The 119,627-nt window shown below is 50.7% G+C and overlaps 3 protein-coding genes and 1 long non-coding RNA gene across 11 annotated transcripts; 2 read left to right on the top strand and 2 right to left on the bottom strand.

Moving 5' to 3' along the window:
- The first annotated feature begins 9,150 nt into the window (after positions 1-9,150).
- On the top strand, positions 9,151-90,218 carry LOC116945176 (NIPA-like protein 2). Of its 4 annotated transcripts, XM_032959394.2 has the most exons (13): positions 9,151-10,013; positions 61,253-61,383; positions 63,987-64,056; positions 67,639-67,707; positions 68,762-68,933; positions 71,726-71,785; positions 73,088-73,209; positions 75,881-75,977; positions 78,524-78,659; positions 80,873-80,961; positions 83,760-83,823; positions 84,167-84,252; positions 85,116-90,218. In XM_032959394.2, exons 2-13 carry the CDS (start codon positions 61,340-61,342, stop codon positions 85,283-85,285), a joined length of 1,179 nt encoding a protein of 392 aa, XP_032815285.2. In that variant the 5' UTR covers positions 9,151-10,013; positions 61,253-61,339; the 3' UTR covers positions 85,286-90,218. The 4 variants fall into 4 exon arrangements, with proteins under 4 accessions (XP_032815285.2, XP_032815286.2, XP_032815287.2 ...); XM_032959395.2 differs by lacking the exon at positions 9,151-10,013 and having other exon boundaries at positions 61,132-61,383; XM_032959396.2 differs by lacking the exons at positions 9,151-10,013; positions 61,253-61,383 and adding an exon at positions 65,170-65,266 and having other exon boundaries at positions 63,744-64,056.
- On the bottom strand, positions 26,782-47,492 carry LOC116945175 (delayed-rectifier potassium channel regulatory subunit KCNS3-like). Of its 2 annotated transcripts, none has more exons than XM_032959393.2 (5): positions 47,386-47,492; positions 36,238-37,438; positions 33,216-33,422; positions 31,282-31,609; positions 26,782-30,361 (listed from the first exon to the last, which is right to left on the bottom strand). In XM_032959393.2, the coding sequence occupies exons 2-5, from the start codon at positions 37,321-37,323 to the stop codon at positions 30,240-30,242; spliced, it is 1,743 nt and encodes a 580-aa protein (XP_032815284.2). In that variant the 5' UTR covers positions 37,324-37,438; positions 47,386-47,492; the 3' UTR covers positions 26,782-30,239. The 2 variants fall into 2 exon arrangements, with proteins under 2 accessions (XP_032815284.2, XP_032815283.2); XM_032959392.2 differs by having other exon boundaries at positions 33,216-33,425; positions 47,386-47,491.
- Positions 87,573-100,669, top strand: LOC116945174 (2-iminobutanoate/2-iminopropanoate deaminase-like). Of its 4 annotated transcripts, none has more exons than XM_076068933.1 (7): positions 87,573-89,903; positions 93,004-93,070; positions 95,311-95,416; positions 96,673-96,727; positions 97,742-97,810; positions 99,456-99,511; positions 100,367-100,669. In XM_076068933.1, exons 2-7 carry the CDS (start codon positions 93,015-93,017, stop codon positions 100,421-100,423), a joined length of 399 nt encoding a protein of 132 aa, XP_075925048.1. In that variant the 5' UTR covers positions 87,573-89,903; positions 93,004-93,014; the 3' UTR covers positions 100,424-100,669. The 4 variants fall into 4 exon arrangements, with proteins under 4 accessions (XP_075925048.1, XP_032815282.2, XP_032815279.2 ...); XM_032959391.2 differs by lacking the exon at positions 87,573-89,903 and adding an exon at positions 90,356-92,068; XM_032959388.2 differs by lacking the exon at positions 87,573-89,903 and adding an exon at positions 92,075-92,196.
- LOC116945173 (uncharacterized) lies at positions 100,441-119,418 on the bottom strand. The gene is made up of 3 exons (XR_012942623.1): positions 118,281-119,418; positions 115,770-115,817; positions 100,441-105,372 (listed from the first exon to the last, which is right to left on the bottom strand). It is a non-coding gene; the product is annotated as an uncharacterized LOC116945173 (long non-coding RNA).
- Between the last annotated feature and the right edge of the window lie 209 nt (positions 119,419-119,627).

The following is a 119,627-nucleotide window of genomic DNA, read 5'->3' as shown; positions in this document are numbered from 1 at the left end:
CAAAAAAGTATTGAATGAAATGCGAATAGCGAACAGGCGCAGGCTTGGAGTTGTATTGAGACACGGGAAGAGGAGCACGCGAGTTGCAGGCCGCGTGCAAGCGAGAGAGACCGCATTGGCCGTCAAGTGAGTGAGACTCGATGAAAGGGACTCACGGCCCGTGGTGGTGAATAATTAACGGAGTCGAGGCCAAGCAACGGAACACGTCCGAGGGTTGACGCCCATCGCGGAGATGGCAGCCTGGGGGAGGCTTTAAGTCAGCAGTGGAATTGACCACGGCCGATGACAACGGCGAACACTGTCACGCCGTCATTTAATACAATGCCAACTTGTCACGTACCGCCCCCACAGTATTCGCTCGCTCTTTACGAGAGAGCGAATCAGAGGCGCGAGGAGTGAGCCACAGGACGAGCGGGGCAAGGCGGCCACGCGGCGAGGAGCCGGACGATAAACAAACGTTTGCCCGAGCTCTGCGCTCCTCTGTGAACTAAGGTGGTATCGGCCAATTAACGAGCGTTTACATGTTGGAGGAAAGCTGAGGATCCGAGAGTAGAACCCCTCCCCCCCCCCCACACTCGTGCGAGAGGGCAACGCTACCCGGCTAGCCGTGGTGCGTGCCGCCACGACGTGCCACACGAAGACGACGACCAGCCACTTCGTTACGCTACATCAAATTGTGACTTTCGGGTCGCTTCTGCAAACGAGCTGTGTAGCTCAGTGGGGCCCTTACCTGGTAACATAAATTACAAGTTCAGTCGAAGTTCAACATACATGCAAGTGAAGCGGCTTGGAGAGCAGCAACAACCAAGCTGAGTTTAGCCCGGAGAAGAAGGATTTGTGTACATCACCCGCTCAGAGATATGGATCAGAGGCAATGGATATTAATGAATGAAATGGAACCCACATTTCCACGCGATAAGGCACCACGTTGAGCGATTGTTTGTGATGGTCAGGTCGCCTCTGAAAAAGGAGTTTACATAGCTCAGTGGGGTAATACCTGGTATAATAATAATAAAAAAATTGGTTTGAGTAGTTTATTTTTTTCAATAGTTGCGAGCGGATTATTAACCGCGCCGCGTGCCATTGCCACTTCGTGCCCCGCCGCCACACACGCGCGCTGCGCCCGGAAGATTTCACTTCGCACGCGGTGGGCGTCAATAATTAATGTCCCCATCGCAGGCAGCGGCGGGGCCCAACTCGCTGAGTCCTGCACACACACAGGTGGAAGCCGCGTGATACCGTAAGCCCCATCGCGCAAATTGCACGCGGCCGGTGTAATGTACACACGTGCGGATTGTCCGTCGCCCTTATTGTCGTCACCTTTTGTTCAAACGCTTTATGGAATATTTATCATCGCCCAAAAGTACGGGATGTGTCACGCGCAACGGGTGGTCCATCAATGATCGTGGGGCGCTCGGCTCTCCCCTTGTTTGGACGACGCGTGAACGTACTCAAATATTTATGGGCCATCTATCTGCACCTCTTCAATCAACATCTAATTGATTGATAATTTATTTACGCGCTTTTTGTACGTGGGGTGCGTCTCGGGTCTTCGGCTCGTGCATCTGTTGATTGCCCCACTGTTTGCGGTGGTGGTGGTGGTGGTGACGGTGATGAAGGTTGTAATAATAATTAGATGTAGAAGGTGCCCTTAAACAATGGATCTCAGGGGGTCGTGCGTGTAGAGGTGGAAGGGATGAGTGATGAGAAGGAACAGGCGAGAGAGACTCCAGAAACAAGTGATCAGAGAGAGAGAGAGCGGTAGGAGGCCGGTGCTGGGGTCTTCAGCCGGGACTCAGAATGCACTGTATGTTGAACTTCTTTCGCACCGCACGTGGCCAACCGCGCTAAATCGGAGGTGCGAGGGAAGGACACCGATCTAAAAACAAAAAATCAGTTGTAAAATAAATTAGCTTTTCAATCTACATTTGAGCGTGCATAGTTCCAGTGCAGGGATCGGCAACCGAAAATAACAAGAAGATAAAAAAAATATATAAATCGGTCAAACAAAAACAAAAAACCCCTTCAATATTTTCAGAGCCGCAATGCGGTCCTTAAAGAGTCTCATGCGGCTGCGGAGCCGCAGGCTGCCGACCCCTGGGGGGGGGGGGGAGGCGTGGAAAGGAAGGCACGGATGAGGCACGGACGGGAGGGAGGGGGTGCCGGGCGAGTGATGAGGGAGGACAGGAGAGTGGAGATGAGAGGGTAAATGCCCAGGCGTGGGCGAGCCCGTGGAGGGTTTTAAACGCTGCGAGGGCAATCTTGGAGTCGGTCTGAGAGATGGCGTGGGAAGGCAGCCAGTGGATTAACTCGCGACGGCGTTGTCACTGCCATCAAGCGGTGTCCTCTCAGATCTTTAATGGGGATGAGAAGCACTGCGCGTGCGGCGTGAGGCGTGCGTCCCGTTTATGGGGCACAGCGCCCAACAAGGCACAAGCAGCATGGAACAAATAATGATGATGGTGATCATAATAGGCGTTCAACCCTTCTGGCCATAACAGGCGTTGTTGAGATGTTCAAACACCAAAGGGAAAACTTTTGCAAGGAATCGAGTAACTGCACTAACCGCACGTACTTTGCGGTGAACATGCAAACAAAAACATGCTCTGATAATACATGATGCATTGACCTTGAAACTGATTGGTCAAAACCAGAGACAGCCCTCATTAGGGCCTAGTCTCAACCAGTGTCAGACCAGAGAACCCCCTCCCCAAAAGGCGAACAGTACAAAGGCAATGAACTCGCAGGGCATTTACAGCTCGGGGTGAGAAGCTACAACATGGGAGACCTTTTTGATACAGGCAAAAAAAAGGTCGCATTTTGCGGCCAAGCAGCCTCTCTCAGCTCGTTGAACCAGACACTGTTTCGCTGTTAATTGTGTTGGCTGTGTTGATGCTTAACAGCTGTGCTTTCAAAATTGTTGAAGCTGGAACATATGTAGTTGTTGTTGCTGCTGTGTGCGATGATTGCCGTCCAAACGTTGAGCTCTGCACGTTTTTTGAATTAGTCCCACCTCCATCGTTTGCCGTTTAGGGAGTTTAATTTTGCAATCGTACAAATCCCCCGGTTATCGGTGACCCGTGCCACGTGGCCCGGCGGCAGGGCGAGCGACTCTGCATCGAAAGGTTGCGAGTTCCAATCCTTGGTTGCGGGGGTTCACTCAACCCATCATCATCATCATTCCTCGTGGGGTCGTTACAGTAAATACCACGTTGTTAGGAAACCATCGGTGGTTGTCCTACGGAGAGGCTAGCGCCCCGTCATAGGAACGTGGAATTTCCGACACTGCCTCAGGGCTGTACACGGCAGATGAGCACCGTTGCAATGCACTTGGAGCGGAACATCACTTTGCCTTTTTAAATATAAGTTCACAAACACCAATGGCATTTGAACAGAATAGCCGGAGCCTCGTGCTGGTAAGCTTAGTATTATAATACACACATGTAACGCCGATGTATGCAACACTGATGTGCGCACTGACATGTATGCACTGATAAGACACACATGTAACACCGCCCTCTTATCAATCCACTGCTGGATGAACTCCTCTACCCGAAGAACACACCCGAGCTGGTGAGACAAAGACGGTCAGACATCCGTCTGTGGTGCTGATCATACCACACCCTGGTACCTCTTGCTGGCATCTCTAGGTGCTCGCTAACAGCTTCAGCTGAAGCAGGGGCCGGCAAAACCGCGTGCGGCTCTTTAAGGAATCGATTCGTGGCCGTTATTTACGAACGGCCCCAACGTCTCGTGATCACCACCACAGGGCGTCGCGGCGTTTGGAATATTGACTTTCTTTTCGCGTCGAATTCTAAAATACATATGTTTCGTCTCGTTATTTTAATTGCTGACCCGTGACCTAACCAATGCCGCGTTTCGAACCCCTTCTCTGCGGCGATCACAAACGTTGCAAATGAAAAAAGGTGTTGTACTAATCGGGGATGCGATGCTGCCGGGGTGGGTGGATAGGAAGGGAGGGGGGTATATGCGCTTATCTGGTACGATAGAGACAGCGAGAGACAGAGAGAGAGAGAGATTGAGAGAGCGACATTCCTATATTGCATCACCCTCTGTGCAGGGAAAGCGCGCAGTCACGTAGAATAGTGATGAGCTCGCAGAGACGTGGGCGGGCAGCGAGCGAGATAGCAACACGGGGGCCTAGCGAACGTGACGAGTGTAGCGAGAGAGGGGGGGGGGAGGGGGTGAGAAAGCAAAGGGGTTAAATGGAGTGAAAATATTAACAAGGAAGACAAAACGTGCACGCGCATGGACTCGGAATTCACGATGGAGCAGCACGCGCAATGGGACGACAGCTGTAGCGGAGCGTTACACTCTCTCGCGCGTTCTCTTTGTGTGAATGGGGTTTGTTTATAGTTTGTGTAACGTTGGTCGTGTTGTGCCTCCGCCTGGAGCTGTTGGAAGCCACCCCATCTACACCCGGACACCCTTTAAACACGAGAACTTCCATCGCGAGGGGATTTTTTTGCAATCCATGTTCAATATATTAACAAATGTAAAATATATATATAACACGTTGATCAGTTAAACATCATTTTTACGGTGTTATTTTCACAGTTGAATAATCTGATTTGAGTGAAAGAGTAAAAACAAGCAACGTTGTATGAGATTGTGTTTAGTTGTTGTTGTTGTTGTCTGTGAAGTGTTTTGTGAACGTGCTGAGACGCTGTTGTGATCGGCGACAGCTGGATCTGGGACTCGAACCCAGGTCTTTCGCGGTGCAGACTCAAAATCTCTGGCCCATTCCATTGTTACATATCGCCTCGAGGCTCCCAGCTATCCCAAACATTCCCTTGATTCACGCATACATATACCAAGTCGTGTTTAAAGGTCCTCTCAAGGTGACTCTCCATCACGAACTGGAATTACAATTAATTAAGAGTTACGTTCAGTTAGCCGAATTAAATCTTTAATGCTAACTGCAACGCCACAACCAAAGCATTACTTAATCAAAATCAACGCCCAGTGAGGTTTGTATGCCATTATGTATAGAATGCCGTTATGTATGCAAATCATTTGCAGTCGTAGTATCAGATTAATTGATGTTAAAGGCTGCTCATACATTTTTTTACGCATAAAGATAAAAGCGTGACCGCATTGGCGATGTCTCTCCGTCTGGAACGGTTTCTCGAACAATAACTGTCACGAAGATGAACACACACACATATATAAAGTACATTTTTAGTACGAAGTCGTTTCGCTCTTAGGGACTCACCCGATGGGGAAACGGACAAGTTGATCAAAGGGCTTTGCCAAAAATGCTTGCCTGCAAAAACACAAAAAATAAACCAGCGCTAAAAGTTCACTGCCTTGCCGGCCAAGGTGATGGTGCCTTTACGAGCGGCATCGCGAGGTGACGACAATCGTCACCCTCCCGCACCTCCACAATTGGCACGGCTGGCTACGTACGACCCGAACGAAGTTCAACGTGTACGCAACGTCCTCGCGAAGAGAAACGCATCCAGCGTCGTCTCGATGCGCGCTTTGTAAGTCGACGAAATGGCCCAGGGCCAAGAGTTGTCGCCACCTCCCAGGGGGTTCGGTGCGATGCAGCAGCATTCCCCCAGCGGCACTTGCACGCGAGCCGAATTCATTCGTGTGTCGTATCGGCCCTTCACTTTCTATTCCATTTCGCATTCCTATATCGCCCTTGCCAGGACGTAAGGAAGGCGATGGAATGGATGGAGGGACAGGGGCTGGGAATGGAGCTGTTGTTGCAGGGGTAGATAAGACTGAATACGGTGGAGTGTGATGGCGAGTGAGGGTGTTTGATAGGTGCAGCGTGGATGAGAGGCAGTGGGGTATGGAGGACACGCGCGAAGTTGTGAAATGGGCACGGATGAGGATAGGTGGGGAGGGTGGTAGGGGCAGAGGTCTGGTGGCCGGACAGTCGAGCTGATGGAGGAGCGCAGTGTAGGGTTGGGGAAGAGATCTAGACTCCCACAGTCTGTGAAGGCGACAGTACGAGGGGATCTTCGTCTCTCTGTCTCTGTCGGGGTTATCGCTCGCATGGCGGTCGGCGCGCTCGCGCTGCTACGGACCCGGCGACCCGAGTTCGATTCCCGCTCACAAGCAAAACACGGGACCTGGGGGCAAACGGGGCGTGGTGTTGGCCATCCAACCCCCCTCGTGCGCCGTGTCCGCCTTCATAGGTGCTCGCTAAAAGCACTTGCCCCGACAGTCTGTTCAGGCTATACGGGGGATCTTTGTTGTAGAGTAGTCGTTCGCGCGCTGCGCGATGAACCCCGGCGACCCGAGGTCGGTTCCCGCTCACGGCGGCCAACACCAACAGTGACGATTATTTGAACCGGTCCTGGGTACCTCCCCTAGGTCGACTCAGCCTCAAATGAGTACCTGGTGTGGTGTGCAAACATCACCACTGGGGAGACAAAGGCGGGCGGGCGTGGTGCTGGTCATCCAGCCCCTCGTGTGCCGTGCCGGCCTTGAAAGGTGCTCGCTAACAGCACTTGTCCCGACAGTCTTTTAAGGCTATACGGGGGATCTTTGTCTTTATGGGTCTCTGTGCGCGCGCGCGTACCTCTGTGCGTGTGCGTGTGGACGTCTGAGCAGATAAGGGAATTCCCATTCACACGGCCTCTTATCTAGGCAGCCTGTGTGTCTGTGTGTTGTGTATTGTGTGTGAGGCGCGGTAGTGTAGCGCCTAGCACGCTGCGCGATGAACCCGGCGAACCCGAGTTTGATTTTCCCGCACCTGCGATTTTAGCACGGTTTGCTACATACGGTGCGAAATAAGTTCAACATACATACATATGAACCGGTCCTGGGACCTCCGGTAGGTCAAATCAGCCTCAAATGAGTCCCTGGTGTGGTGTGTAAACATCACCACTGGGAAGACAAAGGCGGCCGGGCGTGGTGTTGGCCACCCACCCCCATGTGTGCTGTGCCGGCCTTCATAGGTGCTCGCTAACAGCACTTGCCCTAAGTAGTTTGTTAATGGCTATACGGGAGATCTTTGTCTTGTTTATCGAGTGCCATTCGTGGCTTGAGGTTTCCTCTTGTTCAATGGTTCATAACATTCTCTGCATCCTGCACCACTTTGGTTCTCAAATCGTTTACAAAAAGTATACAATGTTAATAAATACCTCGGGGATTGATGAAACAAAGTAAGTTGCGCTTACTTGCCCGTGCTTAATTTGTGCTTCGATGAATTACCTTCTAAAGAACAATCTGGCCGAGTCTCGCACCCGCCAGGGGGTGCGAGCCGCACCGCCTGGGTCAAGAAGAAGACCCACTGCTCGGCATGTTATGATGATGCCGTGCGGTGCAGGGTGGCGCTTTGCTCGCACCTGCACCTCACAGCTAGACACCCCTGAGTTCGATTCCCGACTCGGGTACATTTCCGCGCAAGGTTTGTGTTGTTCTCCCCCTGTTCTATGGGTTTTCAAGACGTTTTCTCTGTTTTTTTCTTCTTCCGATTTGGCCAAACATCCCAATGCAGGACCCTCCTAAAATAAAAACACGTCCTTCTTGCGCACTCTGGCTTTGCTGGGTAAAACAAGCGCAGTCATTTTAAACAAAGCCCCTTTTATGAAGGGCTTTGAACGCAAATGTCACGGCCGTTACGCCATTCTCCGTTATAATCTCCCTTCTCACATGTATCCCCATTGTGCTATCGGAGTCACGTCACGTGACGAAGCGCCGCACGTGCACGTTTGAAACTCTCGCAAAGAGCAAGTGGTAAATAATTGAATCGCAAAAGTTTTAAAATTCGTTTCGCTCATTGCATCGGTAGATCCCAACGTGCCACCGTGTACGGAGCGCAGGAACCGGGGGGGGGGGGGGGGGGGGGGGCAAACGGAGCAGAGCGAGGGGAGACGTTGTGGGGGGGAGGGGGGTTTGAAGGACAATCTACAGAGGTTGAACATTTTAAGGCAGATTTAAATAACAAACCTCGTGACTCGGACTGCCTGATTAGCAAGGGCAACGCATCCCATAGGCCTGGACCTGCCGTGATACCTGTCGCGTGACGGCCCACGCAGGGCACATATTTATAAAAATATATATTTTTATATTTTTAATATATAACATTTTTTTACTGGCTCTTCCACGTTGATCCGACACGTTAGAAGAGGTGGGGGTACCCACACTTTACCCCACCACACGCAAGCCGCAGGTCGACTCACTCCAGTGCACTCATTTATACAGCCGCCTGAACAGAGGTGGTGGGTTGTGGGGGTGGTGAGTTGGAGGGTGGTGGTGAGTTGGGGGGGGTGGTGGTGAGTTGGGGGGGTGGTGGTGAGTTGGGGGGTAGTGGGTTTGGGGGGGTGGTGAGTTGGGGGGGTGGTGGGTTTGGGGGGGTGGTGAGTTGGGGGGTGGTGGTGAGTTGGGGGGTGGTGGTGAGTTGGGGGGGTGGTGGGTTTGGGGGGGTGGTGAGTTGGGGGGGTGGTGAGTTGGGGGGGTGGTGAGTTGGGGTGTTGGTGGGTTGTGGGGGTGGTGAGTTGGAGGGTGGTGGTGAGTTGGGGGGTGATGGTGAGTTGGGGGGTGGTGGTGAGTTGGGGGGTAGTGGGTTTGGGGGGGGTGGTTAGTTGGGGGGTGGTGGTGAGTTGGGGGGTGGTGGTGAGTTGGGGGGTAGTGGGTTTGGGGGGGTGGTGAGTTGGGGGGGTGGTTGGTTTGGGGTGGTGAGTTGGGGGGGGTGGTGAGTTGGGGGGTTGGTGAGTTGGGGGGTGGTGGGTTTGGGGGGTGGTGGGTTTGGGGGGGTGGTGAGTTGGAGTGGTGGTGAGTTGGGGGGGGGGGTGGTGAGTTGAGGAAGGTGCTGGGTTTGGGGGGGGGGTGGTGAGTTGGGGGGGGGGTGGTGAGTTGGGGGGTTGGTGAGTTAGGGGGGTGGTGGGTTTGAGGGGTGGTGAGTTGGAGGGGTGGTGAGTTGAGTTGGGGAGGATGGTGGGTTGGTGGGGGGGGGGGGGTGGTGAGTTGGGGTGGTGAGTGGATTGATGCTCGGGTTAAACGCACCACCGTTTTAACTGCGGCGCCAGGAGATGGACTCGAACCGGGCGAGCCGTGGTATTGCAAGTCCGCGCAGCGTTTACTGCTGACCACTTGTGACAGCCCCACATCTCTTATAGTTGCTGCTTGTTGCTGGCCGCTTGGCGTTGTGGGTGAGACGGGGGGCGGTGGTGGTGGTGCAAAGAGAGACGTCTCACGTTGTGGCTATAAATATAAATACACACGGACGTTTGTTGTTTCCTTGGAAAAGGGGGTGACTTGGAGAGATGTCGCCTCTGCTTCTTCTGCTCATTGTGCTGCGAGGAGCCTTCGACGCGTTGGAGGAACCCGGGCTGCACGCGATCCTAAATATAGCCCCAGGCAAGCATCCCCAGACATCTCCCGCCACCGCCCGATCACCAACATCCTCGTCTACAATCCGTTTGTAATTCATCATTTCCATCTTATTTTTAATATACACACACATTCATATTAAACCACACACACACACGTATTACAATAGATCATTAGAACCGGCAATTAATTTATAGTAGAAAGACGTGCCTTCGGATTAACAGTGTGTAAAAAAATATATTTAAAATATTGTTACACTCAGACATACATTTCACACACACACATGTATACTGCATGTGCATTATAGACTGTATCTACAGCCCACAAGATGCGCTACCTGGTCTATTACTACCACTACTATTACTACTACTATTATTACTATTACTACTACTATTATTACTACTACTATTACTACTACTCGTGGTAGGGGCTTGCCAGCAAGTCTGGATCAACATGTGGTGTGAGTGGATGTCCGTGCTGCCGCTGGTGGTGCTGGTGCTGGTGCCAGACGCATCGGCCAAGGCCTCGCCTATTAAGGCTCCGAGCGTAATCGGCCACTCTTCCCGACACCGGCTCATCTCACTGCTCCAACACCACAGCGGAGTCTCGGAGGAGCGGTCCATCCGCCAGTGGTTGGGGGTGGAGGAGTGAGACGCAAGACCACAGGTTGGTGCGGACCCAGCGGCTGACATAAAGAGGTCTGTACAACGCCCCCTCCCCCCCACACACGACCACCCGGCCAATCCCCTAACTCCAGCTACCCCCCTAACTCGTTCTTACTGTCACTGCGGGTAACCTCCACCCTGCAGGGTTGAGACACTGCATGAGAGAGAGAGAGCGAGCGAGCGGACCGGTGATCCGTGTGTCATCATCATCTTCCTCTAAGTCATCATTGACGTCGTTCATATAAAAATGATCGTCATCGTCGTTGACACCATCATCATGATCATTGACACATTCATCGTCATGTGATTTAAAGGACAACAATCATCACCGGCCTCATTGCTGGCACGAACATCATCACTGACACCATCGTCATCATCGACGCTATCGTCATCATCATTGCAATCGTATTAATTGACTATAACATCACCATCATTACTATCGTCAGCATCATTATCATCAGCAGGTGCTGCATTATGATTTTCATCATCGCCACCCACGTGATCATCACAATTGTCCTCTCATCGTCGTCACAACTGACACCATCGTGAGCATTACATTCATTATCACCCTTAACAATGTCATCACTCTTATCATTGAGATTGTCATCATTGAATTGATCATTGTCACCATTCCTATTACAATCATCGTCATAATCATTGCCATTAAAATAATCACAGCAGCAACACAAAAAAACACAGGTTATCTCATTGCCTCTAACATAATTATTAGCATCATAATTTACTAATCATCATCACCATCCTTAATGTCATCATTACCAATATTCATATTACCAACACCATCATCATTTGTAAAATCATAATTACTATCACCAATGTAATTATCATCATCATAATTACCATTAACATTATTTATTTCACTATCATCATCCCCATCGACTCCATCATCACCACCACCACGTGGATTTGTATTCATTCTCTGATTAATGTTGTGCTTCTTAACCAATCAAAACGTCTGGTCACCGCCCCAATGCCCCCCCCCTCTCCTCCCCCGGATGACTAATTCCACCTCACGCACACAGTGAGATCCACATCCCCGCGCCTCGAGCCATGAACGCGCACGTGGCCGAGTGCGGCTTCTAATCTCGAGCTCTGTGCATCGTTGTCTTGTCGCGCCCTAAACGAGGCTCTGACGTCCCCTGCGCGCGTTCTGCATTACTCCTGCACGCTACCCATGCCGCAGCCTGCCCCTCCACCTCCCCCACCGTCAATGACGCCTCTGCTTCCTGGACCGAGCGTCGGTTGAATAGTGACCGTCGCGCAGAGAATGCATTGCAGGGACCGATCCATATTTGCACTCAAACGATTTCCCTGCGATCTTCAGATCGACTTCGTCTAAGTACTGCGAGGTCACGGCTCTGTTGCTGGGGTGATGGGGATTGTGCCACCGTTCAGCTCTCGGACTATGGAACAACGCTTTGTGCCTTTGGTAATTAGACAAATCGGAGTCGTTAAAGTCTATCTTGTAGGTGAGTGGGTGGGTGTGTGCGTGGGAGGGTTTGTGAGTGAGTGGGTGTGTGAGTGGTTGAGTGAGTGGTTGGGTGAATGAGTGTGTGAGTGTGTGGGTGAGTGGTTGAGTGGGTGAGTGAGTGGATGGGTGAGTGAGTGGGTGTGTGAGTGGGTGTGTAAGTGGGTGGGTGTGTGAGTGGGTGAGTGGGTGTGTGAGTAAGTGGGTGTGTGAGTGAGTGGGTGAGTGGGTGAGTGGGTGGGTGAGTGGGTAAGTGAGTGGGTGAGTGAGTGGGTGAGTGAGTGGGTGAGTGAGTGGGTGAGTGAGTGGGTGAGTGAGTGGGTGAGTGAGTGGGTGAGTGAGTGGGTGAGTGGGTGAGTGAGTGAGTGGGTGTGTGAGTAGGTGGGTGTGTGAGTGAGTGGGTGAGTGGGTGGGTGAGTGGGTAAGTGAGTGGGTGAGTGAGTGGGTGAGTGAGTGGGTGAGTGAGTGGGTGAGTGAGTGGGTGAGTGAGTGGGTGAGTGAGTGGGTGAGTGAGTGGGTGAGTGGGTGGGTGAGTGGGTGAGTGAGTGGGTGAGTGAGTGGGTGAGTGAGTGGGTGAGTGAGTGGGTGAGTATTCGGGCTGATGCCACTGCGGAGTTCCCAGAGTATGGAATGCTTTATTCCTTTGGTAATTAGACAATCAGAGTCGTTGGAGCTATGTAAGTCTTTCATTGAAAACTCACCTCTGTGTAACTGGCTTTCACTCCCGATATAAGTTCTGGACGTTTCCCCGGCAGGTTATGTTTATTTCCTGATTCCCATTCACGGTGGCGAATTGGAATCTACGGATGCAATGCGCCACTTTACAAATGTAAATTATAACAATAATAATAATTATTACAATGATTGTGTGCTTCACATTAACGGATCCCCCCCCCCCCTGTGAAGTCCTGTGCAGTCGTTGTTCTCCTCCGTCCGCACCTACGTACGGTGCGAAAGAAGTTCAACGTGCATACACGAGCGCGTCTCCTTGATTCACACCCTCCCCCGATTAGCATTGTGCATCCTGTACTCCGTTCACTGATTAATTCTGGAAAGTCACGCCGAATCGTAGGTCTCATTATCAGGAGGGTCCGGTTGCTACTTCCATTGGTTTATTTGCTTTTTATTAACATGCTTCCAGACAATGAATGATAATTTGTGCTTATTGTACAAGGTGGGGAGGGAACCGGAGCACGCGGATGAACCCCACGCCTTGCGCAAGGGAGCAACGCTCTATCCCCGTGCAGATGCAGTCAACAGATGGTGATGAGTCCACTCGCTGTACCGCATTCTCCTGTCGAGCCAGCGAAGGGCACTTCGTAGACGTCCAGGGGAAGGGAGTTGCACGCCATCTGCGCAGCGATCCACCAAACCTCGCGATTGTCGATCTGCAGCAGGAACGCGTCGCTACCCTTGCCCACGACGCAGCGATATACAAGTCATCTTGAAATATGAGAACATTTATTAAACAAAACGGCCGTTCCGTGTCACCATTGATTAGTACATCAGCCTATTGGTTTCGCAGGTCAATATTCTTCAGCATACGCATACAAATATTTGTCCGGGATATCAATAGTCTGATGGATGTAAAAAACAAACAAATACATGCCTTCATTTATACGTGGAGATAGCGGAACGGAGTTGTGCTCCGACATGATTGTACCCGTTTAACGCGTATGCTTTCGTGACCAAAATCGTTCACAATACCAGGGTTGTTTCATTAACCCCCACACCACTTCGCGCAAGAAGAGCACACACACGAGTGTTTTCATCGCATCTGCGCCTCTGTATAAGGAACCAAACAGGTTGACTTCTCCACAAATAATCTGGCTGTCGCCTGATGAAGCTAGTTGTGATTACTGGCGAAATGTCGTACTCAGATTGTAAATGTTTGTGGCTTGGCACTCAAACACACCGGTGTGCTGTACGAGTGACGAATTGGCCACTCGTACAGCACACCGGTGACAACCCTTACTAGTTGGCTGTGTCGGGTGGTGGCGGGTTTAACGAAACATATAAATATTTACACGATCTAACCACCCCCCCCCCCCCCAAAAAAAAACCTGTATTGCTCGCGAAAGCCTTCGCGTTAAACTTCAAATAGGCAGGCGTCAGGGTCGGGATCACCCACGACCTCCTGTATACCAGGCGAGGGAGTGAACATCTCCTAGCCACCGTGGGTACGGGGGAGGGGCGGAACGCGCCCGAGAGAACATCAGAGAGGTGCCACGTGGATTGTTAGAGAGCAGGAGGCGTGAGAGGCGGTGACGCCAAGGGAGCCAATAGGCAAGATGTGTTCATGAAGCCATCCATATATACAGACACAGACACAATTTCAACCGAGAGGATGGTTATAGACTCAGCAATCATTGGAAAGATGTCATCAACCATTTATATATTTACGCGATCTAACAAAAACATCCCCTCTATTATGGATGATTGTACCCACCACGCTCCACAGCAACGCTTCATACTGATTGCGCACGCGGGCGGTATAGCAGGATGGATCACACGTGGTGGGGTGAAATGTGGGCATTCCCCGCCGCTGCCAGTTGATGACAGCGATAAATTCCTCCTCCCACCTCCTCCTCCCCACCTTGTGATGAGCGTGAGGGTTACGGCTCAGAGACGACCTCACGGAGAGATGTTGAGTCAGCATCATCATCATCAGCAGCAGCATCACTATCGTGCGCACGACGTTGCCCGGTGCCATTTGGAATGTTGCTCCGACGCATCATCTAACGCTCAACCCACGTGGCGTGGACACGGGGCACACACACACCCTGCCATTAGCGCGGTTGGCCACGTACGGTGCGAAAGAAATTTCAGCGTTCGCACATTACGAGGACTCGGGGCGGGGAGAGAGAGAGAGATATGGATGTGGAGATAGATTCGGGGGGTTTGAGGAGGAACTCAAAATACGAGACACGAAACAGAGAGCGTCCGTGGCTCCGTGTACAAAGACAAATACAAAGATCCACCGTATAACCTTAACAGACTTTTGTGACAAGCGCTGTTAGCGGGCAGCACCCATGAAGGCCGGTGAGTGTGTGTTGTGCTGTGGGGAGCGGTAGTGTAGCGGTTAGCGCGCTGCGCTACGAACCTGGCGACCCGGGCTCAACTCCCGCTCACGGCCAACACCGATGACGATTATCTGAACCGGTCCTGGGCCTCCCCTAGGTCGACTCAGTCTCAAATGATTACCCGGTGCGATGTGTAAACATCGCCACTAGGGAGACAAAGGCGGCCGGGCGTAGTGTTGGCCACCCACCCCCTCGTGTACTGTGCCGGCCTTTATAGGTGCTCGCTAACAGCACTTGCCCCTACAGTCTGTTAAGGCTATACGGGGGATCTTTGTATTTGTTGTGCTGTCCTTGAGCAAATATTAACCTGGGCGGTGTCGGCGGTGGTGGTCACGCACGTGGCCTGTAATCCAGCAGATGTTGTGAATGAAACTCCCTTCCTGTGTAGCGTCGAGGAGGTGTCATCTTACCCCGTCTTACCTGGAGACCGCGGTGACAGCAATCGTGGATTAATGACACCTGTCCCATCTGTATGGGATAGCGTGTTGCCCTCTGGCACGTGTGCGTTTTCTCCACGTGCTTCCGTTTCCTCTCGCTTGTACGAGCGCATAAACACTCGGTCACTGGCTTAAAACATCTTAATATACAGATGACCGCAGAGCAAACGTTACCATTGGTCCACAGTGTGATGATGGTGTAGATTCTGTCAGCTGTTAATGCATTCATGATAGTATGCTGATTGTGATGATTCTTAAACTTTTCAGTGCATCAATGGTATAATAATGATGATTACAGACATATATTAATGCACCGTAAGCAGTATGAGAAGAAATTATTAATTGAGCTGCAGAGCTGAGCCAACATCAAAACGAGCGGAGGCCAACATCCCTGTGTGGGAGGGGCTAGTGGACGAGTGGGCGTGGCTGTGCGAAAGTGGGCGGGGCTGGATGAAGGAGGGAGGGATTGGGTCTTCCTCTGTTTTCGTATGAATGAATAGCAGCAGATTAAAGATGCGATTTTAGATGTTGTTATTCTTGGTTCTTTCGGTAAAGTCACATAAAGTCACGTAGATAAAAATCTAAAATATAAATTATTAACTTTTATTTTTTATATTTTTATATCTACATAACTTTACCGAAAGAACCAAGAATATGAATACCTGCAGTCACGAAAATTTTAAGTCATAATTTAGATGTTGTTATCTGACTCAATTGTTTGTTCATAAGCGGAGTGGACCTCGTCCCATTCCTCCTTTAAAGGGGTGAAGGCATCAGCAGCAGCGGCGGCGGCGGCGGAGTGTTTACGATCCGCGGGTCGACGACGGTTTGGGATCCGTGGCCGCACCACTCGCAGGCCGCCGAATCTTCGATGGCGCCATCTGTGGCATCGTCGGGTGGCCGTGTCGGCCACGTGGCCCCGGCTCCCTGATTCGGTTGACGGTCGACCGCTGGCGGCGTGGAAGGTTGCAACCAGGGAGGTCTCCGTACGCGATGTTAGACGTTGACGTCGGCCGAGGTCCACTCTCGCTTCCGTCTCTCGCCCTCCTTGGTATTTTATTTTGACTTGAAACTTTCGTGACTGGAGGAACTCATATTCTTTGGTTCTTTCGGTAAAGTCACATAGATAGAAAAAAATTAAAATAAAGTTAATACAAATACCACGACGTTTCGATCGCAACACAAGCAGTCGTCATCAGGAAAAGGGGTTAGCCTCTAAAGGCGAACTGTTTATAAAGGTTTGGAGATGGGCGTAGCCCAAGTGTCAGCAGCACCAGCAGCATGTGTGAGGCAGCAATGCCAATGCAGCAGCACCAGCATTGCCAATGCAGCAGCACCAGCAATGCCAATGCAGCAGCAATGCCAATGCAGCAGCACCAGCATTGCCAATGCAGCAGCACCAGCGATGCCAATGCAGCAGCACCAGCAATGCCAATGCAGCAGTATCAGCAATGCCAATGCAGCAAAGGGCTGCCAGGAAAACACTGCAACCGGCTCCACACACCACACTGCTGGCTGTGGAGGTTGATTGACAAATCAAGTCATGACCTAAAGTGGTTGATGGCATCTTTCCAATGATTGCTGAGTTTATAACCATCCTCTCGGTTGAAATTGTGTCTGTGTCTGTATATATGGATGGCTTCATGAACGCATCTTGCCTACTGGCTCCCTTGGCGTCACCGCCTCTCACGCCTCCTGCTCTCTAACAATCCACGTGGCACCTCTCTGACGTCCTCTGGGGCGCGTCCCCCTCCCCCGTACCCACGGTAGCTAGGAGATGTTCACTCCTTCGCCTGGTATACAGGAGGTCGTGGGTTTGATCCCGACCCTGACGCCTGCCTATTTGAAGTTTAACGCAAAGGTTTTCGCGAGCAATATCATCCATAATACAGGTTTTTGGGGGGTTATATCGTGTAAATATTTACATGTGTCGTTATACCCGCCACCACCCGACACAGCCAATTAGTAAGGTTTTTACCTAAACAGAACATGCCAATTCGTTACGAGTATAGCACTCGTGTATAGTGTAGTGTATAGTAGTGTAGTGTAAAGTAGTGTATAGTAATGTTGCGTATAGTAGTGTAGTTTATAGTAGTGTAGTGTATAGTAGTGTAGTGTGTAGTGTAGTTTATAGTAGTGTAGTGTAGTATACTAATACAGCATGCCGGTTTGTTGGAGAGGCAAGCAACAACATTTACAATCTGAGTACGACGTTTCGCCAGTGATTACAGCTAGCTTCATCAGGCCACAGACAGATTTGTGGAGAAGTCCACCTGTTTCGTTTCTTATATAGAGGCGTCATAGGTGTGCTGTGTCGGGTGGTGGCGGGTTTAACGACAATTATATATTTACGCGATCTAACCCAAAAAAACTCTATTATGGATACCTATTTGAACTACTCTTTGGTTTTTTTCGGTAAAGTCACGTAGAAATAAGAAATAATAAAATTACATAATAGCGTACGACGTTTCGATTGCAACACAAGCAATCATCACCAGGTACAGAAGAGCTAAATTTAAGAGAGAGAGGAAACACATAACCGCAGATATACAGACGGAGGAGCACACTAAATAAAATAGGGTTTAGCAAAATTTGGAAACCATATAAAGCAACACAGACGGTCGGTCAAAACACAATTAACGCATGGTCTGGTTGATTACGCTGTTTCAAAGATTGTTAAATTGCAAGTTAAGTGTGACATTTAAGAGAGTGGTAGAATACAGACCGCATACACAGATATAGAAGACATCCAAGCAGAACGAGTTATCACAGAGACACATGAGGAGAGACACGCATACAGTGAAGCAGCATCTCTGTGTCGAGGCCTTAAATAGACAGAGACGGCGGGGCTTGGGCTGAGAGACAATGGGACACAAATTAGCATGAAACAGCAGCACATACTCGGCAAAAGACGGCGCGGGTGGATGACACAAGTTGTCAAGCACATAGGGGCTGCGGAGGACACAAACCCAAGCCAAGACACAACGGTAGACACACCAGCCAGAGAAAACACAAAGACACATACTTCATACCTCCCCGTAGAGGTGGTTCAAATTGATTTGGTGCTTTCGTGACTGCAGGAATTACTCTTTGTTTTTTTCGGTAAAGTCACGTAGAAGTTTGCATGTTCTCTCTCTCCCCGTGAATGCGTGTATTTTTCTCCGGGTCATCTGGTTTTCCCCTCCACATTAAGAATCAACGTGTATTTAGAGTATTTGGCTGCTATAAATGTCCACGCGATAAGCCACTTCGTTGAGCTATCATTTGTGGCCAGGTCGCTTCTGAAAAAGAGCTATATATAGCTCAGTGGACCTTACCTGGTAAAAGAACAACTAGTTAATCATTACTAGTCTTGACCATTAACCATATACCGTAGGCCCGTCAATATAAGAATTACAATGTCCCGTGCATACACTCAAATATGATCCATAATAGGTGTGTTTTTTATCGCGAAAGCCTACGTGCTAAATATGTTGATGAAATTCACACGTGGCAGCGTTTGTCGCTTGACACAACTTGACACGCGCCCCGCACCTCCGATTGGCTGCGAAAGAAGTTGGACGTAAACAAAGACAAAGATCCCCCGTAAAGCCTTCACAGACTGTTGGGGCAAGTGCTGTTAGCGAGCACCTATGAAGGCCAGAACGGCAAACGAGGGGGCTGGGTGGCCAACACCACGCCCGGCCGCCTTTGTCTCCCTAGTGGCGATGTTTTTACGCACAGCACGAGGTACTCATATGAGGCTGAGTCGACCTAGGGGAGGCCCGGGACCGTTTCAGATAATCGTCACTGGTTTCGGCCGAACCCGGCTCGCCAGGCTCGTAGCGCAAACATACACACTCGCACACAGACACACAAACATACACACTCGCACACAAACATACACACTCGCACACACACTCACACACACACACTCGCACACACACTCACACACACATACACACTCGCACACACACTCACACACACTCACATACACACTCGCACACACACTCACACACATACACACTCGCACACACACAAACATACACATTCGCACACACACTCACACACACACACACTCGCACACACACTCACACACACATACACACTCGCACACACACTCACACACACAAACATACACACTCGCACACACTCACACACAACAACAACAACCGCCATTCGCCACTAAGTGGCGGTGACGTCACCACGGCGCTTGTGCCAGGCTATGTGCACCCTGAGGCCACGTGAAGTGTCGAACGCCCGTTGGCAGGAGGTCACGGGGCAGACCCAGGTGCCACGGGTCGACTGACTGAGATGACTGGCTGATGCACCACCTGTGCCCCCTACTGTGCCAATCTGCTGTGCTTTAGCCACCCGGCGGTCCGCTCGTTGTTCTGAGCGCCGCTCCTCCGCCCTCCGTTGTTGTTGGAGGGCGACTACCTCCAACTGCCCAGTAGCATCCTTCACGAGCCTCCTCCACAGAGGCCGATCTTGATATCGCTGGTACCAGTCATCGGCAAGTCCACTCAGCTCCACGTCCTCCTGTACCACATCACTCCATCTCTTCTCTAGCCCGTGCCGCGCCCGCTTTGCCCCCTCAATCCGGCCGAACAAAAGCTGTTTCGGCATGCGGTGGCTGGGCATGCGGGCTACATGACCCAGCCATCGCAGCCTTCCCCGCCGGAGGAGCTCACCGATGGGACCTTGCCCAGATCTTTCAAGGATTTTTGAGCTCCTCACACAATCCAGTCTGGTTAAACCCAGGATGGATCGTAGGCAGGCCAGCCTAAATGTTTCTAACCGGCGACGATGTTCCATTAGGGGGGGTCCACGTTTCGCAAGCGTAGAGAAGGGAGGGAATGACCGTGGCCGAGAAGACCTGAAGCTTAGTGCGGAGCGACAGACCAGGTAGCTTCCACACAGCGTTACGCAACCGATGAAAAGATATTGCCGCTCGACTGATTCGGAGTGAGACCTCTGCTGTTAAACTGGAGCCAGTCATAAGCACACTGCCCAGGTATGGGAAACTCTCCACTCTCTCCACAACTGCCCCATCACCGATTGGGAGTTGTGGGGGTGGAGTGTCCGATGGTACAAAATACCCAGGCAGGTGCTTAGTTTTGGTGGGGCTGATGGTAAGGCCCCACCTCTTAGTGGCACGCTCCAGTCTCAGCAGCAGCGTCTCCAACTCCTCCTCCGAATGTGCAGCTATTACCAAATCATCAGCATACATAACGTGGTCGAGCAACGTTATGTATGTACAAATATACACACACACAAACACACACTCACACATACACACTCACACACACACAAAAATACACACACATACACAAAGATACACACACGCAGATCTACAGCCGGAGCTATTGCTGCCGCGAGGCTTCACGTGCGCCGTCATGACACGGCTCTGGACTCGTGGTGTTGGGGAGGAGAGATGGGGTGAGGAGGATGAGGGAGCGAGGATGGGGGGCTTGCGAGGTTGCGTAAACGCGCGTCTGATCGCTCCTAATTGGATTGTTGCCTCCTGAACGGAGCCGTCGCACGTCCCGCCCGACTCCACGACGAGCGGTGGCCGCTATGGAATAATCGAATCTCTGGCGCGCCCGAGGAATCTTTCTCTAGAGTGGCCGGGCGGAAGCCGTGAGCTCGTGATCGTGTTAAACCCTGCCGTGTGGGGAAGGAGAGAGCTCTTACCCTGTGTGTGTGTCTGTGTGTAAACATCGCCACTAGGGAGACAACGACGGTCGGGCGAGTGTGGTGCTAACAGCTCTTGCCCCATCCGTCTGTTGAAGGTATAGAGAGGATCTTTATCTCTGTGGCCATCTGGGATTCTGTCTGTATGTATGAATTATGTTGTATGTATGTCTTATGTATGCATTATGTATGTATTATGTATGTAGTTTGTGTGTATTATGTTGCGCTACGAACCCGGCGAGTCAACGACCACAGCTCGATATTTGAACCGGTCCTGGACCTCCCCTACGTCCACTCAGCCTTAAAACGAGTACTTGAGCGGTGTGCAAACAAGTCGAGTTGAGCCTGGATAGTGATTGGATGGGCGTCCACCATGCACAGCAGGGTTGTACTGTACATCTACACTTGCAATTCTACGCTCCCCGCCATCGCCAACCCACACTGACCAGCGTGGTGAAGTATGTTCAAATGCCCGCCCCCTCTCCCGCGACCCGCGCGGCGTGGGAGCGGGGGGGGGAGAACTCATCCAGCAGTGGATCGTTAAAGGGGCTGCGCATGCTGCACGCGTCCTGTTCATCCACCACCCTCAAACCCAGAGCCACCTGTCATGATGATGACGTCGTCATGCCTTCTGCATTCATCTGGTGTCGATGCCAAATATAGCGGTGGTGCAAATTACACTCAGCGAGCCAGCCCCGCCCCCCTCCGTTCCCCCCACTGTGGACTTACGATTCTGCATCATGATGAACTTGGCCATATAATGGAGCAGTGGCGCAGTGGGTAGCGCACCTCGCCGCAAGCCGGGCAAAACGGGAGTTCGATTCCCGGTCACGGCTGACATCAGTCGCAGGTGATACATCTGTACCGTTTCTAGAGATACCCCGGCCCCCCGTGCCCCCCCCCCCCCCAGTCTACCAGCGTGATGAAGCATGGTCACGCAAGCCACGGTGACCGACACGGCGCCTAGAGGCCATCAGCAGCGGATTGACAGAGGGCTCCATCAGATCTTCCATTGTGATATTGGCACGGTCATTCCCACACCCCCGATTGACACGGTTGGTTACGTACGATGCGAAAGAAGTTCAACACACACACACACGCATACGCACGTGCGTGCATACGTACATTCCGATGACACGCGAGCGGTGAACGTTAACTGCTGGGGGATCATGGAAGTGGGGCTTCGCGAAGACGGGGACAGAGCGGGACTGGAGATTACAAAAAAAATAGAGTGAAGCCGAGCATTTTAAAACCAGGACAAAACCAAAATCGCGATTTTCAACGAAACCTGCAGGGCACCGGGACGGGGCCGTCTGCCCCCTGTCAAGCCAAGACCTGACATTTACACCCGCTGGTAGGGTGCAGCGCCGCGTTCATATTCTGCTCATTCTTCTGCTTCTTAAACAGCTTCGCTTCGTAATTCCTCCGCATGAGAGTTCATGCCCCTTAGCTCAGCAGCAACAACAACAACAACAAAAACCTCTTCCTTGCTCGACTATTTCTCGTTTCGTATTCTTGGAGGGGAGAGACAGGGGGCATTTCCAGCTTTCTGTGTGGCATGAAACCTGATTAGCCCTGTAGCGTGCAAGCCACACTTCAGAAGAATAATAATATCAGTGTCGCCCTCCTCCATTCTCTGCGGCCGAGAGAAATTGTTATTTTATTAACCCGATATTTTATCTCGCATACCAACGTAACATCATACCGATCTTAATCATCAACGTCACCATCGTTATCATCGTGAACCGTGGTCTATCCACTGCTGGATGATGGCCTCTCCCTCCCCCACGTGGTCGCCGTCCAGTCACGGTCCTGCGATGCCACGATCCGCCTCGCCCCTGCACGCGGCCTAATTTCACCGCTCCGTCTCTACGACGGTCCCATCCCCTTGGGGAGCCGAATCGCCTCCGGCTGCCATTCAATCAGCAGTCTCGCCCGTCAGCTACCACCCCTTGCAGGCGCCATGTGTCCTGCCCAATTCAGCGTTTCGTAACAGTCAATATATAGACGGATACTTACCCGTTTGTGTGCACGCGTGTTGAACTTCTTTCGCACCGATCGTGCTAATCGGAGGAGCGATGAGCGTGGGGTGACCAAAAAGACTAACCATACGGGGACGCATGCATCTGTCTTCACGCTGTGTCGAATAATGGGGGTTGTTTTATATATTTTTTCTACCATACTTCCCCAGGGTGGTCAGTTCCGTGTGCCAGTGTGGGTTAGTGAGGGGGGGGATCCAGGGCAGGGCCCCTTCAGATCGCACTCGCCACTGACGTGAGCCGTGACCGGCGGATTCCAAACTCAGCTCGCTGGAGGCCAGCGTTTGGCCACCAAAATAACAAGAAAGGGCCATTTATATTTCTCGAATTCGGTGAGAAGCTTGAATATATTTCAAGAGCCGCGATGCACCGTGGTGGTGGTGGTGAACACGAGACGGCGGCTCTTTAATAAATCGCGCTGCACGAGCGCAGTCCATTAAAGAGCCGCAGGTTAACGACTCCTCTGCCATAGCCTCTTAGACTCTTAGACTATGGCAGAGGGGTGAGAATGCACTACGACTACATGTACGTACTCCTAAAACGCGGTTGTTACGTTCCTGAAGAACACCGCTTTGTGGAAGAACCCCCCCCCCCCCCCCCCCGCGTTATAATGAATAAGATATAATACAGGATAAAGCAAAGTCGGCGATAACACGGCGAGATGCGTACGCAGGCCGAACAAAGACTGAGGCGCGTGGGCAGCGTCTAGAAGCATCCAGTAGCATCCCGCTGCCTCCTGTGATGCTACGCCGAGGCAGCCGTACAGCCGCTTACTCCGACTCGCGCCGCGTGGTTCCCTTCACTCAATCGCGTTATATCCAATTCGCATCTGGGTTAATTTTTTTTTAATTTTATATCCAATTCGCGTTGTGAAACCACGCCGCGTTAAAGGCGAACGGACTTGCCGCCCGTGATGCCCGGACTCACAAATGGCGGTGATCGACGCGCAGCGATCTCGCCGGGAGAGACTCTCTGAGCCGCGTCAAACCGAGGCGGTCCCCGAACGAAAGCGACACCCACCGGGGTGGAGTGCGCCCCTGCACCACCACCACCACCACGCAACCAACGTTGGCATTGGCCCCACCACAGCAATCTGAAGCCAGCAGCAGCCGCGGCTGGCGGAGTTTTACGTTCACGGCGCGTGCGCGCGGGTGAGCTGGCAGCGATGCCTCTGCATAGTCGGGCGCTCACGATGGAGACGACACCGACAAACTTCGAGTTGTGTTTTTTTGGGTTGGTTTTGTTCGACACGGAGAAGCACTGTCGGAATAAAAACTCAGCCACTCGTGACGTTAACAGGTGTGGTGATGATCGGTGCCCCCCCACACACTCTCCACACTCCCCCACTCCCCACCCACCCACCACTCATACCTGCACTCTCCCCCCCCCCCCACACACACAACACCCCCAGCGTTAATCAATCGTTGCCGCCGCTCTTCACCTCTGGTGTGCCACTCGCTCGCACGGCGCTCAAAGTCATTGGCTGACGCGCGCACCGGCCACGCCATGCCTGGCACGCGTGCCAGGCTGACATTGCTGCAGCGAGTGTGTGCGTGCGTCTCTCTCTGTGTGTGCGTGCGTCTCTGTGTGTGTGTGTGCGTGCGTCTCTGTGTGTGTGTGCGTCTCTGTGTGTGTGTGTGCGTGCGTCTCTCTGTGTGTGTGCGTGCGTCTCTGTGTGTGTGCGTGCGTGTGTGAGCATGTCTTTGTACACATGGGGGGGAGCGGTGGCGCAGTGGTCAGCGCGTTGCACTACGAATCCGGAGACCCGAGTTGGATTCCCTCTCACGATCAACACCAATGACGATTATCTGAACCAGTAATGGGCCTCCCCTAGGGCGACTCAGCCTCAAATGAGCAGCTGGTACGATGTGTAAACATCCCCACTGGGGAGACAAAGGCGACCGGGCGTGGTGCTGGCCACCAACCCCCCATCGTGTGCCGTGCCCGTCTTCATGGGCGCTACTCGCTAGCAGTCCTCGTCCCAACAGTCTGTTACCATTACACGGGACATCTTTGTTTTTGTTCCCATCTGCTGTGTGTCCCCATGCCGCTTCTGCTCACACGTGTTCTCGCTGAGTCGTCGCACATCCAATTTTGCAACCAAATTGGCCCAGTCGTGCGTGAGAGAGAGGGATTCTCTCTCTCTGTGTGCGAGCAGCAACAACAGCGAACACTACCTCTGTGTGTGAGAGAGAGAGAGCCGAGTGTGTAGGTATGTGCTTCTGTCCCTCGCCTCTCTCTCTCTGTGTTGTCTCTCCACCTGCTGCTGCCTTGTGCCATGCCCTCCGCGCTCTTGTCTTGTAAAGTGTCTGGGCGACGGGGCTCCGCGAATAATTCGCAATGCCACGTGAACAACGTCACGAACCAGCCACTTCAGGATCCCCGTGGCACACCGGAGCCGCCCTCGCCGTGGAGGTCGCGCAATCGCTGCTGTGCTGCCGTTGTTAACACTGCCCCTGGCTAGGAGATGTTAACTACCTCGCCTGGTATACAGGAGGTCGTGGGTTCGATCCCGACTGTGACGATGCCAGCTGTGTATTTGGAGTTTGCGTGTCTCTCTCTCGTCATCATCACGGTGGCTAGGAGATGTTAACTACCTCGCCTGGTATACAGGAGGTCGTGGGTTCGATCCCGACCGTGACGATGCCTGCTGTGTATTTGGAGTTTGCGTGTCTCTCTCTCATCATCATCACGGTGGCTAGGAGATGTTAACTACCTCGCCTGGTATACAGGAGGTCGTGGGTTCGATCCCGACCGTGACGATGCCTGCTGCTGTATATTGGGAGTTTGCGTGTCTCTCGCTCCCCGTGGATCGCGTGGATTTTTCTCCAGGTCCTCCGGTTTTCCCCTCCACATGGATAATCAACATTACGCGTTGAGCTATTTGGCTGCTATAAATTTCCACGTGATAAGACACTTCGCTCCTGAAAGAGAGCTGTATAGCTCAGTGGGCCTTACCTGGTAAAATAAAAAAAAGTTTTTCCATCAGAGGTTTTTGGGTTAGATCGCCTAAATATAAAGTGCCATTAAACCCGTCACTACCCGACACAGCTAATTAGTAAGGTTTGTCACTTAAAAAACATGCCAATTCGTTACTAGTTCAGCACACCGGTGTGTTGGAGAGTAAAACCCACAACATTTATAACGAATTGGCACGTTTTGTTTACGTGACAAACCCCAATAATTGGCCGTGTCGGGTGGTGGCGGGTTTAACGACACATCTATATTCATGGATAATATTGGTCACGAAAGCCAGCTACTACGTGTTAAACAAACATAGTTTAGTTTGTGCGGCTCTGCCGTACCGCGTCACTCCCCCCCACCCCCCACGCGTCTTGGGGCCGTGCCGCTATCGTGTTGATCGGCGCGATGTCCGACGTTTCGCCTCGCGTGCTGAAAGCTCCGTCAGGAGTGAAGGCGGTGGCTAAAGACTATTTTTGAGGAGGGTCATGCCGCTACATCGCGTGTTTATTTCTTATTAGAATCTTTGCTGCCAATTAATACTTGAGTGCTTATTATACGAGCGGGGAGGGAATCGGAGCACGCGGATGAAACCCACGCCTTGCGTGAGGGAGCAACGCTCAATCCCCGTACAGGTGATTAGTCCACTCGCTGTTCCGCCTTCTGCTATCGAGCCAGGGTATACGGCACCTCCTCGACGCTCACGGGAGGGGAGTTTCACACCATCTGTGTGTTGTGTGTGTGGTGATTCACCAACCCCTCGCTGTTGCCACCAGATTACAGGCAACAGCCACGTGCGTAGCCATCACTAAGGGGGTGGGGGGACGGGGGGGAGTAGTTTGACCGTACTTCACCACGTTGGTCAGTGTGACACCACGCGCCCAATGATGGTAGTATCCGGGCGCCGGCCGGTGTCACTCCACCCCCAACACTGTTTAGAATTTCAATGCGGGGGAAGGAGGTGCTGGAGGACGTCAATAGGGTCTCATTTGCATTTAAATAGAGAGACATTGGCACAGGTGGACGCAAATTGTACCGCGGGGAGAGTGAGAAGGGGGGTTGAGCTGGGGGGGCTGGAGGGTCAACTCGGATTGCGCACAAACGAGACGGGACTCGGGATCAGCGTGGGCCCTTTGCCCAATTTAATTGCAGCAGCAGCAACACCACAATTCATTCATTCATTTAAATGAAGGAAGACAAAGTATTTTTTGTTTGTTATCCGACGTGGTAATTCAACATAACTCGCGTGCTTTCATTAAGGTTGCTCACTCGACTGTTGCCCCCCACCCATCATCCCAAATAATAGTTTAGTTCTATTTGTGTTGTGTGTGTCTTTATCTGTGACGTGAGTGCCGCCCGCAAGCCCTTTAGACATCATCACTGGGTATCGCTTCATCACGCGCGGCCCTAATCTGAGCGGAGGGAAAGGCGCAGCCCTGCAATTGCCAGCTCGCACCACCGCTAGCCGAAGGCCCTCTGCTCGAGTGGAGCTCTGACGCGAGAGAGGCCCGGCTGTCGAAAAGAATAAGGTAGTTTGGCCTACTCCTCCACACTGGCCAGTACGTCTTGGACGAGGTGGGGGCGGACGTACCCACACTCTACCCCACCACACGCGTGACCTGCTGCTGATGGGCGAACAGCGATGAACCCCTTAAGAGAGGCGACGTGGTGTCGAGGATTTAATAAACGGGCACGCGTTGTTTGCAAAACTGTACTCGCCGGGAGATCGAATTTAAAAGAGGACCTCTGCAACACCTGCCCATTCCTGTTTCGTAATTATTTTGTTTGGGGTCAGATTGTGTGCCGTACACCCTCCTCCACCCGACACAGACAACTACTGAAGTCCCTGGTCTTTTCTCGAGGCCCAGGATACAACAAATTAATGTAGAATGCGCCTGCTCTCTTCGGGTGTCAAATATATATTGTTTTCAATGTCATGCATCTCGGGTGTCACTGTGAATAAGCAGACCGCATGCAATTTCAATGGTTCCAGTTGAAGTTATTTTTCTTATTTTACATCAGAAACACTTATTCTTAGGTCAATGCTCACCGCTCGTGGGAAAGTGGTGGCCGATTGCCTCTGAGAAGGACTGCGGATATGGTATTTGCACAAATAGGAAGCCCCCGGCATTTTCTTAAATGTCTTAACAGTCCCTAATGTGTTTTTTTTTAGTATCTTTATTTTGTTGTCATTTACCCACCGGATGCCATCAGCGTCACATGGCCATGTCACGTCACATGGTCATTACACGTCACTTGGTCATGACACGTCACAAGGTCATGACACGTCACGTGGTCATGACACGTCACAAGGTCATGACACGTCACGTGGTCATGACACGTCACAAGGTCATGACACGCCACGTGGTCATGACACGTCACAAGGTCATGACACGCCACGTGGTCATGACACGTCACAAGGTCATAACACGTCACGTGTTCATGACAAGTCACAAGGTCATGACACGCCACGTGGTCATGACACGTCACAAGGTCATGACACGTCACGTGTTCATGACACGTCATATGGTCATGGCACGAGGATTCCATTCGGAAATATCGCAGAGCCAGCGTGACACCTTCGTGTGACGGAGTGGTCCACCAAAGCGGATACCACAGAACTACATCTGAGATCCCTTCTTCTTCTTCAAGTGACACTCTGGTTCACGCACAGAAGAGGGCAGCACATTCCCCACCCGCTTTGCCACATGGGAGTAACGTTCTTCGCATGGCAGTCAACCCGATACTCTCTTCGTTTTTCACCACTCGTGACTGTAAATGGCAAGAGGCTGTATAATGTTCTTATTTACACGACGGTAAAGTGCATGATCTGTTAGGCTGATATATTTTTCATATGTACATATATGCTTTACTCGGCTAAAAGAAATAAAAGGTAAGAGTGCAGCCCTGCTATTCCCTGCTCATGCCACTGCCGGCAGAAGGGCCTCCACTTAGAGGCAGCCCTCGAGGATCCGTCTAGAAGCTATTTTGGTCTACTCTTCCACACTTTACCCCGCCACACGTGACCTATCCGATCGACTAACTGCGGTGCAACCCATTCACGCCGCCGGGTGGACGGAGGCGGTGCGGGCGGTAGGGCGGCTTAAGAAACACGGATCAGGGTCTCAGGGTCTCAACCGCCGCTCCGGGAGATGGAATCGAACCGTCGATCTCTGGATTCGCGAGTCCGGTAGCGCCGCTGAACCGTCCCTCCGCCGTGGCGGCTTCCTCGAACGCTTTTACGAGCAGTGGATGTCCGTGCGTTGCATGACGAAACTTCGCGTGGTGTCGCGAGCACGAGGCCATTGCGTGCCGGAGTACCGGGAGCAACAACAATTTTTTGTTGTTGTAAATATCCAGCCTGCAAAATGATCGAATCGTATTCGGTGCGAGGTGTCCCCTTCAAATGTACAATCGCTCGGGCGCTCGACGGGATCACCGCGGGCCAATATCTCCCGAGGCGATACGCGGTGCGTGGAGATAATTAAAGTACCAGAGAAAATGTTGCGATCGGTCAGGGTTACCAAATGTCGGTAATTGGAGAGTGTCTGAAGCCTGGGGGGGGGGGGGAAGGGGGGGAAGCGGGAATCGTGGTGGAGGTGGGAAGCGATTTGTGCCTTCTTGTTTCTTGGCTACCTCTCTCAACTCTCAAAGTCGTCAGTCCGCCCCCCCCCCCCAACTTGTCTCTCTGCTACTGCTGCTGTCGTTACAAGAGCGGCTCTCTCCTCGTCTCCCTCTATGTTAATGCGACTACCGCAGACAGTGCTCTCAGGAGCTTCATTTAGTTACTTTTTGTTTATTTTACTTTTTTGGTTAATATTATAATTGTGCTGCCAGTGCATCACCTTGTGTCGGCAAGTTGCCTTGAAGATGACATCACAGAACTACTTTTGAAGCCACTCCAACGGGCCTCTCTTTTACACCTTTCACATGCTCTGCTAAGAGTGTTCCTCAATAAAACCGCTTTTATTTTGAACTCGCAGGGCTGGAATGAGCCAAATGAAGTGCAAATCAACAGTCAACCTTTCTGTTGTCGTAGCAATCATCAGTGACGGGACTTAGACCATCAGCTCGCTGCACTGCAGAACTCCGTTTAATCACGGGCAGCGGCTGAACCTCAAAGTGCAACCGAACATCTCAGAGGTTACGGCTCAGTGCTGTGACCCCTAGACCACCCGGCATCTCATTCTTACAACAACATCATCATCGTCATCCTCATCTATCCACAGCTGGATTGAGCCTCGGTAATCTCTTCCTCCGCTACAAAACCACACATCACGTGGCCCTAACGTCAACCTTCACGCCTGGAGCCCATAAACTCATCGGTGACTGCCTCAGAGTCTCTCCCTCTCTCTGCCACGTGGCCATAGACTATGGGCACCCCCTGAGCCACCCGGCCGGGCCACCTCCCGAGCTTGACGCGCGCGTGCCGCGCGTCACGAAGCCCGTAGCGGGTCGCGGGCCCGGCAACAGCGCAGAGTCGCGCCAGCGGACAGCTCGAGGCGAGGATTACCGGGAGGTTCCTCGACTTCGGCAAATGTGTCGCGAAGGCGCCAGAGCGGCGAGCCCCGGTCTCTTCACATGGAGTTCTTCTCGTTGGCGAGGAGCGACTCGCCTTGGGCTGCCGCCGCCTTCCTGGGGGTCGCGTCGATGCTGGGGCTTCGGCTGCGGATCGAAGGGCAGTCTTCCTTCTCAGCGCCTGCTCGGGATGGAGGGGGGGGGGAGGGGCGGGGTGGGGGGAAGAGAAGAGCGAGGATTGGGAACGGTGGCACGGGCCAAGCAGGAGCGGCCGCCCTGGTTAATGCTGCGGTGCGTGATAATAACCGTAATAATGCTACGAGGCGCCTCCCTCTGCTTCACCGTGGATGTTAAACATCCCCGGACGTCATATTCGCCAAGAGTCGGCCCATGCGCGTTTGTTGATCACGTGAACAACAAACGCGCAAATTGACATCGTTCCCAACAAAAAACCGGTCACTACGTCGAGAGGCGATTCACACCACATTTTTGTTTTTTACCAATCACACACAACGCTACGCCGGGGAAGTTGCCCACGGAATCTTCATGCGACCACCTGCCTGAGCGCACTGCGGTGGTTACCCGCAGCCGCTGGGCGCAACACCCAGCGGAAAAACGTCGAATGCTACGGTCAAACCGTCGCGGTGGGAAGATGTGAACGACCTCGCCGGGTGCGCAGGAGGTCGTGGGATCGATCCCGACCCTGACGCCTGCTGCTGTCTATTTGGAGGTTGCGTGTTTAGAGTATTTAGCTGCGACGTGTATACACGTCAACGTGATAAGCCACTTCGTTGAGCTTTCATTTTCGATAGCCGGGTTGCTTCTGAAAAAATATCGACATAACTCAGCGGGTCCCTACCTCGTAAAATAAAAACATAAATAAATCACGGCGTTCGAAACGTCGTGATTTATTTTATTTTATTTCCACCCACGTGACTTTACCGAAAGAACCAAAGAGTATGGATTCCTGCAGTCATGAAAGCTTCAAATCAAGATTTAAAAAAATTTGTTTAGGTATAAGAGTTCAGTTAAAATGGAGAGTTTACAGAGGCTCTGGTCTGTCTCCCGGGGGGGGGGGGGCGCCGAGGCCAGACGACGTACGTTTGGCGATGGCGGCGTACTTTGCAGCTGCCCGCCGCAGCTGTTTGCTCTGCCGCCTGTAGTACATGGCGAACTTGTTGAAGATGATGGTGATGGGCAGCGACACGACGAGGATGCCGCAGATGATGCACGCCGTGGCGATGGCCTTGCCGGCGGCGGTCACGGGGTAGGTGTCCCCGTAGCCCACCGTCGTCATGCTGATGGTGGCCCACCACCAGCACAGCGGGATGCTCGCCAGTCCCCCCTCCTCCTCGTCCCTCTCCGCCGAGTAGATGAGCACCGAGAAGATGGAGATGCCCACGGACAGGAAGAGCAGCAGCATGCCCACCTGTGCACGCGCGCGTGACCCCCACACACACCACCCCACACAGCCCCAGTCGCGGACCGAACCGCGTCCGTGATCGCGAACCGCACGGACTCCCCGCGATCATCGAGGCCCAGGCGGTGTTCGCGAAAACTTTTGGTGAGCGGCGCCGAGCCGAATCCGTACCGCGGGGGATGTGGACGAGGGCTTTGGACGGGGAGGTGCATCCGATTGCCTCGGCAACTCAGAGCGCCGTGCACTCTCACCTCAACTATTCCAATGCCCTGCTGCGGTCGATCTAAGCATGGGCAATTGCCAGGGACAGCCGTTCTTACACGGCACATAGACTTTGCATTGATGTTCATAGACTCGCACAGAGACCCATAGACTTGCACAGATATGTACGGGGAACCGTCGACACGGAGACCCAGAGAGTCGCCCATTCACAGACACCCAAATAACAATATCAGGGGCTGTGCGATTCATGATTGACTCATCGTCATTTCTATCAATGCCATATGGTTTGGGGTGGGGGATGGATGGGCGGCAGCGACCAGCCAGACAGGGAGGGGGGTAGGGAGGGAGGGGAGGGAGGCGGGGGGAGGGCCTCGTGAAATGTAAATGTGTTTCTGCAGCCGGGCCAGCTAAATGTAAAATAAACATTGAGATGTGCAGCCTCGCCTCGAACCAACACTGACCAATGCGCAGGGTCAAACCTCGTGACCACCCAACACACAGAGACGCTAGCGACCGCGTCCGTAGCGGGTAAAAGTAAAGGCGCAGCCCCTGCAATTGCTTGGCTCACGCCACTGCCGGCAGAAAGGGCCGCCGCTAAGAGGGAACTTTACAGAGCCCCGTCTAGAGAGGGGATTTGGCCTACTCTTTCACGCTGGCCAGACGTCTTGGAAGAGGTGGCAGAACCCACACTTTACCGCGCTGCACGAGGGAAGTGCCCTGAGTAGTTGGCAGTGGTCAATCCTGATCGTGCGCTCGATTGGTGCCACAAATTTAGTTCAGTATCTGCTTACGCCTTGGAAACCCTGAAAACAAAAACTGCCCACCTGCCTAACTTCCCACCTGAATACCCTCCCACCTGATTGCCTGCCCACCTGCCTATCTTTACACCTGCCTACCTACCCACACGATTATCTGCTCACCTGCCCACCTACTGATCCGGGTGAGTGATGATTCAGCATTCTCTAATTTACATATGTGAAAAAGAGCTTTATAGCTCATCAGATTCATCAGATATTTTTAAATATTCAGATTATTCTCCTCCTCTCTTCCTGCTGCTCATCTCGAGCTGTGCCTCCCTCTTTGTCCGTCTTGGGGACTTCCGTCCCGGGCATCCCTTCCCTCGCACGCGCATCTTCAGAATCATCAGAATCTTTATTTATGCTGGCGGAATCCGATGAGCTACAAAGCTCTTTTCAAAAATGTCCACTAGACATCTGCCCCGCCGACCATCCCCTCGCCCCCCCATTGCCCCTCGCCCACCCCCCCACCCACCCGCCATGCCCCTCGCCTCCTCCATGTCCCTCGTCCCCCCCTCTCCATGCCCCTCGCCCCCCTCTCCATGCCCCTCTCCCCCCATACCCCCCCACCCGCCCACACCGCTGTGGGCACCCACCTCGTGGTAGCTGTGCGTGAGCGTCTGGCCGAGCGAGCGGAGCCCCGTGGAGTGGCGCGCGAGCTTCAGGATGCGCAGCACGCGCATGAGCCGCAGGATCTGCACCACGCGCCCCACGTTGCCCAGCTCCACGCCGCTCAGCAGCAGCGTCGCGTAGAACGGAGTCACCGACACCAGGTCGATGGAGTTGAGCGGGCGGCTGAAGAACTTCTGGAGGGAAGGAGGAGGAGGGGGAAGAGGAGGAGGAGGGGAAGGGTGAAGATGATGAGGATGATGAGGAGGATGAATAGGAGGAGGAGGAAGAAGAAGAGGGTGAGGATGAGGAGCAGGAAGAGGGGAAAGAAGAGGGGGGTGAGGATGATGATGAGGATGATGAGGGGGAGAGGCAGTGGAGTAGTCACGGATTTTAATTGCGGCCGGGTCTGTCCAAGTTGACTACCCGGAGATATTTTTTCCTCGAGGGACACCGCATCCAGTATACCTACCATCCAGTATACCTACCGTCCAGTATAGCTACCATCCAGTATACCTACCATAACTACCATCCAGTATACCTACCATCCAGTATACCTACCGTCCAGTATAGCTACCATCCAGTATACCTGCCATAACTACCATCCAGTATTGCTACCATCCAGTATACCTACCATCCAGTATACCTACCATAACTACCATCCAGTATAGCTACCGTCCAGTATAGCTACCATCCAGTATAGCTACCATCCAGTATACCTACCATCCAGTATACCTACCATCCAGTATACCTACCATAACTACCATCCAGTATACCTACCATCCAGTATACCTACCATAACTACCATCCAGTATACCTACCATCCAGTATACCTACCATCCAGTATACCTACCATAACTACCATCCAGTATACCTACCATCCAGTATACCTACCATAACTACCATCCAGTATACCTACCATCCAGTATACCTACCATAACTACCATCCAGTATAGCTACCGTCCAGTATAGCTACCATCCAGTATAGCTACCGTCCAGTATAGATACCATCCAGTATACCTACCATCCAGTATACCTACCGTCCAGTATAGCTACCATCCAGTATACCTACCATCCAGTATACCTACCGTCCAGTATAGCTACCATCCAGTATACCTACCATCCAGTATACCTACCATCCAGTATACTTACCATCCAGTATACCTACCGTCCAGTATAGCTACCGTCCAGTATAGCTACCATCCAGTATGCCTATCATCCAGTATACCTACCGTCCAGTATAGCTACCATCCAGTATACCTACCATCCAGTATACCTACCGTCCAGTATAGCTACCATCCAGTATACCTACCATCCAGTATACCTACCATCCAGTATACCTACCATCCAGTATAGCTACCATCCAGTATACCTACCGTCCAGTATAGCTACCATCCAGTATACCTACCATCCAGTATACCTACCATCCAGTATAGCTACCATCCAGTATACCTACCATCCAGTATACCTACCATCCAGTATACCTACCATAACTACCATCCAGTATAGCTACCATCCAGTGTACCTACCATAACTACCATCCAGTATACCTACCATCCAGTATACCTACCCTCCAGTATAGCTACCATCCAGTATACCTACCATCCAGTATACCTACCGTCCAGTATACCTACCATCCAGTATACCTACCATCCAGTATACCTACCGTCCAGTATAGCTACCATCCAGTATACCTACCATAACTACCATCCAGTATAGCTACCATCCAGTGTACCTACCATAACTACCATCCAGTATAGCTACCATCCAGTGTACCTACCATAACTACCATCCAGTATAGCTACCGTCCAGTGTACCTACCACAGCGTCGGTGTTCGCAGTTGTGCTGTATAGCTCTACAATGTTTGTTTTACGAGTTGTACCACGTGTTATTCCAGATAATGTCAGACGTTTCGCTCCACGTGCTGAGAGCTTTTTCAAAAACTATCCCACCCGCTGGTTGTATTTGTAGTCCTGTCTCCCTGTCTCCACTGGTTGTCTCCCTGTCTCCACTGGTTGTCTCCCTGTCTCCACTGGTTGTCTCCCTGTCTCCACTGGTTGTCTCCCTGTCTCCACTGGTTGTCTCCCTGTCTCTACTGGTTGTCTCCCTGTGTCCGTTTCCACTGTCCGTCTTCAGTCTCTCTTTGCCCCCCCTCTGTCTCATCTCCCTGTCTCTGTGTCTATATTGTCTGTCTCTCTGCGTTTGTAGAGAAATAAAGTTGGGACTGGGAGAATGGAGACATCTAGACAGGAAGACAAGTAGAGACAGACAGGGAGGCACACATTATGAAGACAGGGATACAGGGAGTCCCAGTGGAGACAGAGAGACAGAGAGTCCCAGTGGAGACAGAGAGACAGAGAGTGCCAGTGGAGACAGTGGAGACAGAGAGACAGGGTGTCCCAGTGGAGACAGAGAGACAGGGAGACAGGGAGTCCCAGTGGAGACAGTGGAGACAGAGAGACAGGGAGTCCCAGTGGAGACGGAGAGACAGAGAGACAGAGAGTCCCAGTGGAGACAATGGAGACAGGGAATCCCAATGGAGACAGTGGAGACAGAGAGACAGGGAGTCCCAGTGGAGACAATGGAGACAGAGAGACAGAGAGTCCCAGGGGAGACAGAGAGACAGAGAGTCCCAGTGGAGACGGAGAGACAGAGAGACAGGGAGTCCCAGTGGAGACAATGGAGACAGAGAGACAGAGAGTCCCAGTGGAGACAGAGAGACAGAGAGACAGAGAGACAGGGAGTCCCAGTGGAGACAGAGAGACAGAGAGTCCCAGTGGAGACAGAGAGACACAGAGACAGAGAGTCCCAGTAGAGACAGAGAGACAGAGAGACCCAGTGGAGACAGAGAGACACAGAGACAGAGAGTCCCAGTGGAGACAGTGGAGACAAAGAGACAGGGAGTCCCAGTGGAGACAGAGAGACAGAGAGTCCCAGTGGAGACAGAGAGACAGGGAGTCCCAGTGGAGACGCAGAAGAGGGGGCGAGACAGCTCCCCGAGGTCGCACCTTGAGGTCGGGCGCCGCGATCATCCGCGCCGCGAGCTCCAGGGTGAACCAGGCGACACACACGTCCTCCACCACGGCCAGCACGGGGTCCTCCACCACGGCCAGCGCGGGGTCGTCCACCGCCCCGTCGCCCCCTCCGCCGCGCTCGTCCCCCATGCTGTGAACGCACATGGAGATGATGGACACGAGCAGCACGGCGATGGACACCCCCGTGTAGACCTTGGCGAGGAGCGAGTGGCCGGGGTTTTCCAGCATCGCCCACATCCTCCTGCGTCTCCCAGCGCAGCATCGGTAGTTCGCGTCCGTCGCTTCGTCATCCTCGCCGCCGCCGCCGTCATCGCGGGCGTCACCATCCTCACCGCCATCCCCAGAGTTGTCGCTACCATCATCGTCCTCATCGTCCTCATCATCATCGTCGTCGTCTTCCTCTTCATCGTCATCATCGTCGTCGTTATTCTTCCGCAGGCAGCGCCGGCCGCTCCGCCCGGCCTGCGCTCCCGCCGCGAGGCACTCGAGCCGCTCCAGGTAGTGGTGGCTGCAGCAGTACGAGCTGCTCGCCACCTGCAGGAGGTCGGGAAGCCCCCAGTACTCGATCTCCTGGCTCAGGCTGAAGACGCACAACTCCTGCTGCAGCGCCCGCAGGCGGCCCGTGCGGTAGAAGTCGAGCACGTGGCGGAAGAGTCCCGGGTGGCGGTCGAAGTAGAACTCGCGGCTGTCGCGAACGTAGTCGTCGCACAGCTGCAGGATCGCCGACTCGGAGCGGCACGAGAGGATGCGGCCGAGCCGCGTCTCCGGGAAGCGCAGCAGCGTGCCCGGGGACAGCCTCTGGCGGAAGCCGCCGACGTTCACCGTGATGAGGAGGTGGCTCGAGTCGTCGTCGTCGTTGCTACCGTCGATGGAAGTGGTCGGAGTCGACGCCGCCGCCGCCGCCGACGCCGCCGCCGCTGCCGCCGGGTAGCCGTCGTCATCGTCGTTATCGGCGGACGTCTGCGCGGGAGGAGTGGGGACGGAGAGGAGGCGGCGGTGTTGGCGGCTCCGAGCGGTCTCGTCGTCTCGCGGTGCCGGGGCGGCGTGGCCGTGAACCATGGCTGGACTTGGCCCCGGCGCGGGAATGCTCGAGCCGGCTCAACTCCCATGCGGCAGGCGGCTCGAGGACGCTTCACGCGAAGTCTGCCGCTTCGCGTCGGCGCGACATGGAGGTCTGTGCCGGGACAAGGTGTCGGGGGGGTGTAGAGGGGTCAGGGGGAGGTTGGCTTGGTCGTTCCAAAGGACACAGATATAACTCTATAACGGTGGCAGTGGTGATAATAATAAATAACAACACGAATAACGTCAACTTGTAACAACGCGACAACCCCCCCCCCCGCACGGAATTCGCTCACTCTCGTAGAGATGGGAAAGAGAGGGGGGCGAGGAGGAGTAACCACAGACGAGGTGCGGGAAGGCAGCAGCAGCAGCCACGCGGCGGCGAGAAGCCGGCGCCAACAATTTCCCCGAGCTCCGCGGTCCTCTGCATACGAAGGCGTTACGCGTGGGAGGAAACCGAAGCACTCGGAGAAAACTCACGCGTGCGAGGGGGCAACGCTCTATCCCACACAGACGGAACAAGGTGAAGTCCACACTTGTTTTGCTGTAGCGCCTTCTCCCGGCGAGCGAGGGTTCATGACACCGGCTCCTCGACCCACCGCTCCTTCCTCCTTCGCGGGAAGAAGGGGAGCTTCGCAGCGTCTGTGCGTGGTGATCCACCAACCCTGACTGCTGCCTCCACAGCGCTGGATCACACGTGCAGCCACGTGCAGCCACGTGCAGCAGCAGCGTAGCCACCGCAATATAAGGGACTGGCAAGCTGCCTCTCAGTGCAGCGGCTGAGACACAGCCCAGCTGTGAATTCCTCGTCTCACATGTCGCGCGACCGTCGTCTTAAGTCTGCACCGCCTCGTACCAATGTTTGCCTCTGAGAAAAAGTCACCCGAGACCTCGTCCGACTTTATAAAGCTCAGCGGGGTTGAACCCGGACACTGCTTGGATGGGCGACCAGTGACCAGTGTAGGTCGCTGCGGGGCCTACGCTCCGACGAGCACGGTTGGCTACGTACGGTGCGAAAGAAGTTCAACATGCGTATGTACATTCCCATGCACCATGATGCAGAGAGTAAAATCTGTGTCTCTCATGCGGTGGTTTCTTTAACCTTGACTGCGGCCTTGCACCCCTTCGGTTCTTAACCGTTCAAACAAAGTTTAATGTCGATGAATACATTGGGTTTGATGTCCAACGTACCTACAAGAGGGCACTGCAGCGAGATTGAGTTTTGTACTCTACGCCTGTGCACTGGCCGTCCACGCTCCCCGCATTCGCCAAAACCCCGCACTGCCCATGCGGAGTGGTGAAGTGTGGTCGAATCACCGCTCGCGTTATGCCGCCGACACACGTGGGAGGGGCGGTGTTGGGGGTGGGGGGTGAGCACGCGATCCACGCTGAAGCGCGGAGGCTCCCTTAACCCGCTGGCTTGGCCAGCTTGTGATGAACATCGCGTCACCCTGACACTCAACTACTACATTGGGGTCTGACATGAACGGCGCAGAGAGCCGGCGGTAAAGTTCATGGCTGAAGGGCACCAGACGGGGGCAGCAGGGGGGGTTTGGAGGGAGGGGTGGAGATGAGCGGACAAGGAGGGGAGGAGGGGAGGGGATGCCCGGAACGGAAGTGCCCAAGATGATGGCACGGCTCGAGATGAGCAGCAGGAAGGGGAGGAGGAGAAGGAATGAGCGGGTCAAGATGATGAGAGGGTGATGATGACGATGATGCTGCTGAGAGAGGGGAGAAGAGAGGGAGGAGCAGGAGGGAGCGAGGGGTGGCGTCAGTCTTCACAGCCGGCGGCGGGGAGGGGGGGGGATTCAGGGTGCCACACAGAGGTCACGGGATTTGCGGAAGGCTCGAGCTGATTCAGATATATAACGTTTCCATTTATATAGCGACGTTCATGCAAATTGCATATATTGAGATGTTTTCAGCTGCTTCAATGAGTGCTTACAAACATGCGGGAAGAAAAAGCACCCGGAGAAAACCCACGCGTGCGAGGGGGCAACGCTCTATCCTCCTAAAGATGGGACGGGTGATGAGAGTCCATCCTTGCTGTGCCGCCTTCTCCTGTCAAGCCAGAGTATGGCTCTTGGACATCCACGGGAAGGGAGCGTATTGTATGTTGAACTTTTTTCACACCGTACGTAGCCAACTGTGGTAATCGGAGGTGCTGGATTACAGGCCACGTGCATAGCCACCAGGTCCCGGCTACAACGGTAAATGGGTCTCTATGAAGGTCAGTTGGACTGTGAAAGCTGTATTGGAGGTATATGTGGTTCTGCGTGAGTCTATGCTTCTGTATGTAGGTGGATGGGTATATATGTCTTCTTTGGTTCTTTCGGTAAAGTCACGTAGAATGAGAATAAAATAATAAATTAATAAAATAAAATAACACAATAAAATTCTCACGACAGCGCTGTCCTCCAGACAGTCTCGTCCCTTCACCTGATGAAGGCCACTTGTGTTGTGGCCGAAACGTCGTGATAATTTTATTGTGTTATTTAATTTTATTAATTTATTATTTTATTCTCATTCTACGTGACTTTACCGAAAGAACCAAAGAAGATGAATCCTTGCAGTCACAAAAGCTTTAAATCGGGTATATATGTGTCTATCGGTATCTGTGAGTCTATGGCTCTCTGTGTGAGTCTATTGATTCGGGACCTCGGCGGTAGAAATGTATTTCTATGGATAATACAATTGGATCATGCGCCAACCAGTTTTAGGGCGCGAGTTATCGGACGATTAACTTTTATTCGCCGTACGCACAGATCGGTATTCATGAACATTCAGCTGGGGCAGAGCGGTGGCGCAGTGGTGAGCGCATGCGCCGTAGACCTGGCCAACTCGTCACGTGGAACACGTGCACACACACACACGTGTACACAAAGACAAAGATCCCCTGACTGTTAGGGCGAGTGCTCTTAGCGAGCACCTATGAAGGCCGGCACTGTGGCACACGAGGGGGTCGGTGGCCAACACCACGCCCGATCGTCTTTGTCTCCCAAGTGGCGATGTTTACACAGCGCACCGGGTACTCATTTGAGGCTGAGTCGACCCAGGGGAGGCCCAGGACCGGTTCATATAATCATCACTGGTGTTGACCATGAGCGGGAATCGGACCCAGGGTTGCCGGGTTTGTAGCGCAAGGCGCTAGCCGCTACACTACACGAACACACACGCACATACACACGCACACACACGCACACGCGCAAGTGAATCGGCTCCGTTAACGCATACAGCGTCAATTGTTCAGCGCGTCGCGTGAGACGCGTTTAACAATCATCAGGCGCATGGGGCGCGGAACGAGTACATTTATATTTGAGCGGGGAAGTACATTGATGCAGGCGGAAAGGCGTGGGGGTGGTGGTGGGGGCTGCGAGGACTGGAGCTTGAGACGTGCCGATGGAGGCTGAAACTGCCCTGAGAGCGAAACCAACCAACCTCGGCGCCCTCGTGTTTGTGGCAAAAATGGAAAAAGTACACACGTTTAAGATGGTTTTAGTTATAAGCGTGAACTCAATTCGATTCGTGATACTCTCAATCATCAGTCTAGACTGTCTTAAACATCATTCACACTCACATCGCTCTCACTCAGCAGCCGAGCATCTCTAGATCATCATTCACACTCACATCACTCTCACTCAGCAGTCTAGACCGTCTAGAACATCATTCACACTTACATCACTCTTACTCAGCAATCTAGACCATCTAGAACATCATTCACACTTACATCACTCTCACTCAGCAGTCTAGACCATATAGAACATCATTCACACTCACATCACTCTCACTCAGCAGTCTAGACCATCTAGAACATCATTCACACTGACATCACTCTCACGCAGCAGTCTAGACCATCTAGAACATCATTCACACTCACATCACACTCACTCAGCAGTCTAGACCGTCTACAACATCATTCACACTCATATCACTCTCACACAGCAGTCTAGACCGTCTAGAACATCATTCACACTTACATCACTCTCACTCAGCAGTCTAGACCGTCTACAACATCATTCACACTTACATCACTCTCACTCAGCAGTCTAGACCATCTACAACATCATTCACACTCACATTACTCTCACTCAGCAATCTAGACAATCTAGAATATCATTCACACTCACATAACTCTCACTCAGCAGTGTAGACCATCTAGAACATCATTCACACTCACATCACTCTCACTCAGCAGTCTAGACCGTCTACAACATCATTCACACTTACATCACTCTCACTCAGCAGTCTAGACCGTCTGAAAGATCATTCACACTCACATCACTCTCACTCAGCAGTCTAGACCATCTAGAACATCATTCACACTCACATCACTCTCACTCAGCAGTCTAGACCGTCTACAACATCATTCACACTCACATCACTCTCACTCAGAAGTCTAGACCGTCTACAACATCATTCACACTCACGTCACTCTCACTCAGAAGTCTAGACCGTCTATACCATCATTCACACTCACATCACTCTCACTCAGCAGTCTAGACCATCTATAACATCATTCACACTTACATCACTCTCACTCAGCAGTGTAGACCGTCTACAACATCATTCACACTTACATCACTCTCACTCAGCAGTCTAGACCACCTAGAACATCATTCACACTTACATCACTCTCACTCAGCAGTCTAGCCCGTCTAAAACATCATTCACACTCACAGCACTCTCACTCAGCAGTCTAGACCGTCTAGAACATACTTCACACTTATATCACTCTCACTCAGCAGTCTAGACCGTCTATACCATCATTCACACTCACATCACTCTCACACAGCAGTCTAGACCATCTACAACATCATTCACACTCACATCACTCTCACTCAGCAGTCTAGACCATCTACAACATCATTCACACTTATATCACTCTCACTCAGCAGTCTAGACCGTCTATACCATCATTCACACTCACATCACTCTCACACAGCAGTCTAGACCGTCTACAACATCATTCACACTCACATCACTCTCACTCAGCAGTCTAGACCATCTACAACATCATTCACACTTACATCACTCTCACTCAGCAGTCTAGACCGTCTACAACATCATTCACACTCACATCACTCTCACTCAGCAGTCTAGACCATCTATACCATCATTCACACTCACATCACTCTCACACAGCAGTCTAGACCGTCTACAACATCATTCACACTCACATCACTCTCACTCAGCAGTCTAGACCATCTACAACATCATTCACACTCACATCACTCTCACTCAGCAGTCTAGAGCATCTAGAACATTATTCACACTCACATCACTCTCACTCAGAAGTCTAGACCGTCTACAACATCATTCACACTTACATCACTCTCACTCAGCAGTCTAGACCATCTATAACATCATTCACACTTACATCACTCTCACTCAGCAGTCTAGCCCGTCTAGAACATCATTCACACTCAAACCACTCTCACTCAGCAGTCTAGACCATCTACAACATCATTCACACTTATATCACTCTCACTCAGCAGTCTAGACCGTCTATACCATCATTCACACTCACATCACTCTCACACAGCAGTCTAGACCATCTACAACATCATTCACACTCACATCACTCTCACTCAGCAGTCTAGACCATCTACAACATCATTCACATTCACATTACTCTCACTCAGCAGTCTAGACCGTCTACAACATCATTCACACTCACATCACTCTCACTCAGCAGTCTAGACCATCTATAACATCATTCACACTTACATCACTCTCACTCAGCAGTCTAGCCCGTCTACAACATCATTCACACTTACATCACTCTCACTCAGCAGTCTAGACCATCTAGAACATCATTCACACTCACATCACTCTCACACAGCAGTCTAGACCGTCTAGAACATCATTCACACTCACATCACTCTCACTCAGCAGTCTAGAGCATTTAGAACATTATTCACACTCACATCACTCTCACTCAGAAGTCTAGACCGTCTACAACATCATTCACACTCACATCACTCTCACACAGCAGTCTAGACCGTCTACAACATCATTCACACTCACATCACTCTCACTCAGCAGTCTAGACCGTCTAGAACATCCTTCACACTTATTTCACTCTCACTCAGCAGTATACACCGTCTATACCATCATTCACACTCACATCACTCTCACACAGCAGTATAGACCATCTACAACATCATTCACACTCACATCACTCTCACTCAGCAGTCTAGACCATCTACAACATCATTCACACTTACATCACTCTCACTCAGCAGTCTAGACCGTCTAGATCATCATTCACACTCACGTCACTCTTACTCAGCAGTCTAGACCGTCTACAACATCATTCACACTCACATCACTCTCACTCAGCAGTCTAGACCATCTAGAACATCATTCACACTTACATCACTCTCACTCAGCAGTCTAGACCATCTAAAACATCATTCACACTCACATCACTCTCACTCAGCAGTCTAGACCGTCTAGAACATCATTCACACTCACATCACTCTCACTCAGAAGTCTAGACCATCTAGAACATCATTCACACTCACATCACTCTCAATCAGCAGTCTAGACCGTCTACAACATCATTCACACTCATATCACTCTCACTCAGCAGTCTAGCCCCTCTTGAACATCATTCACACTCACATCACTCTCACTCAGCAGTGTAGACCGTCTACAACATCATTCACACTTACATCACTCTCACTCAGCAGTCTAGACCATCTAGAACATAATTCACACTTACATCACTCTCACTCAGCAGCATAGACCGTCTACAACATCATTCACACTCACATCACTCTCACACAGCAGTCTAGACCGTCTACAACATCATTCACACTCACATCACTCTCACACAGTAGTCTAGACTGTCTACAACATCATTCACACTCACATCACTCTTACTCAGCAGTCTAGACCATCTAAAACATCATTCACACTCACATCACTCTCACTCAGCAGTCTAGACCATCTAAATCATCAGTCACACTCACATCACTCTCACTCAGCAGTCTAGACCGTCTAGAACATCATTCACACTCACATCACTCTCACACAGCAGTCTAGACCATCTACAACATCATGCACACTCACATCACTCTCACTCAGCAGTCTAGACCGTCTAGAACATCATTCACACTCACATCACTCTCACTCAACAGTCTAGACCATCTAGAACATCATTCACACTTACATCACTCTCACTCAGCAGTCTAGACTATCTAAAACATCATTCACACTTACATCACTCTCACTCAGCAGTCTAGACCGTCCACAACATCATTCAGACTCACATCACTCTCACTCAGAAGTCTAGACCGTCTAGAACATCATTCACACTCACATCACTCTCACTCAACAGTCTAGACCATCTAGAACATCATTCACACTTACATCACTCTCACTCAGCAGTCTAGACCGTCTAGAACATCATTCACACTCACATCACTCTCACTCAACAGTCTAGACCATCTAGAACATCATTCACACTCACATCACTCTCACTCAACAGTCTAGACTATCTAAAACATCATTCACACTTACATCACTCTCACTCAGCAGTCTAGACTATCTAAAACATCATTCACACTCACATCACTCTCACTCAGCAGTCTAGACCGTCTAGAACATCATTCACACTCACATCACTCTCACTCAACAGTCTAGACCATCTAGAACATCATTCACACTCACATCACTCTCACTCAGCAGTCTAGACCATCTAGAACATCATTCACACTCACATCACTCTCACTCAACAGTCTAGATCATCTAGAACATCATTCAGACTTACATCACTCTCACTCAGCAGTCTAGACCGTCCACATCATTCACACTCACATCACTCTCACTCAACAGTCTAGACCGTCCACAACATCATTCACACTCACATCACTCTCACTCAGCAGTCTAGACCGTCTAGAACATCATTCACACTCACATCACTCTCACTCAGAAGTCTAGACCTTCTAGACCATTATTCACACTTACATCACTCTCACTCAGCAGTCTAGATCATCTAGAACATCATTCAGACTCACATCACTCTCACTCAGCAGTCTTGATCATCTAGAACATCATTCAGACTACGTTCCTCATTCCCTCTTGGTTTCTAAACACGAGACTATATGGGGGAGCGGTGGCGCAATGTCTAGCGCGCTGCGATACAATGGCGACGACCTAAGTTTAATAAAGGACACGGCTAACATCAGTGGCGAGTGATATCTTAGCGGACCCTTGCCCTCCCTTCGGTCGATTAAGCGTTAATTATGAGCATCTGATGAGAGTGTGTGTGTGTGCTTGCGTGTGTGTGTGATTGTGTGTGTGTGCATGTATGTGTGCTTGTGTGTGTGTACTTGTGTGTGTGTGCTTGGGTGTGTGTGTGCTTGTGTGTGTGTGCTTGTGAATGTGCTTGTGTGTGTGTGCTTGTGTGTGCTTGTGTGTGTGTGCGTGTGTGTGTGCGTATGTGTGTGTGCTTGTGTGTGTGTGCTTGTGTGTGTGTGTGCTTGCGTGTGTGTGCTTGTGTGTGTGTGCTTGTGAATGTGCTTGTGTGTGTGTTCTTGTGTGTGCTTTTGTTTGTGTGCTTGTGTGTGTGTGTGCTTGTGTGCGTGTGTGCTTGTGTGTGTGTGCTTGTGTGTGTGTGCTTGCACACACACACAAGCGGCGGGGAAGGCTGCGATGGCTGGGTCATGTAGCCCGCATGCCCAGCCACCGCATGCCGAAACAGCTTTTGTTCGGCCGGATTGAGGGGGCTAAGCGGGCGCGGCACGGGCTAGAGAAGAGATGGAGTGATGTGGTACAGGAGGACGTGGAGCTGAGTGGACTTGCCGATGACTGGTACCAGCGGTGTCAAGATCGGCCTCTGTGGAGGAGGCTCGTGAAGGATGCTACTGGGCAGTTGGAGGTAGTCGCCCTCCAACAACAACGGAGGGCGGAGGAGCGACGCTCAGAACAACGAGCGGAGCGCCGGGTGGCTAAAGCACAGCAGGTTGGCACAGTAGGGGGCACAGGTGGTGCATCAGCCAGTCATCTCAGTCAGTCGACCCGTGGCACCTGGGTCTGCCCCGTGACCTCCTGCCAGCGGGCGTTCGACACTTCACGTGGCCTCAGGGTGCACATAGCCTGGCACAAGCGTCGTGGTGACGTCACCGCCACTTAGTGGCTAATGGCGGTTGTTGTGTGCTTGCGTGTGTGTGTGCACTTTGTACACCTGATGTACCTGAACCTGTCCTGTTGCTTACTTAGGTCAACTCAGCCTAAAATGACTGGACCTAGTGTGTTCTGTGAACATCAACAGCACTGGGGATACAAAGACGGCCGGGCGTGGTGTTGGCCACCCACCCCCTTCGTGCGCCGTTCCGGCCTTCATAAGCGCTCGCTAACAGCACTTGTCCCGCCAATCTGTTAAGGCTATGCGGGTGATCTTTGTCTTTGTATGTACGTGTGTGTAATGTATGTGTATCGTGTGTGTTGTTAATGCGCTCGCGCGCGTGTGTGTGTGTGACTGCTGCGTACGTGTGCGCACGTGTCCAACTGAGCGTGCGTCTCGTGTACGTGTGTCTGTCACTTTGCACGTGACATGTGTCTGTGCGCGTGTATATTAGCACACGCGCACGATACACACGTACAATATTACCTTAACGGGTGCTCGATAACAGCACTTGTCCCAACAGGATATGAAAGCTATACGGGGAGTAATGTGTGCGCGTGTGCGTGTGTGTGGAGCGGTAACGTAGCGGTTAGCGCTCTGCGCTACGAACCCCGGCCACCCAAGTTCGATTCACGCTCACGGCCAGCACCGGTGACGATTATATCTGAACCGGTCCTCAGTCACACCACTATCGACTCAGCCTCACTATGAGTACCTGATGCGATGCGTAAACATCGCAACTAGGGAGACAAAGGCGGCCGGGCGAGGTATTGGCTACCCGCCCCCTCGTGTGCCACAGTGCCGGCCTTCATAGGTGCTCGCTAATAGCACTTGCCCCACCAGTCTGCGTAGGCTACACTAATGATATTTGTCTTGTGTGTGTGTGTGCGCGTGCGTGCGTGTTTGTGCAGAGAGGGGAAATCTCTTACCGGTGTTAAGAGATGCGCAACAGCATGATGACGATGCTCATCACTGGCACGACCACGAATTCTCTTTTGGAACTTCGCGCGTGCTATGCCGTTATATGTCGGGATGGAGGAGGAGGGGAGGGGAAGGAGGAGGGGAGGAGGAGGGGAGGAGGAGGAGGGAGGAGGGCAGGGGAGGAGGAGGACTCGTCTAAGAGGCTGCGTGTGTGGAGGGGCGGAGGAGGTGTTGGAGTGCTCGGTGGATCTGGGTCCTGGGACGATATTGACTCGCGGCCCACCGCAATATATAACCACGCAGGGTCTGTTTCACGTGCAATATACAATATATATAAATATGTGTGCATGGCTGAGTTGTTTTTTATCACGACATTTTCCGGTACGCTGCTAGGGCTGGCTGGCTGGCTTTAAGTATGAATTATTGGTTTCTAGCTCGACAGCACCACGAGAAGAATATTGTTCGTGTCTACACAGTAATTCCCACATTATGGTACGCTATGTGTATTGACATTTTTTGGCCCGGTTTGTATGGATATAGGGTACAATAATGACCACGAGAACGATGAGAGTGTCATTCCGGAGTCATCGTGGTTACAGCCCTCCGGACTGTTCCGGCTAAAACCGAGACAGTTTATGTACGGTGTATGGAATATGCGCGTGTGTGTCTCAGGTACTGGGGAAACAAAGGCGGCCCTGCGTGGTGCTGGCCACCCACCCCCTCGTGTGCCACAGCGCCGGCCTTCATAGGTGCTCGCTAACAGCACTTGCCCCAACAGTTTGTAAAGGCTATGTCTTTGTCAGCTACTGGGGAGACAAAGGCGGCCCTGCGTAGTGGTGACCACACGACCCCCTTCGTACATCGTGACGGGCTTACGCAGTGCTCGCTGACTGCACTTCTCTGAGCAATCGGCCCGGCTCAGTGGAGGTTTTTTAACTTTGCGTCTGTGTGTCTGTGACTGTGTGTCTGTGTGACTGTGTGTCTGTGTGTCTGTGACTGTGTGTCTGTATGACTGTGTGTCTGTGTGTCTGTGTCTGTGTGTCTGTGTGTCTGTGACTGTGTGACTGTGTGTCTGTGTGTCTGTGACTGTGTGTCTGTGTGACTGTGTGTCTGTGACTGTGTGTCTGTGTGTCTGTGTGACTGTGTGTCTGTGACTGTGTGTCTGTGTGACTGTGTGTCTGTGACTGTGTGTCTGTGTGACTGTGTGTCTGTGTGTCTGTGTGTCTGTGACTGTGTGTCTGTGTGACTGTGTGTCTGTGTGTCTGTGTGACTGTGTGACTGTGTGTCTGTGTGACTGTGTGTCTGTGTGTCTGTGTGACTGTGTGACTGTGTGTCTGTGACTGTGTGACTGTGTGTCTGTGTGTCTGTGTGTCTGTGTCTGTGTGTCTGTGACTGTGTGTCTGTGTCTGTGTGTCTGTGACTGTGTGTCTGTGTGACTGTGTGTCTGTGACTGTGTGTCTGTGACTGTGTGTCTGTGTGACTGTGTGTCTGTGTGTCTGTGACTGTGTGTCTGTGTGACTGTGTGTCTGTGTGTCTGTGTCTGTGTGTCTGTGTGTCTATGACTGTGTGTCTGTGTGTCTGTGTGTCTGTGACTGTGTGTCTGTGTGTCTGTGACTGTGTGTCTGTGTGTCTGTGACTGTGTGTCTGTGTGTCTGTGACTGTGTGTCTGTGTGTCTGTGACTGTGTGTCTCTGTGTCTGTGACTGTGTGTCTGTGACTGTGTGTCTGTGTGTCTGTGTCTCTGTGACTGTGTGTCTGTGACTGCGTGTCTGTGTGTCTGTGACTGTGTGTCTATGACTGTGTCTGTGTGACTGTGTGTCTGTGTGTCTGTGTGTCTGTGACTGTGTGTCTGTGACTGTGTGTCTGTGTGTCTGTGACTGTGTGTCTGTGACTGTGTCTGTGTGTCTGTGACTGTGTGTCTCTGTGGTGGGGAGCGATAGTGTAGCGGTTAGCGCGCTGCGCTATGAACCTGGCGACCCGGGTTCGATTCCCGCTCACGGCCAACACCAGTGACGATTATCTGAACCGGTCCCGGGCCTCCCCTAGGTCGACTCAGCCTCAAATGAGTACCTGGTGCGGTGTGTAAACATTGCCACTGGGGAGACAAAGGCGGTCGGGCGTGGTGCTGGCCACCCACCCCCTCGTGTACCGTTCCGCCTTCATAGGTGCTCGCTAACAGCACTTGCCCCTACAGTCTGTTAAGGCTATACGGGGGATCTTTGTTGCGTGTCTGTGTTACTGCGTGTCTGTGTTACTGCGTGTCTGTGTTACTGCGTGTCTGTGTTACTGCGTGTCTGTGTTACTGCGTGTCTGTGTTACTGCGTGTCTGTGTTACTGCGTGTCTGTGTTACTGCGTGTCTGTGTTACTGCGTGTCTGTGTTACTGCGTGTCTGTGTTACTGCGTGTCTGTGTTACTGCGTGTCTGTGTTACTGCGTGTCTGTGTTACTGCGTGTCTGTGTTACTGCGTTACTGCGTGTCTGTGTGTCTCTGTGACTGTGTGTCTCTGTGACTGTGTGTCTCTGTGACTGTGTGTCTATGTGTCTGTGTGTCTGTGACTGCGTGTCTGTGCTTATTTGTGGGGAGCGGCAGTGTAGTGGTTAGCGTGCTGCACTATGACCCGAGTTCGATTCCCGCTCACGGCTAACACCAGTGACGATTATCTGAACCGGTCCTGGGCCTGCCCTTGGTCGACTCAGCATTACATGAGTACCTGGTGCGGTGTGTAAACATCGCCACTAGGGAGACAAAGGCGGTCGGGCGTGGTGCTGGCCACCCACCTCATTGTGTACCGTTGCCTTCATAGGTGATCGCTAACATCACTTGCCCCAATAGTCTGTTAAGGCTACACGGGGGATCTTTGTCTTTTTTTAGTTTATTTATGGGGAGCGGCAGTGTAGTTGTAAGCGCGCTGCGCTGCGAAGCCAACCACACGAGTTCGATTTCCGCTCACGACCCAATTTACAGTGGCGAATATTCGAACCGGACCTGAACCTCCCTTCGGTCAACTCATACTTAGATGGATACCTGGTGTGGTGTGTAAACCTGGTGTGGTGTGTCAACGTTATTGAGTGTGGTGTGTAAACCTGGTGTGGTGTGTACACGTGATTGAGTGTGGTGTGTAAACCTGGTGTGGTGTGTACACGTTATTGAGTCTGGTGTGTAAACCTGGTGTGGTGTGTACACGTTATTGAGTCTGGTGTGTAAACCTGGTGTGGTGTGTACACGTTTTTGAGTGTGGTTTGTAAACCTGGTGTGGTGTGTACACGTTATTGAGTGTGGTGTGTAAACCTGGTGTGGTGTGTACACGTTATTGAGTGTGGTGTGTAAACCTGGTGTGGTGTATTAATGTTATTCCTGGGGAGGCGGCCGGGCGAAGTGCTGTCCACCCATCCCCTCGTGTACCGTGCCGGCCTTCGTAGGTGCTACTCGCTGACAAAACTTGCACCAACAGTCTGTTAAGGCTATACGGGGGATCTTTACGTTTGATTATGTGTCTGTGTTTTTTGTTGTTGTTGTTCCACGAGTATGTGTGCGCGTGGGTCTCATGCGTGTACGGGGAGCGGTGGCGCAGTGGTTTGCATACTGCGCCATGAACCCCGGCCAGCTGAGTTCAACTCCCGGCCACGGCTCACGGTGGCACATTATGTATCGTCCGCATTGCCTTGCTGCGACACTCGGTTCAGAAACACGGACGTTAACAAAAGTAAGCAAAGACGCATGTATAAGAGAAAGTAAACTAAACAATGTTTATTTGATCAGGTAAGGCCCACTGAGCTATATATAGCTCTTTTTCAGAAGCCAGCTGGCCACAATTGATAGCTCAACGAAGTGACTTATCACGTGGAAATGTATAACAGACAAATACTCTAAACGCGTGATGTTGATTCTAAATGTGGAGGGTTAAACCGATCACGGGGAGAGAGAGAGAGACACGCAAACGCCAAATACACAGCAGCAGGCGTCAAGGTCGGGATCTAATCCACGACCTCCTGTATACCAGGCGAGGTAGTTAACATCTCATAGCCACCGAGGCGAACGTACGCAGGTGAGAGACGCAATTAAAACTGATAATACAAATCAGAATATGTATTTATACTGGAATCCGATTAGCTAGAAAGCTCTTTTTCACAGACGTCCAGTAAGTGACCTTGCAGAGGCCACGGCCGCTGGAAGGAAAGTGGCCGAGGCTAACCACGGAATGGCAGCCAAGGAGTTTGTGTGAGCACGAATTAATTTATTGACATCGCAGCAATGCCGAGATACGTACGAGAAGAGGCATTCTTCATCCAGCGGTGGATTTAACCCACGGTTGCGGCTATGAGAGGCCTGGGAGGTGGGGGCAGTGGGGAGTGGGGGTCACAGGGACAAACACGTTTGCCATTGCGGAGACTTTCCACTCGTCACGGACCCTTAAGTTAACTCGCGGATCGTAACGTCAAGAGAACGACCGACCGTAAGCGGCAACAACAATAACCGGCTCCTTAAATTAGGACGAGACAAATGATCAGCGAATCTATGCGGCCGTGGCTGTCATTGTCAAATTATTACCTCCCCCCCCCCCTCTTTCTCCTTTGCAATCCATTATTGTTATAAATGATCGTGTTGATTGTTGTTGTCGTTCATAGGCTGTTAAGACGAGTAACGTGGGCTTGGGTAGGGCACGTCACCGGGTAGGACGGGTGAAGATGACCACCACGACGACGATGATGATGATGATGGATCGGTGTCCGAGACTCAGGACGGAGCCGTAACCACGAGAATTCGTCCGCCCGCGGAGATGGAGCGATGACATCGGCTCGTGTGCGGGCTGCTCGGTTGTATTGTGTCGCGTGACAGCAGCAGTAGCCAACATCCAGCAGTGGATTAAGGCTGCTGCTGCTGATGATGATGACGATTATCCTACACGTATTAATAAAGTACATTTGTACTGTTATTATTTGATGTTTGGATAATTCGAACACCAATACTTGCTTAAAGTAAAAAATAATGATATATATATAAACTCGGCCAATCATTGAACCGCCGCCTGCTTCTAAGTAAATTATACATTTATTTGATTGATTCCAATTAAAGTGGTGGATTACGAATTACACCTAATCCGTCACGCCCCATTGTCTTAACAACACTCGGATCAAGGGCAAGGCAAGCTTGAATCCGTAATCCCTTCGGCTCCGATCCGGCACGGACTTTCGCTCTTTCTCTCGGCCACTCGAGGAGATTTCTTGGCATTTTGTGCACGTTAATTGCGCAAAGCACCATGGGATTTGGGAAAACCAGGACCGTATTAGTGTGCGCGTGTGTGTGTGTGTATGGACTGGATGCGTGTGTGTGTGTGTGTGGACTGGATGCGTGTGTGTGGACTGGATGAGTGTGCGCCCGTGTGTGTGTGTGGACACGACCTTGGTGTTTATAGACCGTGATATGAGGTCATGAACAGCCATGGAGTTTAATTAAATGATTGGTGTTCCGGAAGAAATACATTCCATAATTTATAACCACACATATATGTAAAATGTAAGAATAACATGTATTCATGAATTAATTATAATTTCAGTCCGAGCAGCGAGTCAGGGGCAGGGTAACCCATAATGGCTTCATTGGAACTCTTCACAATCAATCCGTGATAACAACACAATCCTAATCTCCCCGCAGATGGCCCCACCAAATTAAAATAAATAGTTTGTGGGATTATTTGACTCACATAATCTATCTTCTCTCAACAAAAATCCGCTCACTTTTTGGACAACAAGATTGCGTCGGCCATGAAGTTGTCGTTTTTTTTTCCAGGGCAAATGAAAGATGGGCTTTTGTCTCGTATATTATGGGCCGTATGTTGAACTTCTTTTGCACCGTTTGTAGCCAACCGTGCTAATCGGAGGTTTATCCATTTTTTCACGGTGAGGGGGGGGGGGGGTTCTTGCTTCGGATTTATTTTAGCGATGTCGCGATTTTCGTTTTTTGTTTACACTCGTAACGTTTTATTCATTCAATTATATTATTGCATATGCCAGTAAATATGTTTAGGTGCTCGATGCCCAATGTATAGGTTTGCTAGCCACGAGAGGGCTTCAGGAGAGAGAGAGTTTGTGGAGATCTGCTGTTCCTCCTCTCTGCATCAATAGGAGCGCAGACTACAGTGGTTTGCGATTTGGTCCAGAGTTTGGTTTGCGGGGCCAAAAGTCGCACTCTGGCTCGTCTTTTAATTTTCCATTCATGATTCAATGACATGTCATTCACAATTGTCAATGACATGTCAATTTGACATGTCAATGACATGTCAATGACATGTCAATGACATGTCACAATTGTCCGCGCCTTTTGGCGGCGAGTTTAGAATGTTTAGTCGCGCGGATCTGTCGCATCTGGTGGTGGTGAATCTACATAAAATCAACAAATATCACAAATCGAGAGACTTTACAATGGTGTGCATGTATCGGCTCTGCAATAGAGTTGAATTATATAATATAGAGCAGTAGTATGAGCCGATAGAATCTACAGTGGGGCGAATCTATATAATTTGCAGTGGTATAGCTAATTAGCAATCAAATGTTAAATATACATAAACATATGATTTAGTGTATGATCGTGATCAAGTGGTTCTTAGCGGCCCCTGCTCCTTCATCATGGTTGGTGGATATATATACTGCCTATACGATGTTACATTCTTATTTGGTTTTATGGATTTTTAAAAAAAAAAATAATGCATGAAAAGTGTCTTTGGACATCGGGAAGTAGACTGTGGCGCAGCTGGGGGAAAGAAGAACCCCCCCCCCACCATGCCCCCCCCACCTTGCCCCCCCCCACCATGCCCCCCCCCACCTTGCCCCCCCCCCCCACGTGATTTTTTTTAAAGAATCCGAAAGATTCAGGAAGGCCGTGAAAGGTTCATCGTTAAAGAGGGTGACTGTGTTGAATATTAATGCGTCATTCTACCCGTGTGTGTGTGTGCTTTACAAATGCGGCGTGTCCTCGAATTACCGGGCTAATTCACGGGTGGAATGTTTCGGCATGTTTGTCTTCTGAAATAACCCAAGGTGTTACTGCCACAGTTTCTATGATTTTTTTTTAACCAGGTAAGGTCCGCTGAGCTGTGTAGCTCTTTTGCAGAAGCGGCCTCATCATCACAGATGATAGTTCAACGAAGTGGCTTATCACGTGGAAATGTATAGCAGCCAAATAACCTGAATGCATGTTTCTAAATGTGGAGGGGAAAGCCGGACGACACGGAGAAAATAAACTGGGAGTGCCTTGAACGTGGAGACGTAGCTATCAACATGCCACCATTGCACTGCACGCATTCTATAACTTTATTTGACTGGATTTATTTGCTTCGAGAGTACGAGTCATAATTCTGTTTGGAAATGTATGTCTAGTCGTTCGACAAACCACATCCCGTGATAGTCATGCCACTGTGTATCCACACGCACGTGATTGCAAGGGCACGCCGTGCGTGCGATATAGATGCAGAACTTTTTTTGCGGCAGCCTCATTTATTCTGTGGTTTGGAGAGAGAGAGAGAAAAAAATTGAAGCTATCAGCTCTCTTGAAGAAAACAACATAAAACTACGCTCGGTTATCTTCATGGCAAATTAAACCGCACAGCCTTCATCCATCCACGGGGCAGAATCGGCATTAGCAGCAGCAACAGAAGCAGCAGCAGCATCCTCCACAGATCAATGTTTTCGCAGGCTTCAGAGAGAGCTTCATGAACCATGAAAGGGCTGGACCCGCCTGCTACCATCATCGCTTCACAATTTTGTTTTTGGATTGCACCTATAAGGCATGCCACTGACGCTGGTTTTCCCACCAGCACCGTCATCCAGCAGTCTTCCCGTGATATCAAAAGTCCCAGTTTTTGTAAGCTGGGTAAATAATAATAATAATACACTACGAACATATATTTATCTCCCTCTTCCTTAATATATTGTCAGATATCCTTCTCGTCCATTGCGGGGAGGGGGGGGGGGTTCTAGTTCAGAATTGTACCAGGGTCTTAGCGCGTGTTTCTCCGGCATGATGTCGAGACGTTTCAGTGCCCGAAGAAGATGTCAGCCACGTGCAGCGAAACGTCGGGGGCATCGTGCCGGAACGACACGCGACACAACCCCCCCCCCCCCCCCCCCACTAACGGCAAAGCTGCTACCCGCAGCGTGACCGCGAATACCCCCACACAGTGAGCAGTGGCCTACAAATGCGTTCTTTACGCACCCGCGCTGTGGAACCGCGACACCACCGACACCACCGACCAACCACAGCAGCAGCAGCAGACAAATGCCTCTCTGTCCCGCTGGTACACTCGCGCCACGAGCCTCTCACTCGCAGCAGAAAGCCACCGGCGCTGTGAGACGAGAGAGGCGGCGCCTTTTGGCGTCCTCTGGTCTCACGCCGTTTGAGACGAGGCTCCAAAGAAAGCTGTCTCTGGTGTAGACCAATCAGTTTCAAAAGACAATGACATATTATTAGGGTATTTTTTTTGCATTCTGACCACAAGTATTGTGGTTAATGCAGACATGATTCCTTGTAAAAAGGTTTCAGTTTGGTGTTTTAACATCTTAACACACCTGTTTTGTTGCCAGAATAAAAGTGGGAAAACCTATTCTCAGATAATTAAGAGTCACGTTTTGTCGTGGCGCGAGTATTCGTGTGCTGGCTGGTTAGTTGGTTATGGTTAAGAGTAGAGTTAGTACTAGTGTGCTGGCTGGCTAGTTGGTTAGTACTTGTGTGCTGGTTGGCTAGTTGGTTATGGTTAAGAGTAGAGCGAGTATTCGTGTGCTGGCTGGATAGTTGGTTAGGGGGAGAGTAGAGCTGACACTAGTGGCTGGTTGGCTAGTTGTTTAGAGTTAAGAGTACAGCTTGTACGAGAGGCTGGCTGGTTAGTAGGTTAGGAGTAGATTAAAGTTAGTACTCGTGTGCTGGGGGTTAGTTGGTTAGAGTTAAGAGTAGAGCTGGTACTAGTGCAGGTTCACTCGTGGCTGGTTGACTCATTTGTTAGTGGCAGAGCTAGTACTAGTGGCGTGTTGGCTAGTTGGTTAGGAGTAGAGCTAGTACTAGTGGCGTGTTGGCTAGTTGGTTAGGGATAGAGCTAGTACTAGTGGCGTGTTGGCTAGTTGGTTAGGGGTAGAGCTAGTACTAGTGGCGTGGTGGCTAGTTGGTTAGTGGTAGAGCTAGTACTAGTGGCGTGGTGGCTAGTTGGTTAGGGGTAGAGCTAGTACTAGTGGCGTGTTGGCTAGTTGGTTAGTGGTAGAGCTAGTACTAGTGGCGTGTTCGCTAGTTGGTTAGGGGTAGAGCTAGTACTAGTGGCCTGTTGGCTAGTTGGTTAGGGGTAGAGCTAGTACTAGTGGCGTGTTGGCTAGTTGGTTAGTGGTAGAGCTAGTACTAGTGGCGTGTTGGCTAGTTGGTTAGTGGTAGAGCTAGTACTAGTGGCTTGTTGGCTAGTTGGTTAGTGGTAGAGCTAGTACTAGTGGCGTGGTGGCTAGTTGGTTAGTGGTTATAGGTAGAGCGAGTACTAGTAGATGGTGGTCTCTCAAGGGCAACCACCGTGACATTTCTACAAAGAAAGTGCTGTATTTGCTTTATCCACCCTTGAGCGATGATGGACTAAGCTGGCCTGGATACAACAGCAAATACTTTTTTGAATGCTGCGTCCGCAGTGATGCACAAGCACGAAAGCACAAGGCGTCAACACATTCGTCAAATATATAATTGGCGACGTTTCAGGCAATGGCCCTTTGTCAGATCACACGAGGAAGGGCCACAAGCGACGATTGAGGCAACGATCGTTTTGCGGATTGCGGCGGTTCGCGGTGGCGAGCAGCAGGGAGCTGTGCAGCAAATGGCACCAATGTTGTACGGTGTTGTCATTCTATGCTGCTCCACGCATCCATGCTCCCGCGGTCTTCACTAACCCCGCACGGACAAGCGCGACGGTGAGGTATGGTGAGGCGAGGGATCAAATAACCCCCACGATGGCGACGGCGTGGCGAGGGCCCTCATCCAGCGGTGGATCGGCGATGCAATGTTCACAGGGCAGCATCGAGCCATCGTCATCCAACGGCGCTGTGAGAGAATACAATCATCGGTTGACCGACGAAATCACCCAAGCAGAGGATCTGCCCGTTTCTGGAAGAAAGTGTGGGTGAATCTTGATTTAAAGCTTTTGTGACTGCAGGAATTCATATTCTTTGGGTCTTTCGGTAAAGCCACGTAGATGGGTTCAAAAGAAAATAACAAAAAAACAAAAACGACGACGTTTTGATCGCGACGCAAGAATGTAAACAGTGCCGGTGCAGCGCCGCTTTGTGGACGAGCGGGAGAAGTCTTCTTTGGTTCTTTCGGTAAAGTCACCACGTAGAATGATAATAAAATAATAAATTGATAAAATAAAATAACACAATAATATTCTCACGACGTTTCGGCCACAACACAAGCGGCCTTCATCAGGTGAAGGGGGCGAGACTGTCTGGTAGGACAGCGCTGGAGTGAAAGAGCCACGTTCAGATCACGGCCTTTAAGCTGTGTGAGAGGAACAAAGCGCCCTCAAATTTCAGCCCCACGGATAGCTTAGAGTCGCGGCATCTCTTCAGAAAGGTGAGAGACTCGATTAGTTGAGCCTTCTTATCCCGAAGTCTATTGAATGATCTTAAGGATGTGTGGAATCCCTCCCCGTAGAGGCGGTTAAATTTCGATTTAAAGCTTTCGTGACTGCAATGATTCATCTTCTTTGGTTCTTTCGGTAAAGTCACGTAGAATGATAATAAAATAATAAATTGATAAAATAAAATAACACAATAATATTCTCACGACGTTTCGGCCACAACGAGTGGGAGATGGTGAGCACGCGTGTTCGGGATGAGTCGATATATATTTTTACGATTATAACACTCAGGATGAATGCATCAAATCATGCGTGGGAAGCATACGCTATTGTCGATTAATGATACATTTTCATGCAGGTTTTTTATTTTCTTATTAAAAACTTGTCATTCAGAAAACATTTTTAGAACTTATGCAATAATCGATTCATATAAATATTATTATATTGACTTAAAGCTTTCGTGACTGCAGGAATTCATATTCTTTGGGTATTTCGGTAAATTCACGTAGATAGGTTCAAACTAAATTAAATAACAAACAACTACGACGTTTCGATCGCAACATAAGCGGCCGTCATCATCACCATTGATGGATGCAAATAATCTTTTCAAAAATAGATTAATCAAACAAATTATCTATAATCTACTCATCACCATTCATCGATACAAATAATGGAATAAATTATCACTTTTTTGTGCAATTTATTTATTTCTTTACTCATTCTTTTTTTATTTTGCCTTGAAGTATGCTTAATCGTAACTATACAGCGAGGGAAAAAAGTATTTGATCCCCTGTTGATTTTGTACGTTTGCCCACTGACAAAGAAATTATCAGTCTTTAGTTTTAATGGTATGTTTATTTGAACAGTGAGAGACAGAATAACAACAACAAAATCCAGAAAATCGCATGTCAAAAATGTTATAAATTGATTTGCATTTTAATGAGGGAAATAAGTATTTGAACCCTCTGCAAAACATGACTTAGTACTTGGTGGCAAAACCCTTGTTGGCAATCACAGAGGTCAGACGTTTCTTGTAGTTGGCCACCAGGTTTGCACATATCTCAGGAGGGATGTTGTCCCACTCCTCTTTGCAGATCTTCCCCAAGTCATTAAGGTTTCGAGGCTGACGTTTGGCATCTCGAACCTTCAGCTTCCTCCACAGATTTTCTATGGGATTAAGGTCTGGAGACTAGCTAGGCCACTCCAGGACCTTAATGTGCTTCTTCTTGAGCCACTCCTTTGTTGCCTTGGCCGTGTGTTTTGGGTCATTGTCATGCTGGAATACCCATCCACGACCCATTTTCAATGCCCTGGCTGAGGGAAGGAGGTTCTCACCCAAGATTTGACGGTACATGGCCCCGTCCATCGTCCCTTTGATGCGGTGAAGTTGTCCTGTCCCCTTAGCAGAAAAACACCCCCAAAGCATAATGTTTCCACCTCCATGTTTGACGGTGGAGATGGTGTTCTTGTGGTCATAGGCAGCATTCCTCCTCCTCCAAACACGGCGAGTTGAGTTGATGCCAAAGAGCTCCATTTTGGTTTCATCTGACCACAACACTTTTACCCAGTTGTCCTCTGAATCATTCAGATGTTCATAGGCAAACTTCAGACGGGCATGTATATGTGCTTTCTTGAGCAGGGGGACCTTGTGGGCACTGCAGGATTTCAGTCCTTCACGGCGTAGTGTGTTACCAATTGTTTTCTTGGTGACTATGGTCCCAGCTGCCTTGAGATCATTGTCAAGATCCTCTCGTGTAGTTCTGGGCTAATTCCTCACCGTTCTCATGATCATTGCAACTCCACGAGGTGAGATCTTGCATGAAGCCCCAGGCCGAGGGAGATTGACAGTTCTTTTGTGTTTCTTCCATTTACGAATAATCACACCAACTGTTGTCACCTTCTCACCAAGCTGCTTGGCAATGGTCGTGTAGCCCATTCCAGCCTTGTGTAGGTCTACAATCTCGTCCCTGACATCCTTGGAGAGCTCTTTGGTCTTGGCCATGGTGGAGAGTTTGGAATCTGATTGATTGATTGCTTCTGTAGAGAGGTGTCTTTTATACAGGTAACAAGCTGAGATTAGGAGCACTCCCTTTAAGAGTGTGCTCCTAATCTCAGCTCGTTTCCTGTATAAAAGACACCTGGGAGCCAGAAATCTTTCTGATTGAGAGGGGGTCAAATACTTATTTCCCTCATTAAAATGCAAATCAATTTTTAACATTTTTGACATGCGTTTTTCTGGATTTTGTTATTCTGTCTCTCACTGTTCAAATAAACCTACCATTGAAATTATATACTGATCATTTCTTTGTCAGTGGGCAAACGTACAAAATCAGCAGGGGTTCAAATACTTCTTTCCCTCACTGTATATAGGATGTGGTCCTCATATATATTTAATGGGGTGCCACGGTGGCTAGGAGATGTTAACTACCTCGCCTGGTATATAGGAGTGTGTGGGTTCGATCCCAATCCCGACCCCGACGCCTGCTGCTGTACATTTGGAGTTTACATGTCTCTCTTCCCGTGGTCGCATGGATTTTGCTCCGTGCCCTCTGGGTTTTCTCCCCCTACACATTTTAGAATCAACATCACGCGTTCTGGAGTAATTGGCTGCTATACATTTCCGAGTGATGAGAAGCCACTTCATTTTAGGCAATCATTTGTGGCCAGGTCGCCTCTGAAACAGGAGCGGTGTAGCTCAACGAGCCTTACCTGGTAAACATCTAAAATAGTTGATCGTTTTTTTAATATATAATGTACCGATGACAACTCTGAACTCCCCCACCAGTGGTCAAACCACGTGCGCCGCCTAGCGGCTCCCGCGTGAAGGCCCGGAGCCCACGTGCGCGTGATCCCCCATTGCGCGGGGACTGGGGCACTCGCCCCATGTTAAACATCGTTTCTGTGGTGGTGATGGTGGGTGAGGTGGTGGTGGTGGGTGAGCTGGTGGTGGTGAGCGGTTCGCGCGCTCTGCGCTACGAAACCGACTACGACCCGAGTTCGATTACCGCTCACGGCTCAACCATCGGTGACGATTATCTGAACCAGTTCTGGGCCTCCCCTAGGTCGACTCGGCCTCAAATTAGTACCTGGTGCGGTGTATATAAAACATCGCCACCGGGAGAGACAAAGGCGACCGGGCGTGGTGGTGTTGGCCAACGCACCCAACTCGCATGCCACAGTCCGGCCTTCATGGGTGCTGCTGCTACTGGCTAACAGCACTTGCCCCAACAGTCTGTTAAGGCTTTACGGGGGATCTTTGTCTTTGTGTGTGTGTGAGCAAGGGAGCTGCATTGGCAAGGTGGCGAGTCGCAGTTCTCTCAAGCGGTCTGACCAGAGCCAGAGAGAGTCACGGAGAGAGAGAGACGAGGATGGAGAAGACGGCTCAACTAACTCTTACTACCAACACCTCCGTGTATCAACAATCACACCAAGCGTCGTGTCTCTGTACAGGAGCACAATAACATTGACAGCTGACGATAATTCGTGTTCTGTCCACTGCTGGATGAAGGCCTCCCCCACGGACGCTGTCGCTGGCCTGGCTATACGGGGGATCTTTGGTGGGGTGGGGGGGGGGGAATTTTTGGTGAGGGGGGGGGGGATCTGATCTGTGGTGGTGTGGTGGGATCTGTGGTGGTGATGGTATTTGTGGTGGTGTGGTTGATACTGTGGTGGTGTGGTTAAATTTGTGGTGGTGTGGTGGGATCTGTGGTGGTGTGGGGGGTCTGTGGTGGTGTGGTGGGATCTGTGGTGGTGTGGTGGGATCTGTGGTGGTGTGGTTGGATCTGTGGTGGTGTGGTGGAATCTGTGGTGGTGTGGTGGTATTTGTGGTGGTGTGGTTGGTACTGTGGTGGTGTGGTTGAATTTGTGGTGGTGTGGTGGGATCTGTGGTGGTGTGGGGGGATCTGTGGTGGTGTGGTGGGATCTGTGGTGGTGTGGTGGAATCTGTGGTGGTGTGGTGGTATTTGTGGTGGTGTGGTTGGGATCTGTGGTGGTGTGGTGGGATCTGTGGTGGTGTAGTGGGATCTGTGTGGTGGTCTCTGTGGTGGTGTGGGTCTGTGGTGGTGTGGTGGCACCTGTGGTGGTGTGGGTCTGTGGTGGTGTGGTGGCCTCTGTGGTGGTGTGGTTGAGTCTGTGGTGGTGTGATGGGATCTGTGGTGGTGTAGGGGGATCTGTGGTGGTGTGGTGGGATCTGTGGTGGTGTGGTGGGATCTGTGGTGGTGTAGTTGGCTCTGTGGTGGTGTGGTTAGGTCTGTGGTGGTGTGGTGGGATCTGTGGCGGTGTGGTGGGATCTGTGGTGGTGTGGTTGGGATCTGTGGTGGTGTGGTGGGTTCTGTGGTGGTGTAGTGGGATCTGTGTGGTGGTCTCTGTGGTGGTGTGGGTCTGTGGTGGTGTGGTGGAACCTGTGGTGGTGTGGGTCTGTGGTGGTGTGGTGGCCTCTGTGGTGGTGTGGTTGAATCTGTGGTGGTGTGATGGGATCTGTGGTGGTGTAGGGGGATCTGTGGTGGTGTGGTGGGATCTGTGGTGGTGTGGTGGTGTTTGTGGTGGTGTGGTTGCTACTGTGGTGGTCTGGTTGAATTTGTGGTGGTGTAGCGGGATCTGTGGTGGTGTGGGGGGTTCTGTGGTCGTGTGGATGGATCTGTGGTGGTGTGGTGGAATCTGTGGTGGTGTGGTGGTATTTGTGGTGGTGTGGTTGAGATCTGTGGTGGTGTGGTGGAATCTGTGGTGGTGTAGTGGGATCTGTGTGGTGGTCTCTGTGGTGGTGTGGGTCTGTGGTGGTGTGGTGGCACCTGTGGTGGTGTGGGTCTGTGGTGGTGTGGTGGCCTCTGTGGTGGTGTGGTTGAGTCTGTGGTGGTGTGATGGGATCTGTGGTGGTGTAGGGGGATCTGTGGTGGTGTGGTGGGATCTGTGGTGGTGTGGTGGGATCTGTGGTGGTGTGGTTGGGATCTGTGGTGGTGTGGTGGGATCTGTGGTGGTGTAGTGGGATCTGTGTGGTGGTCTCTGTGGTGGTGTGGGTCTGTGGTGGTGTGGTGGCACCTGTGGTGGTGTGGGTCTGTGGTGGTGTGGTGGCCTCTGTGGTGGTGTGGTTGAGTCTGTGGTGGTGTGATGGGATCTGTGGTGGTGTAGGGGGATCTGTGGTGGTGTGGTGGGATCTGTGGTGGTGTGGTGGTGTTTGTGGTGGTGTGGTTGCTACTGTGGTGGTCTGGTTGAATTTGTGGTGGTGTAGCGGGATCTGTGGTGGTGTGGGGGGTTCTGTGGTGGTGTGTATGGATCTGTGGTGGTGTGGTGGGGTCTGTGGTGGTGTAGTTGGGTCTGTGGTGGTGTGGTTAGGTCTGTGGTGGTGTGGTGAGGTCTGTGGTGGTGTGGTGGGATCTGTGGTGGTGTAGTTGGGTCTGTGGTGGTGTGGTGGGATCTGTGGTGGTGTGGTCGAATCTGTGGTGGTGTGGTGGGATCTGTGGTGGTGTGGTTGGGTCTGTGGTGGTTTGGTGGGATCTGTGGTGGTGTGGTGGGACCCGTGGTGGTGTGGTTCTGTGGTGTGGTGAGACCTGTGGTGGTGTGGGACCTGTGGTGGTGTGGTGGGACCTGTGGTGGTGTGGTTCTGTGGTGGTGTGGTTCTGTGGTGTGGTGGGACCTGTGGTGGTGTGGTGGGACCTGTGGTGGTGTGGTGGGACCTGTGGTGGTGTGGTTCTGTGGTGGTGTGGTGGGACCTGTGGTGGTGTGGTGGGACCTGTGGTGGTGTGGTGGGACCTGTGGTGGTGTGGTTCTGTGGTGTGGTGGGACCTGTGGTGGTGTCTGCTGGAGGCTTCACCGGTGCCGCGTGACGTCACCGCGAGCTGAAGCCGCCCCCAGAATCCAAGAGGGCGGCGGGGACGAGGCCTAGCGTGGTGATAGCCGGCCGGGGCGGGCTGGCGGGCTTACTGCCACCGCTGTGTCTCTCGTCATACAGTTAGAACGCGTTACAGGGGGTTGTTTTATCGTTTTATTCTCAAAGCTGAAGGTTCTTAAACGATTTTAAAGTTCCCACGTCCGGGCGATGACGGGGGAGGCCGCGGAGGCGCCCACACCGACCGCGCCAGCGGACGAGTGGGTGAGTCCCGGCGGCCGCTGCTCAGCTGCTGCTACAACAACAACCGCCATTCACTACCACCACCACCAACACTCTACCACCAACACCACCACCACCGTCACCACCAACACCACCACCACCCCCTCACCACCACCACACCCTCACCACCAACACCCTCACCACCACACCCTCACCACCACCACCCTCACCACCACCAACACCCTCACCACCAACACCACTACCCTCACCACCCTCACCACAACCCTCACCACCAACACCACCACCCTCACCACCACCACTACCCTCACCACCATCACACCCTCACCACCACTACCCTCACCACCAACACCCTCACCACCCTCACCACCCTCACCACCACCCTCACCACCAACACCACCACCCTCACCACCACTACCCTCACCACCACCACACCCTCACCACCACCACTACCCTCACCACCACCACCACCACCCTCGCCACCAACACCACCACCCTCACCACCCTCACCACCACCCTCACTACCAACACCACCACCACTACCCTCACCACCACCACCCACCCCGTTCACCCTCCGTTAGCGAGCGGCGTCCAGGAGATGGAGCGATGAATTTGTGTTTCGTGTCGAGAGATTCCGCCGCCCGTGCCACTCGGGCTTGGGGGGCCTCTTCAGCTGAACGATGATGAACTGTCACGCCGTGCGCGCCTCTTAATCACGTCACATTTTAACGCGATGTAACGTTTAAAACGTCTCTTAATACCTGTGCAGAGTCATCTTGCGTTGTATTAAGTGTCTGCCTGAGCGCTGTGCCTCTCGTATCGTGTACAGTGCATGTTATATCGTGTGTGTGATATATCGTGTGTGTGTGATGTATCGTGTGTGTAATATATCGTGTGTGTGTGTGTTATATCGTGTGTGTGTTATAGTGTGTGTTATATCATAGTGTGTGTGTGTTATATCATAGTGTGTGTTATATTCAACACAACATCTGTGAGGTTCGTCCATTCTCAATTGCACATTTGATGTGCAGGACATTACTGCCGTGGCATGTGTGTAAGTGGACGGGCCTGTCTGTGAGGATGAGTCTTAACTGTTTCATGTGTTGTCGGCTTCTTGTATTTATTATTCCAACGCAGTGCGCATTACAATAACTCGCACTGCACTCCGTAAGGAATTGGCGTCAATCCAATGTGAGCAGCATCCTCCTCCCCTTCTCAAGAGTCTCGAGACTCGGTGAGGTTTATATGGATACGTTGATTGTATTTTTTATCATAATTATTCATCGGTTCATCTGCTATGTATCTGAGGAAGGCGATAGCACGGGTTGGCCTTTATTCGGTACTGCAATAGCGACAACCTACGTTGTTATGACAAATCAAATTGTCACCTTGCCCAATCAAAGCAATGCACCGCGCTTATTTACACGAACTGTCCGGTCACGATGGTAATGAACATTGCTGATGACACAACGTGTCAACCCGTACGGTTTAGCCCGTATTCCTGTACAGGGAAATTGAGTTTTCAGGTCCATACGGCGCACAGCCGTTTCAATACGGGCTTTGACAGGTATGTGATGATGATATTGTTGGCAATGGTGGATATTGTTACATTAACGTCAAAGTGCCTGCTCCAACGAGGTTGGTTGGAGGCCATACTCATGAGGGGGCTGATGATGATGATGATGGTAATCAGCATGGCTGGTATTAGCGATGGTGCTGATGGTGATGATTGGTACGGACAAATCGAAGTCAATGCGTTTCCCAAGCTCAGTCGGCTTGGGGCGATGCTCGCCACGTTCATTAGGGGGACATGAGCTTGTGATACAATCCACGTTTCTGAGTCCAGGATTCATCTTTCCATAGGACAATCGCTGTTGGTCTCTCTCGCACAACGTATGACCAATTTTAGCGAACGGGACGTGCGATGATGGGTCGTCAATTCCTGACCCAAGGGTTTGAACTGACGAACCTTTATTTTTGTGTGTTTTCGAGTCCAGTGCACTGACGTCAGAACCATGCGGCTGGTTCAAGAATGAATATTGTTGTTTTATTATGGTTACAACACATGCCACCGTAACTGGGTTTACGTGTTTAGTGTACGGGATGGGGGGGGAGGCCGATTGCCGATACGAGCATCGGTCGGATTGGTCTCCACGAGTCTGGCAACCGAGGAATGGGGAGACCCTAAGGCCAGGATGATGGAAGATTTATCAGGGTTCGCGTGTCTACGATGCAGCAGCAGCAGCTGTGGGATCTGCCTGAGGGTAGAGAGCGTTGGCATTGAGGTGTGGGTGGAGGCAATCGGTGGCTTTGGCCTGGCTGACTTTTTGACTAAAGGAAAAATGTGAATGTGGAAAGGAAGAGGTAAAATGTGTGTCCTTTAGAGAGAACAGAAAATAAATACTCTGCTCTTGACCAGCATAAACATGTCCACATCAACGTTAAAAAACCCGCCACTTTTTTCAAACTTTCTTGCTGTAGTTTTCACACCTGATGATGATTGCTTGTGTTGCAGTCGAAACGTCGTGGGAATTTTATTGTTTTATATTTTTATGATTTTATTGTTTCCCTTCTACGTGACTTACCGAAAGAACCAAGAATATATATGTCCACTTCTGTTATGCGCGGCGAAAGGGAAGGTGATCCGGTGGCTGGGGGGTTCAGGAGGGTCGAGACATTCAGCCGGCACCACTGAGATCCAACGTTGGAATTTGGCTTTCAGCTGCCCGTGTTTGAACCGGGTCCTTCACTACATTACGGTCTCAGTCCAGTCACCAATAACTGCACAAAAAAACGTAGCTTTGTATTTTGTTTCTTTCACCTAATCAAGGTAACTTGCAGCTCGAAGAATAAAAAAAACTTTATAATGAAAAATTTTCCTGAGCAGCTGCATGTGATAAAGTCCATCCACAGACAGCTCTCAGGAGGACTGTACAATGAAAACAAGACGGTACTCTTTCGCCAGGGATGCTGCCATGGTATAACGGCTAGCCACAGGACTTGCGGTTCATAGATCACTGATTATATATCCCAGCGCAGCAGGTGAAACAAATAGACACTTTTCTTAAATCTCTGTCCACCAAACAGTATAAATGGATAGACCACAGTTGCTCGGCAGGTCATGTGTGGTGGAGTTCAGTGTGGCTAGTTCTTCTACCTCTTCTAAGACTTGCGGACAGTGTGGAATAGTTGGCCAAATACCCTCTGAAGGGGCTCTCTCGAGCTCCCTCTCATTGCATGAGCTGGAAATTGCAGCCCTGCACCTTTACCTTTTGTAGTCTAATTAACATGTTTTTCATTATCCATATTTTAGTTTGATCTGGGCTACCCCTCCTCTCCCCCATTCCCCCTGAATAATCCAGAATTCATCATAATACTTTCATTATATAGCGTCATTCACGCTAATAGCATCCCACAATGCTGTACCTTAATTATATATATATCAGGACCAAATCCCATATACAACCACAACCAGGCAAATTAAAATCCTACTTCCAAGCAACATAAAAAAATAATAGACAAAAGGCACAACAACACAAAGGTTATCACAGCAACTATTTCTCTGACGTCTTTGTGAATGATGGTGAACGTTGTTGTGCCCTGCAGAACCAAGTGATAGGATGTCTGCTCATCGTGTGCTGTAACCTCCTTTTGAGCGGGGCGTTCTCTCTGCAGGTGAGTGTCACTGCGTGCGCGCTACTTGACACGAGGATCGCTCATCCATGATCACAATTTTTTTTTAATCCTTTCCGGGATCGATTCTCGATTACAATTGTCATGGAATGTAAAATAGTTTCCACTCATCGATGCATAAACACACGCATTTTCATCAATGTTAAGCCAAGGTTCTTCCACCGAAGAGATGGAGTGATGAAATCAGCTCATTGTCAGGTGCTAGATGGATCATTATATCCCTGGAGCCCAAGAGGTGGTGGCATTGCACAGTTCCTTGTTAAAATATAGGTTGATGAGCACAGAATTGAGAGATTTTAATCTGACTTCTGCATGTTGTGTAAGGGTTTGTTTCCAGGATGCGTGTATGGGTTAAAGGCAGTGGTTTGTGGTATAACAACCCGGGAAATGTTTACGCTTAGTTTGCAGTCTTAATTCCGTGCACACTCAGCAAAAAAAATCACTCGAGGGATTTTTTTTTATGACTGACCACAGATCACGGAGAGTAGCTGGGCTTCATATCAGCCGGGTCTGTCTAGGTCAGTGACTCATGCAGTAACACCTCTAGCTATGACTGTGGCTACAACAAAGAGGCTTCTAGTCGCATGCGCCCCTACTCCAGTCTACCAGCGACCTTGAAGATAGTGAAAAATTGATCCCTGGACCGTAAGCATATAGTAGTATTGATTCACAGATTTAACAGATTTATGTGCTCAAGATGAATGCATTGAGATGTGTGGGTAAGATTTAATCATCTTTAATTCATGCAAATTACATGCTAATGTTACATTTAAGCTTGTGGAGCGAACAAAGTTGTCCAAATGAGATTAGATAAACAATAAAAATATCCAAATTCACTGCTAAAAACGGGATGAAAAGGAGTTGAACCACAACTTCGCATTCTGCCAATTCTTCAAACCGCGGTCCGAGTCAATGTTTACTATGATCCAAATGTTCACAACGACCCCTGACCTCACCCCCTCTGCCCCTGTCACCGGCTGCCCCTTGTGTTCCTGACCTCGCCCCCTCTGCCCCCCTCTCTGCTGCCCCAATGTAGAAGAGCGTGCACGTGCGTGCCGGGCTGGGCAAGTGCGCTCACCCGTACGCCACCAGCCCCGCGTGGCGCCTCGGTCTGGTGCTCATGGTCCTGGGCGAGACGGGAAGCTTCGTGGCGTATGGGTTTGCACCCATCATCCTGCTGGCGCCCGTTGCCGCCATCTCCATCGTGGGTAAGACCTGTGTGGACAAATCTTACATCTTATAAGCTAGCTAGCTATAAGCTATAATTGTCAGCTATAAGCTAGCTAGCTTTGCTATATATTTTTTTCATTGTTTGCCAGGTAAGGCCCACTGAGCTGTATAGCTCTTTTTCAGATGCGACACTGGCCACAAATTATAACTCAACGAAGTGGCTTAGTGTGTGGAAATTTATAGCAGCCAAATACTCTACAACGCATGTTTGTAAATGTGGAGGGGAAAACCGGAGGACCTCGGGAGCAATCGGCACAACCACGGGGAGAACACGCAAACTCCAAATATACAGGCGTCAGTGTCTGGATCGAACCCACGACCTCCTGCATACCAGGCAACGGACATAACATCTCGCCACGGAGGCCGCTGGGTCCTTGGGCCACAAGCGATAGAGTCCTTCGTCTGTCTCTCTCACCGACGAGCCGCTGGAATCGCATCCACGTCAGGCCTCTACATTTTAATACCTCCACTGTTTTCACGTATGTCCTCCGCCTCTGTTGCCTACTGGACATCTGTGGAAATGAGCTTTATAGCTCATAGGATTCCTCCAGTATAAATGTTCTAATTCTTAAACTATAGTTGTCATTGCTTTTGACATTGCTTTTTAGAGCAATGCTCGCACCAAATTCCCATCAATCCATATGGGACAGAATGCTCCGGTCTCTGTTAATAATGGCTCTGGGCTCCCTATGGGGGACAGGCGCAGTGTAATAATTGTAATGACGACTAGAAACGTCACACTTTAATTTCCTCCCCCAATGAAGATTATTACGTTACCAAGATTTTAGATTATTTTACAAAGCTACTGGTCAACTCGCAACTCAAAAACGAATGGGAAGGGAGTTTAATATTGTTGCAAATCTTCTATGATTCACATGTCGCAAAATTAAGTACATTTTACAAGGCCCTGTCTTTACCAGTACCTACAACTATAGGCTACTAAATACACGATCATTTATAATAATATAAGCAAATGTAATAATTGGTCCTGATGAATAATAATACAATTATAATCAATTCATGTATTATGTTAACATATTAACTGTCCCTATTTAAGGAAGCCTGATCAGGTTACTCTCAATTTCAGGATTCCCATTTGAAGCATGGGGATAACATGTGTATTCGTAATTTTTCCTTAGAAGTTAGCTAGCTATAAGCTAGAATTATAATGTTTGAGTAGACTGTATGATATTGACATTGCCTGATCTGGAAAAGCAATTGCCTTCAAAGAAATGCAGCGTAGGAAAACACATGGTCGATGACACTTGCATGTCAAAGTCCACGCAACCGCCAACGTTTGACAAGTATTTGAATGGAAGGGGTTGTTGAAGGCTTCAGCAGGTCATAAATATATGAAGGTGCTAAGCTATTCAGGAAGCTGCTGCGGTGTAATCTTTATTGCATTGGACTTAAACTAAAACTTTAAACTAAACTCTTTGTGTTTTGTTTTGTTTATTTTTTACCAGGTAAGGCCCACTGAGCTACATATATAGCTCTTTTTCAGAAGTGACCTGGTCACAAAATGATAGCTCAACAAAGTGGCTCTGTTGAGCTCCCACGACCTCCCGTATACCGGGCGAGGTAGTTAACATCTCTTTGCCACCATGGCGCCCCTTGCAATCCAGAGGTCGCTTGCTTGATTCCATATCCGGTTGAAACGACGGGGAAGGTTCCTCAAATCCCCTCCCACCCCCTCTGTCCACCCGGCGGTATGAATGGGTAAAACCACGGCTGATCAGAAGGTTGCATGTGGTGGGGTAAAGTGTGGGTACAACCACTTCTAATGCATCCGGTCGATTTGAAAGAGTAGACCAAATACTCTCTAAAGTTTGTTCCGGTCGAGTTTCTTCTGCTAGCAGTGCAGTGAGCAGGCTTTTGAAATTGTGTAACAAAGCAATCTAAGATTGATTTTAAATCTGTATTACTGAAATTCATGTAATATTTAAATTAATGTAAGATAGAATCTTAAAAAAACAAGAGTTTTGAAAGTACTTATTGTAAAATCTGACATGAAAGCTTTGCTAATGGTAAACAATGAAGAAGAATCTTGCACATGCGCTGATTCTCCAACTCTTTCCAACGTGCGTTCGTCCTCAGAAGTTTAGAAAAGTTGAATACTTCCTACTTGAATCAGAAACACTTATGTTGAAAAAGGATTTTATCGAGAGGCAGAAAGAAGAACACGTGGATTAGAGAACCTCTGTTAGTCAAAAACATCATATTGACCTGGGAAAGGTAAGTGGGCACGTGTAGTAGAACATCGTTAGAAGGTTTCGATTTAAAGCTTTCGTGACTGCAGGGATTCATCTTCTTGGTTCTTTCGGTAAAGTCACCTAGAAGGGAAATAATAAAATAAGAAAAATAAAACATTAAAAAATAAAACATTAAAAAATAAATCATTATATTTCCCTTCTACGGGACTTTACCGAAAGAACCAAGATGATCGTTAGAAGGGTCAATGGCTGACGGTTGAGAATTAACGAGTGGCAGCCAAGTGACGGAACACACCCGACAGAGAACGTCCATCGTGGAGATGGAGCGATGTAATCGGCTCGTGTGCACGTGCCAGTTGGATTGTTACATTGTAGGACCATGAGCGATGCCCACAGCTGGAGGAAGCCTTCATCCAGCAGTGGAGTGATCATTAAAATAATAAAACTATTTTGAGCGTCATTCATGAAAATTGCATCTCAAAACGCTCAGCGTTATGGCTGATGATGTTGATGATGGAATCGTGTCTTTCTTCCCCATTTGTCTCCACCACTTGCAGCGAGCAGCGTGCTGGGGGCTGTGTTCATGAAGGAATGCGTGCGACCCTTTGACGCAGCTGGTGAGTAAAATTGTCTGGAGTCTTGATCGCGTCTGATACGAACGATAAATAATGAACACGGTGCGTTTAGTGACCTCAAGTCACCGAGCTGCACAAGGGACGGTCGAAAGCTGTCGAAAGGTGGTCTGTGGTTTCAAGTACCCCGTCACCAACCCCCGCCAACGGCGCATTTCAAAATCACATCGGATGGTGGTTATACGTAATCTCCGCTCTGTGAAACTGGCAACCTGAGCTCGATTTTCGGCCAAGGCTAACATCGGTGACGAGTGATGTATGAACCGGTGCTAGCCACCCACCTCCCCCCACCTTTACCAATCCGTACTCACCAGCACGGTGAAGTATGGTCAAACAGGTCCCGCGATGACACGTACCGCGGGTGTCCAAAGACAAAGTCAAAGATTCCCCGTATAGCCTTAACAGACTTGGAGCAAGTGCTGTTAGTGAGTACCTATGAAGGCCGGCACAGCACACAAGGGGGTGGGGTGGCCAACACCATGCCCGGCCGCCGGCCTTTGTTTCCCCAGTGATGATGTTTACACACTGCTTCAGGTACTAATTTGAGGCTGAGTCGCCCTAGGGGAGGCCCAGGACCGGTTCACATGATCGTCACTGGTGTGGATCGTGAGAGGGAATCGAACCCAGGTCGTGAGTTTCGTAGCGCAGCGCGCTAACCGCCACACTACCACTACCCATTGTGTGTATGTGTCCGCACATACATACACACACACGTGGACACGTGGGGCCAAATGTTTACATGTCTCATAACAGAGACAAATGAATTGATTCTTGGCTCATGTCACAACCTCGTTCCATTACAATTCATTGAATTGCTCTGGGTTGGGGGGAATAGTTACACACTTTGTAAAAATACGACAAAAGGAATGAATTCCGGAAGCAAATTCGCATGGCCCTTTCATTAAAATCCTTCCTATTTCTCCAGGCTGAATTCTTAAATCCCTAATAATAGAAACAATAACAAATTGATTTTAGACTTTAATCTTTGCCTCGTATTGTTACAATTCGTGGAATTTGCTTTGTTGAGGTTGTGGGTGTTGCTAAATTGTTACATGCCCCGTAACAATAAGACAACATGGAAAAATGTATTGAATCGTAATGATTCATTGACATCATCATTATGATCCATGGGCAGGTAGGTGTTCAATGCACTTGTTGCCATGTGTTTAATCATTCTGGCACCCATCTCTTACGTGGTCGTCAAGCCGTTTTTTGTTAGGTCGTTGACATCACCGGGGGCTATTATCGTCACGGTGTGCGCGCGCGCGCGTGTGCTTATGCGGACAGGCCCGGTGGTGGTGGTGGTTGGCGTGTACCTCATTGGCGCCTTCACGCCTAACACTGCGCTGGAGCTATCTGCCGCGGTGTTGGTGCAACGCCTCGTGGGCTGGCAGTGCCTCCTCTATGTGGTACAAGAGTAGCGCTCTCTCTTCCACACGCTCTCTCTCTCTCCAGCACGCTCTCCAGCACTGTCTCTCCAGCACCTTCTCTCTTCCACACGCTCTCTCTCTCCAGCACTCTCTCCAGCATGCTCTCTCTCACTCCAAGACTTTCTCGCTCTCTCTCTCTCCCGCACGCTCTCTCTCCGCTCTGCCAACTGGGAAACTTGAAGAGCCGTTACACTCAAAGGGGCTCATGAAAAGGCAATTGGCAATCGAGATACGTAATTACCCCTAATAGTTGCGTAATTAGCCAATGAGTTGTGGCGCGCTCGCCCGTATCTAATTCTTTCGACCACCTGTCGAGTTCCAGCCCACTGTGCTTACTGCCCTCTTAACAGTCCACTGCTGGATGAAGCGTAGGCTACATGCTTGCTCATGCCACTGCGGGTGATAAGGGCCCTATCTAAAGGCTCTTTGGCCTACTCCTCCATTGGCTTAATGTCTTGAAAGATGCGGGAGGCACCCATGTTTTACTCGACGCCATCCGTTAATGTCAACTCTGTCACGAATCGGAGCTCAATTGGCCACATCCACGTCTAGATAGAACAGTCAAAGCCCCCCTCACTTGGTGATTTCCCCATTTCTGGAGGTAGTGGCATGGGCACGTGCTTAGCGAAGAATCGGACAGAATTGGTCCAACTCCCGAATCGGGTCCTGATATGCGGAAGCCGAAACGTGCAGGTGGCTTATGGAACTGCATCAAAAGTATTCCATGGTTTAACTTCTGAACTTTCAGGGCATTTTTTGTTGTTTTATATATTTAAAAAAAATTGGGCTTGAACAGATGGCTGCGGAGAAGCGCACGTGGGCTTGAAGAGAGAGCCGAGAGGAGTGTGGCCACTTCAGTGTGCACAGTTGTGGCCACTTAACTGCACCCAGAGGCCTGCACTCAAGCGTAGCTAGCGCCAATAATCGGCATTCCTTTAAAGCAGAGAGCGGGGAGCCTTTTCTTTCCCAAGGGCCGAGTTGGACTTTGAAATTTCTTTGCGCGGCACGCAAATGAAACACACACACACCCGTTGGCTTAGCGTTCTCCAAAAATAACGCGACGGACAATTCTAGTTCGCCTTTGCTGCGGTGACAAGTGACTAAGCCTTGACAAAATAACCGAACGCGGTGAACCGGCCGGTGGATCAGCGATCAAGCAAGTGGCACGCAATCGGAAAGATCCGAGCTTTAGTTCAAACAGTGGTTTTGTCGTGGTTAGGCACTAAATGTAAATGTAAGGGACCTGCGGTGGCAGGATATTAATTTCCTCACCTGGTATGCAGGAGTTTGTGGGTTCAATCCCGACCCGGGCGCCTGTATATTTGGAGTTTGCATGTCTCTCCCCTTGGTTATGTGGAAAAATCAACGCGATATCGCGTGGAAAAATCCATGTATATCATGTGGTGGGGTAAAATTTTCCCCTCCATTTCGAATCAAAATGCATTTATAATATTTGGCTGTTATAAATTATCACGTGATGAGTCACTTCGTTGAGATATAATTTGTGATAGCAAGGTCACTTCTGAAAAAAAAGAGCTATATAGCTCAGTGGGCCTTACCTGGTAAAATAAAAATGGTTAGTTTAGTGGCCGCGCGCCGTATGAAGTGAAGTTACGGGCTGGGTAGAGGCCACGGGCACTAGGTTCCCCACCCCTGCCTTTAAGATTGGGAGAGCCTCTGCTGCACCTTAAAACGCGTTCCAGACACTGTAGGTGCCTTGCTGTTAGAACATATCTTAAAACCACCGAGGCGTCTAATCCAGTGACGCACGGTCATTCATTCATTCATACTGCCACCATTACGTCAGCCCAGCTTTTCTCACTTGGCTTGTCTGTGAATGCTCTCGCTAATGGAATGGACTTGTCTCCACATGACCTGCCCACCAAGTATAACGCTTGTGTGTCTGTGTGTATATATACAGTGTAAGTACTTATTTTGCATGGTGATGTTACGTAACACACGTTATTGTTGCACGCTGTAACGTTTTAGAATAAAAATAATAACACAATGCCCTTTATCGAGGATAGCCTCACCAAGTCTAAAGACTTTTTTTTTTAAAGAGGTTCCCGCTATAGTGGGATGTTTGGCCAATTCCATTCGTGAGAGTTTGCCTCCACGTGGGAAAAACCTGGCTGGAAAGCCCCTGGAGAAAACCCAGCATGCGCACAAGGTGGTAACACTTAAAGCGCCGAACAGATGGATAATAAAAAATATCCATTGCTATACCACCATCTCATAACCACTTTGCAGCCGAAGCCTGCAGCACCTGGTATTCCTAAACAACCTCCCATACAAATGCTAACCAGGTGAGATTCTGCTTAGCTACCGATGCTTCATGAGATTGGGCACATTCAGGGAGATTTGGTCCTAAGTAAATATAATCTGCCAGCATGTCGCTGTAAATGCAACTAACTCATCATCTTCCTCCTGTGTCCTCCCTCTTGTGCCTGCCTCATTCCACACACACACAAACACACGTGTATATATACACCTCCCTATGCAATATTCTAATCATCCTCCTTGCATGTCTCCTATCCCAAATATATCCTGTCTATTAAATTGCCCGTCTTACCGACAACCACTGGCCGACAATGGCATTAAACACCGCATGGACACTGGCATGCACGCGCACACACGCACACACGCACAGTCAGTGGAGATGGTTGCCTTCTGCCTGCTGCTGTATTTTTACCGACACCGCGGGGTGCAGAGCGTGCTGATGGTGCTGGCGCTCGCCGCCCTTCTCGGTAAGAGACCACCATCCCTCATTGGTAAAGGTCTGTCTTGGATTCAACGCCGGGATCCACGAGGCTGGGTCTGAGGTAGAGGCCAGGATGACGCGAGGCCTAGCCGAGGCCCAGGCTGAGAGCCTGTTAGGAGGGAGGCCAGCGTCGAGACCAGTTGAGGCCTCATCATCTGGACTGGCTTATTAGCTTCAGTGAGCAAAGCTCGGGGGGTAACACTCCACGCAGACTGCTTCACGAACCTCCTTGCTGTACTGTCATCTCCTGGCCGTTGATATTTCAAAGTGAAAGTGACCTTTTAAAATGGGCCTGTAAGTGGGCTGAATAACAAAAATAATAATTGGTGTTTTTTTTTTTTACCCAGCAAAATTTCACAAGACTTTTCTAAGATGGTCCTGCCTTTAGATGTTTCGTCAATTCCATGAATGAGTGTTTGGCTTCATGGTGGGATGAAAAACGGAAAACCTGAATGACAGCACGGTGTACACGCGAGGGGATAGCTGCATCTCAAGTTCAGGAGACAGGCTCACAGAGCCCCCCCCCCCCCCGGCTGTACTTGCCATTCCCTGGCCACATCACAGCCCAGTGGGTTAGGGAATTTGACAAATCTCTTTATGTGATCCACAAACCCTTACCCTTCAGGCTGCTGGTGTGCATCGCCGCAGCGTGTATACAACTCCTGCGCCGAGAGTTGGCCTGCCTTGTTTTCCAAAAAAAATGTCGTTGCCAGGTGTGGCTGTGATGTCAGGGGTTGTGATTCGTGCCGAAAACACAGCTGTTGTTAAATTAATCGGTGTCAGCCACACCCTGTGTGCAGACACTGAACTAAACTCTTGGGAGATCACTGGCTCAGAGCTTAAATCCAAGTAGCAGTCTAGTGATGTTTTCTAGAGTCCATGTATGTGTGCATTTACGTATGTGTTCATGTAGGTGTGGCTGTGACTACGTGTCTGTGTGTTCATGTAGGTGTGGCTGTGTCTACGTGTCTGTGTGTTTTTGTGGGAAGCAGTGGTGTCGTGGTTAGCGCACTGCGCTACGAACCCGGAAATGCGAGTTCGATTCCCGCTCATGGCCAACACTAGTGACGATTGATCTGAACCGGTCCTGGGCCTCCCCAAGGTCGACTCAACCTCAAATGAGTACCTGGTGCAGTGTGTAAGCATTGCCACTCGGGAGACAAAGGTAGTCGGGTGTGGTGCTGGCCACCCACCCCCTCGTGTGCCATGCCGGCCTTCATAGGTGCTCGCTAACAGCCCTTGCCCTAACAGTCTGTTAAGGCTATACGGGGGATCTTCGTCTTTTGCTTGTGCTGCACATACATGAATGCGAGTGCATGATTTAGTGGCTAAGGTTTCTCTTTTTACCGGTGCTTCCATTGCCGTCACTGGCTTGTTTGAAATTGTTTTTTGCCGGGTTATTTTCCACCCCCGCTCCCAAGGGGCCACCGTTTGCCCGTCGGTCAGCCTTGTCATTGCCCGTTCTGCCCTTGGCACGGAAATTGAACAATGCGTGCCTGACATTGTGCAACTGACCGCTAGGTTACGCAGCTTGCGTAATAGTGGTGGCCCCCGAGAGCTGGTGGTTATAAATCTATAGTATAAACCCCAGGGCATTGGTTGTCACTTCCGCTTGACGTTGCCAGCCATGTGTAGTTCACTCGAGCTACGTAGCGGGCAATGAGAGGGCAGCGCAGCATAATCTGTTGTTGCTCTTACATCTGTGGGCCCACATCTATGCTCCCCGCATCCCCGAATAGCACGGTTGGTTACGTATGGTGCGAAAGAAGTTCAACATACATACATACATACCAAACTGCAATGGCTAGCTTGGTGTAGTGTGTTGAAATAGGTAAGGCATGATCTGCATAGCGTGGAGCAAGCTCTCATCCAGCAGTGGGTTTTTCACAAAAGGACTATACATGGAGTTCACTATGCCTGGCTTGAGCACAGGCTTTGTTTAATGGTATGGAGCAAGTCACTTGGCCAGTTTTGATAACGTTGCAACCCAAAGGTGTCGTGGATACGGCTTGTGGTTGTGAATGCCGCAATGGTGGCTTAAAGCAGGTGTCTCAGTCTGGCGTGGTTAACAGAGTGCGGCTGACGCGGATGACGTGGGTGTGTTCCGTGTCCTTGGTGTTTGGCATGAGCTACACAGGTAGCATGGTTTGTGCGGTGTGGGTTGGCATGCGTGGTGGATAAAGGTAACAGCTTGTATGGTGTGTGTGATGTGTGTGTTGCATGGGTGTCATGGTTTGTGATATGTGTGGTGTGGGCCACGTGGGTGGCGTTCCGCGTATGTGGGCGGTATTGGTCCTATTAGTGTGGGTGACCTGTGCGTGCGTGGCGTGTGTGTGTGTAACGGTGCCATGCGCAACGTGTGCCCGTCTGGTCGTGCCGCGAGCTTCCCGGGTGGCGCTTGCGGCGGCGAGCACACGTGACGCCGGTGTGCCGTGACGTCTGCGACTCTCTACCGGGGTGGACGCGTGGCTGCGCCGCGACGTTGCCTCGTCCGACGCGCGTGTCTGCGCGACGTGTGTGCGACGCGCGTAGGCTCCGTGGCCGTGATCTCCATGCAGGGCGTGGCAGGGATGCTCGTGTTGTCCGTGGCGGGGAGCATGCAGCTCACCTACCCGATCTTCTACGTGCTGCTCGTCACTATGATGAGCTCCGCCTTCTTCCAGGCCGAGTGGGTGGCGGCGTTCACGCCGACGATCACACAAACACAAATGCTGCCCACACCGCACCGCCACTAACTGCTACCATTGTCACTCACGTGGCCATCACAAACGTGGGACGCACACGCATGGGTCACGCGTGAAAACAGTCACACCACACCAACGGGGCTCCTGGTAATACAAAGATCGGAAGCTCTTGCCATAGTAATGGATCGCGTCTAAAACACGCCAGTCCTCGCTGAAAGGGTCCCATAGCTACTCCAGTCCTTGCGACCCACCATGCTACCTCATTCCAGTTTCACCAATTGTATTATTATCATCGTCCATCCTGTCCCTGTCCGTCGGCTCGTTAGCGGCAATTGGGCCGAACGAAATTCTGTCATGCTCTTGAATCAGCATGATCGCTTGGCTCAATCTCAATTCCGTTTTATCTACTTTCACCACTGCATCTGTCGATCGAGTATTCTGTCGTCCCGTCCACCATTGTGTCCACGTCGGCGAAGGTGAGATCCTCGTCCAGATTCGTTCTCATCACGTGCGGGAACCACTGCAGGGTTATTCCCTTGACTTTGTCTGAAAAGGTTGATACTCACAGCCGTGTTCAATCTCTGTACATTCAACTCACCCACGTTTGAGTGCATATTAACAAGTGGTTACGTGAGGCACACGCGTGATGGTTGTGAATCGCGGTCCGCTTGATTTTAGAGAGCGCTAATTAATTTGAATCGGCCTATGTCTCTATGAGACGCACAACACACAATATGTCAACGTAAATATGAATCGATGCTCTCTACATCACGAACGCACGCGTACGGGCACACAGGATGTCCATCTAGATTTGAATCGGCGCTCTCCTTGTCACATAGGGCTATTGTTTAGCTATAATGAGGCCCCTGTAGTGAGTTATCACTTGGGCCTATCACGGCTCAGTTCAGGCTTGGCTGTGGCTCAATTCAGCCGGCACAAAGCCACGCTTAGCTAGAGCTGGCTCTGAGCATTGTCCCAGCCACGCTCGAGATTTCCATGAGCCGAGCCTGAGTTGAAGCCAAAGCCAAGCCATGGCTGAGTCCACTCGCTCATGCGTCTTTGGAAGCAACTGAACGGCTCAAGCCGACAATGAACCTGAGCGTTAGAGGCCGAGCCAGAGCTGAGCTTGGACTAAGAATCTGGCCCTGGGTTTGTATTTGAGCAGAGAAGATTGGCACACATGGAGAGCGACATGCCTTTGTGGGTCACGAGAACTGGAGTTCAAGAAGCACTGTGTCAATGTAGGGTGTGGTACACTGCGTTCTGTACTAATTGAACTCGCGAGCTGGCTAATCAAGCATTGTAATCGTAAGGGAATGTTAATATGAAATATAAAACAATGAGGTAAGTTTGTAATTAACAGCTGCTAGGCTATTCATTGCTATGGCCAGGGTAGATTCCATTTGTCCATCTGAGAACACTTCATATGTTGTCAAGAAAACGAGGGTACCCCTTACCCAATCAGTTCCAAACACGCCACACAGCTCACCCACAACAATACTAAACTCTATAGTTATGCAAGGTTGGCCATTCCACACTTTGTTAAAAAAAATATCACAATATAGCATTCTTAGCATACGTCCACGAGAACACGTGCACTTGAGTGTAAGCTGCCACGCCAAACTCGTGTGTCGCCCGTACGTACGTTTCCAACTGAGTCTGAAAGTGTTTATGCATCAGCTCTCTCCGTCCGTAACTGGGAATGAGGTCGGTTGGGCGGCGACGGGCCTGACCCAATATGAACCCAACTTGACTGCAATGTGTCGCTGTTCGGAACTTGCCACATCGATCTAAGGGGGTTGCCCAAAACCTGTAGACCGCAAACCGCAGCGAAGAGCACAACGTTGCAAATATGCTCAAGAGCATGGTGCCCTTCGGGCTATCTGCATGTTGAAAGCGTTCCATGGCTATTGCATTACTGTGTTAACCTCTTCATTCGTGTGGCCAGTGAAGAGCGACTGTTAGTCGAGACTCGGTTGTGAGTGATTTAGCCATTCATTTGCTTCGTTTGAGAGCTGTGTATTTATATATATGGGGGAATGCAAAGGTTTACATTGTCCATGCTTCTGAGTTAGTAGCCGTATTCACGCAACAGGAAGAGAGTCTAACTTGTTTGTACCATCAGATCCCCTAACAAATTGGAAGCCCTCTCCTAACCGGACCGGCCTGTCGGTTTGTTCGTTCCTGCAATCCGCAGCTTCCTGTGGCAGGCGACGGAGCAGTTCGGCTCCACTCGCGTCATCCCCATCAACTACATCTTCTCCACGATCAGCTCTGTGGCTGCAGGTAAAAACTCAGGGAGTGTGATCCGTCGCACTTGGCTGCGCCGGCATCGGCAATCCCCGTTCCGAATTGGCGGCAGGGTGGCGTCGCAGCGGGTGGTGACGCTTGTGCCTCGCAGCAAGAAGGGCCCGGGTTCGATTTCCGACTCGGGCGTTGTTCTGTGTGGACTTCTCCCCCTGTTCTGTATGGGTTTCCACCTGGTTCTTCAAGGAGAAGACACTCCTATACTGAACGCTCGCACTATGTAGCGCATCGCCTTGTTAGAGAGAACGGCCAGTGGGAGGAGAGATCTCAGAACTGCTTTTGTTATCCCTTAAAGTTAGATTTTATATCCACATGCCCTGCTACAAAGACATGTTATTCACATGGCAACGAAACAGATCTTTTTTTTACCATAGTAAAAATTCTTAATTAATCAATAGATAATTTTTTTTGCACAGTCATTGGGCCACCGATTTTTTTAAGACTATCATCTCGCTGCACTTGACAACCCAGTTTAATTGCAGGCGGCTGAAGCCCAGATTAGAAAAGCAAGGTCTAAGTGGTGGTGGCTGGTAGCTCTGACCTCTGAGCCACCTGGCCACTTCCCTAGTGTCAGCTTTAATAGCAGTGGGCAATTTAAAACCTGGCACGCGCGGCTAAGACACGAGCACCCGTCGCAATGCAATTATCAAGCGTACGCAATTTCACTTGGTTGGTAATACTGTCAATTAAAGAACACATTTTATTTCTCAATCTCTTGGTTTTTTTTGACGAGTAGACATTATTATGATTGCAAAATGTTCTCTTGATTTTCATCATCAGCCAATGAGCAATCCACTGCTGGATGAAGGCCCCTCCCCACATCCGTCACCATCTGTCGCGCTCACGTGATAACAGCGCTCATCTGGCGCCTACGCACGAGCTGATTTCATCGTTCTGTCTCCCACGCTGGACGGCTCATGTGCTCATTCCATTCCTTTCGGCTGCCACTCCGTCGTTTGTCTCAACCACGGCAATGATCCCTTCGAGATGAAGTGTCCTGACCCAAAGGCTGATGGAGACACAGAATGGAGTTCTGCTTATTCAGAATTAGTGCTATTGCAAATGACATCTGGTAAACCAGCAGAATTTGTAAAAACAAGCCTGACTCCGCTGATGAGATCCAGAAAGTTCAAACCTGTCCAGCGTTTGCTGGCTTAAACAAATGCTGCTGTATAATATTGGTCTCGAAAGCCAAGAGTCCAATGGACTGATACCATTGTTCTTTATATGTAGAGACGTAGAATGAAACAGGAGGATATCTCCAAATCTGGCTGTTGCCTGATGAAGCTAGTTGTAATCACTGGCAAAACATCGTACTCAGATTGTAAATGTTGTGGCTTTGCTCTCCAACACACCGGTGTGCTGTACTAGTACTAGTTGCCTTACTAGTTGGCTGTGTCGGGTAGTGGCGGGTTTAACGACATATTTACTCGATCTAACCCAAAAAAACCTGTATTATGGACTATAATTAACTTCTGTTTGGAGGTGCTTTTTCTTTTCTCACCAGTGAATGTGATGTCTCTAATTTTTGTACATTCTCTAATCCACGTGTTTATTTTGTTTTACTGCAACTGGAGGTTGAACGGGGGGGGGGGGGGTGGGAGGGGGCAGTAGGGGTGACGGTCTTTGAGGCATTATTGCACCCCAGCTTGAAGATTTCTTCTGGAACTGCCTATATTTAATGTACCCCGAGTGAAAACACTAATTATCAAATTTCCATTTCGTATTGTTAACGCTGCATGATTTGCCGACTCCCGGAGCATTGGTGCGTCCTCCCTCCTTAATGGCGTACTTGAGATTTTAATGAGTTTCAGATTTTATTGCAGCTTTACAACCTTGCATTTGCGTTTATGTAAGATGTGCTTCGGGCATACGATAATAGCAGGTATGGCACACAAATCCGTTATCCCCTGGTTTGCGCGTACATGTGTGTGTATATAAAAGTATGAGTGTGTGTGTGAGTGAACGAGTGTGTGTGCGGCTCACTGCGCTACGAACCTGGCGACCCGAGTTCGATTCCCAACCTCAGTGATGAAATCTGAACCGCTCCTGGGCCTCGCCTAGGTAGACTCAGTCTTCAATGAGTACCTGATATGTATAAACGTCACTACTAGGGAGGCAAAGGCGACCTGGCATGGTGCTTGTCACACCACCTCCTCATGTGCTATAGTGGCCTTAATAGGTGCGTGCTTACAGTACCTGCCCATACAGTCTGTAGGGGATCTCTGTCTTTCAGGAGCAGTCATGTAGTGTTCAGGGCACTGCGCTGCAACCCATTTATCTGACTTCAATTCCTGGCCATGGCTAACTTGAGTGGCGATTATCTAAACCCATCCTGGGCCTCTCCTATGTCAACTGTGTGTGAGTGAGAATTTTTGTATTTGATGCATGTGTGTGGTGTATATGAGTATGGGCGTCCATGTACGTGCATGAGTGTGTGCTTTGCTGTGTGTGAGATTACTGATGAGCTGACAAAAGGTACAGACAATGATGATGATGACCATATTCTCCAGATTCTAAGGCACACTATTTTTTCTTGTATTTTAAAGCAAACTTTGGTCGTGTGTCTTACAAACCAGTCGGTGTATGTGTCTGTGTAAGACCAGATTTGTATAACTTTATTGACAGTGGGCACAAGTTTCATGAGCATCTTTTTTTCCGGAGCACTTACTAAGAGCGCTTACCCCCCACAGTTTATCCAGACTAAGCGTGTGGTTGTTGTGCGTGTGTATGGACGTGTGTGTGTGTGGACGTGTGTGTGTGTGTGCTCGTCACAGGTGGTATTTTTTACCAGCAGTTTCGTGGTGCAGCCCTTCTCAATGTCCTCCTCTACATCCTGGGGTGAGTGACGGTTACGTGGTGGAGTGCCGTTTCGATCGCCATCTCCCGCCGTGCCATATATCGTTTCTCGAGTGTATCACCGTTTGCCGTGACGCAGTGTGAATGGCCTAATGAATCGCTGGGCGTGACTTTATAGAGTGGAGACGCACGGAAGGGGTAAATAAACCGTACTGCATTTGCTTGCCGATGCCACCACCAGTGTTGCTGTCGCGGCATTAGCCACCTACCCCATCGTGTGCCGTGCCGACCTTCACAAATGCTGCCTGCCGTAACGGCACTTGCCCCGACAGTCGGTTGTACGGCTATGTACGGGGGACCTTTGTCTTTGCGTGATCACGTGCAGGTGCCTGCTGTGCGCTCTGGGTGTGCTGCTCGTGACGCGAAACCGCGGCAAGACGCCATCGCCGTTCCTCACGGCCGACTTCACCGGTGAGCGCCACGACGATCGACCGTTGCGGACGCCCACGCCCAAATAATCCAAGCAACGATCGCAGAAATCGCCGAAGCCAAACGCGAAAGGGCCAGAGTTACATTTGCGAGGCAAGAGTAAAATAATGTTGTGCATGTTGTAATGCTGGATGAGGGCCTCCCCACGCCGTGGCAACCATGGGGGTTGTTTGGCCATACTTCACCGCATGGGGTGGGTGCGGTTTAGTGTTGTTGCGGGAGCGTATAAGTACAGTACAATTGAATTTTGCTGCTCTCTCTTTTCTGCACACCGTGTAGCCCCACAAACCCTACAACAGTGCGGTCGTGCTTGGTGTTCACTCGGCCAAGCACGACAAGCCAGGCTCACTCGCTGCTGGGCTTCTGAGATTCATCTAGATCGGGCGCATTGTACATCGAATTCTCATTGTCCGTTCATTACACATTGTACACTGCTATCACTGCAGCGCGTGCTTTCATATGCGGTTCTGCGGCCGTCTGGAACCCTCTTCCGATATTAGGAAGATTGAAAACGAATTTCTTTACAACTGCTTTTTGTGTTTAGTTTGTTGTCCTTCCCCCGGGTAAGGACCACAATCTAATCACGAAAAGCAGTTCTGAAGATTGAGTTATTAATTTAGTATCGTGGTGTAGTGTACAGTAGTGTTTTGTGTAATAGTGTAGTGTACTGTGTTTCGTGCATAGTGTAAGGTATAGTGTAGTGTAGAGTAGTGTATTATAGTATGTATGTTGAACTTGTTTCGCACCGTACGCAGCCAACCACGCTAATCAGAGGTGTGGGGGGAGGACAATCACATGATGTGCGCGTTTCTCTGTCTCACTCGCCCGTCGCCTCCGCGTGTCAGGCGCGACCGCGGGCCTGGCTGCGGCGACCCCCGACCCCTTCGCCTTCTCGTACCGCACGCTCGTCAAGGAGGAGCGCGAGCGGGAGCAGCAAATGGCGGCGACGTCGCTGCCGCCCCCCGAGTTCGTGCTGCCCCCCACGGCGGGCGCCTACTGCTCCACGCGGCATTGAGTGGGTTGGGGCGGGGGTGGCGGAGGTGTAATCTTGGACGCGCTGTAGAAACGTTTGCGACTGTCTGCTTTATCGCAATGTGAGAGCGCTCAAGGCGCGGGGGGGAGGGTGGGGGGGCTGCATTAGCAGTGGTGAATGAGCGCAGGTCGGAAGCGCGGCCTTGTCTCCGTCGTGATCATCGCTGCCTTTGGTCTACATACACCTTGGGTACGTTAGGCGGTCGCGGAATTACAGCGTTGGGACGCAGAACCTGCAAATTGGCCGAGTAACGGCGCGTCAGATCGTCGGTAAGCATCGAATGTTGCGCTCACGATTACACGCGTCGGGTTGTACGCGTGTTCGAATCGATTTTCTGCGTCGTATCCAATGGGGTTACCGTAACCCCTGCAGTCACTAGGGGTCGCTACACTCCGTACAATGGATGTAAAAAAACACCCAGTGGATGCGTGAATGGAATCGTGAGCCTCGATCGAGACAAGCGTGTCGAGAGGAGGAGACGATGGCTCAGTACTGATCATCGCACACGTTAACTCGAGCATTTCTTGGAACTTTTATCTTTCGTAAGAGTTCCTTTTGCCGAGCAGATTGGCACGATTTGCACAAGAACCCACCTCTTCTGTGTAGTGTCTAATTTCACCCGCGCTGGTAATTGGGTGGATGTCGAATCGCCCAGATTACGAGGTATATAAAAAAGGCGAATATTTTGAAGCTGTGGCCTGCCTCCGCTCAGAAGAATGGCCATTGCCCAGGAAGTTAAAGCTACTCTTAATTGAGGCCAATCCACACGCTGCTGGCATTAGTGCTCCTACAGCACGGGTGTCCGCAGTTGTTCTGTACAGCTCTGCGATGTGGTTTCGGGTTATGTTGTTTGCCACGATTTCCGACGTTTTTCTGCCCGAGTTGGGAGCCTTCAGCAGCCGTCCTCGAAAACAACCCAAAAACACATCGGAGAGCAATGTCAAGGCATTTTTTTTTTATTTCAATGACAATGCGCCGACGTCTTCTGTCGCCAGCACCGGGGAAAAAGAAACATCGGCAAGGAAGCGCGTTTCGGAAAGTTTTTGTTCTTATTTTGAATGTGGCCCCACGTGCTCTGCGTTGTAAGGCAGTGTTGCTGATGACGACGACGACGACTGTGGTGATGATGACCAGGAACAGAGTTGGCTTCCCTCTCATCCCCCTCACTGAATCCATTTGCGGTCGAGTCTCGGAAGCGCTGAAGGTTGTGGCCTGGGCACACGGCTTTAATTATATTTGTGATGACAATGCGATCCAGGTGCCGTTACACAGGGTTCCATTATTTTCATTACCTGAGCGCGTGTGCATGAGAGTGTGGGTAGGCACCCGCTGTTGCCACTTGCCCCCAACAGTCTGTTAAAGACTACTGGGGCAATATTTTGTATTTTGCATAAAAGCGGGGAGTCGTAGCGCAGTGGTTAGCGCACTGCGCTACGAACCCGGCGACCTCGGTTTGATTCTCAACCACAGCTACCGTCAGTGGCGAGTGATATCAGAACCGGGCCTGCTCCCCTCCTAGGTCGACTCAGCCTTCAATGAGTACCCTGGTAGAGTGTGTAAACAACGTCTGCACTGGGGAGACAAAGGCGGCTGGGAGTGGTGCTTGCCACACCAGCCCCGTTGTGTGCTGTCGTCCATAACGGGTGCCCGCTAGCAGCACCTGCCCATCTTTTAAAGGCTATACAAGGGATCTCTGTGTGCATAATAGTGTGTGTGTGTGCGCGCGCGCGAGTGTGTTGCAGTGCAGTGTGTGCACGCACATGTGAGAGTGGTGTGAGGTGAGCGAGGTTCTCGTGCATGGGCCGTGCGTGCGGCGAGCGTGCGTGCGTTTGTGCCTTCGTTAATACGTGCGTGTATTTTTGCACAGGTGAGCGAGCATTACCGACCGCAGTGTGCTGACTGTTTTTTTATCTTTTTTTGGATGTGGGGAAGGGTGGGGACAGTTCTGTCTTAGGAGCCCCGACCCTCAAATCCGGTCCCAATAAAAAATAATGCGGGGCAACGCAAGGGGGTGCCGTCGCCATCGCTGGTTGATGGCATTCGATCGCGAACGGCTGTTGCACACCGGCGCGGTTTGCGCAAATCGCCGGCGGTGTTATGCGCGAGCGTGAACGTGGAAGCAGTGTTAAAAATTTTCGTTCGTAGGGTGGAGACCGCGTATTTTGTCGAGTCGACGTGCGAGGGTGGCGGAAGCGTGATGAGGACGCGTGAAGAGGAATGCAAAGAGCAGAGCCGTGGGGGGGGGAGGGGGCGGTGGTGGGGCGTCTGCGTCGAGAGTGCGGGCGGCGATGCCGGACGACGGCCGTCGTACGGAAACGCCGCTTCGGTTGCGCTTGAGTGGCGCAGAGTTGAACTCCGCTTTGGGTTTCCCGGTCCCGTGACTCGTGGCGGCTGCATTGATTTGGAACGTGATGGCAAAAGGTCGGGTAAAGGTTTGTCAGTCCGGCAGTGCGATGTGGATTGATGTGGCTTATGAGCGGGCCCACGTCTCGTGGTGCTATACAGCCATCGCGGGCTGATAAAGAACCCCCAAAATTAACATGCAGACCTATGACTCGTAGGAATCCCAAGAATCAGATACATAGACTGACACAAACACCCATAGACTTACATAGAGACCCATACATTTACATCGAAACCCTCAAGTGTGGATTTATATAGTGTATAAATGTTACCACGTCTCAAGATGGGGCAATGTTATATTGATGGAGTTGATGGAGGTAGTCGGTCATAGGCAGCGGAATACGGGGAAGGTCTTGCGCCTTGACTTGAGCTGGGGCGCGCATCAAAATCCAATGTTTACAATTTAGTCAACTTATATGCAAACGGCAACCCTGCACGTCAATGGAGAGACATTGAGACAGCTGCGAGACGGACAAAACAAAGGAGTCTTTTTAAACACGATAAACGCAAACCATGTCTGGACAGCATCGTAGCCCTGAATCGATGACGACGACGACGATCACCAGTGTTGGGACTCCCACCAGAGCAGTTGTCCTGGGAAGCAGCGTGGACATTGTTGCTCCCTTCTGATAAAGAGAGCGCCAATGTCCGTGCACGCGCGTGCACACGCGTTGTCTGTTGAGTTGCTGAGGCCTTCCCCCTCGCTCACGCTCGGGCTTTAAGGCGGTGACACGGTCGAGCGGGAGTGCGTCCGTCGGTCGTTACCAAAGTGTGGGAAAGTCTGGAACGGAAGTCGCTCGAAAGGAACTCTGAGGTGGCTCTGTGGGATCTGCTTCCGTCAGCCATTGTTTAATGAATACTTAGTCCCATGAGGTACTACCATTGTCACAAAATTATTTCTGAGCTCTCCACTCATTTGTTCGGTTTTCATTCTCAAATCAAAATGGAGAGCTGGAAATACGACAACTTAGCAAGGACGGATTTTCTTTTTGTTCAGCAGATCCACCTAACACCATCAGGTCGGTCCACGTAAACAACAGTCTGCTCACAGACGGCTGAAACCAGCATTCAAACCCAGGTTCACGACGGTGCTGGTGCGCCGCTCGCTCGTGCCCCCCCCCCCCCCCTCTTGCCCAGCTCGACGATCCGTAGGTGATTGCGACAGTGCGCGCTAGCGCCAGTTTCAGTACCTGGGGGCGATCCGAACTCCCCGAACGGAACGTGACCACCTCTGACTTTTATCGCGTAAAATTCTGTCGCGGTGAATTTGAAGGCTCGTTTATTTAAAGGGACACGCGTTATAAAAAAAGCAGCTTTTGTAAGTGAATATATTTTTTCCCACTGCATTTCAATTGTTTAGAAACGTGCTTAATTACTCCGTTGTAAAGGCATTTGCTAAAATGGGACGTCTATTTATCACTTGACTGACAAGGTGTCACCATCACCATTGACAAATGAAAAATGTTACACGAGCAGAAATATATATATAAAAAAACATTTACCTGTGTCATTAACGCAGCCTTGCAATGGACTCAAACTGGGTAAAGAGTTTTGAGATGCAGCTGCATTCAGATTCTATACAAATAGAAATCCTATAAATTATTTACACGTATATTTTAATTAAAACCTGTCTGAGACCACGACACGGCATCATTGGAGGGGTGGTGCCATCCCGTGGTTGACAGGGGCCCTGGTGCAAGGAATTAATTGAGGGCCTCCGTACAATTTTGCTGCCTCGTCATCGTCCGGGCAGCTGGGGCCCCTTCTGGCACGTGGGGGGTGCAGTTGTACGGCCCGCACACTGGGTAGCTTCAGTTTTTTTTATGTTAAATAATAGATTGACATTCCAGGCAGAGCAATAAGAGAGCGAGAGAGAGAGAGCGAGAAAACAGCATTCGTGATTATGATGACGATGGTGGTGGTGGCTTTATTTTCAGTCCGATTGCACTTGCATTCCAATGAGTTTTGTTTACCTTTTAACCCGTTCGCGCGTTAATAATTGTTATTTATGCTGAACTTTAAACCGGTTGAAACTTTGAAAAGTAGAGTGTTTATGGGGAGCAATAGAGGCTTTAGATCTGAAAGCCGAGAAAAATGCTCTGCAGAGTGCAGTTTGCTCCGAAGCGGTGTCTAATTTCTCACTCGGTATTTTTTCCGGAACGCTGCGAGGCTCCGAGTAGTTGCTTATAGGCATAAGGTACTACCGCTACACCACCAAGACACGCCTCTCCATAATACTATATTGTTGTACCATGTATTCCTATCATCCTGTGGGGACAAAGTAAGGTGAGATGGATGTGGCGTGACCATTTAAGCCGCGTTCCGGAATCTTCCAGCTGAGATTAAGCACTGTTTTTAAACCTCTGGTGTGTTTTTGTTGTTGTCATTGTTGCCAATGTATACAATTTATATTACTTTTTTGCGCGCTTCGCGGTTCCACTTGATGACGGTTTGCTATGAATGTGTGCAATCCACAGCAAACAATAAAAATACAAGCATCTTGTTTAAATGACACCGTGTTCATCATCCCCTTGCTGGCATTTCTCCCTCGTGGGCTCTAACGTCGTGCCCTGCCGTCTGTCCGGAGTCGTTTCGTGCGCGCGTTCACTGACGCGGAAACTTTTGCCCACATATAAAACCTCATTTGTATCGTTGCTGTTTTGGCTCAAACAGACGTTTGTTCAGTACAAATTATAAATAAACATGTTGCGTCTCGTGGAGTAAAACTAAATCCGATGATTGGATCTGTGGTACCATCAGTACCTGGTCTGGACCTCCCCGAGATGAACTTAGCCATAAATGGGTAAATGTTAGATGAGTAACTTGGTAGGGAATGTAGCGGTGGTGCAGTGGATAGGGCACTGCTATGAACTCGGCGACCTGGGTTTCAGAATCTTTATACTGGAGGAATCCGATGAGCTATGAAGCTCTTTCACAGATGTCCAGTAGTTTCTCATGTCCAGTAGGTGTAATACCTGGTTACAGATAACATCAGTGGCGTGCGAAATCTGAAACAGTTCCGAATACCCCCATAATAAACCCGATGGATAAAGTTCCGTGGCTTATTATTATTATGGTAGCAAGTAGGTGGCTTGTCAATAACTTGTTCTTATGCCATCTCGAATTGCTCTGCCATGACATGGCAACATCAAGACTCCTCCAAACTGATGTTCTGTTCTAATCAGCGTCGAGGCGCCGTGGCTCATTTCCCATTTATGGCCCCGAACCAGTAGTGGAAATTCCACATTCCTATGGCGGGGGGGCGATGGTCCATCCATAGGACAACCACTATTCACTTCCCCACCAAGTGATAATTGTTTCATGGGCCGAGTCATCTATACCATACACGTTAAACAAACTCTTTGGTTCAATTTGAGTTGTATCTGCGGTGATTGCTACATCGGGGAGACAAAGCGACATGTCTCTGACCAAATTCGCGAGCACAAATCAGATTTGAAACACGGCAGAACGAATTCTTCTGCCGTAGCTGATCACTGTTACAACACTGTGGGTGATCACGATATCATTTTCTCCGATACCAAGGTTCTTTGCAAACCCACGGACTTTTATCAGAGATTTGTTCACGAGGCAATTCAGATATACAAACACAGACACAATTTCAACCGAGAAAATGGTTTCAAATTAAGCAACCATTGGAAAGATGTTCTAAATCGAACCAAACATTAAACTAATTTTCAATGGTACAGTATATTTTTCAAGTAGTGGTACCCCAAACTTTCGCAGCTCTTAAAAAAAATCCCTTTTCACACCATCAATAGGTAAACTCCCCCTCCCCCCCTCGCATGTTCACCCGCATGTTCACCACCTCTACACCGTTCATCATGCTAAGTCGGCCAATCAAATGCTAATTTTTATGCTAATTCCTTTGTCAAGGCACCTTGTTTCCTCGCACACAGCTTAAAGGTCACGGTCTGAGCGTGGCTGTGTTCCACTTCAACGCTGTCCTCAAGACTGCCTGGTCCCTTCACCTGATGAAGGCCGCTTGTGTTGTGGCCGAAGCGTCGTGATTTTTGTTGTTTATTTTTTTACCTACGTGACTTTACAGAATAGAACCAAAGAGTATGGATCCTTGCAGTCACGAAAGCTTTAAATTTAGAAACGTTAAACAAAGCCACATGTTGCCATTACATAATACAACAAAACAACTATTAACATTGGGATACAATCCTGTTGTCAGCAGTTCCAAATTTCGTTCGGCTCATCGTTCCGTTGACCCCCAGGCCGTGTCCGTTGCAGTGACGCGGGAACGCCCCTGAACATCCGAGCGTGGATTTGCCGCTTGCAATTTTGCCTCCTAACGCGTGCGCCTGTGTTTGTCTGCGTATCTGCGAGTGTGACCACGTGAGTGTGCCCGTTGGTGTGACCGTGTGCACGGCGTGTGACTTGTGTGGTTGTGTGTCAATGTGTACGCCTTTGTGCGTCTGCGTGACTTTGTGTTTGAGTGGAGCCGCAGCTGTCTGTGCGTGCAGGTAACTGTGTCTGTGTAAGTCTGTGCATCTGTCGCTGTCTTGCCTTTGTCTGTGTGTGTGTGTGGGGCTGTGCGTATGTTGCTGGGGAGCGGTAGTGTCGTGGTTAGCGCACTGTGCTACGAACCCGCGAACGCGAGTTCGATTCCCGCTCACGGCCAACACCAGTAGTGACGATTATCTAAACCGGTCCTGGGCCTCCCAGGACCGGTTTGGTGCTGGCCACCCACCCCCTCGTGCGCCGTGTCGGCCTTCATAGGTGCTCGCTAACAGCACTTGCCCCAACAGTCTGTTGAAGGCTATACGGGGGATTTTTTTCTTTATGTTGGGGAGCGATAGCGCAGTGGTTAGCGCACTGCACCGACGACACGAGTTGAATTCCAACATCAGTGACGAACATCTGAACGGGTACTAGGCCTCCCCTAGGTCGACTCAGCATTAAATGAGTACCCGGGACGGTGTGTGAACGTCAGCAGTGGGGAGACAAAGGCGGCCGGGCTTGGTGCTGGCCACCCACCCCCTCGTTTGCCGTGCGGACCTTCATAAGTGCTACACGCGAACAGCACTTGCCCCCAAGAGCCTGTTCAAGGCTATACGGGGTGTCTTTGTACGTGGTTCTGTGTGTGCGCGCGTTTGTGACTCGGCCCCTCTGTCGATGTTGTGTGTCAATCGCCCAGCTGATAGCGCGCAAAGTTGACCACACCCTACCCAAACGCAGCTGTATTTAGCCGCAAAAGCTTGCAGCGTCTCCTTTTTGTGTGTGTGTGTGCGCGTATTTAACTCGTGTCGCGTTCGCCATCTCCGCTGAAGTCATCGGTGTCATGGATCCAATCGAGAGACGGATCGTCAACGCGTACCCAAACCCGCTGCCGTACAGGTGAGAGGGCACGCGGTCGGCCGATCTTTTCGGCTCCTTATAAAGGAACTGCTTTCGTGTCGTCATTTATTAAGGGCACCACCGTCTCGTCTTCACCACCACGGTGCAATTGCGGCTCTTGAAATACAGGGTGCTTCAAGAAAAAACGTTTTAACACTTATATGGGACTATCGTTTTTCATGGGAAAAGAACGGACAACACGCTGTAACATGCTAACAAATGTATGTTAGTAGTTTCAAAAAGCCAAGAGTCTCCACTTGTTCGCCATCATTGTCAACGCGTGCCTGGAATCTTCTGCAGGTGTTCTCCAGAGGCAGCACATTTCTCGTGCCATTGTTGCAAATTCTCAGAAGTGTTAACGTTTTTTTTCGTAGCACCCTGAATTTCACCGAATTATAAATTAATGGCTCTTGTTGTTTTTGTTGTTGTTGCCGACCCCTGGATGAGAGCAGTGATCATTCATCTCCATCGCAATCGAATAACACCGTGGTTTACGTCTCCACCTCTTAACGTCGTTTCGCAGATTCGTCGTCTCTATTATTATTATTAACACAGGGGCCCGATTTAGTGTCGCGTCAACCCCCACACCCCCACGTCTCTGCCAGCATCGTCACCGTCCGTCCCTTCTCCTTACCTGCCGCCTCTCAGCCTACACCACCCACCTGCCGATCCCTCCGTTCTATTGCCATTAAGGGCTGAACCCCATTCTTGTTTTTCATACGTTGATACTGGCGACAAGGTCCCGTGATACAGCTGCTCACCGCGAGCTATGAGCGCTCTGACACGTGTGGCGTTGTCTTTGTCCGGTTCGCCTCTTGGCGTTGTTCTCTGCTCTGACACTGGTGGTGAGACAGCGACCATGAAGAAGGCCGCTGTCTCTGGTGTAGGACAATCAGTTTCAAAGACCATGCATCATTTATTATCAGAGTAAGTTCGTGTGCATGTTCACCACAAGGGCTGCGTGTGGTTAATGCAGTTACTTGACTACTCGCAATTCCTGTTGGATTGCCAGCAAGGGGAAACGCCTCTTATTATATTATAATATTATACTATTATTATATTATTATATTATTATATTTCATACTGCCCCCCTTGTGAAACCGCTTCCATTGACGTCCTTTGCGATATTCGTCGTGGCACCTTTCAGGAACGCACCCCCGATAATATAATAATGCAATATGAGCAGAACTCCATTCTCTGTCGCCAAATATAAATAACAAATCATTATGATTATATCTAGCCCACCGGCCTATGTATTTGCTTTCCAGACCAAATATTACAATGATGCAGCATTTGATTAAACAAGCAAGCAGAACTCTCTCTCCTCATTAGCAGAGTCCTTCATGAAATGATGATCGTGTGAATGTGTGTCCGCGTGTCTTGAAGACAGTGCCCGAACGCACGTGGAGGTGACACATGACGCAGTGCGCACATGCACGAAATACAGCTGCACGTGCTTAAGGCTTTCCCAATGCATGTAATATACAGTGTGTTGAACTTCTTTCGCACCGTACGCAGCCAACCACGCTACCAGGAGATGCGATCGGCACGGTTGTATACTGCACATAACGGTATTCCAGTGATAAACCATTCCGGGTCTTAATTGATTGTTCACGCTTTCGGTGGCTTTTAGACCGCATCCATTATTTTCGTCTCCCCCCTCCTCTTTTCCGAACATAGATGGACTCGTCCTTCTGAACAAACTGCCAAATCGCTCTCCGTGGTGCTAACGTTAAAAATAACCCGCCACTTTTTTCAAAATTTTCTTGCCGTGGTTTTCACACCTGATGATGATTGCTTGTGTTGCAGTCGAAACGTCGTGATAATTGTATTGTTTTATATTTTTATTATTTTATTGTTTCCCTTCCACGTGATTTTACCGAAAGAACCAAGAATATAGTATTCCAGTGTATTTAGTCATCATCATTATGATCATCAGTCATGATCAATCCACTGCTGGCTGAAGGAAGCCCCCCTCCCCGTCGACCGTCGATCTTGCAATGCAACAATCCACCTTAGCCCCACCCCCCTCCCCCCCCCGGTGGAATTCATGGCTCCATCTCCGCGGCGGACGTGCCCCTTGTCGGGCGCCTTCCTCCTTCCGCGCCAGCAAGCGCACGCGGAGGAACGCCTTGAGCCCGGGACTCGGAAGTGGCCTAGACAATGAGAGCAGCAGAGGAAAAGGAGCGATGGCAAATGCGTGGTTGTGCTTCCCCCCTTACCCCACCCCCTAACGACAGCCAGGCGGTGCAGGCCGGCCGCACGCTCTACGTGTCCGGCCAGGTCGGGTTGGAGCCCGGGTCGGGGTTGTTGGTCCACGGCGGGACGGGCGCACAAGCACGACAGGTTCGTCACGTGTGACGTGTGTTCGTCACGTGTGACGTGTGTTCGTCACGTGTGACGTGTGTTCGTCACGTGTGACGTGTGTTCGTCACGTGTGTTCGTACGCGCTACCCACCGTCGTGATATAATCACCCGACATCTGCGTTGATGTTTCCGTAACTACATTTTACAATTAATGTAAATATATTTTTTATTGTGAACGTAATTTGAGGCGGCTCGGAGGTCAGCGGCGCTGAGCCGACGCCGCTGAGTGCCTGGGTTCGACTCCAGGTTCTCCGCTGAGCCCGTGGTTAAACCGCGATGTCAAGCGAAACGGCGAGTTTGGCGATCGATGTTTTCGGCCCGGTCACCGTTGACTGCACAAAAACTACATATGGCTTTGCAGGATGTGTGGCGAAATCCCACCTCGGTGAGCATTAGGGCTCTCCGTTCGAGTGGCGTGCGCCGAAGATGTTACTCGCTGCATTAGGGTGCATGGGAATGCATGTGTATGTTCAAATTCTTCCGCACCGCACGTAGCGTAACCGTGATAATCGGAGGTGCTGCCCCCTTGTGTGAAAAAGGTCACTTGTGAGGTGGTCTCAGAAGTAGTTCTGTAATTTCTCGTTCTGCGGGCAGCTCTGTCTAACCCGAATGGAGTCCGGTGTCGCCAAGGGCACCCTCCTGGGAAAACATACCATCAAAAGATAACAATTTCATGATATGTTTACTTAATTACACCGTTAGTCCCGACTGGACATCTGTGAAAAGAGCTTTATAGCTTATCGGATTCCTCCTGCAGCCTAAAAAAGGATTCTGATTTTGTAGCGGGTAGCGCACTGCACGCGAGTTCGATACCGTCTCACGGCCAGCATTAGTGACGATTATCTGCGCCGGCCCCTGGGCATCCCCTAGGTAGACTCAGCCTCAAGTGACCGTCTGGTGCAACGTGTAAACATCGCCACTTGGGAGACAAAGGCGTGGTTGCTGGCGACCGTTTTCGTTTTCCGTGACGGCCTTAATAGGCACTCGCCGACAGCACTTGCCCCGACGGTCCGTTAAGGCTATACGGGGGATCTGTATCGTTTGTCTTTGTGTGACATGTGTGACGTGTGTGGCGTGTGTGACGTGTGTGGCGTGCGTGACGTGCGTGACGTGCGTGACGTCTATGACGTCTGTGACGTGTGCGACGTGTGTGACGTGTGCGACGTGTGTGACGTGTGTGACGTCTGTGACGTGTGTGACGTCTGTGACGTGTGTGGCGTGTGTGACGTGCGCAGGCATTGAAGAACATTGGAATGATCCTTAAAGGCGCAAATTGCGACTACAAAAACGGTGATCACGTGTGCGGCTACGTGCAGTCCCGTTTACACCCCGAGTCATGAGCCGAGCGGCCGTGGACACGCCGCTGCACGTGGCTGCTGTCCGTAACCCAGCCCCGTGGAGGCAGCGGCGAGGGGTTGGTGGATCACCGGTGCCGTGCTATGGCCCCCCACGGGGGGATAGAGCGGCGGTCTTCATCGCAAGGCCCGCGGGTCACTGGCGGGCCCTGGTGGCCTTTCGTGCGGCCCCTGACGTGCGCCCCCCCCCCCCCCGACAATACACAAAATAAAGGGAACACACCCCCCATCATCATCATCATCTTCGTCGTGTTGCTGCCAAACCCCCAATTGTTTCAAATGTGTGGCGGCCCTCACGCTGATGATGCCTTATCCGTGAAAGTGCCCCACCCCCCTACCACCTCCTCTGAAAATAATGAAGAACACGGGGATTGAGTGTTGTCCCCTCGCACGCGTGGATTTTTCTCCGGGTCCTCCGGTCTTTCCCGCCACATTTACAAACACGCGTTCAAGAGTATTTGGCTGCTATAAATTTCCAAGTGATGGGCCACTTCGTTGAGCTATCATTTGTGGCCAGGTCGCCTCTGGAAAAGAGCTCAGTGAGGTTAACTTGGTTTAAAAAAAGTGTTTTAATCGTTTATAGAAATTACACGACGAGACAGAAAGAGGAACACCTGCATGAGAGAACAAACGCGTCTCATTGAGCGTTAGTAAAAGTAAGTGCCTGAGCTGGGCCAGGGCTCGTCATGGCTCGATGTGTGGAAGGGCAGGGGGGGGGGGGCGATTGTCAGTGGTCGAAACTCACGATGGAGTGGCAGCCAGAGGGAGGGGAACGAACCCGAGAGGGGAACGAATCCGAGAGGGGAACGTCCGACACGGAGCGACGCAAGCGGCTCGCCGGAACGGGTCCGTGCGAGACGGCGACGGCTCGGGGAAGCCTTCAGTCCAGCAGTGGATAGGGAACGTCTGCCGCCCATGATAGACCTTTGATGGCTCTTCTCGTTTGCAGTGGTCAAGACCACCGTGCTGCTTGTCGACATGAAGGACTTCTCCGCCGTAAATGAAGCCTACGCCGAGTGTGAGTGGCTGCGGTGGGGACTCGGCCACGGCCTGCGGCACGTGGCCAAACCGCCCGGAGCGCGCCCTCGCCTCGGATTTCCGAGGCTACGGAGGGCTGAGCCTGCGTGGCTGGACTCTACTTTGTTAGTATCGAAGGGGGCGCCGCGGTGGCTAGGAGATGTTAACTGCCTCGCCTGGTCTGCAGGAGGTCGGGGGTTCGATTCCAACCCTGACGCCTGCTGTATATTTGGAGTTTGCGGTGTCTCTCTCGCCGTGGTTGCGTGGATCTTTTTTCTCCGGCTCCAAACCTAGAAACATGCATCTATGTTACCCATAATAGAGGATTTTGGGTTAGATCGCGTAAATATAAAAGTGTGGTTAAACCCGCCACCACCCGACACAGCCAATTAGTAAGGTTTGTCACGTAAACGGAACATGCCAATTCGTTACCAGTACAGCACACCGGTGTTTCGCAGAGTAAATCAAGTAACGAATTGCCATGTTCTGTTTACGTGACAAACCTCACTAATCGGCTGTGTCGGGTGGTGGCAGGTTTAACGACACATTTATATTCACCCGATATAACCCAAAAACCTCTTATAGATAATATTGGTCGCGAAACCCTGCTACAACGTGTTCAATGCGTCTATATTATTTAGATTATTTTGCTGCTAGAAATGTCCACGTGATTTGTGGCCAGGTCGCTTGTGAAAAAGAAGCTCGTAGCTCAGTGGGCTTTGCCTGGTAAGATTTAAAAACAGTTAAGTTTTATTTGTATACATTTTAAACGATTTGTTTACCTTTCTTATACTTTTCACTCCTATCGTGATTTCGTATTGTTTGATGTTGTAACGTTCTGACCCCGTGCCCCGACTATACATCTGTGAAAAAGAGCTTTATAGCTCACCGGATTCCTCCTGCGGTATAAACAGAGATTCTGATTCTCCAAGGTCGTGCGGTGGCAGCGGCTTCACTGCTGCACGTAGGCTGCCTTTAATCCGGTGCTGTGGAGGCGGTAGCAGCAGCGAGGGTTGGTGAAGCTCCCTTCCCATGGGCGCCGTGGAGCTAAGCCCTGGCTTTCCAGAAGGTAGTACAGCAAATACGCGGGCTCTACCTGTCCCGTCCCTATGGGATAGAGTGTTTCCCCCTCGCACGCGTGGGGTTTTCTCCAGGTGCTCCGGTTTCCTTCCATGTGTAAACGCACATGAAATGTCCGATAACACCGCAATGCACAGAGGATCGCAGAGCTCGGGGTAATTGTTGGCGCTGGCTACTCGCCGCCGCGTGGCTGCTGCTGCTGCCTTCCGGCTCCTCGTCTGTGGTTACTCCTCCGAGTCGCCCCCCTCTCTCTCCGTCTCTCTCTCTATGAGAGCGAGGGAATCCCGTGCGGGGGGTGTAGCTGTGTTACAAGTTGACGTTATTACTGATTGTTGTTGTTACAGGGTGGGCAGCAGAATGCATTGCATCAAAATCACTTGTTGTACTGTACTATCCTCCCTCGTCCATGCTCCCCGCCTTCACCGACCGGCGCGAGGTCTGGTCAAACGACTCATCCGGCAGTGGAGTGACACGGGGGCTGTCTGCGTGAACGCGTCGTTTGTGATGTAGTTAATCTCCCTCTCTCTCTCCCTCTCTCTCCCCCCGCCGTGTGATCATGTCCCCAGTTTTCTCATCCAGATTCCCAGCTCGGGCGGCCTATCAGGTGATGGCGCTGCCCCGGGTACGTTGACAATGATGAGATACGACGTAGGTAGGCAGGCAGGCAATATTGTCTGCGTCATATACACTATGTCCCGTGTCTCACCCAAAACGTATTTTTCTTACACAATTCTTCAGCCCGACTGCCTTCCGCGATTGCGTAGTTTCAGCGGCGGCGTCGATTCAGCACGGGCAAACCGTGGACCGGGTTTTGACGCACGGCGACTCATCAGCAGTGCCAGGCTTGCTTGAACGGGTTCTCATCCGTGTTCGTACAACAACAGCGTGGAGTTACAGCGCTCATGGCCTCGTCTCTAGGCGCTGTGTACAGCCGGGGATGTTCGTTGTGTAGAGATGCGTTCAGTTGTAGGCCTCTTTGTGAGTCTGTGGGTCTCGATGTGAGTCTATGGATATTTGTGTGAGTCTATTGGTCTCTGTGTGAGTCTATGATGGGTCTCTATGTGAGTCTATGGCTCTGTCTCTGTGAGTGTATGGATATGTGTATGAATCTCTTGGTCTCTGTGTGAATCTATGATGGGTCTGTATGTGAGTCCATGGGTCTCCTATGTGAGTCTATGCATCTGTATGTGAGCCTATGGGTCTGTCTCTATGCGAGTCTGAATATTTGTGTCAGGCTATTGGTCTCTATGTGAGTCTGTAGGTGTCTATTTGAGTTCATGGGTCTCCATGTAAGTCTATGGGTCTGTCTCTATGTGAGTATGGGTCTCTATGTGAGTCTACAGGTCTCTATGTGAGTCTATGGGTCTCTTCGTTGTGAGTCTATACAATGCCATGTGGATGTATGTACTGTGGTGTCTAAATGCGACTGAATCTCAACTGAAATGACGCTGGGCTGACGGTGTTTGCGCTGTTGCAGGGAGCGAGTGTGGAAATTGAGGCAGTGGCCGTGTTGGGACCCATCTCAGAAGCCTAAACAACATCAACAACAGCAACAACAACACGTATATTTTAATGAAATCTCCAAGCCTGTACAGTCTGATTGTATCAATCAACCCGTGCCATCTGCGAGAGCCAATTGTGAGTCATTATCGCGCTTGCATGGACTTCAGTATAATTACCCCGGGATCAGTTGTGATTGAACTGCCTACGATGCCGTCCTAAGAGTAGCTGATGTAACATTTCTGTGGCCTGGCGAATAAAAGCAACGAGTGGACAGGGACGAGGGCTCTGCTGTTTCTCCATGAGGTTTTTTTTTAGGTTAGATCGCGTAAATATATTAATGTGTCGTTAAAACCCGCAACCACCCGACACAGCCAACTAGTAAGGGTTGTCACGAAAACAGAACATGCCAATTCGTCACTAGTACAGCACACTAGATCTGGCTGTGGCCTGATGAAGCTGGTTGTATTTACTGCAGGTGGTTACGTGATGACGACGACGACGATGAACCTCTCTGCTGTGACAAGACACCTCGCTTTGGTGCTACATTAGCACAAGAACAAATGTAACTTTCGACCGATGTAACTTCGACCCTGCAAATTGCCTCTATTCCGACCCCGAGCCGTGGGGCGAGACGCCTTCGTAGCTTCAATAAAACGACCTCCGTCCGTGCCACGATGTGCGATGGAAATGAGACTTTGAAAAAACACTCTTGACAATTTGTATTTTTCAGCGCATCCATACGCCGCCGCGTGATGCTGAGAGAATATCCCCCCCGCCCGCCCGCACGTCTGAGAGTGTGCAGTATTGTATCAGCTCGGTGCAAATTTATTGACGGCGGGGGGGGGAGGATAAATCGGAGGTATTACTTTAGGGGTATTCTTCCTAGAGAGTCTACAGAGTTGTTGGTGTTGACACGAGCTGTTGGCGTGTCGCAATGCAATGCAATCTAAACAAATTGTCCGGGCCTGCTGAAGACACGCGTACACACACACACTCGCATATATCGCCTAATGCGTTAAAATCTCAACTCTTAATTTCCGATCAACCACGACCTATTAATAACGATCGCCATTTAAGTTAAATTGAAGTCATATCATAAAACAATCTTTTTTTTTCTTCTATTTAAAACCGCGCGACGTACTCACGCACGGGTGCCAATCGCGGCACCGTCAGCGGACTGACTTCTCGCGAGAACGATTCCAGATCATTTCCCCGGGGGCCTCCGCTTGGGTTCCCAATTCCACCAGAGCGGTCATTCGGAGAAGGTTCCCCGCTCGCATTTTGAGCGTCGACCGTCGCACCACCGCACCTCACGTGGCGACGCAGCGGGGACAACGCCGTCCCGCAGCAACGCACACGCCACCCAAACAAATGAAATCAACAATTGGCGATTTGGCCAAACGTCTCGAGGCAGGACCCTCCCGAAAGCGGTTTTGAGACCCGATGAGGCTTTCCCTTGCGAAGTCAAGAGGTCGTCTCGGCCAGTTGTCACCGACGCGAGGACTCCCCGCATCGGTGACTTCCCACAGCTGACCTCCAGAGTTTGACTTTGCAGTCTCATTACCACCACCGGCTTTAGATCTTCCCGACCCCTTGGTAGCTGACCTCTGGGTGTCACTCCAGTGTCCAATCTCGGTAGACAACCCTCGAAAGACAAAGATCCCCCCGTATAGCCTTAACATACTGTTGGGGCAAGTGCTGTTAGCTGTTAGCGAGCACCTATGAAGGCCGGCACGGCACATGAGAGGATGGGTGGCCAGCACCAAGCCCGGACGCCTTTGTCTCCCTAGTAGCGATGTTTACACAGCGCCAGGTACTAACTTGAGGCTGAGTCAACCTTGGGGAGGGGCCCAGAACGAGTTCAGCTACTCGTCACCGGTGTTGGCCGTGAGCGGCAATCGAACTCGGGTCGCCGGGTTCGCAGCGCAGCGCGCTAACCGCTGCGCCACCGCTCGCCTCACTTCTCCTGGCCTCCTCCACCCTGCACGCATGTCCCATCCATCACAATCTCCTCTTCCTCCTGATTACATCTACGACGCTGTGGTACCACCACCTATTTCCCCACCTCCAAGATGATGACCCTATCCTCCACCCTGGACGCGTGCCCCATCCATCCATCACAACCTCCTCCTCCTGATTACGTCCGTGGAACTTTCTTGCCACGTTCTGCTACCAACTTTTGCCCTACTATATAGTTCGAGCGTCCTCCACATAGATGGACATGATTATATTTGAAAATCTATCGTTGGCGTGAGTTTGACGGCCGTTGTGTGCAGACAAAAAGGACCCCATACGTACACGTGTGATTTAGAGTCCGGGTTGATGGTCAGGATTAAGTTTGAAAAATAACAATAATAGCCATCTACAGTCCTTTATAAATCCACTGCTGGATGAAGCCCCTTGTTCCAAATCTTTCGGCCATGGAGGTTGTTTGACCATACATCACCACACTGGTCACTGCGGGTTTGGGAAGTGGTGAGCCTAGAACTAGCACCAATGTCACTCACCATGGACGTTATCTGTGGCCAGGAATCAAAATCATGTGGTCGGGTTCATAGCGCAGTGCACTAACCACGGCGCCACTACTCCCCCACATCGTTGGTTAAACTGACCAGCAGTTCAGATGCAGGGAGAGTACCCGATTTAAAAACTCAACTGGGAATGAGTATTATTGGTTCTTTCAGTAAAGTCACATTCAACGTGACTTTACCGAAAGAACCAAGAATATGAATCACTGCAGTCACGAAAGCTTTAAATCAAAATTGGGAATGAGTAGTTTGAAAAATTGCATTCAAATGACTATACCATCGATACGAATGGCTCATTACTTCTATCAGAAATGTTACATTTGATTCACTGGCATTTCACTTAAAGCTTTTGGCTGATAGGCCTCTAAGAATTGCATTATGGGTAGTCCATAGCATGGGAGACTTGGATGCGTTTCGTCTTCATAAAATCTGGCCACGGTGGCGAAATGTTAACTACCTCGCCTAGTAGGCAGGAGGTCGGGGGTTCGATCCCCACCCTGACGTCTCTCTCCCCGTGGTCGCGTGATTTTTCTACGTATCCATCCGGTTTTTGCCCTCTAAATTGAGAATCAACATCACACATTGAGAGTATTTGGCTGCTATAAATGTCCACGTGATAAGCCACTGCGTCGAGCTATCAATTTGTGGCAGCCAGGCTGCATAGCTCAGCCGGGGCCTTACTTGGTAAAATAAGCGATAGTTTAATGCACGCAATCCCGTCGGGTTTTTCTCCCCTGCTTAATGCGTGGATTGGCGAACACCATGCATAACAGGTGCTATAGGCTGCAAGAGGGGGGGGGGCTATATTGTGGGCAGCGGAGGGGAGAGGAGCAGAAATCGATTGTTGTACTGTAGCATGCTCCGACATCTGCGCTCCCACGCCTTCAACCCACAGAGACCAGTGTGGTGAAGTATGGTCACACAGCCCCCACGACCCGGCACGGCGTGGGGCGATGTCTTCATCCAGCAGTGGATTTACATACCAGCGTACCTGTCAACCCACACGGCTCACCCCGTGTTCTTGTACAGGGAAATTGAGTTTTCAGGGCCATATGGCATACAGCCGTTTCAATACGAGCAAAAAAAGTACTTGATTTGTTTGTAACTTGATTTTAAGCTTTCGTGACTGCAGGAATTACTCTTTGGTTCTTTCGGTAAAGTCACGTAGAAAGACAATACATTTAATAATCGAGTACGACGTTTCGATTGCAACACAAGCAACCGTCATCAGGTAGAACTAAATTTGAGAGAAATTTGTTTGTGTTTCTCCGTTGTGATGGGACTTTGTAGGATGGACGTTGAGATTTATAAGGGGCACGGGGTGACCAATAAGATCTGAATTTGTATGTAATAAGGTAGGGCACTGATAAGGGGTTGACAGGTATGTAAGTACCAGACTGTACGCGTTTCGCTAAAGCATCTGCTCACTCACCCATTCCTCAACGCCACACGGGGAGTCACTGCTGATGGGACGACGACGACGCCTTTACATGGAATTCACATCGCGGAGTAAATGCCTGCACGTCGACTACGGTTACTCATGACGAGCGTTCAGCATAAATGGAACACGCGAACACACAAACACACGCTGCGTGTAAAAACCGAAATTTACACTCACTAGCGTTCCAATGACGAATGTTAACAATAATCATTTCAACTTGGAACGCGCCAAATGCTACCCCCCCACACACACCGTCAGTCCCTCCAAGCTCTGCGGTCCTTTATGTATGAAGTTGTTATTTGGCCAATTAATGAGCGCTTGTGTGTAGGAGGAAACGGGAGCGCCTGGAGACTGGCTACAGTGTTTTGTATTGCTCGCTGTAAGTGCTGATGTTGGTCGCGAAGGCCGACGTGTTAAACTAAGTGCTGTTTTATCTCACTAAAACGGTTCGGATAATTAACTACGACATTTTTTTTTATTCCCAGGTGCAAGATTCTAAATTCGTCCTCCCCCCGCCCCCGCCCCCGCCGTACCCACACCGATTCAACGATTCACATTCTAATTCTATTCAAGGCGATAGGCATTTCGAGTTGGGGGCCACGTGACATAGATCTGGCCAAATGTGTGTCGTGTAACCCTCCTCCTGCGCCGCCGCCGCCGCCGCGTGACGGATCCAAACGAATCGAATCGTGGCGCGCGGGGGCTGTGCGAGCGTTTTACCGGGGAACGCTCCCCGCAACGCCTGCGACCTCGCGCTTGTGACGCGGCGAGCGACAACGGGAGGCGAAGGTTCGTGGGGAGCACGTGGCAAATACCGTCAAATCGCAGACGGTTCGTAGCAACGAGCGTTAATAAAAAAAACAGAGAGAGACGTGATCTCCTAACACGTAATTGAAAACGCAGTGGGTGTCCGTTGCGGGCAGCGATGCGGGGTCACGCCCGGCCTTCGCTTCCTTCCCCGTGCCCAGCGCCGCTCGACGTCATCCTATTCAGCGTCCGGTGCCGATGGCGCTGTGGTGGACAGAAAAATGGGGGGAGGGGAACAAACATAGGACGAAGTTGTTATTGTTGAATTATTTATTCATTTGATTGTTTGTCTTACCGAGGAAGCTTTCGCGGTTGTTGCTCTACAGATGTCCGCTGCGTTTTCGGGAGGTACCCTGTATTAGTTAGACACGGTGTCCGACGTTTCCTTCCACATTTCAGAAGCTTTTTCAGGAGGTGGCTCACTTCAGTCCCTGGAGGAAGCTGTCAGCGCGTGGATTCGGTAACAACCCGGATCCACATAGCCGCACCTCCTATGAGCAAGGTTGACTACGTACGGTGCAAAGGAAGTTCCTTCCACATTTCAGAAGCTTTTTCAGGAGGTGGCTCACTTCAGTCCCTGGAGGAAGCTGTCAGCGCGTGGATTCGGTAACAACCCGGATCCACATAGCCGCACCTCCTATGAGCAAGGTTGACTACGTACGGTGCAAAGGAAGTTCAACATACATACATACATAGCTGTGGCCCGGTATCGAACTGGAACTCAGGTGGCCGGATGCGTAGCGCAGTGTGCGCCTAGCCACGCGTAAGTACAAATACAAAGCTACCCCAAGGAGCCATGCGCACTGTTGGGGACAAGTGCTGTTGGTGAGCACCGATGGGAACACGCACGGGGCACGTGACCTCTTCAGGGATTGGAGACCCCTCGTCTCTCATCCCCCCCCGTCCCCAGGTCCGCGCGTGGCCCTGAAGTGCCACCGCTGGGATTATAGCGACTCCTCTACCTATGAAGATTCGACTGACGAACTTTCAGAGATACGAACAAACCTGGTCCGTGTGTCCAGTTGCCTGTTGGGACCGAGAGTCGTAAGTTCAACCCCCGTTAATGGTTTGCGGTGCTGGCGTTTACATTTGCAGAACGTGAAGAACCAGTGGCATCTGCATCTGAAGAACGTGAACAACCAGTGGCATCTGCATCTGAAGAACGTGAAAAACCAGTGGCATCTACATATCCAGAACGTGAAGAACCAGTGGCATCTCCATCTGCAGAACGTGAACAACCAGTGGCATCTGCATCTGCAGAACATGAACAACCAGTGGCATCTACATCTGCAGAACGTGAACAACCAGTGACATCTACATCTGCAGAACATGAAGAACCAGTGGCATCTACATCTGCAGAACATGAAGAACCAGTGGCATCTACATCTACAGAACGTGAACAACCAGTGGCATCTACATCTGCAGAACGTGAAGAACCAGTGGCATCTACATTTGCAGAACGTGAAGAACCAGTCGCATCTACATCTACAGGAGATTATACAACGTTTAAAGCCATTCCCCGTGTTTAGTGTACATGCCATAACAACGTGTTTGAAATCGAGAGGAGTAAAGTTGGACTTACGAACAAATCGACTTACGAACAGACCTCTGGAACATAACTCGTTCGTAAGTAGAGGAGTGCCTGTATAGAGGACCTCGACTCCGAGAGCACCGTGAGCCGTTTCTCGTCTTCTTTTGTGCGTCGTATTTACGGTCGCCGCCGGCTATTCATTCGCCCTGTTGTTGTTTTTGTTGTGTGCGTTTCCACCAACAGCTCTAATTTCCGAATCACGTTCCGATTCCGTCACGATTTGTATAACACATAAGTAGACTTTCGCGACCAATATTATCCAAAATAAAGGCTTTTGTTGGGGGGGGGGGGGGGGGGGGTGTTAGATCGCGTAAATATAAATGTGTTATAATAATAGTAAGGGTTTTCCCCTTTTTAATGACGCATTTTGGCGTCATCTGGTCGAGCACCAATTGGGTCGAGGCTCAAAAGAAAGCCGTCCCTTGGTGTGGACCAATCAGTTTCAAGGACAACGCAAATATTATCATAGTGTGTTTTTTGTTTGCATTTTGACTGAAGGTGTTGTGGTTAATGCAGACATTAATCATTGTAAAGAGGTTTCAGTTTTGTTTCCAGAAAAAAGGGGAAAACCATATTATTACATTTTAGTACTGGCAAAGGAGGTCTAATGATGAAGATATAAATGTGTTGTAAAAATAAATATGAAGTTGACTCAGTCTGCCCGTCATAGACAGAGAGAATACATTTTTTATGGTCTTGCTTGGGCCTGAATTTGAACGGAGACAGGAAGTCGACAGCACGGACGACGGTGAGCAGCATACGAGAATGAGCGACCTCCCACTGAGCTGCGGGCTCGATAGCGCGCAGAGACGAGTCGAGTGGGATGAGAGGGGAGAGGTAGGAGAGTGGTGGAGGGGAGTGGAGTGAGATGAGAGGGGAGAGGTAAGAGAGTGCGTGGAGGGGAGTGGAGTGAGATGAGAGGGGAGAGGTAGGAGAGTGCGTGGAGGGGAGTGGAGTGAGATGAGAGGGAGAGGTAGGAGAGTACGTGGAGGGGAGTGAGATGAGAGGGGAGAGGTAGGAGAGTGGTGGAGGGGAGTGGAGTGAGATGAGAGGTAGGAGAATGCGTGGAGGGGAGTGGAGTGAGATGAGAGGGAGAGGTAGGAGAGTGCGTGGAGGGGAGTAGAGTGAGATGAGAGGGGAGAATTAGTACAAGTGTGTGGTTTACTAGTTGGTTCGGGTTAAGGGTGTTGCGAGTTCCAATGTGTGGTTGGTTAGGGGTAGCCCTAGAAGTGTCCCGTTACCAAAGTTGTTGAGGGCCAAGGGATAGAGCTAGCACGAGTGCGTGTGGTTGCCTGAGCGGGTAGAGCGAGAGTGAAGTCCTCGCTCCGTGTAGCTCAGTGTCGCAAACTGCTTCCCCACCACCACCACGGCTCATCTCCCTGCCGCCCTCTGCCCTCTCCGTTTCGTTCCGCCGAATCGAGGGTGGGGACGAAGCGCGCGCGCGGCGACTCTTCGTGGTGGCGGTGGCGGCGGCTCCACGGACCGGCGGAGTCATCGCCGGGGGTCGTGGGGGTGGAGGGAAGGGGGTCGTGGGGGTGGAGGGAAGGGGGTCGTGACGGCGCACTCGCCTCGCGTGTCGGGTTACCCCCTTGGCGCCGTCGTCCCCCCCCCCACCACCCCCACGGCCACCCGGGTCGGGTGACGCCGCGTGCCGCGACGTCTGTCACCGTGGCGGGGTTGAGTCCCCTCCCCGCCCCCCCGTTGAGTTTGGTGGTGGTGTTGGTTGTTGAGTTTGGTGGTGGTAGTGTTGGTTGTTGAGTTTGGTGGTAGTGGTTGTTGAGTTTGGTGGTGGTGGTTGTTGAGTTTGGTGGTGGTAGTGTTGGTTGTTGAGTTTGGTGGTGGTGTTGGTTGTTGAGGTTGGTGGTGGTAGTGTTGGTTGTTGAGTTTGGTGGTAGTGGTTGTTGAGTTTGGTGGTGGTGGTGGTTGTTGAGTTTGGTGGTGGTGGTAGTGTTGGTTTTTGAGTTTGGTGGTGGTAGTGTTGGTTGTTGAGTTTGGTGGTGGTGGTGGTTGTTGAGTTTGGTGGTGGTGGTTGTTGAGTTTCGTGGTGGTGGTGGTTGTTGAGTTTGGTGGTGGTAGTGTTGGTTGTTGAGTTTGGTGGTGGTAGTGTTGGTTGTTGAGTTTGGTGGTGGTGGTTGTTGAGTTTGGTGGTGGTGGTAGTGTTGGTTGTTGAGTTTGGTGGTGGTAGTGTTGGTTGTTGAGTTTGGTGGTGGTGGTTGTTGAGTTTGGTGGTAGTGTTGGTTGTTGAGTTTGGTGGTGGTAGTGTTGGTTGTTGAGTTTGGTGGTGGTGGTGGTGGTTGTTGAGTTTGGTGGTGGTAGTGTTGGTTGTTGAGTTTGGTGGTGGTGGTTGTTGAGTTTGGTGGTGGTGGTTGTTGAGTTTGGTGGTGGTAGTGTTGGTTGTTGAGTTTGGTGGTGGTGGTGGTTGTTGAGTTTGGTGGTGGTTGAGTTTGGTGGTGGTAGTGTTGGTTGTTGAGTTTGGTGGTGGTGGTTGTTGAGTTTGGTGGTGGTAGTGTTGGTTGTTGAGTTTGGTGGTGGTGGTGGTTGTTGAGTTTGGTGGTGGTGGTTGTTGAGTTTGGTGGTGGTGGTGGTTGTTGAGTTTGGTGGTGGTAGTGTTGGTTGTTGAGTTTGGTGGTGGTGTTGGTTGTTGAGTTTGGTGGTGGTAGTGTTGGTTGTTGAGTGTGGTGGTGGTGGTGGTGGTGGCGGCGGCTGCTGAGTTGCCCGGAATGCACCGTCGATTCTCGGATTTGCAACTTTCGCAGACTCGGGGAGGGTTGAGTGGGACCGGCCGGCGTGGTTGGTAGTAGTAGTGGTGATGGTGATGATGGTGATGATACAACGGAGGAGAAGACGATGAAGAATAATCATAGTTGACACTTCTAAAGCGCCTTTCACGCGGAGGTCACGAGGCGCTGTGTAAAACACACGACAAAGACAAAGACCCCACCCCGTGTAGCCTGTAACAGGCTGTAGGGGCAAGTGCTGTTAGCGAGCAGCACCTATTAAGGCCGGCACGGCACACGAGGGGGTGGGTGGCCAGCAGCACCACGCCCGGCCGCCTTTGTCTCCCCAATGGCGATGTTTACACACCGCATCTGGTATTCATTTGAGGCCGAGTCGACCTAGGTGAGGCCCAAAACCGGTTCAGATAATCGTCACTGGTGATGGACGTGAGCGGGAATCAATCTCAGGCCACCGGGTTTGTAGCGCAGCGTAGCGCTAACCGCTACACCACCGCTCCCCACCTCCAACACATACACAGACACGCAAGCTCCCACCAAATCAGATCCAACCCCAACAATAAACGATTCAAGAAATCATAAAAACATCCCTTAAAGCGAAGTTGCGACTTTGGGCGCGATTTGAATGAAGCGGAACGAACGTCGAGTGGACGTGAATTCCACAGCGTGGGTGGCACACGGGAAGAGTCTTGGCCACCACCACCACCCACCGTCCTACAGAGACGCGACCTCGACCACACAGAGGACTCGCCTCCGAGGATCGCAGTTCCCTTGCTGGAGCACGTGCATGAGGGTCATATACAGGACCTTCACGTGTCGTGTGCATTGCCCATCACGACTTCTCATTTGTACCGAGTTTCGTCTCGTTTATTTTGTGTCCGTCTCGTCCGTACCGTACCGCCCGTCTCGCCATCGTCTGTGCTGCGCGCTCCGTTTGCTCCGTCTCAGTTGTCCCGACCGTTGTTCAAAAGCGACCGCGTTTGCATTGCGATTCGCGTCGACCCGAAATAATTCCACGCGTGGGTTTTGCTCGTTGGAGTAATTACACCGCGAGAGGAAGCCTTCATCCAGCAGTGGATTGGCCACGCACGCTGATGATGATGATAGCTTTGACAAACACACACAGTCACTATTCGATGCACGCACCACACGCGTGATAATCTATTTGTTTTCACAGATTCATCGCCTACCTCCCCAACTCGTATCGACAAAGGCGGGGTGGTGGACTCCCTCTTCCCTCCCCCTCCGTTCCCCCGCTTGCACCCCCTCCCTCCGCAATGCCCCCCGCAGAGACCAAATAATTGAATTAATTTAAGGCATCTGCGGGGGTATTGAGGCACGTTGTGACTTGCCCAGGGACAACTTGTTTTATACCACCGTCTGTAGGCTTAGCGGGGGGATTGGGAATGCAATACTCAATGTTCCACGTTGTGTGGCGGGCCCACAGCGCGTCTTGTTTTCTAGATAAACTGCCCCCTATCACCCCCCCCCCCCCGGCCATAGCAATGTGGAATTTCCCCCAACCGGCTCGGAAACGGAAGGTGAGCGCTCGTTTTGAGTAGGGAGCATACTGTCGAAATGTGTTACTCTAGCTCAGTGCTTGAGTTAGCCACCACCACCATCACCATCAGCCATGGTCAATCCACTGCTGGATGAAAAAGACCTTCCCTACCCGACGCTGCGACGTAACAGTCCGCCCAGCTGCTTGCACGCGAGCTGATTGTTTGGCTCCATCTCCTTGGTAGCCGCAGTGTTGGTGGAGTCAAGCTGCAGAGTTTACTCGATGAACAACTACCTCGCCTGGGATGCAGGAGGTCGTCGGTTGGATCCCGGCCCTGCTCTATATTTGGAGTCTGCATGTCTCTCTCTCTCCCCCCGTGGTCGCGTGAATTTTTCTCCGGGTCCTCTGGTTTTCCCCTCCGAATTTAGAATCAACATCACTCGTTTTTAGAGTATTTGGCTCCGATGAATTTCCACGTGATAAGCCACTTCGTTGAGCTATCATTTGTGATAGCCAGGTAAGTCCCACTGAGCTACTATACAACTCAGTGGGACTTACCTGGTAAAATAAAAAAATAGTTTAATAGTTTAAGAAAATAATTAATTGGAGACGGCAATTCAGAGGAATAAACTGGGATGCAGTTGGCATCGGGGAGGGTGAGATAAAGCGAGAACTCTGAAGAGTTGCAACATTCTCGACCGCGGAGGGGCGAACGTTAGCGGCAATTGTGGAGCAGTGGGATTCCTAGTCTATCCAGAAATGAGAGGCTGAGTGAGTTGCGTACTGTAGCTGGCGTGTGTGTCTCTCTCTACCTGACCGCGTCCTTTCTCAATGCCGACGGCAATCGAGGCATTCCCCGCACCACGCAGCTCTCTATTCGTGATATTTACTCAAGATCTGTTCCCCAGTTTCGTCCGGATTGTACACATTGCCCATGCAACTCGATTCGCTGTCGTCCTCGGCTTCCTGTGGTAACGTCTAATGTCTCCAGTCGAAAGATAATTCACATTCAGTCTCTTATTGTCTCCTGACACGGCCGAGAAATCCAACTTCTCCTTTCACGAATTATTCTAAAAAAAAAGTGTTTCTATCTATAGAATGAATAACCACTGACCCACACTGATCGCCTTGGTGAAGTATGGTAAAAAAAATAACCGCCCCATGAATCTGCGTGTGCTTGGAGGGAGGCTCTCATCCAGCAGTGGATTGCCCTAAGAGCTGACACACGTTCGGTGGAAGTTATTGGAATCGACACCGTGGCTCTTCCCCCATCGACAATCCGCAGTGTTTGTAACGGATGCTTAGCAGAGGCGCATTCTTTCAGCCATAAATCCCAGCGTCGGTTGCTGGGATACTGCGTGGCAACAGAAGTAACCCGAAGCTGAAAAACTATCTGTAAATGACTCAGCTAGGATTAGGCTACTAAACTATATACAAAAAAACTATGAACTTAACGATGTTTTATTTTTTACCAGGTAATGCCCTCTGAGCTACATAGCTATTTTTCCAGAAGCGACCTGGCTACAAATGATAGCTCACCAAAGTGGCTTATCACGTGGACATCTATAGCGGCCAAATACTCGAAACGCGTGATGTTGATTCTGCATGTGGTGGAAAACCGGCGGACCCGGAGAAAAATCCACGCGACCACGGGGAGAGCGAACACCGCAAACCCCAAATATACAACATGTATCGCCAGGGTCGGGATCGAACCTACGACCTCCTGTATACCGGGCGAGAGAGTTTACATCTCCTAGCCACGGTAGCGCCTCCGCCACTAAAACCGCAGCAGCAGCAGCAACTTCGGCCCCAACCGCGACAGCTTGGCAGGACCCTCGCGAGGCTCGGTGGGTGAACGAAGCGTGGCCTCGTGCTTTCTCGTCGGGTGGCTCGCGATGTGGATGCAGAGCATCGACGACTAATGTCGCATTCGAGCCAAGACAACTGCGTCAGGAGAAGCAGTGGCGGTTGTCACCATCACCGTCATCATCGCTGCGATGTCTCTCCTTCGTGTTTGTGGATCGGGCATTGCGTCGTTCGTTACACGTCGCACTCCGGTCTCCGTTCTGGATGAACACAGTGGCCAACACCACTGCTGGACAGTTTTGAATGTTCCATTTGTGCATCGGGGGTTATCCGCATCTGCTCCTGCCGTGGGTTTGTGCGGTGGATGCGGTTCAACAAGCCGGGTAATAACAACAATAAATAACAATAATGAATAACAATAACGAATAACAATAATAAATAACAACAATAAATAACAATAATAACAATAATAAATAAAAATAATAATAAATAACAATAACAAATTATAATGAATAACAATAATAAATAACAACAAAAAAATAACAATAATAAATAACAATGATAAATTACAATCATGAATGACAATAATAAATAACAATAATAAATCATAATAATAAAAAATAACAATCATAAATAAGCAAACGAATGTGTTCATGAATAAATAGACTCGCGATCCGGCTCAGATACGGGACGTTACAACCGATGCTCCGTTGATACAAATAAATTCTACCTACGTGACTTTACCGAAAGAAGCAGAGAGTATGGATTCCTGCAGTCACGAAAGCCTCAAATCAAGATTAAATAATTTCAGCTTCGGTGCGATGTTCTGTATGGGGGGGGGGGGGGGCTGGTGGTGGCACGGTGCTTAGCGCACTTTGCCATGAACCCAAACGATCTGAGTACGATTCCCGGTAACGCCAAAACATCAGTGGCACGAGCGATGTCTGAATCGTTGCTGGGCACCCCTGCCCCCCCCCCACCGCCTCTCCACTTGACCGACCCGTACTGACCAGCGTGGTGAAGTATGGTCAACCAAGCTCAATGACTGCCATACAGAGTGATACAAGGTCATGGTGCACGTTCGGTGTTGGACCGTAAAAGCTCGGCGCTGGGTGCTATGTGCAGGGTGCTATGTTCTATATACTATGTGCAGGGTGCTATGTGCAGCGTGCTATGTTCTATATACTATGTGCAGGGTGCTATGTGCAGGGTGCTATGTTCTATATACTATGTACAGGGTGCAATGTGCAGGGTGCTCCTGTGTGCTATGTGCAGGGTGCTACTGTGTGCTCTGTGCAGGGTGCTATGTGCAGGGTGCTCATGTGTGCTATGTGCAGGGTGCTACTGTGTGCTATGTGCAGGGTGCTATGTGCAGGGTGCTCCTGTGTGCTATACGCAGGGTGCTACTGTGTGCTATGTGCAGGGTGCTACTGTGTGCTATGAACAGGGTGCTACTGTGTGCTATATGCAGGGTGCTACTGTGTGCTATATGCAGGGTGCTACTGTGTGCTATGAGCAGGGTGCTACTGTGTGCTATATGCAGGGTGCTACTGCGTGCTATGTGCAGGGTGCTACTGTGTGCTATGTGCAGGGTGCTATGTGCAGGGTGCTACTGTGTGCTATATGCAGGGTGCTACTGTGCTATGAGCAGTGTGCTACTGTGTGCTATATGCAGGGTGCTACTGCGTGCTATGTGCAGGGTGCTACTGTGTGCTATATGCAGGGTGCTCCTGTGTGCTATGTGCAGGGTGCTACTGTGTGCTATATGCAGAGTGCTACTGCGTGCTATGTGCAGGGTGCTACTGCGTGCTGTATGCAGGGTGCTCCTGTGTGCTATGTGCAGGGTGCTACTGTGTGCTATGAGCAGGGTGCTATGTGCAGGGTGCTACTGTGTGCTATGAGCAGGGTGCTACTGTGTGCTATGTGCAGGGTGCTATGAGCAGGGTGCTATGTGCAGGGTGCTCCTGTGTGCTATGTGCAGGGTGCTCCTGTGTGCTAGGTGCAGGATGCTATGTGCAGGGTGCTACTGTGTGCTATGAGCAGGGTGCTACTGTGTGCTATGTGCAGGGTGCTATGTGCAGGGTGCTCATGTGTGCTATGTGCAGGGTGCTACTGTGTGCTATGTGCAGGGTGCTCATGTGTGCTATGTGCAGGGTGCTACTGTCTTCTATGTGCAGGGTGCTATATGCAGGGTGCTACTGTGTGCTATGTGCAGGGTGCTACTGTGTGCTATGTGCAGGGTGCTCCTGTGTGCTATGTGCAGGGTGCTACTGTGTGCTATGTGAAGGGTGCTATATGCAGGGTGCTCCTCTGTGCTATGTGCAGGGTGCTCCTGTGTGCTATGTGCAGGGTGCTACTGTGTGCTATGTGCAGGGTGCTATATGCAGGGTGCTCCTGTGTGCTATGTGCAGGGTGCTCCTGTGTGCTATGTGCAGGGTGCTACGTGCAGGGTGCTATTGTGTGCTATGTGCAGGGTGCTACTGTGTGCTTTGTGCAGGGTGCTCCTGTGTTCTATGTGCAGGGTGCTATATGCAGGGTGCTCCTGTGTGCTATGTGCAGGGTGCTATGTGCAGGGTGCTACTGTGTGCTATGAGCAGGGTGCTCCTGTGTGCTATGTGCAAGGTGCTCCTGTGTGCTATGTGCAGGGTGCTATGTGCAGGGTGCTATGTGCAGGGTGCTACTGTGTGCTATGAGCAGGGTGCTCCTGTGTTCTATGTGCAGGATGCTCCTGTGTGATATGTGCAGGGTGCTATGTGCAGGGTGCTACTGTGTGCTATGTGCAGGGTGCTATGAGGAGCGTGCTACTGTGTGCTATGTGCAAGGTGCTACTGTGTGCTATGTGCAGGGTGCTATGAGCAGGGTGCTATGTGCAGGGTGCTCCTGTGTGCTATGTGCAGGGTGCTATGTGCAGGGTGCTACTGTGTGCTATGTGCAGGGTGCTACTGTGTGCATGAGTCAGCGTCCTCACCTGAATTGTTCCCATCGCCGGCTGTCACCACCTCTCCATCCGTCGCATCTGTAGCGGAGAGACAGAGACACAGCAACTTTTACCATAGAGACACAGCAACGTTTACCATAGCCACAGAAACTTTTACCATAGAGACACAGCAACTTTACCATAGAGACACACAGCAAGTTTTACCATAGAGATACACCACGTTTACCATAGAGACACACAGCAACTTTTACCATAGAGATACAGCAACTTTTACCATAGAGACACACCACGTTTACCATAGAGACACAGCAACTTTTACCATAGACACAGCAACTTGTACCATTGCGACACAGCAACTTTTACCATAGAGACACAGCAACTTTTACCATAGACACAGCAACTTTTACCAGAGAGACACAGTAAGTTGTACCATAGACACAGCAACTTTTATCATAGAGACACAGCAACTTTTACCATAGAGACAGACCACGTTTACCATAGAGACACAGCAACGTTCACCATAGACGCAGCACGTTTACCATAGAGACACACAACAACTTTTACCATAGAGACACAGCACGTTTACCATAGAGACACACAACAACTTTTACCATAGAGACACAGCACGTTTACCATAGAGACACACAACAACTTTTACCGTAGAGACACAGCAACTTTTACCATAGATACAGACCACGTTTACCATAGAGACACTGCAACGTTTACCATAGACGCAGCACGTTTACCATAGAGACACACAGCAACTTTTACCATAGAGACACAGCAACTTTTACCGTAGAGACACAGCGACTTTTACCATAGAGACACGGCAACTTTTACCCTAGAGACACAGCGACTTTTACCATAACTGATACACAACATTTCTACCACAGTAGCTGCAACCCTATTCATGTTGGCCATGGTAGTAGCTACAGCTATGCATTATAACTCTTCTCTTGGGCATGGCCGTCGCTGTAGCTATGACCGTTAGCTATGGCAAGAGCTGTCGCCATGCATATTTGCTATGTTAGTCGCTTTAGCTATGCATGTTGGTTATAGCAGTGTGTATAGATGTTCACGTCAGCTATGGCAATATCTCTTGCTATGTATGATGGCTATGGTAGGAGCTGTAGCTATGAATATTAGCGATGGTAGTGTCTATAGCTATGCACGCTGGTTACGGAAATTGCTGTAGCCACCAACATTGGCTATCGTAGTGTCTATAGCCATCTGTGGTGCAGGCTATGATGGCAGCTATGCATGTATGCATGTACGCGTGTTGAACTTCTTTCGCACCGTACGTAGCCAACCGCGCTAATCGGAGGTGCGGCGGGCGGGGAAGGGACATCGAGGCTGTACACAGCGAGAGACGTTCTACAAGACGTGAGAACACAGCGAGAGACGTTCTACAAGACGTGAGAACACACAGCGAGAGACGTTCTACAAGACGTGAGAACACACAGCGAGAGACGTTTTACAAGACGTGAGAACGCACAGCGAGAGACGTTCTACAAGACGTGAGAACACACAGCGAGGGACGTTCTACAAGACGTGAGAACACACAGCGAGAGACGTTCTACAAGACGTGAGAACACACGGCGAGAGACGTTCTACAAGACGTGAGAACGCACAGCGAGAGACGTTCTACAAGACGTGAGAACACACAGCGAGAGACGTTCTCCAAGACGTGAGGACACACAGCGAGAGACGTTCTACAAGACGTGAGAACACACAGCGAGAGACGTTCTCCAAGACGTGAGAACACACAGCGAGAGACGTTCTCCAAGACGTGAGAACACACAGCGAGAGACGTTCTACAAGACGTGAGAACACACAGCGAGAGACGTTCTCCAAGACGTGAGAAGACACAGCGAGAGACGTTTTACAAGACGTGAGAACACAGCGAGAGACGTTCTACAAGACGTGAGAACACACAGCGAGAGACGTTCTACAAGACGTGAGAACACACAGCGAGAGACGTTCTACAAGACGTGAGAACACAGCGAGAGACGTTCTACAAGACGTGAGAACACACAGCGAGAGACGTTCTACAAGACGTGAGAACACACAGCGAGAGACGTTCTACAAGACGTGAGAACACAGCGAGAGACGTTTCTTCAAGACGTGAGAAAACAGCGAGAGACGTTCTACAAGACGTGAGAACACACAGCGAGAGATGTTCTACAAGACGTGAGAACGCAGAGCGAGAGACGTTCTACAAGACGTGAGAACACACAGCGAGAGACGTTCTCCAAGAGGTGAGAACACACAGCGAGAGACGTTCTACAAGGCGTGAGAACACATAGCGAGAGACGTTCTACAAGACGTGAGAACACACAGCGAGAGACGTTCTACAAGACGTGAGAACACACAGCGAGAGACGTTTCTTCAAGACGTGAGAACACAGCGAGAGACGTTTCTTCAAGACGTGAGAACACAGCGAGAGACGTTCTCCAAGACGTGAGAACACACAGCGAGAGACGTTCTACAACACGTGAGAACACACAGCGAGTTTGTCATCTCTGGGACTCAGGGACTCGCCTTTCTCGTGCTCCTCACGACGGCTCTGGCTGCAGCCCTCTCCGTTCTCCTGCGCGCCGGCGACTCGGGTCGACTTGCTGCTCGCACAGCCCATGACGACGACGACGAGGAGGAGGAGGACGACGCTGATGTTGCTGCTGCTACCTCTGTGCGGATGCCCTCTCTGGGTCGCTGCCCTCGCAACGTCTCGCCGCCAAAGTCGCCTCGAGAAGGGGCCCCGACTCCACGGGTGGGAGCGCCTCCTGTGAGAAGGCGGCGATGATGATGATGATGCTGCTCGTTCTGTCGACTACACGAGGAGGCGTCCGACTTCCCGGAGGAAACCTCTCTCTGTCTCTCTCTGTCTCTCTCTCTCTGTCTGTCTCTCCCTGTCTCTCTCTGTCTCTCTCTCTCTGTCTCTCTCTGTCTCTCTATCTGTCTCTGTCTCTCTCTGTCTCTCTTTCTCTGTCTCTCTCTCTCTCCCTGTCTCTTTCTCTGTCTCTCTCTTTCTGTCTCTCTCTGTCTCTCTTTCTCTGTCTCTGTCTCTCTCTCCCTGTCTCTTTCTCTGTCTCTCTCTTTCTGTCTCTCTCTGTCTGTCTCTCCCTCTCTCTCTCTCTGTCTCTCTCTGTCTCTCTCTCTCTCTCTGTCTCTGTCTCTCTCTGTCTCTCTCTGTCTGTCTCTCCCTGTCTCTCTCTCTGTCTCTGTCTGTCTCTCTCTCTGTCTCTGTCTCTCTCTGTCTCTCTCTGTCTCTCTCGCTATGTCTATACCGCAACGAGATGCCGCTCTTCACTAATTTACGACGATTTGTGTTGCTGTTGTTGGAATTTCCAGGAGAATGGAACGATGTCACGCAAACGTCGACAGCAGGATGCTGTGTATGTTTTTTCGTCTCAGTAATTTGCAAATTTTATATCCAATTATCTCTCTAATTGTACATATATATCTCTCTAAATCACTCTAATCAGCTATATGTCCCCTCTGATGATCTACGAGAGAGAGGGAGAGAGAGAAGCTGTTTCCACGAAACGTGAGCGAATTATTCTGAGCTGCGCCACTTGGCGATGGCTGATCGTGCTCGCTTCCTCTCCTCCACTACCTCTTCTGGGCTGCTCTGCAAAAACAAAACTCTTTCTCGCTCTCTCCTTTTCTCTGCGCCCCCCCCCCAACCTCTGCCCCCTTCCTCCTCCTCCCCCCCTGCCCCCCTCTCACCCCCCGGACCACCCCTGGCAACTTGTAAGTCGCGCCCTCGTCCGTGCCCAGTGTTGTGAGTTGTTACCGCGGCGATCGTGGAGAGACGAGGCGCCGGGTGTGTATATGTGTGGGTGTGTGTACGTGTGTGAGTGGGTGTGTATGTGCGTGAGTGTGCAT

The sequence above is a fragment of the Petromyzon marinus genome, chromosome 23 (assembly GCF_048934315.1).
Source record: "Petromyzon marinus isolate PM22_M1 ecotype Great Lakes invasive population chromosome 23, UKy_Petmar_22M1.pri1.0, whole genome shotgun sequence".
NCBI lineage: Eukaryota > Metazoa > Chordata > Hyperoartia > Petromyzontiformes > Petromyzontidae > Petromyzon > Petromyzon marinus.
Note: the sequence above shows the minus strand (reverse complement) of the source record. Positions and strands in the feature narration are given on the sequence as shown.

Bases quoted from the DNA above. Each gene is read 5' to 3' on its own strand.
- LOC116945175 (XM_032959392.2), bottom strand. From the start codon at position 37,323: ATGGTTCACGGCCACGCCGCCCCGGCACCGCGAGACGACGAGACCGCT. The intron at 31,610-33,215 runs GTGGGTGCCCAC...GCGCGTGCACAG, and splicing joins TCACGCACAGCTACCACGAG to GTGGGCATGCTGCTGCTCTT. The intron at 30,362-31,281 runs GTACGTCGTCTG...CATCCCGAGCAG, and splicing joins GTACGCCGCCATCGCCAAAC to GCGCTGAGAAGGAAGACTGC.
- LOC116945174 (XM_076068933.1), top strand. From the start codon at position 93,015: ATGGATCCAATCGAGAGACGGATCGTCAACGCGTACCCAAACCCGCTG. The intron at 93,071-95,310 runs GTGAGAGGGCAC...CCCTAACGACAG, and splicing joins CCAAACCCGCTGCCGTACAG to CCAGGCGGTGCAGGCCGGCC. The intron at 97,811-99,455 runs GTGAGTGGCTGC...TCATGTCCCCAG, and splicing joins AAATGAAGCCTACGCCGAGT to TTTTCTCATCCAGATTCCCA.
- LOC116945176 (XM_032959394.2), top strand. From the start codon at position 61,340: ATGGAGAAGACGGCTCAACTAACTCTTACTACCAACACCTCCGT. The intron at 68,934-71,725 runs GTAAGACCTGTG...CACCACTTGCAG, and splicing joins TGCCGCCATCTCCATCGTGG to CGAGCAGCGTGCTGGGGGCT. The intron at 71,786-73,087 runs GTGAGTAAAATT...TTATGCGGACAG, and splicing joins GCGACCCTTTGACGCAGCTG to GCCCGGTGGTGGTGGTGGTT.